The 118,301-nt window shown below is 39.9% G+C and overlaps 6 non-coding genes and 5 gene segments (V, D, J or C); 5 read left to right on the top strand and 6 right to left on the bottom strand.

Annotated features, from left to right (window-relative positions):
• Positions 1-18,842: 18,842 nt before the first annotated feature.
• Positions 18,843-18,977, bottom strand: LOC126016585 (small nucleolar RNA SNORA51). The gene has a single exon (XR_007498377.1). It is a non-coding gene; the product is annotated as a small nucleolar RNA SNORA51 (small nucleolar RNA).
• An 11,561-nt stretch (positions 18,978-30,538) lies between these two features.
• On the top strand, positions 30,539-57,914 carry LOC126015870 (Ig heavy chain V region 1B43-like). The segment is given in 5 exon segments: positions 30,539-30,584; positions 30,667-31,029; positions 39,888-39,904; positions 41,754-41,789; positions 57,852-57,914. Coding segments are annotated over 5 exon segments (525 nt in total).
• Positions 31,377-31,511, bottom strand: LOC126016592 (small nucleolar RNA SNORA51). The gene has a single exon (XR_007498383.1). It is a non-coding gene; the product is annotated as a small nucleolar RNA SNORA51 (small nucleolar RNA).
• Positions 57,915-57,950: 36 nt separating the features above from the next.
• Positions 57,951-58,491, top strand: LOC126015869 (Ig heavy chain V region 1B43-like). The segment is given in 2 exon segments: positions 57,951-57,996; positions 58,079-58,491. Coding segments are annotated over 2 exon segments (459 nt in total).
• A 298-nt stretch (positions 58,492-58,789) lies between these two features.
• LOC126016516 (small nucleolar RNA SNORA51) lies at positions 58,790-58,922 on the bottom strand. Its single transcript, XR_007498311.1, has one exon. It is a non-coding gene; the product is annotated as a small nucleolar RNA SNORA51 (small nucleolar RNA).
• Positions 58,923-71,894: 12,972 nt separating this feature from the next.
• Positions 71,895-76,116, top strand: LOC126015868 (immunoglobulin heavy variable 4-38-2-like). The segment is given in 4 exon segments: positions 71,895-71,940; positions 72,023-72,382; positions 72,829-72,852; positions 75,866-76,116. Coding segments are annotated over 4 exon segments (681 nt in total).
• On the bottom strand, positions 72,733-72,869 carry LOC126016659 (small nucleolar RNA SNORA51). Its single transcript, XR_007498444.1, has one exon. It is a non-coding gene; the product is annotated as a small nucleolar RNA SNORA51 (small nucleolar RNA).
• Positions 76,117-102,310: 26,194 nt separating the features above from the next.
• On the top strand, positions 102,311-102,848 carry LOC126015866 (Ig heavy chain V region 1B43-like). The segment is given in 2 exon segments: positions 102,311-102,356; positions 102,439-102,848. Coding segments are annotated over 2 exon segments (456 nt in total).
• A 244-nt stretch (positions 102,849-103,092) lies between these two features.
• On the bottom strand, positions 103,093-103,227 carry LOC126016591 (small nucleolar RNA SNORA51). The gene has a single exon (XR_007498382.1). It is a non-coding gene; the product is annotated as a small nucleolar RNA SNORA51 (small nucleolar RNA).
• Positions 103,228-111,475: 8,248 nt separating this feature from the next.
• Positions 111,476-112,013, top strand: LOC126015865 (Ig heavy chain V region 1B43-like). The segment is given in 2 exon segments: positions 111,476-111,521; positions 111,604-112,013. Coding segments are annotated over 2 exon segments (456 nt in total).
• Positions 112,014-112,311: 298 nt separating this feature from the next.
• LOC126016663 (small nucleolar RNA SNORA51) lies at positions 112,312-112,442 on the bottom strand. The gene has a single exon (XR_007498448.1). It is a non-coding gene; the product is annotated as a small nucleolar RNA SNORA51 (small nucleolar RNA).
• Positions 112,443-118,301: the final 5,859 nt, after the last annotated feature.

The raw sequence follows: 118,301 nt of genomic DNA, 5'->3' as shown, positions 1-118,301 counted from the left end.
TAAGCCATAGTTAATGGTTTTCAGTTTTGGTTTATTCTTTTTTTTATTCTTTTTGTACTTTTATTGTTACTCCCTTATTATTTTTTGTATTTGTATTGTTACCTTTTTCTTCTTTTTCTTTTTTTTCCCCTTACTTCTTATAAATAGATATTTATAACATCTAGATATACTCCTCTATTTGTTTTTGTTTGTCTTTCTCCCCCAATGGTACCATTTACCAGTCATATGTTTATTAGGTGGCAAGGAAAGAAGATTATCATAGAACTCAAATAAAGAATAGATAAGACTGAAGAGAACACAATCAGAAAACTCAGGCTAAGCTGGTACATATTCGAATGGAAAACTGTATCTGAGAAAGAAGTCTCTGGAATATATTAATCTCATAAGAATTTTCTCTGGGAAAAGTGGCAGAGATAATCCCCCCAAGAGATTATTTCCTATGGTTCTATCATCTGGAAATATGCCCCCTCCCCTAAATTACCTATAAAGTGCCTTTCCTCCGGCTATGGAGCTAAGTGTTTTTGGAAATGTATGATTATCTGACAGAGTGGGTCAGGTACATTTTTTGTTTGCCCCAATTCAGTACATGGTGGAAGAACAGTAGCAAACACATCAGAAAATGGGGGTAAGTGACATTCTGTAGTTGAAAGGTTCCAGTAAGAATGGATTTTATTATCAGATCCTGACACATAAGATTTGTCAATGACTCACAAAAGGACCTGAGTCCTACACCAAGGGGTGTTCCTGAGTAATTAAAGGAATTAAAGGGGTTTGGAGAATGTCAGGCAGAAATCCTTATAGGTCATCATTCACTTCTACCCAGGCATTTGATCCACAAAGTATCACTAAATGGTATGGAGCAGTGGCACAGAGTGGTAAGGCATCTGCCTTGCCAGCTCTAGCCTAGGACAGACAGTGGTTTGATCCCTCAGCATTCCATATGATCCCAAAGCCAGGAACAATTTCTGAGCATATGACCAGGAGAAACTCCTAAGTGTCACTGGTTGTGGCCCCTCAAAAATATATATGATATATATAGGATATATATATAGATGTATATATATACATCTATATATATGTCACTGAAGACTTTAAACAATGGCGAGGCACTTGAGAGATCAACAGTAAGAGACTTGCCAAGTGTTTAATCTCAAGGGTGAGGACGATATGTCATCTGAGTCCAGGAAAATCCTGTGTGATAAAAAAAACTAAAAAATTCTGAACAGAATCTTATTGATTTATAGTCTACATAGTGATATTTAACATATCTTGTTTCACAAAATAAAATAAATTGAAACTAAAGATAGAATGGCTTTTTTCAATATCTCTGGTAGTTAAAACAACTATCTAATCCCATATAAAAATTGGGAGAAGAAATGAACAGACACTTCCTCAAAAAAGAAATACAAATGGCCAAAAAGCACATGACAAAATGTTCCACATCACTTATCATCAGGGAGATGCAAATCAAAACAATTATGAGATACCATCTCACGCCCAGAGATTGGCACACATCACAAAGAATGAGAATAAGCAGTGCTGGCAGGGATGTGGTGAGAAAGGGACTCTTATTTACTGCTGGTGGGAATGCCCTCTACTCCAACCTTTATGGAAAACAATATGCAGATTCCTCCAAAAACTGGAAATTGAGTTTCCATACGATCCAGCTATACCACTCCTAGGGATATAGCCTAGCAAAACAAAAACAATTCAAAAATTCCTTCCTAACACCTATATTCATTGCACCACTATTTAAAATAGCCAGACTCTGTAAACAACCAAAATACACTTCAACAGATAAATGGGTAAAAAAAAAAAAAAACTTGTGGTACATATGCACAATGGAATATTATGCAGCTGTCAGTAGAGATGAAGTCATAAAAATTTTCTATACATGAATGGACATGGAATCTATTATGCTGACTGAAATCAGAGGGAGAAAGATAAAACAGTCTCACTCATCTATGGGTTTTAAGAAAAATAAAAGACATTTTTCAATAATTCTCAGAGACAAAAGTGAGAAGGGCTAGAAGGTCCAGCTCATGACACAAGCTCACAACAAAGAGTGGTGAGTTTATTTAGGGAAATAACTACACTGAGAACTATCATCATAATGTGAATATGAGGGAAGTAGAAATCCTGTCTAGAGTACAGGTGAGGGTGGGGTGGGAAGAAGGGATATCTGGGACATTGGTGATAAGAATATTGCACTGTTGAAAGAGGGTGTTCTTTACATGAGTGAAACCCAACTACAATCATATTTGTAATCAAGGTGTTTAAATAAAGATATTAATAAAATGAGATTACACATTAAAAAAGAAGAAAGAAAACTTGAAACAGGTATTCTAAATTTTAATTCCTAGGAATCACTGCTTATGAGGCTTGACTGTAAATGTTTCATAGGTTAAATTCTCAAACAAAACAGCTTAATCCATATCTGCACCCTCCTAGCTTTTTTCTAGGAACATTTAGGATTGTGTTTTCTTAGTGATGACTCCCAAGAAAAGGAACCTGTGATTTATGATCACCCTCTGCTGATGAATTGTCAATAGGACAAAGCAGGAAGAGAAACTCTTAGACAGGCCACTCAGACAATAAATAAGGCACTTCAGCAGAGTCATCTTCACTGTCCCCATACAAACAGTTATCAGTGAGAAGTAACATCCTAATAACAACATTGGACTAAAGCAGCTCCCAGATGAAGAGTATGAGTCTTTAAAAAAAAAAAAACTAAAGGATAATTTGACTGTCCATAATTTAGGTTCACCTTTGAGAATTCACTGTGCTGGGGAAGATGGACTGGGTAATATGATCTACAGCAGGGGCACCACACTGTTTAAAAGAACAATAAAAATATAATGGAGAAAAGCAGGGGTCCAGGCGTAAGAACCCATTATACTAAGAGCCAAAACACATCATCAAACAATATTTATTGCTTAGAATGAGTCATTATCATTGTTATCATCAAAAGAAGAAAAAGATGTGGGCAGATCCTGTGAGGTTTTGTATTTCAATAAATGACCTCGATGGTCAGACCTACCTACATCTGGGAAGGGTCTGAGGTTTGGAACAAAGAGTACAATATCCCAGCTGGAGAGAAGAAAGGGGAAGAGATGAAACATGGAGAGCAGCTGAAAAGAAGACAGAGAGCTCCTGAAAGAGAGAAGAGCTAGGCAGACATGGTGCAGTCAGTACATGGCTGATAGGGCTATAGAGAAACCAAGCTTTCTCTGAAGAAACTTTAACTGACTGCTTGTGACTATTTTTCCACTGTTACTACACTGCATCTTCAGACCAGTCCCCCTGAAGGGACAACAGGCACTGTGCATGCTGAAAAGGCCTCACGTGAAAGCTTGGACTTTAGACTCTATATTACTTTATATTAAATCAAAAGACCCCAAACTCTGCATTTACTCAGGCTAAGCTTGTACGTAGGAAGGGGAGAATTGTGGTGGATGCAGAAGTCTGGACTGTATTGATCTCATAAAATTTTCTCTGTAAGAAGTAGCAGATAAGATAAAAGAGGGCCCCCACTAAAAGGGTGTTCCCAATGGTGAAGGTATATAGAAATATTCCTTAACTGCCTTTTAGTTCCTTTCCTCAGTTTATGAATTACCTCTTTGCTTCATAAATGTATGATTAGACAGAGTGGGACACTTACACTGATTATCTGCCCAAATTATATATATATATATATATATATATATATATATATATATATATATATATATATATATATATATGCTGGGAGAAAAGGAGAAAACACAAAGAGAAGTGGGAGCAAGTGCCTTACAGTTGAGAGTCCCCACTGATGGTGGATTTGGTGATTAGAGACCTGATGTACAGGGACTGTCCTTCCCAATCTGCTGTTTCCATTTGAGGAAACTGTATTTACTGAGAGCTCCTCAGCATGTTTCCTGGGTCTGAGTAGTACCTCAAGAAAGGCCTAAGAGTCTTGTCCACCGAATAAAGCTAATATTTCCGCACAAAAAAAAAAAAAAAAAGAGGCCTAAAAGTATTTTGAGCCCCAGGCTGCAACTCCTCCCAGGAGAGACAGAAACCAGAAACCAGCCTCTGTAGGTCCACTCCTATGTCTACATAGTCACCACCAATGCAATCTTGTCCTAAGGCCCAGGGTTAAAACAGGGTCCACACTCACTCCCATTTGGGTTCTCTCTCCCTGAAACAGTGTCTAGGATTATGGATTTTAGGGATAGGAACATGTCTCAACTCTGGGTTCTCTTCTTTCTGATGGCAGCTCCTGGATGTGAGTATCCCTGGAAAGAGACTGAAAAGGTGGGAACGGTACTACTGAACCCAGGGCTCTCTGTCCCCAGGTGTCCTGTCCTAGGTACTGCTTCTGAAGTCTGCACCAAACCTGGTGATGCCCTCTCAGACACTGTCCCTCACCTGTTCAGTCTCTGGGTTCTCTCTAACCAGTACTAAGGTATACTGGGCCTGTCAGGCCCTGGAAACGGATTAGATAAAATTGGTGGTATATGGGCTCCAGCATTCTGGCTCAGCATCACCAGAGATACCTAAATAAGCCAAGTATACCCCAAACTGAACAGTTGAGTAACTGAGAACACAGCCATGTACTACGTGCAAGAGATATAGTGAAGGGAAGTGGCTCTGAACCCAGGCCAAAAACCTGGTGAGAGAGACTTGGAGTTTCAGAGGTTCTTGGAGACATGAGTGGGTCCTCTGCTCCAAGGAAGTAAGAGCTGTCCTACAGGACAAGTACGGAATAGCCTGTAAGGGACTGGTTTTATTTATTTATTTATTTAAATATACAAATACATTTCAATATACTAGTGTAGCTATATTTCACCTTGTTCTTCCCTCCTCAAATCATTAATTAATTCTCCAGGTACTCAGAGTATTATATAAACTCTTGAGAGCCCCACAATAATGAAAGCGAAAGAAGACTTTTAATTCTTCTATAAACAGGGGCAAAAGTCCAGGTAAGTTCTCAAGATCATCAGAAAATCTGATGATTTCTGGGGTTGAGCTCAGAGCAACAATTCTCACAATGATCAATGAACTGAAGCCATTTAAGGAAGACTCCACAAATGGCAATGGCTAAAGAAAATAATGAAAATGATTCTTTAAACATAAATGAAGTCATTGGAGGATGGACAGCCTGGATCAAGAGAAATGAAGGAAAATGTCCTGCCCTGGATTGTGCACATCCTCTCCATGGTACTTCCTTGGTGCTGCAGTAAACATGCTCTAACAAACATCGCTACATGTTAATGATTTTCATTTTTTTCTAGAACAGCCACAAATACTAAGGCTTACCTTAATGTAAAATGTGTTTCTGAGATTCTAAATTCTGCTTATGTTCCTGATAAGACAGTGGGGACTTTTATTCCAGTAACAATTCTATTTTTATTTTGAAAGAAGGATATACATGACAGAATGATGATTGGTTCTTATTTTTCCTTTTTTTAAACAATATCTTTATTTAAGGACATTGATCACATACAGGATTGTAGTTGTGTCTCAGTCATATAGAGAACACCCTGCCTTCACCAGTGCAACATTCCCATCACCTATACCCCCACTTCCTGTATTCAAGACAGGCTTTCTATTTCTCACTCATTAACATTGTCATGGTAATTCTTTTTTTTTCCTTTTTTGGTTTTTGGGTCACACTCGGCAGTGCTCAGGGGATACTCCTGGCTCCACACTCAGATATCGCTCCTGGCAGGCACGGGGGACCATATGGGATGCCGGAATTTGAAACAATGACCTTCTGCTTGATAGGCAAACGCCCCACCTCCATGCTATCACTCCGGCCTCCTCATGGTAATTCTTAGTGTAGTAATTTTTCTAACTACACTCACCACTTTTTGTGGTGATCATCATATCAGGAGCCAGTCCTTTCAGCCCTCATCTCTATTGTCCCTGGGCATTACTAAAATAATATCTTTTATTTTTCTTGAAACACATAGATGAGTTGGGACTATTCTGACTCTATCTCACTCCCTCTGATTTATTTCACTCAGTATAATAGGAAAATTCTATGACTTCATCTCTCCTGATGGCTACATAATATTCCATTGTGTATATGTACCACAGAGTCTGGCTATTATAAGTAGCACTGCAATGAATATAGTTTTGAGGAAGACCTTTTGTGTTCCTATTTTTGTGTTCCTAGGTATATCCCTAGGAGTGGTATAGCTGGATTATATGAGAGCTCAATTTTAATTTAGGATAGTGCATTTAGTGTATATCCAAGGAGTAATACACCTGCTATGTCAGGCCAGGTGGTTGGAGAAAAAAATACATCTTATTTAATATTGATGAAAATATAGCATAATAGCCCCTGTAAGCACGCAGACCTGGGTGCACAGACATCTGGCTGGTTTGCAACTGCCCTTCCCCCCTCTCAGGTCACCCTCCACTGGCCTGGTAAGCATGCAGACCTCGGTGCCTGGACCTCTGCTTGTTTTGTGACTGTCATTCCCACCTCAGGACCCACCTGCTGGCCTGGTAAGCATGCATCCTGGGCATCCAAAACTTAGGCTGGTTTGAAACCACCACCTCTGCAGCACCCCCTCCACTGGCCCAGTAAGTGCAAGAACATGGACGCCTGGACTTATGGCTGGTTTGAGACCTCCCATCTCCCCTAGCAGGATCCATCCACCTGAAGGTAAGAGCACATACCTGGGCGCTGGATCTTTGAGCAGGTTTGAGACCTTCTGCCCCCCTCTGTCAGACTAGGAAGTGCACACATCTTGGCCTGGAAACTTTGGGCATAGTTGAGACCGCCCACTCCCCTCCCCAGGACCACAATCTGCGTGAACACACCAGATAGTTTAACTTACAACACATAGGTCAGTTCAGCTCAGACCTAACACTCAATTTCCTCAGATAATACCATTGTCCATAAAACAAGATAGCAAACACTGAAGCAGTTCTTAATATCCCAATCATACTTAGACAAGCCACCTGGCTAAGGAAAAATAAACTCTAAATCAAATATACCTTCAAGCACCTCTAATATAAACAGTACAACAGGCCAATTTATTAAACAACCAGAAAACTCAACATTCAAATCCACCACATACAAATAAATATGGGTAAACTAAGGAAGACACTAGCATCTGGGCAAATGGAGAGAAATCCTATCAAGTTTCCGAGCCCAGCAAAACACACGAGCCCAATAGATGAGGACTTAAAAGCAGCAATGAATGCCCTAAAAAGGGAAAATCCAAGAATCACTAGCCTGTAAGATTAAGAAATCTCTGATGAACAATTCAACCAACTCAAAAAACTTTTGCAGAAGATGAAAGAATCCCTACAATAGGAATTAGGGAAAATAGAAAACATGTTACCAAGACATTATAGTAGAATTTCACAATTAGAAGAACACATAGAGAAACTTGAGGAAAACTACAAAACAACAATGATGAAGAAGTCAATAAGAAAGCAAGAAACAAAACATTGGAGGAAAAATTAGGTACCTAATGAACAAAGATAAAAGAAATAACCTATGAATTGTAGGAATACCAGAAGGTAAGGGAAGGGGGAAAGGAGAAGAAAAAGTAGTGAGGGAAATAATAGCAAAAAATTTTCCCAACCTCTGGAAAGATAAACGCATACAAATCCAGAAGGCAAAAAGAGCTCAATAAAATAGACCCTAACATACCAACACGAAGACATGAGGTAACCCAACTGGCAAAAACCAAAGACATAGATGAATTCTTTAAAGCATTAAGGGAGAGAGAAAAAAAACCTCAAATACAAAGGAAGGGACATAAGAATCAAACCAGACCTCCATTTGAAACAATTCAAGCAAGAAGAGGGTGGAGTGACATATTTAAACTACTGAATGAAATAAAATGAAATAAACATAGAGTACACTACCCAGCAAAGTGTTCAGTTTTATGGGAAGGAGAACTAAAAACATTCTTAGACAAAAAAGAATTGACACTATTTGTGCTAACCAAACCATCTCTAAATGAACTTATACACTTATACACAATCCAAACTCCTAATTGTAACAAGAACTCTACTCAATACAGTAGTATAACAACCCACTCTGGTGGTAATCTCCTTAAATATCAATGGGCTAAGTTCCCCCCATTAAAAGGCACAGAGTAGAGGGATGGATCAGAAAACAAAAAGCAGACATCTACTGCTTCCAAGAAACAGACCTAAAAAAACAGGATAGTCACAGGCTGAAAATTAAAGGATAGAGATAGATCATTCGCTTTCTTTTTTTTTTACTTATTTTTTATATATATTTTATTTAAACACCTTGATTAATACATGATTGTGTTTGGGTTTCAGTCATGTAAAGAACACCACCCATCACCAATGCAACATTCCCATCACCAATGTCCCAAATCTCCCTCCTCCCCACCCGACCCCCGCCTGTACTCTAGACAGGCTTTCCATTTCCCTCATACATTCTCATTATTAGGACAGTTCAAAATGTAGTTGTTTCTTTAACTAAACGCATCGCTCTTTGTGGTGAGCTTCCTGAGGTGAGCTGGAACTTCCAGCTCTTTTCGCTTTTGTGTCTGAAAATTATTATTGCAAGAATGTATTTCATTTTTCTTAAAACCCATAAATGAGTGAGACCATTCTGCATTTTTCTCTCTCTCTCTCTCTGACTTATTTCACTCAGCATAATAGATTCCGTGTACATCCATGTATAGGAAAATTTCATGACTTCATTTCTCCTGACAGCTGCATAATATTCCATTTTGTATATGTACCACAGTTTCTTTAGCCATTCATCTGTTAAAGGGCATCTGGGTTGTCTCCAGAGTCTTGCTATGGTAAATAGTGCTGCAATGAATATAGGTGTAAGGAAGGGGGGTTTTATTGTATTTTTGTGTTCCTGGAGTATATTCCTAGGAGTGGTATAGCTGGGTCATATTGGAGCTCGATTTCCAGTTTTTGGAGGAATCTCCATATCGCTTTCCATAAAGGTTGAACTAGATGGCATTCCCACCAGCAGTGGATAAGAGTTCCTTTCTCTCCACATCCCCGTCAACACTGCTTTTTCTCATTCTTTGTCATGTGTGCCATTCTCTGTGGTGTGAGGTGGTATCTCTTTGTTGTTTTGATTTGTATCTCCCTGATGATTAGTGATGTGGAGCATTTTTTCATGTGTCTTTTGGCCATTTGTATTTCTTCTTTGTTAAAGTGTCTGTCCATTTTTCTCCCCATATTTTGATGAGATTAGATGTTTTTTTCTTGTAAACTTCTATCAGTGCCTTGTATTTTTTGGAGATTAGCCCCTTATCTGATGGGTATTGGGTGAATAGTTTCTCCCACTCAGTGGGTTGCTCTTGTATCCTGGGCACTATTTCTTTTGAGGTGCAGAAGCTTCTCAGCTCAATATATTCCCATCTGTTAATCTCTGCTTTCACTTGCTTGGAGAGTGCAGTTTCCTCCTTGAATATGCCTGTAGTCTCAATGTCCTGGAGTATTTTTGCCTATGTGTTGTTTTATATATCTTATGGTTTTGGATCAGATAATGAGGTCTTTAATCCATTTGGATTTTACCTTCGTACATGATGTTAGCTGGGGGTCTAAGTTCAATTTTTTGCAAGTGGCTATCCAGTTGTGCCAACACCACTTGTTGAAGAGGCTTTCCCTGCTCCATTTAGGATTTCCTGATCCTTTCTCAAAAATTATGTGATTGTATGTCTGGTGAACATTTTCTGAGTTTTCAAGCCTATTTTACTGATCTGAGGGCCTGTCCTTATTCCAATACCATGATGTTTTGATAACTATTGCTTTGTAGTAAAGTTTAAAGTTGGGGAAAGTAATTTCTCCTGTATTCTTTTTCCCAATGATTGCTTTAGCTATTCTAGGGTGTTTATTGTTCCAAACGAATATCAAAAGTGCCTGATCCGCTTCTTTGAAGAATGTCATGGGTATCTTTAGAGGGATCGCATTAAATCTGTATAATGCCTTGGGAAGTATTGCCATTTTGATTATGTTAATCCTGCCAATCCATGAGAGTTTTGATCGAGAATGGATGTTGGACCTTATCAAATGCTTTCTCTGCATCTATTGATATGATCATGTGGTTTTTATTTTTCTTGTTGTTGATGTTGTGTATTATGTTGATAGATTTACAGATTATAAACCATCCTTGCATTCCTGGGATGAAACCTACTTGATCATGGTGTATGATCTTCTTAATGAGGCATTGAATCCTATTTGCCAGGATTTTGTTGAGGATCTTTGCATCTGTATTCATCAGTGATATTGGTCTGTAATTTTCTTTTTTCGTAGCATTTCTGTGTGGTTTAGGTATCAAGATGATGTTGGCTTCATAAAAGCTATTTGGGAAGAGTTTCCATTTGTTCAATTTCATGAAAGAGTCTTGCCAGGATTGGTAGTAGTTCCTCTTGGAAAGTTTGAAAGAATTAATTAGTGAATCCATCTGGGCCTGGGCTTTTGTTTTGGGCAGAATTTGATTACCATTTTAATTTCATCAATGGTGATGGGGGTGTTTAAATATGCTACATCCTCTTCCTTCAACCGTGGAAGATTGTAAGAGTCCAAGAATCTATTCATTTCTTCCAGGTTCTCATTTTTAGTGGCGTAGAGTTTCTCAAAGTAGTTTCTGATTACAATTTAAATCTCTGTCATATCAGTAGTGATCTCTCCATTTTCATTCCTAATACGAGTTATCAAGTTTCTCTCTCTCTCTCTTTCTGTCCCAGAGCTTATCCATTTTGTCATTCACTTCATTTACTGACTCTTTCCGGCCTGTTAGTTGACATGTTATTTCAGTTTGGAGTTTTGTGATTTCTGTCTTCATATTTTCTTGGTTCTTGTTAGTGTTCTGTTCAACTCAATCCATGGTTTCTTTGAGTTCTTTGAGCATCTTCCATATTGCTTGTCTAAAGTCCTTATCTGAGAGGGTGATTAGTTGGTTGGTCATTATCTGGTCATCAGAATTGTCATCTTCATTCTCTATGTCTGATGCTGTCCTGCATTTTTTCCACATTGTCACACTTATATTGTGGGTTTTTCTACGTGTTGTAGTGGTATTCATTGGCTAAATGATATACTCAGCCACAGTCCTCTGGCTCCACCCTTTCTGGGTGGGTCGACTTGCCTCCAAGGGAGGGGAGTCCTCCATGGTTGAAATCTCTCACAGGATCAAATCTTAGGCCTGAGCACACATCAGAGAAGACAGTCCAGAGAGAAATGCTGGGCTTCAGTGATCCAGCACAGTTCTTAGTGTGATTTTTTCTTCTTGTTGCGAGATTAAAAAACATGCTACTCAACAATAGCTGGATCAAAGAGAAAATTAAGAAAGAAATAAAAAGATTCCTTGAGACAAATGCTAATGAGGAGGAAAACTGTCGAAATCTATGGGACACAGCGAAAGAGGTAATTAGGGGGAAACTCATAGCAATACAGACCTATGTCAGGAGAGAGGAAAATGACAAAATCAACAGTTTACAAGGACACCTTAAGAGGCTGGAAAAGCAACAACAAACAGAGCCAGAAGAAAAGAAATAATAAAAACGAGGCCAGAAATAAACAACATAGAAACAAAGAAAACAACACAAAAAATCAATGAGACCAAGAGTTGTTTTTTTGAAACAATAAACAAAATAGACAAACTGCTGGCAAGACTCACACAAAAAAGGGAAAAGCCCAAATAAATAATAACACAAATGAAAGGGGAGAGATTACAAAAGAACCCCAAGATATCCAAGACATTATGAGAGCATTCTATTAACAACTGTACTAAAGCTAGAGAACCCTGAAGAGACCGACAGATTTCTGGAAAAATATCATCTTCTGTGACTGAATAAGGAGGATGTAGAAAGACTAAACAGTTCAATCACTGAGGTAATTGAAACAGTAATTAAGAAACTCCCCAAAATCAAAAGTCCAGGTCCAGAGGGTTTTACAGGTGCATTTTATCAAATATTTTGAGAAGAATTACAACCACTGGTCCTCAGGTTCTTCCAAAACATTGAAAAGACAAGAATCCTTCCTAACTCCTTCTATTGGGGGAAACAACACACTCATCCCCAAAGATGGCAAAGACACTACCAAGAAAGAAAACTCCAGACCAATCTCACTAATGAACATAGATGCAAAAATCCCCAACAAAATCTTAGCAAACCAAATCCAGCACTACATCAAAAAAATTATACACCATGACCAAATGGGTTTCATCCCAGGGATGCAAGGATGGTTCAACATTTGCAAATCAATCAACATCATACATCACATCTACAAGAAGAAAGAAAAAACAAACAAAAAAAAAACAAAAACAAAAAAAATCCCTTCTACACAGCTATATATTCATTGCAGTGCTATTTACAATAGCCAGACTCTGAAAACAACCCAGATTTCGGACAACACTTAAGTGGCTAAAAAAAATATAGTACTATAAAAAATGCTCCCATCACTAATCATCAGAGGAATGCAAATCAAAACAACAATGAGGTACCATCTCAAGCCTCAGAGATTGGCACACATCACAAAGAATAAGAACAATCAGTGCTGGCAGGGATATGGGAGAAAGGAACTCTCATTCATTGCTGGTGGAAATGCTGTCTAGTTCAGCCTTTATGGAAAACAATATGGAGATTCCTCAAAAAATTGGAAATTGAGCTCCCATATAATCCAGCTATACCACTCCTAGGGGTATGCCCTAGGAACACAAAAATACATTACAAAAATCCCTTCCTCACGCCTATATTCATTGCAGCACTATTTACATTAGCCAGACTATGGAAACAACCAAGACGCCCTTCAATGGATAAACGGATAAAGAAACTTTGGTACATATACACAATGGAATATTATGCAGTCATCAGAAGAGATGAAGTCATGAAATTTTCCTATACATAGATGTACATGGAATTTATTATGCTGAGTGAAAAAAGCCAAAGGGGAGGAGAAAGACACAGAATAATCTTACTAATCTATGGATTTTGAGAAAAATAAAAAGATATTATTGTTATGATCCCCAGAGATTAGGGCCAGAAGGATTGGCTCATGATATGAAGCTTACCACAAAGTGTGGTGAGTGCAGTTAGAAAAATAACTACACTAACAACTACCATGATAATGTTAATGAGTAGGAGAAGTAGAATACCTGTCTTGAACACAGGCAGGAGGTGAGGGAGGAGGGAGATAAGAGGCACTGGTGGTGGGAAAGTTGCACTAACGAAAGCAGATGTTCTTTGTATGACTAAAGCCAAACTACAATGATGTTTGTAATCACAGTGTTTAAACAAAAGTAAGAAAGAAACTGTGGTACATCTACACAACGGAATAGAGTGCAGTCAGAAAACATTAATCATGAAATTTTACTACACATGAATGGGCATGGAAACTATTATTGCTAAGTGAAATAAGTCAGAGGAAGCGAGATAGACACAAAATAGTCTTTCTCATCTATACGTCTTAAGAAAAATAAAAGACATCAATATTCTAGCCGGCATGGGGTTTGGGAAACTCCAGGCCGAAGGCCTTCTCCAAAGCTTGGGAATGCTGGTAGACTTGGCAGACCCCCAGCAATCCTACTCTTCATACCCTGGTCTCTAGGCCTTCCCTTGTTCCCAGGTGGCCAGAAATGTGGGTTCTGGGAGGACTCTCTTAAAGGGGCCCCTAGGTTTTCCCTGCCCCTCTTTCAGCACTAGGGGGGAAGGGCACAGGGTGGAGGGCTGGCAGATGTCTGGTTTCTGGTTCTCTAATGAATCCTTTCTTGATCTGGAGGCTAGCTCTAGCCAGCATGGGGTTTGAGTGGACCCCAGGCCAAAGGCCCTCTCCTAACTTGGGGGTGCTGGGAGCCTTGGCAGGCCCCCAGCCATGCCTCTCTTCTTCCCCCATTCTCCAGGCCTTCCCTGGGTGCCATCCCAGGCAGCCAGAATGGTGGGTCCCTAGCTTGGGGGGGTGCTGGGAGTTGCTGGATTGCACTAAAGCAGTCACTGGCAACTTCTCACTGGTCTCCATTTTCAATATTGCATAGGGGCATGATATACTGTACTAATGTACAGTATACATTAATAGTATTCCCTATAAGTAAGGTACATTTTGCATATGCAGAATGTCCATCTTGTATTCTGCCCTTACCCACACCCCTACAAGCTCATTTTTAGTCCTTCACTCTCTCACCCCCATCCATCATTACCCCATATTTACCCTTTTTAACTTCAGTACTGCACAGGCCAAATCACAGACCAAAGTGATACACTGGATTTAACACCCCCCAACTATTTCAAAAGACATAAAAGGGACACATATATGTCTTTTGAATATTTTATATATATTTCCTTAACAGCGATATTTCTTACCAAATATTCTCTTATACAGTCATGACTTTTCCCCACTTTTGTCTGTTCTCTTTGTGAGCTGTTCAGTAAAAAATTCTGGTAAGAGTCCATCAGTTTAATGTTTATGTTATAACCAAGTCACGGGGATTGTTGAACTTTTCCTAACGACCCCTTAGGCAACAATAACACCACTTGGCATTGTTCCTCTTTTGCATAGGCACATTAAAATAGGAAAATATTATACATACAAACAAGTTCTTATCTAATACAGATAGGAATATACAAATCTTGTAATGCAATGGGACGTTACACCATGAACATTGACATAATTACCTGGCTCAGGCCTCAGAAGAATGGGCATTCTTTATTCTTCCCTGAACCAGGGAAGCCATTTATGAAACAACCAAGTTGTCTATAACATCACCTGGGAGCAATCCTCTCTACCAGGGAAGACACTACCACTGCTCTCACATTGACCTACTTAAAAGAGACTTCCCTTAACACCCAGAAGACTTAACAACAAGGACCTGCTTTCAGAACAGGGCTCTCTGCATTGCCTTCTAATTATTAGGTGAAACTAGAGGATGCTCCACATCATCCTGAATTCAATGTAGAATATGCAGGTTCCAGGGTCTTTAACTACAGAAACCTGACACCAACAACAGAGACTGTGTGAAAAATAAAAGTGTATTGGAAGTACAGACAATGACTTGGGCTGGACAACCTAGGATGCCTGGAACCTAGACTTGGTCTTACACAGGAAAAATACAGGGGTAGGGTCTTCTAGTATTTAGGTCAAGGCTTTTCCTTTCCATGTACTCCATATTTTGCTGAGCCTATGCAAACAACAATTGCCACTGTAACACCATTTTATGCTGTGCTCCTTTGGATCTAAACCTTAAGAAAACCACTTAAACTTTTGAGGTTAACTTAAACTAATATGCATGTGCATGGAACTGTAAAAAAAATACTATGCCTTCAATGTTAAAGGTGTTACATAAATTTTGTGGCTTTAGACTGTTTGTGTACTGCTATGAAATGTTATAATGTAATACACTCTCGGGACTTGAGAGACAAAGTAATTGTACATGGGTTCTGTTTATTTTTCTTAATGTTCTTTGGCGGAAAGTTCAAAATTCCGGTGTTAGCAAGGTGATTTCTTCTGTGAATTCTGTTTAGCTTAAATCCAGAGTCTCGGCCCACCTACAAAGATGACAGTTTTCTCAGTGACCAGAATAAGAATCTGGGACCAACACCAAGGGGTATGCATTCCTACCAGCAGTGAAAAAGAGTTGCTTTCTCCCCACTCAAATCCCCACCAGCACTGATTGTTCCTGAGTTGTTTGGGGTTTTTTGGTTTGGTTGTGTGTGTGTGTGTGCTGTGTGAATTGTGCCAGTGTCCAGGGAGCACAAAATGGTACCTCATTGTGATTTTGATTTGCATCTTCCTGATAATTAGTGGTGTGGATAATTTTTTCGTGTGTCTTTTGGCCACCTGTATTTCATCTTTGAGGAAATGTCTGTTCATTTTATCTCCCCATATCTTGATGTAGTTAAATGTTTTTATCTTGTTAATTTTTGTCAGTACCTTGTATATCTCAGATATTAGTGCCTTATATGATGGGTATTAGGTGAATAGTTTCTCCTATTCTGTGGGTGGCCTTGTATTCTCATCACTATTTCCTTTGAGGTACAGAAGCTTCTAATCTTAATATAGTCCCATCTGTTTGTCTCTGATTCCACTTGTTTGGACAATGCTGTTTCCTTCTTGAAAATGTCTTTAGACTCAAAGTCATGGAGTGTTTTACCTCTATATACTTCATGGTTCTATATACTTCATGGTTGCAGGTCTGATATCAAGGTCTTTATTTAATTTGGTTTTAACCTTTGTGCATGGTATTAGATGGAGGTCTGAGTTTGCTTTTTTGCATGTGGCTGACTAGCTGTCTCAGCACCACTTGTTCCATTTTTTATTTCTTGACCGTTTATCAAAGATTAATTTATTGTATGAGGAAAATTTGTCAAAAACCTTATATTTGTCTCAATTTACTCCTCCACAAACATTATTTCCACAGAAATATCAGTGAAGACTTTTACACAATGGCAGAACCAACTGAGGGAGCAACAGTAAATGTGCCTAGTGGAGGTTGACAAGAGTATTGAGCACAACAAGGCAACTGAGTCAAATTCTGTATGATGAAAAAAATAATGAACAAACCTGAGCAGTCAACCACTAATTTCCAGTTTACATTATGAAAATTACATATGTTGTTTCATGAATAAAAATTAACTAAAACTAATGTCATAATGACTATGTCAATATATGTATTAGACATATTTAAATATAATCTTCAACATGTGTCTGCACTGAGCTAAAGCACAACAGGCTACATATTAAGTCATTAGTTCTTTGAGTCAGGGATTCTAACTCCTTCATGAACCATGTATTGGTAATTAGAAGAAATTATAGCATAAATATGTCATAGAAAAAAAGTAGGTTCTGGGAGGACATTAATTTCCTAATGTTTTTTTAATTTAATAAATACAAGATATCAGGCACTGATTAAATAAAATCATAGTTAGGATAAAAAAAAAAGGTAGATTCCAACCAGAATGTGCTCCATGATACCTTGATTTCAACATAGCTTCTGTTGAAAAACCAGGTTTTCTAAATACAGAAACCTGACTGCAACAACTGTAATTGAGAAGACCTTATACCGGGACTTGAGAAAGACATTAGGCTAGACAACTTTGTATGTCCAAAGCCTGCAGTTGGTCTTGTGGCATGATGCTTCATGGATAGGGGCTCCCTGCTTTTAGGCCAAAGTTTTCCCTTTCTATTTCTCTGATCTTTTACTGTGTCTATGCAGGAAAAAAAAAAAAACTGCAACACACCCATATTTTTTTTCTTTTTTTAAGTTTTTTTATCTTTTAAATAAGGGCTCCCATCGTTTTCAGAGAACCTTTTGCATTTTTCTATAAAAATAAGAAGAATGGAAAAAAGAAAGGCTGGGGACCAGGGGCCAAGTGGTCTTAGACGTATTGGTGGAGAAAATAAAAGGGCAGAATTAAATCACCAAGCCAAACTCAACAACAATAGAATCAAGAGGTCTAAACTTTACCAATCTAAAGATAAATGGGCCTCTTATACTTGCAGGCCAGGGGGACAAAGGGAGGTGGTACAGGATGCACTCTGGGTTCATTGGTGGAAGGAGGTCAACACTGGAGTTAAGAATGTCCCTGACTCTCTGTATATCTGAAATTCAACTATGAAGGACTTTGTAGATCACAATAGTTTCGATAAAATAAATTTTCTAAAAAGGTAGAAACTGGACTTTCTTAAAGGTCCTCACATGGGAAAATGAACTACCTATATGAAATTCTTGAAATACCATCATATTGAAAACAACACGATATCTTCATTTGCTCTGACATTATTACAATGAGAAAGTCAGGACCATCCTATAGCCTGTTTCAATGGGCCACATTAACCTACTGCTAAACACCAGTAGACAGGGTGTGTGAGTTCTGTGCCCCAGTAGGAGAAACGAAATCATGGTCAGATTTTGTTGCCCATTAATAAGAGTAGTTCACCTTATGCAAATTCCTCTTCAGGCTCTGGGCTCAAATCCACTCTGGGCTGAGGGAGATCCCAGCTGTCTCTTCACACAGGGCTGAGTCTCTGGGGAAGGCAGAGCTTTGAGCCAGAAGAAGATGAGACTGTGGGGTCTTCTCCTCTGCCTTGGGTCAGCTGCCCCAGGTGAGTGTCCCTGAGACCACCCAGGACTCTAAAAAAGGAGAGAGTGCAGGGACTGACAGTGACTTATTCTCTTTGTCTTCAGGTGTCCTGTCCCAGGTGCAGCTGCAGGAATCAGGCCCAGGACTGGTGACCCCCTCCAAGACACTCTCCCTCACCTGCTCTGTCTCTGGATTTTCCATCACAACCAGTGGTTACTGCTGGAACTGGATCCGCCAGCCTACAGGGAAGGGCCTACAGTGGTTGGGTCGTATATGTTCGGGTGGAAGCAATAACTACAGCCCATCTGTGAAGAGCCGCATCTCCATCTCCAGAGACACAAACCAGAACCAATTCTCCCTGCAGCTGAACTCTGTGACCCCTGAGGACACAGCTGTGTATTATTGTGCAAGACACACATTGAGAGGAATTCAGGGCAAGCCTAGACACAAACCTGAGGAAGATATAGGAGTATGGCCTCAAGAGATGGCTGGCACCAGGGGGCGTTCACAACCTATTAAGTAGAGGCAGCACCTGAAAGGACAGCAGCTAACTGAACTATGATTGCTTTATTATGGACAACTTGGTTTTCCTCTATTGAAACTTTCTAAGTGCTTTTATTCTTGTCCCCACTTTTTGTTAGGGTTAGATTTTTTTCCTTATTAAATTCTGTCAGAACCATGTAAATCTCTGATATTGTTTTAAACTGGTTTTTGAACAAGGAGAAATGCCATTTTGAAAAGGCCACATGACAGGCCACTTTCAGGTTCTGAACAAAGAGAGATGCCATTTTGTAAAGACCACTGGTCTTTTACTATATTTTTTGTCCCCCAATTCACAATAGAGACCAGGCATAAAGGACCTGGGTTGAGGTGTATATGGAGTGCATTTACTGTACCTCCTCTTTCTATATAGTTAGTGTAAAGAACACAGCCTGTGGTAAGAATTGGGAGGCCCTATAATTTCTTTTTTCTTTCTTTTTTTTTCTGATATCTTTTAATATATATAAAATCCTTCACCAGTAAAACATTCCCATGACCAATATCCCAAGTGTCCTTCCTCCCCACCCTGTCTAGAGTACAGGCCTGTGTGGGGTGTTTTACTATATTAATTTAAGAGTCCTAGAGTTCGAATGGGGATAGTGAGGAGGCCTTTCTGGGCTCGACTAGACTCCTGCAGCCCCTAGAACCTGGCAGGTCTGAAGGTTGCAGGATGAGGGCAGAGAGATTCACAGAGCAGTCAGATGAAGTTCCAGGAGTTAGCCAACTTTATTTCACAGTCCTAACCTAACATATACATTTTCTCTAATGGCTTCTATGCCTTTTCCTAGCACCACTTCTCTACTCCTCTGGCTCTCTTGGCTTCTGTCTTCTTTTCAGCTGCTTTTTCCAGGCATCCTAGCTCACTAATTCCCTTTGCTAAAGCTACTGCTGCTGCTTCTTTAATGATGCTCAATGGCTGATGCATAATTTGATGCTGAAACTCTCTGTTGAATCTCGCTGTTGATTCTCACTTTTGCCCTTTCTCACTTCTGCCCATCCTCTCATACACTTCTCTAACACTCCTTCTTATCCCCTCTCTCTATCCATGCAGACTCCTCTATCCTTTCACAAAAAAGAAATACAAATGGCCAAAGGACATGTAAAAAAATGATCCACATCAATAATCATCAGGGAGATGCAAATCAAAACAACTATGAGGTACCACCTCACACCCCAGAGATTGGCACACATCACAAAGAATGAGAACAAGCAGTTTTGGCGGGGATGTGGAGAGAAAGGAACTCTTATCCACTGCTGGTGTAAATGCCGCCTAATTCAACCCTTATGGAAAGCGATAAGGAGATTCCTCCAAAAACTGGAAATCAAGCTCCAATATGACCCAGCTATACCACTCCTAGGAATATAACCTAGGAACACAAAAATACAATACAAAAATCCCTTTCTTATACCTGTATTCATTTCAGCACTATTTACCATAGCAAGACTCTGGAAACAACCAAAATACCCTACAACAAATAAATGGCTAAAGAAACTGTGGTACATATACACAATGAAATACACAATGAAATATTATGCAGCTGTCAGAAGAGATGAAGTCATGAAATTTTTCTATACATGGATGTACATGAAATCTGTCATGCTGAGTGAAATATGTCAGAGAGAGAGAGAGAGAGAGAGAGATGCAGAATGGTCTCACTCATTTATGGCTTTAAAAAAAATAAAAGACATTCTTGCAATAATAACTTTCAGGCACAAAAAGAAAAGAGCTGGAAGTTACAGCTCACCTCATGAAGCTCACCAAAAACAGGGATGAGTTTAGTTAAAGAAATAACTACATTTTGAACTATCCTAATAATGAGAATGTATTAGGGAAATAGAAAGCCTGTCTAGAGTACAGGCGGGGTTGGATGGGAAGGAGGGAGATTTGGGACATTGGTGATGGGAATGTTGCACTGGTGATGGGTGGTGTTCTTTACATGACTGAAACCCAAACACAATCATGTATACAATAAAGTTGTTTAAAGAAAAAAATTAAAAAATAATAAAATAATATATATATTATCAAAAAAAGAATTTGCTGTTCTGTTTTTCTTTGTTTGGTTTTTGTTGTTGTTGCTGCTGGTTTAGAGGGTGTTTGTTTGTTTGTTGTTTTGGGGGGTTATTCTTTTGGGGGGTCACCCCTGGCAGCGCTCAGGGGTTACTCCAGGCTCTATGATCAGAAATCTCTACTGGCAGACTCAGGGGACCATATGGGAAGCTGAGATTCCAAACACTGACCTTCATGCTATTTTACCTTACCTCCATGCTATCTCTCTGGCCCCTGTTTGTTTGTTTCTTGCCATAGTTAATGGTTTTCGGTTTTGGTTTATTCTTTTCTTATTCTTTTTGTACTTTTATTGTTTCTCCCTTATTATTTTTGTTTTTGTATTTTTAGCTTTTTCTTCTTTTTCCTTTTTTCCCTTACTTCTTATAAATAGATATTTATAACATCTAGATGTACTTCTCCTATTTTTCCTTATTTGTTTGCCTTTCTCCCCCAATGGTACAATTTGTACCAGTCATATGTTTATTAGGTGTCAAGGAAGGAAGGTTATCATAGAACTCAAATAAAGAAGAGATAAAGCTGAAGAGAACACAATCAGAAAACTCAGGCTAAGCTGGTACATATTTGAATGGGAACTGGATCTGGGAAAGAAGTCTCTGGAATATATTAATCTCATAAAAATTTTCTCTGGGACAAGTGGCAGAGATAATCCCCACCAAGAAATTATTTCCTATGGTTCTAGCATCTAGAAATATGCCCCCCCCCCACTAAATTACCTATCAAGTGCCTTTCCTCCATCTATGGAACTAAGTGTTTTTGGAAGTGTATGATTATCTGACAGAGTGGGTCACTTACATTTCTTGTTTGCCCAAAATTCTGTACATGGTGGAAGAACAGTAGCAAACACATCAGAAAATGGGGGTAAGTGCCATTCTGTAATAGAAAGGTTCCAGTAAGAATGGATTTTATTATCAGATCCTGACACATAAGATTTTCCCTAATGAAACTTTTCTGGGAGATCCTTGACATATTTTCTGGGATGAGGAAGGGGCTGGGTTTGAGGAAGAACCCATTGAGAAGTCTGTGTTCTCTGAGTTCCAGGCTGTACCTCATCCAAGAGAGCCAGAGACCAACCACCTTGGGTTCCCTCCTTTGCCTACATAGGCATTACACATGCAAATCTCCACATTAGACCAAGGGTTAAAACCAGGTACACACTCACTTCTACATAGGTTCCCTCTCCCTGACACAGAGTCTGAGGTCCTGGAGCTTGGGGACAGGAACATGGCTCATCAACGGCTCCTCCTTTTTCTGGTGGCATCTCCTGGCTGTGAGTATCCCTGGACAGAGGCCAACAAGTTGGGGATGGTGCCTCTGAGCTCAGTATTCACTGTGGGTCTCTGTCCCCAGAGGTTCTGTCTGAGGTACAGCTGCAGGAGTTGGGCCCAAACCTGGAGACGCCCTCACAGACGCTGTCCCTCACCTGTTCAGTCTCTGGGCTCACGCTAACCAGCAATCATGTGCCTGGATTCGCCAAGCCCCTGGAAAAGGGCTGGATTTGGATTGGCGTTATATGGAATGATGGAAGCACAAGTTATAAACCACGTCTACAGTCCCGACTCAGCATCACCAGGGACACTTCCAAGAGTGAAGTCTACTTAAAATTGAGCAACTCAGTTACTGAGGACACAGCCGTGTATTATTGTGCAAGACACACAGTGAGGGAAGTGGCTGTGAGCTCATACACAAACCTAGTGAAAAGGCAGGGGGATCTCCAAGCATGGTTGAGGCCACCAACGGGTGTCTGCTCACAGGAATATAGGCTGTGCTGTAGAGACAGGAATGGGAGAGGCCTGATGGGAATGGATTTGTTTTCTCAATTACTAAGATAAATAAATCAAACTTGGTAACCTAAGTTACACACTTCTGAAGTATTACTTCTCTGTTATGAATTTCTGCATAACTCTTCATGTCCAAGACTTATAGACCTTTTAGTACAGTGTGTTGCTTTGCTGTCTTGTAAAGATCATTCCTTTTCACAGACAGAACACCCTCTATGCCTCATCTCCTGCTCATGATCATTGAAGAAATGTGATGATGACAATGGGAGTGTTTATTCTGGTGGTGCACATGCACAAGAATTGGTGCTGAAAAAGTTCTACCAGCAACAATGCCTCACACTGTAGTGTCCCTTGTGTCAGCATCCTTTCTCTGTGCTTTACTCAGCTGCACAAATGCTCAGTTACCTAGGAATGTAGTTTCCACACATGGCCTGTTTTGGTTGGATCTTGTGCATTCTGATGCTTTGTTCTTTATATCCCACAGAAGAACAAGTTCTTATAAATTGGTCCATTTCACTCTCATTGACTTCACTTCATCTGATAGCCTCCAGTTCCTTCCATATACTTCAATATTTTATTTTCTCATAGCTACATAGAATTTGTTTTCACCCAAGACAGAAGATGCCTTTATTAATCATTTTGTTCAGAGCATGATCATTATTTTAATTGCCAGATATGAAGATGAAAATAAATATATAAAAATGCTCTTTATCAGGACCACAGTGATAAAACAGCAAAATGGTGTTTGCCTTGCAACCCAGGGCAGACCCAAGTTTGATTCCTGGCATCCCATATGGTCTCTCTGAACCTATCGGGAGTGATTTCTGAGCACAGATCCAGGAGTAACCCCTGAGGGAAGCCAGGAGTGGCCCAAATACCCCAAAATAAATAATAAATAAATAAATAAAAATAAATAAATAATAAATAGTAAATAAAATGCTCCTTATCAATAATCACCTATATCAATTAGATTCAAATACAAATTAAAAGAACAAAAATACATGACTTCTTGCCATAGCAATTGTCATATATCATAAAGAACCAAGTACAAAAATAACCAGTGTTGGCTTGGACATAGGAAAAATTCCCAAGTACTCCTGGTGTGAACATCAGCTGGATCAATATGTCCAGGATTGAGTGTGTCTTGAAGCCCAAATTCAGAGTTTGAGCACCACCTGCTGAGATGAATAAGGTTTGTCAATGACGCAACGAAATGATCTGATTCCTATACCAAGGGGTGTGCCTAAATAATTAAAGAAAATGGGGTTTTGAGAAAGTCAGGCAGAAATACTTATAGGTCATCATTCACTTCTACCCAGACATTTGGTCCACAAAAATATCACTAAAGGGTAAGGAATGGTGCACAGAGCGGTAAAGCATCTGCCATGCCAACTCTAGCCTAGGACAAACCGTGGTTTGATCCCTCGGCATTCCATACGGTCCTCAAGCCAGGATCAATTTCTGAGCATATGGCCAGGAGAAACCCCTGAGTGTCACTGGTTGTGGCCCCTCAAAATATATATATGAGGTATATCATATATATATATACATATATATATATATCTGTCACTGAAGACTTTAAACAATGTCGAGGCACTTGAAAGAACAACAGTAAGAGACTGTGCCAAGTGTTTAATCTCAAGGGTGAGGACAATATGTGATCTCAGTCCAGAAAAATCCTGTGTGACAGAAAAAAATAAATAATTCTGAGCAGAATCTTATTGATTTATAGTCTACATAGTGATATTTGACATATATTGTTTCACAAAATAAAATATATTAAAACTAAAGACAGAATGGCTGTTTTCAATATCTCTTGTAGTTAAAACAACTATCTAATCCCATCAAAAAATGTGGAGAAGAAATGAACAGACACTTCTTCAAAGAAGAATTACAAATAGCCAAAAAGCACATGACAAAATGGTCAACATCACTAATCATCTGGGAGATGCAAATGAAAACAACTATGAGGTACCATCTCATGCCCAGTGATTGGCACACATCACAAAGAATGAGAATATTCAGTGCTGGCGGGGATGTGGTGAGAAAGAAACCTTTTTTACTGCAGTTGGGAATGCCCTCTAGTCCAACCTATATGGAAAGCGATATGAATATTCCTCCAAAAATTGGAAATTGAGCTTTCGTACGATCTAACTATACCACTCCTAGGGATATAACCTAGGAACACAAAAACACAATTCAAAAATTTCTTCCTAACAACTATATTCATTGCAGCACTATTTAAAATAGCCAGACTCTGTAAACAACCAAAATACACTTTAACAGATAAATGGCTAAAAAAAAAAAGTGAAATTGAGCTCCATATGATCCAGCTATACCACTCCTAGGGGTATGCCCTAGGAACACAAAAATACATTACAAAAATCCCTTCCTCACGCCTATACTCATTGCAGCACTATTTACATTAGCCAGACTCTGAAAACAACCAAGATGCCCTTCAATGGATAAATTCATAAAGAAACTTTGGTACATATACACAATGGAATATTATACAGTCATCAAAAGAGATAAAGCCATGAAATTTTCCTATACATAGATGTACATGGAATTTATTATGCTGAGTGAAAAAAGCCAAAGGGAAGGAGAAAGACACAGAATTATGTCACTAATCTATGGGTTTTGAGAAAAATAAAAAGATATTATTGTTATGATTCCCAGAGATTAGGGCCAGAAGGACTGGCTCATGATATGAAGCTTACCACAAAGTGTGGTGAGTGCAGTTAGAAAAATAACTACACTAACAACTAACATGATAATGTTAATGAGTAGGAGAAGAAGAATACCTATCTTGAATACAGGCAGGATGTGAGGGAGGAGGGAGATAGGAGGCACTGGTGGTGGGAATGTTGCACTAACGAAAGGAGATGTTCTTTGTATGACTAAAACCAAACTACAATGATGTTTGTAATCACAGTGTTTAAAAAAGAAAGAAACTGTGGTACATCTACACAATGGAATATAATGCAGTCATCAAAAAAAATTAAATCATGAAATTTTACTACACATGATTGGGCATGGAAACTATTATTGCTAAGTGAAATAAGTCAGAGGAAGCGAGATAGACACAAAATAGTCTCTCTCATCTATAGGTCTTAAGAAAACTAAAAGACATCAATATTCTACCCTAAATGGGGTTTGGAAAACTCCAGACCAAAGGCCTTCTCCCTAGCTTGGGAATGCTGGTAGCCTTGGCAGGCCCCCAGCAATCCTATTCTTCATACCTTGGTCTCTAGGCCTTCCCTTGTTCCCAGGTGGCCAGAAATGTGGGTTCTGGGAGGACTCTCTTAAAGGGGCCCCTAGGTTTTCCCCACCCCTCTTTCAGCACTAGAGGGGAAGGGCACAAGGAAGAGGGCTGGCAGATGTCTAAATTCTGGTTCTCTAATGAATCCTTTCCTTAATCTGGAGGCTAGCTCTAGCCAGCATGGGATTTGAGTGGATCCCAGGCCAAAGGCCCTCTCCCTAGCTTCGGGGTGCTGGGAGCCTTGGCAGACCCCCAGCCATCCCTCTATTCTTCCCCCACTCTCCAGTCCTTCCCTGGGTGCCATCCCAGGCAGCCAGAATGGTGGGTCCCTAGCTTGGGGGGTGCTGGGAGTTGCTGGGTTGCACTAAAGCAGTCACTGGCATCTTCTCACTGGTCTCCATTTTCAATATTGTGCAGGGGCATGATTATTAATGTACAGAATTAATGTACAGGGGCATGTATTAATGTACAGAATACATTAATAGTATTCCCTATAATTAAGGTATGTTTTGCATATGCAGATCATATTTAGTCCTTCTCTCCCTCACCCCCATCAATCATTACCCCATAATTACCCTTTTTAACTTCAGTACTGCACAGGCCAAATCACAGAACAAAGTGGTGCACTGGAATTAACACCCCCAACTATTTCAAAAGACATAAAAGGGACACATATATGTCTTTTGAATATTTTATATGTTTTCCTTAACAGCGATAACTCTTACTAAATGTTCTCTTATACAGTGACGACTTTTCCCCTCTTTTGTCTGGTCTCTTTGTGAGCTGTTCAATAAAGAATTCTGGTAAGAGTCCCTCACTTAAATGTTTATGTTATAACCAAGTCAAGGGGATTGTTGAACTTGTTCTAGTGACGCCCATAGGCAACAATAACACCACGTGGCATTGTTCCTCTTTTGCATAGGCACATTAAAATAGGAAAATACTATACATACAAACAAGTTCTTATCTAATAGAGATAGGAACACACAAATCTTGTAATGCAATGGGACCTTACACCCTGAACATTGACATAATGACCTGGCTCAGGCCTCAGAAGGATGGGCATTCTTTATTCACCCCTGAACCAGGGAAGCCATCTATGAAACAACCAAGTTGTCTATAACATCACCTGGGAGCAATCCTCTACCAGGGAAGACACTACCACTGCTCTCACATCGACCTACTTAAAAGAGACTTCCCTTAACACCCAGAAGACTTAACAACAAGGACCTGCTTTCAGGACAGGGCTCTCTGCATTGCCTTCTAATTATTAGGTGAAACTAGAGGATGCTCCACATCATCCTGAATTCAATGTAGAATATGCAGATTCCAGGGTCTTTAACTACAAAAAACTGACATCAAAAACAGAGACTGTGTGAAAAATAAAAGTGTATTGGAAGTACAGACAATGACTTGGGTTGGACAACCTAGTATGCCTGGAACCTAGACTTGGTCTTACACCAGAAAACTTCAGGGGTAGGGTCTCCTTGTATTTAGGTCAAGGCTTTTCCTTTCCATGTTCCCCATATTTTGCTGAGCCTATGCAAACAACAATTGCCACTGTAACACCATTTTTTGCTGTGCTCTTTTGACTCTAAACCTTAAGAAAACCACTTAAACTTCTGAGGTTAACTTAAACTAATATGCATTTGCATGGAACTGTAAAAAAAAATACTATGCCTTCAATGTTAAAGGTGTTACATAAATTTTGTGGCTTTAGACTCCTTTGTGTACTGCTATGAAATGTTATAATGTAATACAATCTGGGGACTTGAGGGACAAAGTAATTGTACATGGGTTCTGTTTTATTTTTCTTAATGTTCTTTGGCTGAAAGTTCAAAATTAAGGTGTTAGCAAGGGGATTTTTTCTGAGAATTCTGTTTATGGGTGATTGTCTTCCCACTGTAACTTTACCTTGTCCTCTTTCTTTGCATCTTTTTTCCATAATAAAAAAATAAAAATATTCTTAAAAGACATTATTATAATAATACAAGGAGACAATAAAGATCGGCGCTGGAAGGTAGAGTCTATGATATGAAGCTTACCAGAAAGAGTGGGAGTCCAGTTAGAGAAATAACTACAATGACAACCACTGACAATGGAAGTGAGAAAATAGAATGCCTGTCTTGAATAGAGGAAAGTAGGGAGGGAGAGAGATGGAGAGCATTGGTGGTGGTAATGTTGCACTGCTGAAGGGGAAGTTGTTTTTTCTTTATTTGTTTTTAATAACTATATCTCAACTACAACCATGCTTGTAATCATAGTGCCTAAATAAATACATTGAAACAATAAAACACCATCCCTGGACACCTGAGCTCAGGCTCTACACACCAGGGACCAGAGAGGAGAGGAGCAGGGTCAGAGACTGCCTGGGTGGGCTTCACTGCTCATGGATTGTATGTCTAAACCTAGATGTCCCTTCCCAGTGTTGGGATCACTGAAATATGGAGCATGAGCAGGGGCATCCCAAAATGAAGCACATGTCAAGATCCTTAGTCTGAGGGCCAGAGCAGGGTCACAAGCAATAGGGCATTTGCCTTACATGTGCTAACCTAAGAAGAACTGCAGTTTGGTCTGCGGCATCATATATGGTCCCCCAAGCCCAGAGTGAATTCTGAGGACATAGCTAAGAATAACCCCTGAACGTCACTGGGTGCAACCCAAAGAGCAAAAAAAAAAAAATCTTCAGTCTGTACAGCTTAAATCCAGAGTCTCGGCCCACCAACAAAGATGACAGTTTTCTCAGTCACCAGAAAAAGAATCTGAGATCAATACCAAGGGGTATGCATTCCTACCAGCAGTGAAAGAGAGTTTCTTTCTCCCCACTCAAATCCCCACCAGCACTGATTGTTCTTCAGTTGTTTGGGGGGTTTTGGTTTGTGTGTGTGTGTGTGTGTGTATGTGTGTGTATGTGTGGTGTATGAATTGTGCCAATGTCCAAGGAGCAGAAAATGTTCTATGTACTTTGTGGTTACAAAGTATCAAGGTCTTTATTTAATTTGGTTTTGACCTTTGTGCATGGTGTTAGATGGAGGTCTGAGTTTGCTTTTTTGCATGTTGCTGACTAGCTGTCTCAGAATCACTTGTGGAAGAAGCTTTTCTTGTTCCATTTTTTATTTCTTGACCGTTTATCAAAGATTAATGATTGTATGAGGAAAGTTTGTCAAAAACCTTATATTTGTCTCAATTTACTCCTCCACAAACATTATTTCCACAGAAATATCAGTGAAGACTTACACAATGGCAGAACCAACTGAGGGAGCAACAGTAAATGTGCCTAGTGGAGGTTGACAAGAGTATTGAGCACAACAAGGCAAGTGAGTCAAATTCTGTATGATGAAAATGAATGAACAAACTTGAGCAGTCAAGCACTAATTTCCAGTTTACATAGTGAAAATTACATATGTTGTTTCATGAATAAAAATTAACTAAAACTAATGTCAGAATGACTATGTCAATATATGTATTGGGCATATTTAAATATAATCTTCAATATATGTCTACACTGAGCAAAAGCACAACAGGCTACATATTAAGCCATCAGTTCTTTGAGTCAGGGATTCTAACTCCTTCATGAACCATGGATTCGTAAATAGAAGAACTTATAGCATAAATATGTCATAGAAAGAAGTGGGTTCTGGGAGGACATTAATTTCCTAATTTTTTTTAATTTAATAAATACAGATATCAGGAACTGATTAAATAAAATTATAGTTAGGATAAAAAAAGGTAGATTCTGACAATAATGTGCACCAGGATACTTTGACTTCAACATAGGATCTGTGCAAAAACCAGGTTCTCTAACTACAGAAACCTGCTGCAACAACTGGAATTGAGAACTTTTACTGGGACTTGAGAAAGACTTTGGGGCTAGACAACTTTGTATGTCCAAAGCCTGCAGTTGGTCTTATGGCATGATGCTTCATGGATAGGGGCTCCCTGCTTTTAGGCCAAAGGTTTTCCCTTTCTATTACTCCCATCATTTACTGTCTCTATGCAGAAAAAAAAATGCAACACACACCATATTTTTTCTTTTTTTAAATATTTTTATCTTTTACATAGGGGCTCCCATCCTTTTCAAAGAACCTTGGGACACAAATTATTTTATTTTACCACATACTTTTGCATTTTTCTATAAAAATAAGAAGAATGGAAAAAAGAAAGACTGGGGGCCAGGGGCCAAGTGGTCTCAGATGTATTGGTGGAGAAAAAATAAGTGCAGAATTAAATCACCACGCCAAACTCAACAACAATAGAATCAAGAGGTCTAAATTTTAACAATATAAAGTTAAATGGGCCTGTTATACTGGCAGGCCAAAGGGATAAAGGGAGGTGGTACAGGATGCACTCTGGGTTCATTGGTGGAAGAAGGTCAACAATGGAGGTGAGAATGGCACTGACTCTGTATATCTGAAATTCAAATATGAAGGACTTTGTAGATCACAATAGTTTCAATAAAATAAATTTTTTAAAAAGGTAGATACTGGAGTTTCTTAAAGGTCCTCACATGGGAAAATGAACTGCCTATATGAAATTATTGAAATACCATCATATTGAAAACAACATGATATCTTCATTTCCTCTGACATTATTACAATGAGAAAGTCAGGGCCATTCTATAGCCTGTTTCAATGGGCCACATTAACCTACTGATAAACACCAGTAGACAGGGTGTGTGAGTTCTGTGCCCCAGTAGGAAAAAAGGAATCATGGTCAGACTTTATTACCCATTAATAAGAGTGGTTCACCTTATGCAAATTCCTCTTCAGGCTCTGGGCTCAAATCCACCCTGGCTGGGGCAGCTCCCAGCTGTCTTCTCACACAGGGCTGAGTCTCTGGGGAAGGCAGAGCTTTGAGCCAGAAGAAGATGAGACTGTGGGGTCTTCTCCTCTGCCTTGTGACAGCTGCCCCAGGTGAGTGTCCCTGAGACCACCCAGGACTCTAGCAAAGGAGAGACTGCAGGGACTGACAGTGACTTATTCTCTTTGTCTTCAGGTGTCTTGTCCCAGGTGCAGCTGCAGGAATCAGGCCCAGGACTGGTGACCCCCTCCAAGACACTCTCCCTCACCTGCTCTGTCTCTGGATTTTCCATCACAACCAGTGGTTACTGCTGGAGCTGGATCCGCCAGCCTACAGGGAAGGGCCTACAGTGGTTGGGGCGCATATGTTATAATGGAAATACTAACTACAGCCCATCTGTGAAGAGCCGCATCTCCATCTCCAGAGACACAAACCAGAACCAATTCTCCCTGCAGCTGAACTCTGTGACCCCTGAGGACACAGCTCTGTATTACTGTGCAAGAGACACAGTGAGAGGAAGTCAGTGCAAGCCCAGACACAAACCTGAGGAAGATAGGAGTATAGCCTCAAGAGATGGCTGGCACCAGGGGGCGTTCAAAACCTATTAAGTAGAGGCAGCACCTGAAAGGACAACAGCTGAAAGATCTATGATTGCTTTACTATGGACAACTTGGTTTTCATCTATTGAAGCTTTCTAAGTGCTTTTATTCTTGTCCCCACATTTTGATGGGGTTAGATTTTTTCCTTATTAAATTCTGTCAGTACCCTGTAAATCTCAGATATTGTTAAAAGCAGGTTTTTGAACAAGGAGGAAAGCCATTTTGAAAAGGCCACAAGGCAGCCTCTTTCAGGTTCTGAACAAAGAGAGATGCCATTTTGTAAGGACCACTGGTCTTTTACTATATTTTTGTCCCCCAATTCATAATACAGACCAGGCATAAAGGGACTGGGTTGAGGTGTATATGAAGTACATTTACTGTACCTCCTCTTTCTATACAGTTAGTGTAAAGAACACAGCCTGTGATAAGAATTGGGAGGCCTTATCTTTTCTTTTTTCTTTTTCTTTTCTTTTTATTTTTTTAATATACATAAAAACATTCACCAGTGCAACATTCCCATGACCAATATCCCAAGTGTTCTTCCTCCCTAACCTGTCTAGCATACAGGTCTGTGTGGGGTGTTTTAGTATATTAATTTAAGAGTCCTAGAGTTGGTGTGGGGATAGTGAGGAGGCCTTTCTGTACTCGACTAGATTCCTGCATCCCCTAGGAACTGGCAGGTCTGAAGGTTGCAGGAAGAGTGCAGAGAGATTCATAGAGCAGTTAGATAAAGCTTCAGGAGTTACCCAGCTTTATTTCACGGTCCTAACCTAACATATACATTTCCTCAAATGGCTTCTATGCCTTTTCCTAGCGCTGCTTCTCTACTCCTCTGGCTCTCTTAGCTTCTTTCTTCTTTTCAGCTTCTTTTTCCAGGCATCCTAGCTCACTAACTCCCTTTGCTAAAGCTACTGCTGCTTCTTCTTTAATGATGCTCAATTGCTGATGCATAATCTGATGCTGAATCTCTCTGTTGAATCTCGCTGTTGATTCTCACTTCTGCCCTTTCTCACTTCTGCCCATCCTCTCATACACTTCTCTAACACTCCATCATATCCCCTTTCTCTCCCCATGCAAACTCCTCTATCCTTTGAAAAAGAAAAAATACAAATGGCCAAAGGACACATAAAAAAATGCTCCACATCACTAATCATCAAGGAGATGCATATCAAAACAACTATGAGGTACCTACCACCCCACACCCCAGAGATGGGCACACATCACAAAGAATGAAACAAGCAGTATTGGCAGGAATATGGAGAGAAAGGAACTCTTATCCACTGCTGGTGGGAATGACGCCTAGTTCAACCCTTATGGAAAGCAATATGGAGATTCCTCCAAAAACTGGAAATCGAGCTCCCATATGACCCAGCTATACCACTCCTAGGAATATAACCTAGGAACAGAAAAATACAATACAAAAATTCCTGTTTTACACCTATATTCATTTCAGCACTATTTATCATAGCAAGACTCTGGAAACAGCCAAGATACCCTACAACAGATGAATGGCTAAAGAAACTGTGGTACATATACACAATGAAATATTATGCAGCTGTCAGGAGACATGAAGTCATGAAATTTTTCTGTATATGGATGTACATGAAATTTACCATGCTGAGTGAAATAAGTCAGAGAGAGAGATGCAGAATGGTCTCACTCATCTATGGGTTTTAAGAAAAATGAAAGACATTCTTGCAATAATAACTTTCAGACACAAAAGAGAAAAGAGCTGGCAGTTACAGCTCACCTCATGAAGCTCACCACAAACAGGGATGAGTTTAGTTAAAGAAATAACTACGTTTTGAACTATCCTAATAATGAAAATGTACGAGGGAAATAGAAAGCCTGTCTAGAGTACAGACGGGGGTTGGATGAGAAGGAAGGAGATTTGGGACATTGGTGATGGGAATGTTGCACTGGTGATGGGTGGTGTTCTTTACATGACTGAAACCCAAACGCAATCATGTATATAATAAAGTTGTTTAAAGAAAAATATTAAAAAATAATAAAATTATATATATATTATCATCAAAAAAATTTGATGGTCTATATTTCTTTGTTTAGTTTTTGTTGTTGTTGTTGGATTGGAGGGTGTTTGTTTGTTGTTTTGGGGGGGTTGTTCTTTTGGGGGGTCACGCCTGGCAGCGCTCAGAGGTTACTCCAGGCTCTATGATCAGAAATCTCTCCTGGCAGGCTCAGGGGACCATATGGGAAGCTGAGATTCCAAACACTGACCTTCCATGCTATCTTACCTTACCTCCATGCTATCTTTCCGGCCCCTGTTTGTTTGTTTTATGCCATAGTTAATGGTTTTCGGTTTTGGTTAATTCTTTTTTTATTCTTTTTGTACTTTTATTGTTACTCCCTTATTATTTTTTGTATTTGTATTGTTACCTTTTTCTTCTTTTTCTTTTTTTCCCTTACTTCTTATAAATAGATATTTATAACATCTAGATATACTCCTCCTATTTGTTTTTGTTTGCCTTTCTCCCCCAATGGTACCATTTATACCAGTCATATGTTTATTAGGTGGCAAGGAAGGAAGATTATCATAGAACTCAAATATAGAATAGATAAAGCTAAGAGAACACAATCAGAAAACTCAGCTAAGCTGGTACATATTTAAATGGAGAACTGTATCTGGGAAAGAAGTCTCTGGAATATATTAATCTCATAGAAATTTTCTCTGAGACAAGTGGCAGAGATAATCCCCACCAAGAGATTATTTCCTATGGTTCTAGCATCTGGAAATATGCCCCCTCCCCTAAATTACCTATAAAGTGCCTTTCCTCCACCTATGGAGCTAAGTGTTTTTGGAAATGTATGATTATCTGACAGAGTGGGTCAGTTACATTTATTTTTGCCCCAATTCTGTACATGGTGGAAGAACAGTAGCAAACACATCAGAAAATGGGGGTAAGTGCAATTCTGTAGTTGAAAGGTTCCAGTAAGAATGGATTTTATTATCAGATCCTGACACATAAGATTTGTCAATGACTCAAATAAGGACCTGAGTCCTAAACCAAGGGGTGTTCCTGAGTAAGTAAAGGAAATGGGGTTTGGTGAATGTCAGGCAGAAATATTTATAGGTCATCATTCACTCCAACCCAGACATTTGATCCACAAAAATATCACTAAATGGTATGGAGCAGTGGCACAGAGTGGTAAGGCATCTGCCTTGCCAGCTCTAGCCTAGGACAGACAGTGGTTTGATCCCTCAGCATACCATATGATCCCAAAGCCAGGAACAATTTCTGAGCATATGGCCAGGAGAAACTCCTGAGTGTCACTGGTTGTAGCCCCTCAAAAATATATATAATATATATAGGATATATATGTATATATATATATATATATATGTCACTGAAGACTTTAAACAATGGCGAGGCACTTGAGAGAACAACAATAAGAGACTGTGCCAGGTGTTTAATCTCAAGGGTGAGGACAATATGTCATCTGAGTCAAGGAAAATCCTGTGTGATAGAAAAAACTAAACAATTCTGAACAGAATCTTATTGATTTATAGTCTACATAGTGATATTTGACATATCTTGTTTCACAAAATAAAATAAATTGAAACTAAAGATAGAATGGCTGTTTTCAATATCTCTTGTAGTTAAAACAACTATCTAATCCCATCAAAAAATGGGGAGAAGAAATGAACAGACACTTCCTCAAAAAAGAAATACAAATGACCAAAAAGCACATGACAAAATGTTCCACATCACTAATCATCAGGGAGATGCAAATCAAAACAATTATGAGATACCATCTCACGCCCAGAGATTGGCACACATCACAAAGAATGAGAATAAGCAGTGCTGGCGGAGATGTGGTGAGAAAGGGACTCTTATTTACTGCTGGTGGGAATGCCTTCTAGTCCAACCTTTATGGTAAGCGATATGGAGATTCCTCCAAAAACTGGAAATTGAGCTTCCTACGATCCAGCTATACCACTCCTAGTGATATAGCCTAGGAACACAAAAACACAATTCAAAATTCTTTCCTAACACCCTATATTCATTGCAGCACTATTTAAAATAGCCAGACTCTGTAAACAACAAAAATACACTTCAACAGATAAATGGCTAAAAAAAAAAAAAAAAAAAAACCTGCGGTACATATGCACAATGGAATATTATGCAGCTGTCAGGAGAGATGAAATCATAAAATTTTTCTATACACGGATGGGCATGGAATCTATTATGCTGACTGAAATCAGAGGGAGAGAGATAAAACAGTCTCACTCATCTATGGGTTTTAAGAAAAATAAAAGACATTTTTCAATAATTCTCAGAGACAAAAGTGAGAAGGGCTAGAAGGTCCAGCTCATGACACAAGCGCACATCAAAGAGTGGTGAGTTCATTTAGAGAAATAACTACACTGAGAATTATCATAATAATGTGAATAATGAGGGAAGTAGAAATCATGTCTAGAGTACAGGAGAGAGTGGGGTGGGAAGGAGGGAGATCTGGGACATTGGTGATGAGAATATTGCACTGTTGAAGGGGGGTGTTCTTTACATGACTGAAACCCAACTACAATCATATTTGTAATCAAGGTGTTTAAATAAAGATATTAATAAAATGAGATTACACATTAAAAAAGAAGAAAGAAAACTTGAAACAGGTACTCTAAATTTTAATTTCTAGGAATCACTGCTTATGAGGCTTGACTGTAAAGGTTTCATAGGTTAAATTCTCAAACAAAACAGTTTTTTCCATATCTACACCCTCCTAGCTTTTTTTCTAGGAATATCTTAGGATTGTGTTTTCTTAGTGATGACACTCAAGAAAAGGAGCCTGTGATTTATGATCACCCTCTGGCTGATGGATTGTCAATACGACAAAGCAGGAAGAGAAACTCTTAGACAGGCCACTCAGACAATAAATAAGGCACTTCAGCAGAGTCATCTTCACTTTCCCCATACAAACAATTATCATTGAGAAGTAACATCCTATTAACAACATTGGATATTGAGGATTAAAGCAGCTCCCAGATGAAGAGTATAAGTATTAAAAAAAAAAAACTAAAGGATAATGTGACTGTCCATAATTTAGGTTCACCTTTGAGAATTCACTGTGCTGGGGAAGATGGACTGGGTAAGATGATCTAAAGCAGGGGAACCACACTGTTTAAAAGAACAATAAAAACATAATGGAGAAAAGCAGGGGTCCCTGGCATAAGAACCCATTACACTAAGAGCCAAAACACATCATCAAACAATATTTATTGCTTAGAATGAGTCATTATCATTGTTATCATCAAAGGAAGAAAAATATGTGGGCAGATCCTGTGAGGTTTTGTATTTCAGTAGATGATCTGGATGGTCAGACCTACCTACATCTGGGAAGGGTCTGAGGTTTGGAACAAAGAGTAAACTATATCCCAGCTGGAGAGAAGAAAGGGGAAGAGATGAAACATGGAGAGCAGCTGAAAAGAAGACAAGAGAGCTCCTGAAGAGAGAAGAGCTAGGCAGACATGGTGCAGTCAGTACATGGCTGATAGGGCTATAGAGAAACCCTAAGCTTTCTCTGAAGAAACTTTAAACTGACTGCTTGTGACTATTTTTCCACTGTTACTACACTTGCATCTTCAGACCTGTCCCCCTGAAGGGACAACAGGCACTGTGCATGCTGAAAAGGCCTCACGTGACAGCATGGACTTTAGACTCTATATTACTTTATATTAAATCAACAGACCCCAAACTCTGCATTTACTCAGGCTAAGCTTGTACGAAGGAAGGGGAGAATTGTGGTGGATGCAGAAGTCTGGACTGTATTGATCTCATAAAATTTCTCTGTAAGAAGTAGCAGATAAGATAAAAGAGGGCCCCCACTGAAAGGGTTTTCCCAATGGTGAAGGCATATAAAAATATTTCTTAACTGCATTTTAGTTCCTTTCTTCAATTTATGTAATTACCCCTTTGTTTCATATATGTATGAATATTAGACAGAGTGGGACACTTACACTGATTATTGCCCAAATTTTATAATATATGCTGGGAGAAAAGGAGAAAACACAAAGAGAAGTGGGAGCAAGTACATTACAGTTGAGAGTCCCCACTGATGGTGGATTTGGTGATTAGAGACCTGATGTACAGGGGACTGTCCTCCCCAATCTGCTGTTTCCCTTTGAGGAAACTGTATTTACTGAGAGCTCCTCCAGCATGTTTCTGGGTACTGAGAACTACCTCAAGAAGAGGCAATAAGAGTCTTGTCACCGAATAAAGCTAATATTTTCCACATACCACACACACACACACACACACACACACACACACACACAGACACAAAGAAGAGGCCTAAAAGTACTTTGACCCCAGGCTGCAACTCCCTCCAGGAGAGACAGAAACAGAAACCAGCCTCTGTAGGTCTTCTCCTATGTCTACATTGTCACACCAATGCAATCTTTTCCTAAGGCCCAGGGTTAAAAACAGGGTCCACACTCACTCCCATTTGGGTTCTCTCTCCCTGACACGTGTCTAGGATTATGGATTTTAGGGATAGGAACATGTCTCAACTCTGGCTTCTCTTCTTTCTTATGGCAGCTCCTGGATGTGAGTATCCTTGGAAAGAGACATGAAAAGGTGGGGACGGTGCTACTAAACCACAGGGCTCTCTGTCCCCAGGTGTCCTGTCCTAGGTACTGCTTCTGAAGTCTGCACCAAACCTGGTGATGCCCTCTCAGACACTGTCCCTCACCCTGTTCAGTCTCTGGGATCTCTCTAACCAGTACTAAGGTAATACTGGGCCTGTCAGGCCCCCTGGAAAGGATTAGATTGGATTGGTGGTATATGGGCTCCAGCATTCTGGCTCAACATCACAGAGATCACCTACAAAAAGCCAAGTATACCCCAAAATGAACAGTTGAGTAAACTGAGAACACAGCATATATTACGTGCAAGAGACATAGTGAAGGGAAGTGGCTCTGAACCCAGGCCAAAAAAACTGGTGAGAGAGACTTGGAGTTTCAGAGGTTCTTGGGGACATGATTGCGGTCTCTGCTCCAAGGAAGTAAGAGCTGTCCTACAGGACAAGGTATGGAAATAGCCTGTAAGGAACTGGTTTTATTTATTTATTTATTTAAATATACAAATACATTTCAATATATAGTGTAACTATATTTTCACCTTGTTCTTCCCTCCTCAAATTCACTAATCAAATCATCCAGGTACTCAGTGTTTTATATAAAACTCTTGAGAGCCCCACAATAATAAAGAGAAAGAAGACTTTTAATTTCCTTTCTATATACAGGGGCAAAAGTCTAGGCAAAGTTCTCAGACTCATCAGAAAAATTTGACGATTTCTGGGGTTGATCTCAGTAGCAACAATTGTCACCAATGATAAATGAACTGAAGCCATTTAAGGAAGACTCAACAAATGGCAATGGCTAAAGAAAATAATAAAATTATTATTTATAAACATAAATGAAGTAACTCAGAGAATGAACAGCCTGGATCAACAGAAATGAAGGAAAGAGTCCTGCACTAGGTTTGTACCTCTCCATGGTACTTCCTTGATGCTGCAGTAAACATGCTCTAACAAACATCGCTACATGTTAATGATTTTGAATTTTTTCTAGAACAGCCCACAAATACTAAGGCTTACTTAATGTAAATGCTGTTTCTGAGATTCTAAATTTTGCTTATTTTCCTGAGAAGACCAGTGGGGACTTTTATTCCAGTAACAATTCTCTTTTTACTTTTGAAAGAAGGATCTACATGATAGAATGATGGTTGGTTCTTATTTTTCGTTTTTTAAAAAAACATATTTATTTAAGCACCTTGATCACATACATGATTGTAGTTGTGTCCCAGTCATATAGAGAACACCTGCCTTCACCAGTGCAACATTCCATCACTTATACCCCCCACTTCTTTATTCAGACAGGCATTCTATTTCTCACTCATTAACATTGTCATGTCAATTCTTTTTTTTTTTTTCCTTTTTATTGTTTTTGGGTCACATCAGGCAGTGCTCAGGGAATACTCTGGCTCCACACTCATAAATCGCTCCTGGCATGCACGGGGGGACACATATGGGATGCCGGGGAATTTGAACCAATGACCTTCTGCATGAAAGGCCAAACGCCCCACTTACATGCTATCTCTCCGGCCCCGTCATGGTAATTTCTAGAGTAGCAATTTTTCTAACTACACTCACCACTTTGTGTGGTGATCATCATATAGGAGCCAGTCCTTTCAGCACTCATCTCTATTGTCCCTGGGCACTTATTAAAATAATGTCTTTTATTTTCTTAAAACACAGAGATGAGGTTGGGACTATTCTGACTCTATCTCACTCCCTCTGATTTATTTCACTCAGTATAATGGGGAAAAGTTTATGACTTCATCTCTCCTGATGGCTACATAATATTCCCCCAATTTTTCCTTGTGTATATGTACTAGAGTCTGGCTAATGTAAGTAGCACTGCAATAAATATAATTTTGAGGAAGACCTTTTGTTTTCTATTTTTGTGTTCTAGGTATATTCCTAGGAGTGGTATAGCTGGATTATATGAGAGCTCAATTTTAATTTAGGATAGTGCATTTAGTGTATATCCAAGGAGTAATACTCCTTCTATGTCAGGCCAGATGGTTGGAAGGAAGAAATACATCTTATTTAATATTGATTGAAAATATAGATTAATAGCCCCCGGTAAGCAGGCAGACCTGGGTTGCAGAGACATCTGGCTGGTTTGGAACTGCCCTTCCACCCCTCCTCAGGTCCTTCCTCCACCAGCCTGGTAAGCATGCGGACCTGGGCGCCTGGACCTCTGCTTCGGTTTGGGACTGTCATTTCCCCCCTCAGGACCCATCACTGGCCTGGTAAGTATGCAACCTGTAGCCCAAAACTTAGGCTGTTTGAAAACCACCACCTCTGCAACACCCCCTCCACTGGCCCCAGTAAGAGCACGGACCTGGGCTCCTGGACATAGGCTGGTTTGAGACCTTTCTTTCCCCCAGCAGGACCCATCCACCGGCAGCTAAGAGCACGTATCTGGGCACTGAAACTTTGAGCAGGTTTGAGACCTTCTGTCCCCCTCTGTCAGACTAGGAAGTACCCAAATCTTGGCCTGGGACCTTTGGGCATAGTTGAGACTGCCCACTCCCCTCTCCAGGACCACAATTTGCATGAACGCACGAGATAGTTTAACTTACAACACATAGGTCAGTTCAGCTCAGACCGTTAAGTCAATTTCCTCAGATAATATGATTGTCCATAAAACAAGATAGCAAACACTGAAGCAGTTGTTAATATCCCAATCATACTTAGACAAGCCACCTGGCTAAGGAAAAATAAACTCTAAATCGAATATACCTTCAAGCACCTCTAATATAAACAGTACAACAGACCACTTCATTAAACAACCAGAAAACTCAACATTCAAAACCACCAGATGCAAATAACTATGGGTAAACTAAGGAAGACACTACCATCTGGGCAAAAGGAGAGAAATCCTATCAAGTTTCCGAGCCCACCAAAACACACGAGCCCAATAGATGAGAACTTAAAAGCAGCAATGAATGCCCTAAAAAGGGAAAATCAAAGAATCACTAGCCTGTAAGGTTAAGAAACCTGTAGATGAACAATTCAACCAACTCAAAAAACTTTTGCAGAAGATGAAAGAATCCCTATAATAGGTATTAGGGGAAATAGAAAACATGTTAGCAAGCCATTATAGTAGAATTTCACAGTTAGAAGAACGCATAGAGAAACTTGAGGGAAACTACAAAACAATGAGAAAGAAGTCAATAAGAAAGCAAGAAACAAATCATTGGAGGAAAAAGTTAGGTACCTAATGAACAAAGATAAAAGAAATAACCTATGAATTGTAGGAATACCAGAAGGGAAGAAAAAGGGGAAAGGAGAGGACAAGTAGTGAAGAAAATAATAGCAAAGAATTTTCCTACCCCCTGGAAAGATAAAAGCATACAAATCCAGGAGGCAAAAAGAGCTCAATAAAATAGATCCTAACATACCAACACGAAGACATGTGATAATCCAACTGGCAAAAAACAAAGAGATAGATGAATTCTTTAAAGCAATAAGGGAGAGAAAAACCTCAAATACAAAGGAAGCGACATAAGAATCAAACCAGACCTCCATTTGAAACTATTCAAGCAAGAAATGGTGGAGTGCCATATCTAAACTACTGAACGAAATAAACTTCCAACTTAGGGTACACTACCCAGCAAAGCTTTCATTTTTATTGGAAGAACTAAAAACATTCTTAGACAAAAAAAAATCTCACACTATTTGAGCTAACCAAACCATCTCTCAATGAACTTCTCAAAGATGTTATACACAATCCAAACTCCTAATTGTAACAACAAGAACTCTACTCAATATAATAGCACAACAACCCTCTCTGGTGATAATCTCCTTAAATATCAATGGGCTAAGTTCCCCCCATTAAAAGGCACAGAGTAGAGGGATGGATCAGAAAACAAAACCAGGCATGTGCTGCTTCCAAGAAACACACCTAAAAAAAAGGATAGGCACAGGCTAAAAATTAAAGGATAGAAATAGATCATTCACTTTCTTGACCTGGAGGCTAGCTCTACCCAGCATGGGGTGTGAGGTGACCCCATGTAGAAGGCCTTCTCCCTAACTTGGGTTGCTGGGAGCCTTGATAGGGCCCCAGCCATTCCCTCTTCTGCCTCTGGCCTCCAGGCCTTCCCTGTGTGCCATTCCAGGCGGCCAGACAAGGTGAGTGTTGGGTGATGGTCCCTCCTGGATGGGGTGGCAAGGTTTCCCCGCCCTTTCCCCAGCACTAGGATGGGAGGGGCACAAGGTGGAGGGTGGGAAGATCCTGGCTTCTGGCTCTCTACCGAATCCTTTCTTGACCTGGAGGCTAACTCTAGCCTGCATTGGTGTGGGGAGACCCCATGTTGAAGGCCTTCTCCATAACTTGGGTATGCTGGGAGCTTCATATCTCCCAGCCCTCCCCTCTTCTGCCCCTGGCCTCCAGGCCCTCCCTGGGTGCCATCCCAGGCGGCCAGACAAGGTGGGTCCTAACTTGGGTTGTATTGAGATTTGCTCGGTTGCACTAACATTTTCACTGGCAATTTCTGATCAGCCAACATGTTCAAAACGGCACGGGGGGACAATATATATTAAGAGTATTCCCTATCCTTAGGTTATGCTTTGCGTATGCAGAATGTCCATTCTGTATTCTGCCCTTGCTCACACCCTACAAAGCTTATTTTTACTCCTTACCTCTCTCTACCCCCCAACAATTAGTAAACCACATTACTCTTTTTTTATTTAAACAACATTCTGACATACATGATTCTGTTTGAGTTTCATTCATGTAAAGAACACCACCCCTTACCACTGCAACATTCCTATCACCAATGTCCCAAATCTCCCTGCTCCCCACCCAGCCCCCGCCTGTACTCTAGACAGGCTTTCTATTTCCCTCGTACATTCTCATTATTAGGATAGTCGAAACTTAGTTATTTCTCTAAATAAACTCATCCCTGTTTGTGGTGAGCTTCATGAGGTGAGTTGTAACTTCCAGCTCTTTCCTCTTTTGTGTCTGAAAGTTATTATTGCAAGAATGTCTTTCAGTTTTCTTAAAACCCATAGATGAGTGAGATCATTCTGCATCTTTCTCTTTCTCTCTGACTTATTTCGCTCAACATAATAGATTCCATGTACATCCATGTATAGGAAAATTTCATGACTTCATCTCTCCTGACAGCTGCATTATATTCCATTGTGTATATGTGCCACAGTTTCTTTAGCCATTCATTTGTTGAAGGGTATCTTGGCTGTTTCCAAAGTCTTCTTATGGTAAATACTGCTGCAATGAATATAGGTATAAGAAAGGGATTTTTTGTATTGTATTTTTATGTTCCTGGATTATATTCCTAGGAGTTATATAGCTGGGTCATATGGGAGCTCAATTTCCAGTTTTTGGAGGAATCTCCATATTGCTTTCCATAAAGGTTGAACTAGATGGCATTCCCACCAGCACTGGATAAGAGTTCCTTTCTCTCCACATCCCCGTCAAGACTGCTTGTTCTCATTCTTTGTGATGTGTGCCAATCTCTGGGGTGTGAGGTGGTACCACACAGTTCTTTTGATTTGCATCACCATGATAATTAGTGATGTGCAGCATATTTTATGTGTCTTTTGGCCATTTGTATTTCTTCTTTGACAAAGTGTCTGTCCATTTCTTCTCCCCATTTTTGATGGGATTAGATGTTTTTTCTTGTAAATTTATGTCAGTGCCTTGTATATTTTGGAGATTACCCCCTTTTCTTATGGGTATTGGGTGAATAGTTTCTCCCATTCAGTGGGGGGCTCTTGATCCTGGAAGCTATTTCTTTTGAGGTGCAGAAGCTTCTCAGTTTAATGTATTCCCATCTGTTAATCTCTGCTTTCACTTGCTTGGGGAGTGCAGTTTCCTTTTTGAAGATGCTTTTAGTCTCAATGTCCTGAAGTCTTTTACCTACGTGTTGTTCTAAATATCTTATGGTTTCAGGTCTGATATCAAGGTCTTTCATCCATTTGGATTTAACCTTCGTACATGATATTAGCTGGGGTTCTAAGTTCAATTTTTTGCAAGTGGCTACCCAGTTGTGCCAACACCACTTGCTGAAGAGGTTTTCTTTGCTCCATTTAGGATTTCTTGCTCCTTTATCAAAAATTAGGTGACTGTATGTCTGGGGAATATTCTCTGAGTATTCAAGCCTATTCCACTGATCTGAGGGCCTGTCTTTATTCCAATACTATGCTGTTTTGATAACTATTGCTTTGTAGTACAGTTTATAGTTGAGGGAAGTAATTCCTCCCATATTCTTTTTCCCAACGATTGCATTAGCTATTCTAGGGTGTTTATTGTTCTAAATGAATTTCAAAAGTGCCTGATCCACTTCTTTGAAGAACGTCATGGCTATCTTTAGAGGGATCGCATTAAATCTGTACAATGCTTTGGGGAGTATTGCCATTTTGATGATGTTAATCCTGCGAATCCATGAGCAGGGTATGCGTTTCCATTTTATCGTGTCCTCTCTTAATTCTTGGAGCAGAGTATTATAGTTTTCTTTGTATAGGTACTTCACAGTTTTAGTGAAGTTGATTCCAAGATATTTGAGTTTGTGTGGCACTCTTGTGAATGGGGTTGTTTTCTTAATGTCCATTTCTTCCTTATTACTATTGGTGTATAGAAAGGCCATTAATTTTTGTGTGTTAGTTTTGTAGCCTGCCACCTTGCTATATGAATCTATTTTTTCTAGAAGCTTTTTGGTAGAGACTTTAGGGTTTTCTAGATAGAGTATTATGACATCTGCAAACAGCGAGAGCTTGAATTCTTCCTTTCCTATCTGGATTCCCTTGATATTTATATCTTCCTAATTACCATAGCAAGTACTTCCAGAGCTATTTTGAATAGGAGTAGTGAGAGAGAACAGCCTTGTCTTGTGCCAGAATTTAGAGGAAAGGCTTCCAGTTTTTCTCCATTGAGGACAATATTTGCCTCTGGCTTGTGGTAGAATGCCTTAACTATTGAGAAAGGTCCTTCCATTCCCATACTGCTGAGGATTTTGATCAAGAATGGGTGTTGGACCTTATCAAAAGGTTTCTCTGTGTCTATTGATATGATCATGTGATTTTTATTTTTCTTGTTGTTGATGTTGTGTATTATGTTGATAGATTTACGGATGTTAAACAATCATTGCATTCCTGGGATGAAACCTACTTGAACATAGCGGATAATCCTCTTAATGAGGCACTGAATCCTATTTGCCAGGATTTTGTTGAGAATCTTTGCATCGGAATTCATCAGCAATATTGGGATGTAATTTTTTTTCTTGTAGCAACTCTGTCTGTTTTAAGTATCAAGGTGATGTTGGCTTCATAAAAGCTATTTGGAAGTGTTCCTGTTTTTTCGATTTCATAAAAGAGTCTTGCCAGGATTAGTAGAAGTTCCTCTTGAAAGGTTTGAAAGAATTCATTAGTAAGTCCATCTGGGCCTGGACATTTGTTTTTCGGCAGACATTGGATTACCGTTTTAATTTCATCAATAGTGATGGGGGTGTTTAGATATACTACATCCCCTTCCTTCAACCATGGAAGATTATAATAGTCCAAGAATTTATCCATTTCTTCCAGGTTCTCATTTTTAGTCGCATAGAGTTTCTCAAAGTACTTTCTGATTACCCTTTGAATCTCTGCCATATCAGTAGTGATCTATTTCATTCCTAATACGAGTTATCAAGTTTCTCTCTCTTTCTTTGTTAGTTTTGCCAGTGGTCTATCAATATTGTTTATTTTTTCAAAGAACAAACTTCTGCTTTCGTTTATCTTTTGGATCGTACTTTGGGTTTCTACATCATTGATTTCTGCTCTCAGCTTTCTTATTTCCTTCTGTCTCTCTACTTTTGGATATTTTGTTGAGCACTTTCTAGTTCTATGAACTGTGTCATTAAGCTACTCAGGTAAGCCCCTTCTTCCTTCCTGATGTGTGCTTGCAAAGCTATAAATTTTCCTTTCAGTACTGCTTTTGCAGTGTTCCATAAATTCTGATAGTTTGTGTCTTTATTATCATTTGTTTCCAGGAACCTTTTGATTTCCTCCTTGATTTCATCTCGGAGCCACTGGTTATTCAGTATGAGGCTGTTTAACTTCCTGGTGTTAAAGTTTTTCTTCTGTATCGCTTTGGAATTCACAAATAATTTCAGAGCCTTGAGGTCTGCAAAAGTAGCCTGCAAAATATCTATCCTCTTGATACTATGGAAGTATGTTTTATGTGCCAGCATATAGTCTATTCTGGAGAATGTCCCATGTACATTGGAGAAGAATGTACATCCAGGTTTCAGGGGATGGAGTGTCCTATATATATCCACTAGGCGTCTTTCTTCCAATTCTCTCATCAGGTCTAGTATATTCTTCTGGGGTTTTAGTCTGGTTGACATATCCAGTGTTGACAAAGCCTTGTTGAGGTCCCCAAAATTATTGTGTTGTTATTGATATTATCTTTCAGATTTGTCAACAATTGTATTAAATATTTTTCTGGCACCTCATTCGCTGCATATATATTTAGGTGATTGATTTCTTCCTGCTCTACATACCCCTTGATTAATATAAAATGTCCATCTTTGTCCCTTACAACATTCCTAAGTATAAAGTTTACATTATCTGATATTAGTATGGCCACTCCAGCTTTCTTATGGGTGTTGTTTGCTTGGATAATTTTTTCCACCCTTTTATTTTGAGTCTATGTTTGTTCTGACTATTCAGGTGCGTTTCTTGTAGGAAGCAGAAGGTTGGATTGAGGTTTTTGATCCATTTAGCCACTCTGTGTCTCTTGACTGGTGCATTTAGTCCATTGATATTGAGAGAAAGAATTGTCCTGGGATTTAATGCCATCTTTATATCGAAATTTGGTGTGTGTTTTGTTAGTGTTGTCTTAAATTAGGTCTTTCAGTTTTTCTCTTAAGACTGGTTTTGAGTCTGTAAAGTTTCTGAGCTGTGTTTTGTCTGTGAAACCATGTATTCTTCTGTCAAACAGGAAAGTGAGTTTGCTGGGTACAGTATTCTAGGAGAAGCATTCATTTCATTCAGTCTTGTCACAATATCCCACCACTGCTTTCTGGCCTAGAGTATTTATGGTGACAAATCTGCTATAAATCTCAAGGATACTCCCTTGATTGTAATTTCCCTTTTTGACCTTGCTGTTTTCAGAATTCTGTCTCTATCTGTGGGATTTGTCATTGTGACTAGGATATGTTTTGGGGTATTTTTTCTGGGGTCTCTTTTGGTTGGTACTCTCCGAGGTACAGGATTTGATCACATATATTCTTTAGCTCTGGAAGTTTCTCTTTAATGATGTTCTTGACTGTTGATTCTTCCTGAAAATTTTCTTCCTGGGTCTCTGGGACTCCAATGATTCTTAAGTTGTTTCTATTGAGTTTATCATAGACTACTCTTTTCATCTATTCCCATTCTTTGACTAATTTTTCCATTTTCTGTTCATTTGCTTTAAGTTTTTTTTTCCAATCTCTCCCACTGTATGGAATTGTTATTTATCTCATTTCCACAGCACCAATTCTATTCTCAGCTTCTGTTACCCTCTCCCAGATCTTATCCATTTTGTCATACATTTCGTTTACTGACTGTTTCAGGCCTGTTAGTTGACATGTTATTTCTGTTTGGAGTTTTGTGATTTCTGTCTTCATATTTTCTTGGTTCTTGTTAGTGTTCTGTTCAACTCGATCCATGGTTTCTTTGACTTCTTTGAGCATCTTCCATATTGCTTGTCTAAAGTCCTTATCTGAGAGGTTGATTAGTTGGTTGGTCATTATCTTGTCATCAGAATTGTCATCTTCATTCTCTATGTCTGATGCTGGCCTGCATTGTTTCCACATTGTCACATTTATATTGTTGGTTTTTCTATGTGTTGTGGTGGTGTTTATTGGCTAAATGGTGTACGCAGCCACACTCCTCTGGCTCCACCCTTTCTGATGGGTCAACTTGCCTCCAAGGGAGTGGAGTCCTCCATGGATGAAGCTTCTCACAGGATCAAATCTTAGGCCTGAGCACGCATCAGAGAAGACAGTCCAGAGAAAAATTCTGCGCTTCAGTGATCCAGCACAGTTCTTAGTCTGATTTTTTCTTCTTGATGCGATGTTCTTTCATTAGAAAGAGTGCACGGCGCATAGCCAAGCAGAGCTACCATGGTCTTCTGGAGCCTCTTTTCGGCCCACTCCCAAGAGTTTCACGTGACAGGACAGGAAACAGACACACACAGGCAGCACTCACAATTTTTCAAGGTCGGGCCCCACTGGGCAGGTGTAGTTTCGTAGATTTTTCCAACCTGACGTCACAAGCAGGGGGCCTGGCTTCTGCAAAGTACTGCTTATAGCGGTTTTCACGTTATGAAGCAGTTCCTTGCTTTTCCCGCCCTAGAATGAGCTTCTGGGAGAGCGAGTTTTCTGGAGCCTCTTTTCGGCCCACTCCCAACAGTTTCATGTGACAGGCAGGAGACAGACACCCACAGGCAACACTCAAATTTTTCAAGGTAGGGCCCCACTGGGCAGGTATAGTTTGCACATTACTCTTTTTAACTTCAGTACTGCACAATCCTAATCGCAATTCAAAGCTGTGCATTAGATCTAACAAACCCCAACTATTTCAAAAGACATAAAATGGACATGTATGTCATTTGAATATTTTGTGTTTTTTCTCTGATAGCTATATGTCTTACTAAATATTCTCTTATACAGTGACGATTCTAACCACTTTTTATCTTTTCTTCTCTTTGTGAGCTGTTCAATAAGGAATTTTGGTGAAAGAGTCCTCCAGTTTAATGGTTATTATTGTACCATGTCACGGGGACTGTTGGACTTGTTTTTATGGCCCCCGTATGCGCTGATAATGCCACAAAGAATTGTTCCTTGTTTGCATAGGAATATTAAATGAGAAAAATACTATACATACAAATAAGATCTTATCTAATAGAGATTGGAACACACAAATCTTGTAGTGCAATGGCACCTTACACCCTGAACATTGGCATAATGACCTGGCACAGGCCTCAGAAGAATGAGTATTCTCCATTCACTCCTGAACCAGAGAAGCCATCCACAAAACATTCAAGTGTGTCTATAACATCACCTGGAAGCAATCCTCTACCAGGGAAGACCCTACTGCTGCTCTGACATCTACCTGATCAAAAGAGACTTCCCTTAACACTGAGAAGACTTAACAACAACAATGACCTGCTTACAGGACAGGGATCCCTGCATTGCCCTTTAATTGTGAGGTGAAACTAGAGGACGCTCCACATCCTGACTTCAATGTAGGATATGCAGATTCCAGGATCTTTAATACAGAAACATGATACCAACAACAGAGACTGTGTGAAAAATAAAAGTGTGTTGGCACTTCAGACAATGTCTTGGATTGGACAAACTAGCTTGCCTGGAGCCTAGATTTGGTCTTATGCCAGGAAACTTCAGGGGTAGGGTCTCCTTATATTTAGGCCAAGGTTTTTCCTTTCAATGTCCCTCATATTTTGGTGGGCCTATGCAAAAAATTGCCACTCTAACACCGTTTTTACTGTGCTCCTTTGACTCTATTTCTTAAAAAAAAATACCTAAACTTTTGAGGTTAACTTAAACTAATATGCATGTGCATGAAAATGTTTAAAAAAATACTATGCCTTTAATGTTTAAAGAGTTACATACGTTTTATGGCTTTAGATTGCTTTGTGTGCTGATAAGAAATATAATGTTTTACAATTTGGGGACTTAAGGGATAAAGTAATTGTACATGGGTTCTGTTTTATTTATCTTAATGTTCTTTGGCTGAAAGTTCAAAGTTAAGATATCAGAAAGGGGACTTCTTCTGAGAATTTTGTTTATGGGTGATTGTCCTTCCACTGTAACTTTACCTTGTCCTCCTTCTTTGCATCTTTGTTCTCATAATTAAATATAAAAATTTAAAATATCGATTATTCAAGCCAATGGAAAACATAAGGAAAGCCATTCTTATATCAGGCAAAATTGCATTCAACCTCAAGAAAGTGCTTAGATGTCTGGGACATTGGGAGTGGGGATATTGCACTGGTAAAGTGGGGGTATTCTTTACATGACAGAAACCCAACCACAATCATGTTTGTAATCAAGGTGTTTAAATAAAGATATTAATTAAATAAAAAAGAAAGTGCTTAGAGAACAACAGGGTCTATAACTACTGATCAGGGAAACATTAGACCAAGAAGTACTAACCCTGATCAATACTTTTATGCCAATTGAGAGCCAGCAAAATATGTAAGGTATTTGCTCACAAATCTAGAGAAACATATGAAGGAAATGTGATAGTAGTAGGGAATAGCCATACTCCACTATCACTGCTAGGCAGATCCATCAGGCAGAAATCTAGCAAAGACATAAGAGCCCTAAATGAGGAATTAGAGGAAATAGGCCTAACAGACCTATACAGGGCTCACCACCCAAGAAAGCAGAATATACATTTTTCTCAAGTGCACATGAAACCTTATCTAACTTGCACAAAGTCATAAACATAAGGATTATTAAAAACACCCCAACAGACCATATTGCAACAGAGATCAAGATGTATTATAAAAAAAAAACTGTAGTGAAAATCCAACATCTGAAGATTAAACAACATGCTACTCAACAATAGCTGGATCAAAGAGAAAATTAAGGAAGAAATAAAAAGATTCCTTGAGACAAATGCTAATGAGGAGAAAAACTGTCATAATCTAGGGGACACAGCGAAAGAGGTAATTAGGGGGAAACTCATAGCAATACAGACCTATGTCAGGAGAGAGGAATATGACAAAATCAACAGTTTACAAGGACACCTTAAGGAGTTGGAAAAGCAACAACAAACAGAGCCAGAAGAAAAGAAATAATAAAAACCAGGCCAGAAATAAACAAAATAGAAACAAAGAAAAAAATACAAAAAATCAATGAGACCAAGAGTTGTTTTCTGAAAGAATAAACAAAATAGACATACTGCTGGCAAGTCTCACACAAAAAATGGAAAACGCCCAAATAAATAGAAACACAAATGAAAGGGGAGAGAACCCCAAGAAATCCAAGACATCATGAGGGCATTCTATGAACAACTGTACTAAAGCTAGAGAACCCTGAAGAGACCGACAGATTTCTGGAAATAGATCATCTTCTGAGACTGAATAAGGAGGATATAGAAAGACTAAACAGTCCAATCACATCTGAGGAAATTGAAACAGTAATTAAGAAACTCCCAAAAACAAAAGTCCAGGTCCAGAGGGTTTTACAGGTGAATTTTATCAAACATTTTGAGAAGAATTACAACCACTGGTCCTCAGGTTCTTCCAAAACATTGAAAACACAGGAATCCTTCCTAACTCCTTTTATTGGGGCAAATATCACACTCATCCCCAAAGATGGCAAAGACATTGCCAAGAAAGAAAACTCCAGACCAATCTCACTAATGAGCATAGATGCAAAAATCCCCAACAAAATCTTAGCAAACCGAATCCAGCACTACATCAAAAAAAATTATACACCAAGACCAAATGGATTTCATCCCAGGATGCAAGGATGATTCAACATCAATCAACATCACACATCACATATACAAGAAGAAAGAAAAAAAACTTTAAATTGTATTACGAAGTATAGTCACTAAAACAGCATGATAATGAAATAATACACATGAAAATATGCTCTTCGTCACTGATAATCAGGGAGATGAAAATCAAAACAATTTGGTACCATGTCACACCACAGAGACTGGCACATATCACAAAACTAGAACAATCAGTGCTGGTGGGGATATGGGGAGAAAGGAACTCTCATTCACTACTAATGAGAATGCTGTCTAGTTCAGTCTTGATGAAAACCAATATGAAAAGTCCTCAGAAAATTGGAAATTGAGCTCCCATATGATCCAGCTATACAGCTCCTAGGGATATACCCTAGGAACAAAACACACACACACACACACACACACACACACACAACAAAAAATGCCTTCTACACAGCTATATATTCATTGCAGTGCTATTTACAATAGCCAGACTCTGAAAACAACCCAGATTCCCAAGAACAGTTAAGTGACTAAAAAAACTATGGTACTAAAAAAATTCTCCCGTCACTAAGCATCAGGGGGATGCAAATCAAAACAACAGTGAGGTACCATCTCACACCTCAGAGATTGGCACACATCACAAAGAACAAGAACAATCAGTGCTGGGAGGGACATAGGAGAAAGGAACTCTCATTCATTGCTGGTGGGAAAGCTGTCTAGTTCAGCCTTTATGGAAAACAATATGGAGATTCCTCAAAAAATTGGAAATTGAGCTCCCATATAATCCAGCTATACCACTCCTAGGGGTATGCCCTACGAACACAAAAATACATTACAAAAATCCCTTCCTCACACCTATATTCATTGCAGCACTATTTACATTAGCCAGACTCTGAAAACAACCAAGATGCCCTTCAATAGATAAATGGATAAAGAAACTTAGGTAATTTACACAATGGAATATTATACAGTCATCAGAAGAGATGAAGTCATGAAATTTTCCTATACATAGATGTACATGGAATTTATTATGCTGAGTGAAAGAAGCCAAAGGGAAGGAGAAAGATATAGAATAATCTCACTAATCTATGAGTTTTGAGAAAAATAAAAAGATATTATTCTTATGATCCCCAGAGATTAGGGCCAGAAGGACTGGCTCATGATATGAAGCTTACCACAAAGCGTGGTGAGTGCAGTTTGAAAAAAACAACACTAACAACTACCATGAAAATGTTAATGAGTAGGAGAAATAGAATACCTGTCTTGAATACAGGCAGGAGATGAGGGAGGAGGGAGATAGGATGCATTGGTGGTTGGAATGTTGCACTAATGAAAGGAGGTGTTCTTTGTATGACTAAAACCAAACTACAATGATATTTGTAGTCACGGTGTTTAAAAAAAAGAAAGAAAGAAACTGTGGTACATCTACACAATGGAATACAGTGCAGTCAGAATACATTAAATCATGAAATTTTACTACACATGAATCGGCATGGAAACTATTATTGCTAAGTGAAATAAGTCAGAGGGAGCTAGATAGACACAAAATAGTCTCTCTCATCTATATGTCTTAAGAAAAATAAAAGACATCAATATTCTAGCCGGAATGGGATTTGGGAAACTCCAGGCCGAATACCTTCTCCCTAGCTTGGGAATGCTGGTAGCCTTGGCAGACCCCCAGCAATTCCAATCTTCATACTCTGGTCTCTATTCCTTCCCTTGTTCCCAGGTGACCAGAAATGTGGGTTCTGGGAGGACTCTCTTAAAGGGGCCCCTAGGCTTGCCCCGCCCCTCTTTCAGCACTAGGGGGGAAGGGCACAAGGAGGAGGGCGGGCAGATGTCTGGCTTCTGGTTCTCTAATGAATCCTTTCTTAATCTGGAAGCTACCTCTAGCCAGCATGGGGTTTGAGTGGACCCCAGGCCAAAGGCCCTCTCCCTAGCTTGGGGTTGCTGGGAGTCTTGGCAGGCCCCCAGCCATGCCTCTCTTCTTCCCCCATTCTCCAGGTCTTCCCTGGGTGCCATCCCAGGCAGCCAGGATGGTGGGTCCCTAGCTTGGGGGGGTGCTGGGAGTTGCTAGGTTGCACTAAAGCAGTCACTGGCAATGTCTCACTGGTCTCCATTTTCAATATTGCACAGGGGCATGATATACTCTTTTAATGTACAGTATACATTAATAGTATTCCCTATAATTAAGGTATGTTTTCCATATGCAGAATGTCCATCTTGTATTCTGCCCTTACCCACACGCCTACTAGCTCATTTTTAGTCCTTCACTTCCTCACCCCCATCCATCATTACCCAATATTTATCCATTTTTAACTTCAGTACTGCACAGGCCAAATCACAGACCAAAATGGTCACTGTATTTAACACTCCCCAACTATTTCAAAAGACATAAAAGGGACACATATATGTCTTTTGAATATTTTATATGTATTTCCTTAACAGTGATAACTCTTACTAAATATTCTCAATACTGAGACGACTTTTCCCCTCTTTTGTCTGTTCTCTTTGTGAGCTCTTCAATAAGGAATTCTGGTAAGAGTCCCTCAGTTTAATGTTTATGTTATAACCAAGTCACGGGGATTGTTGAACTTGTTCTAGCGGCCCCCATAGGCAAAATAACAACATGAGACATTGTTCCTCTTTTGCATAGGCACATTAAAATAGTAAAATACTATACATACAAACAACTTCTTATCTAATAGAGATAGGAACACACAAATCTTGTAATGCAATGGGACCTAACACGCTGAACATTGACATAATGACCTGGCTCAGGCCTCAGAAGAATGGGCATTCTTTATTCACCCCTGAACCAGGGAAGCCTTCTATGAAACAACCAAGTTGTCTATAACATCTCCTGGGAGCAATCCTCTACCAGAGAAAACACTACCACTGCTCTCACATCAACCTACTTAAAAGAGACTTCCCTTAACACCCAGAAGACTTAACAACAATGACCTGCTTTCAGGACAGGGCTCTCTGCATTGCCTTCTAATTATTAGGTGAAACTAGAGGACACTCCACATCATCCTGAATTCAATGTAGAATATGCAAATTCCAGGGTCTTTAACTACAGAAACCTGACACCAACAACAGAGAGTGTGTGAAAAATAAAAGTGTATTGGAAGTACAGACAAAGACTTGGGCTGGACAACCTAGTATGCCTGGAACCTAGACTTGGTCTTACACCAGAAAACTTCAGGGGTAGGGTCTCCTTGTATTTAGGTCAAGGCTTTTCCTTTCCATGTTCCCCATATTTTGCTGAGCCTATAGAAACAACAATTGCCACTGTAACACCATTTTATGCGGTGATCCTTAGATTCTAAACCTTAAGAAAACCACTTAAACTTTTGAGGTTAACAAACTAATATGCATGTGCATGGAACTGTAAAAAAAATACTATGCCTTCAATGTTAAAGGAGTTACATAAATTTTGTGGCTTTAGACTGCTTTGTGTACTGCTAAGAAATGTTATAATGTAATACAATCTGGGGACTTGAGAGACAAAATAATTGTACATGAGTTCTGTTTTATTTTTCTTAATGTTCTTTGGCGGAAAGTTCAAAATTAAGGTGTTAGCAAGCGGATTTCTTCTGAGAATTCTGTTTATGGGTGATTGTCTGCCCACTGTAACTTTACCTTGTCCTCTTTCTTTGCATCTTTGTTCTCATAATAAAAAAATAAAAAAAAATTTAAAAGACATCATTATTATAATACAGGGAGACAATAGAGATGGGCGCTGGAAGGTCCAGTCTATGATATGAAGCTTACCAGAAAGAGTGTGAGTCCAGTTAGAGAAATGACTACAATGACAACCACTGACAATGGAAGTGAGAAAATAGAATGCCTGTGTTGAATACAGGAAACGGGAGGGAGGGAGATGGAGAGCATTGGTGCTGGTAATGTTGCACTGCTGAAGGGGAAGTTTTTTTTTTATTTGTTTTTAATAACTAAATCCCAACTACAAACATCCTTGTAATCATAGTTCCTAAATAAATATATTGAAACAATAAAACACCATCCCTGGACTCCTGAGCTCAGGCTCTGCACACCAGGGACCAGAGAGGAGAGGAGCAGGGTCAGAGACTACCTGGGTGGGCTTCACTGCTCTTGGGTTGTATGTCTAAACCTAGATGTCCCTACCCAGTGTTGGGATCACACAAATATGTAGCATGAGCAGGGGCATCCCAAAATGAAGCACATGTCAAAATCCTTAGTCTGAGGGCCAGAGCAGGGTCACAAGCAATAGGGCATTTGACTTACATGTGATAACCTAAGATGAACTGCAGTTTGATCTCCAGCATCCCATATGGTCCCCCAAGCCCAGAGTGATTTCTGAGGACATAGCCAGGAATAACCCCTGAACATCACTGCATGCGACCCAAAGAGCAAAAAAAAAAAAAATCTTCAGTCTGTACAGCTTAAATCCAGAGTCTCGGCACAGCTATAAAGATGACAGTTTTCTCAGTCACCAGAAAAAGAATCTGGGACCAACACCAAGGGGTATGCATTCCTACCAGCAGTGAAAGAAAGTTCCTTTCTCCCCACTCAAATACCACCAGCACTGATTGTTCTTGAGTTGTTTGGGGGAGTTTTGGTTTGGTTGTGTGTGTGTGTCCGTTTGTATGTGTCTGTGTGTGTGTTTGTGTGTGTGATGTATGAATTATGCCAATGTCCAAGGAGCACAAAATGTTCATATACTTCATGGTTGAAGGTCTGATATCAAGGTCTTTATTTTATTAGGCTGTTACCTTTGTGCATGGTATTAGATGGAGGTCTGAGTTTGCTTTTTTCGCATGTGGCTGACTAGCTGTTTCAGCACCACTTCTTTTTTTTTTATTTTTTTATTTTTGGGCCACACACAGTAATGATCACGGGTTACTCCTGACTATGTGCTCAGAAGTTGCTCCTGATTGGGGGACCATATGGGACACCGGGGAATCGAACCGCGGTCGTCCAAGGCTCGCGCAGGCAAGGCAGGCACCTTACCTTTAGCGCCACCGCCAGGCCCCTTCAGCACCACTTCTTGAAGAAGCTTATCTTGTTCCATTTTTCATTTCTTGACCGTTTATCAAAGATTAATTGATTGCATGAGGAAAGTTTGTCAAAAACCTTATATTTGTCTCAATTTACTCCTCTGCAAACATTATTTCCACAGAAATATCAGTGAAGACTTTTACACAATGGCAGAACCAACTGAGGGAGCAACAGTAAATGTGCCTAGTGGAGGATGACAAGAGTATTGAGCACAACAAGGCAACTGAGTCAAATTCTGTATGATAAAAAAGAATGAACAAACATGAGCAGTCAAGCACTAATTTCCAGTTTACATAGTGAAAATTACATATTTTGTTTCATGAATAAAAATTAACTAAAACTAATGTCAGAATGACTGTCAATATATGTATTAGGCATATTTAAATATAATCTTCAACATGTGTCTGCACTAAGCAAAAGCACAACAGGCTACATATTAAGTCATCAGTTCTTTGAGTCAGGGATTCTAACTCCTTCATGAATCATGTATTGGTAATTAGAAGAACTTATAGCATAAATATGTCATAGGAAAAATTGGGTTCTGGGAGGACATTAATTTCCTAATGTTTTTTTAATTTAATAAATATAGATATCAGGCACTGATTAAATAAAATCATAGTTAGGATAAAAAAAGGTAGATTCTGACCAGAATGTGCTCCATGATACCTTGACTTCAACATAGGATCTGTGCAAAAGCCAGGTTCTCTAACTACAGAAACCTGACTACAACAACTGGAATTGAGAACTTTTACTGGGACTTGAAAAGATTTTGGGGCTAGACAACTTTGTATGTCCAAAGCCTGCAGTTGGTTTTATGGCATGATGGTTCATGGATAGGGGCTCCATGCTTTTAGGCCAAAGGTTTTCCCTTTCTATTTCTCCCATCTTTTACTGTGTCTATGAAAAAAAAAAACTGCAACACACACCATATTTTTATCTTCTATAAATATATTTTATCTTTTAAATAGGGGCTCTCATCCCTTTCAAAGAACCTTGGGACACAAATTATTTTATTTTACCACATACTTTGCATTTTTCAAAAAAAATAACAATGGAAAAAAGAAAGGCTGGGGTCCAGGGGCCAGGTGGTCTCAGATGTATTGGTGGAGAAAAAATAAGGGCAGAATTAAATCACCACGCCAAACTCAACAACAATAGAATCAAGAGGTCTAAACTTTAACAATCTAAAGTTAAATGGGCCTGTTATACTGGCAGGCCAGGGGGACAAAAGGAGGTGGTACAGGATGCATTCTGGGTTCATTGGTGGAAGGAGGTCAACACTGGAGGTGAGAATGGCCCTGACTCTCTGTATATCTGAAATTCAACTATGAAGGACTTTGTAGATCACAATAGTTTCAATAAAATAAATTTTTTTAAAAAGGTAGATACTGAAGTTACTTAAAGGTCCTCACATGGGAAAATGAACTACCTATATGAAATTATTGAAATACCATCATATTGAAAACGACACGATAACTTCATTTCCTCTGACATTATTACTATGAGAAAGTCAGGACCATCCTATAGCCTGTTTCAATGGGCCACATTAACCTACTGTTAAAAACCAGTAGACAGGGTGTGTGAGTTCTGTGCCCCAGTAGGAGAAAGGGAATCATGGGCAGACTTTGTTGCCCATTAATAAGGGGAGTTCACCTTATGCAAATTCTTCGTCAGGCTCTGGGCTCAAATCCACTCTGGGCTGAGGGAGCTCCCAGCTGTCTCCTCACACAGGGCTGAGTCTCTGGGGAAGGCAGAGCTTTGAGCCAGAAGAAGATGAGACTGTGGGGTCTTCTCCTCTGCCTTGGGACAGCTGCCCCAGGTGAGTGTCCCTGAGACCACCCAGGACTCAAGAAAAGGAGAGACTGCAGGGACTGACAGTGACTTATTCTCTTTGTCTTCAGGTGTCCTGTCCCAGGTGCAGCTGCAGGAATCAGGCCCAGGACTGGTGACCCCCTCCAAGACACTCTCCCTCACCTGCTCTGTCTCTGGATTTTCCATCACAACCAGTGGTTACTGCTGGCACTGGATCCGCCAGCCTACAGGGAAGGGTCTACAGTGGTTGGGGATTATATGTTATGATGGAAGCACTAACTACAGCCCATCTGTGAAGAGCCGCATCTCCATCTCCAGAGACACAAACCAGAACCAATTCTCCCTGCAGCTGAACTCTGTGACCCCTGAGGACACAGCTGTGTATTATTGTGCAAGAGACACAGTGAGAGGAAGTCAGGGCAAGCCCAGACACAAACCTGAGGAAGATAGGAGTATGGACCTAAGAGATGGAGGGCACCAGGGGGCGTTCACAACCTATTAAGTAGAGGCAGCACCTGAAAGGACAGCAGCTGAAAGACCTATGATTGCTTTACTCTGGACAACTTGGTTTTCCTCTATTGAAGCTTTCTAAGTGTTTTTATTCTTGTCCCCACATTTTGATGGGGTTAGATTTTTTTCCTTATTAAATTCTGTCAGAACCCTGTAAATCTCACATATTTTTTAAACCTGGTTTTTGAACAAGAAGGATGCCATTTTGAAAAGGCCACATGGCAGCCTCTTTCAGGTTCTGAACAAAGAGAGATGCTTTTTTGTAAGGACCACTGGTCTTTTACTATATTTTTTGTCCCCCCATTCACTATACAAACCAGGCATAAAGGGCCTGGGTTGAGGTGTATATGGAGTGCATTTACTGTACCTCCCCTTTCTATAGTTAGTGTAAAGAACACAGCCTGTGGTAAGAATTGGGAGGCCTTATCTTTTCTTTTGTCTTTTTTTTTTAATATATATAAAACCCTTCACCAGTGTGTGGGGTGTTTTACTATATTAATTTAAGAGTCCTAGAGTTGGCATGGGGATAGTGAGGAGGCCTTTCTGGGCTCGACTAGATTCCTGCAGCTCCGAGGACCTGGCAGGTCTGAAGGTTGCAGAATGAGGGCAGAGAGATTCACAGAGCAGTCAGATGAAGTTTCAGGAGTTAGCCAGCTTTATTTCACGGTTCTAACCTAACATTTCCTCAAATGCCTTCTATGCCTTTTCCTAGCGCTACTTCTCTACTCCTCTGGCTCCGTCATGGTAATTCTTAGAGTAGCAATTTTTCTAACTACACTCACCACTTTGTGTGGTGATCATCATATCAGGAGCCAGTCCTTTCAGCACTCATCTCTATTGTCCCTGGGCATTATTAAAATAATGTCTTTTATTTTTCTTAAAACACAGAGATGAGGGCCCGGGTGGTGGCGCTAAAGTTAAGGTGCCTGCCTTGCCTGCGCTAGCCCTGGACGGACCGAGGTTCGATCCCCCGGCATCCCATATGGTCCCCCAAGCCAGGAGCAACTTCTGAGCACATAGCCAGGAGTAACCCCTGAGCGTTACCAGGTGTGGCCCAAAAACCAAAAAAAAAAAAAAAAAAAAAAAAAAAAAACACAGAGATGAGGTGGGACTATTCTGACTCTATCTCACTCCCTCTGATTTATTTCACTCAGTATAATGGGAAAAGTTTATGACTTCATCTCTCCTGATGGCTACATAATATTCCATTGTGTATATGTACTAGAGTCTGGCTAATGTAAGTAGCACTGCAATGAATATAATTTTGAGGAAGACCTTTTGTTTTCCTATTTTTGTGTTCCTAGGTATATCCCTAGGAGTGGTATAGCTGGATTATATGAGAGCTCAATTTTAATTTAGGATAGTGCATTTAGTGTATATCCAAGGAGTAATACTCCTTCTATGTCAGGCCAGATGGTTGGAGGAAGAAATACATCTTATTTAATATTGATGAAAATATAGCATAATAGCCCCAGGAAGCAAGCAGACCTGGGTGCAGAGACATCTGGCTGGTTTGGAACTGCCCTTCCCCCCTCTCAGGTCCTCCTCCACCAGCCTGGTAAGCATGCGGACCTGGGCGCCTGGACCTCTGCTTGGTTTGGGACTGTCATTCCCCCCTCAGGACCCATCCACTGGCCTGGGAATTATACACCCTGGGCGCCCAAAACTTAGGCTGTTTGAAACCACCGCCTCTGCAGCACCATTTCCACTGGCCCAGTAAGTGCAAGTGCCTGGAACTTTAGGTTGGTTTGAGACCTCACTTCCCCCCCACCCCAGCAGGACCCATTCACTGGCAGCTAAGAGCACATACCTGGGCGCTGGATCTTTGAGCAGGTTTGAGACCTTCTGCCCCCCTCTGTCAAACAAGGAAGTGCACACATCTTGGCCTAGGACCTTTGGGAATAGTTGAGACTGCCCACTCCCCTCCCCAGGACCACAATCTTCGTGAACACTCGAGATAGTTTAAATTACAACATATAGGTCAGTTCAGCTCAGACCAAACATTCCATTTCCTCAGATAATACCATTGTCCATAAAACAAGATAGCAAACACTGAAGCAGTTGTTAATATCCCAATCATACTTAGACAAGACACCTGGCTAAGGAAAAATAAACTCTAAATCGAATATACCTTCAAGCACCTCTAATATAAACAGTACAACAGACCACTTCATTAAACAACCAGAAAACTCAACATTCAAAACCACCAGATGCAAATAACTATGGGTAAACTAAGGAAGACACTACCATCTGGGCAAAAGGAGAGAAATCCTATCAAGTTTCCGAGCCCACCAAAACACACGAGCCCAATAGATGAGGACTTAAAAGCAACAATGAATGCCCTAAAAAGGGAAAATCAAAGAATCACTAGCCTGTAAAATTAAAAAATCTGTAGATGAAAAATTCAACCAACTCAAAAAACGTTTGCAGAAGATGAAAGAATCCCTACAATAGGAATTAGGGGACATAGAAAACATGTTAGCAAACCATAATAGTAGAATTTCAAGTTAGAAGAACGCATAGAGAAACTTGAAGAAAACTACAAAACAACAATAGAAAGAAGTCAATAAGAAAGAAAGAAACAAATCATTAGAGGAAAAAGTTACGTACCTAATGAACAAAGATAAAAGAAATAACCTATGAATTGTAGGAATACCAGAAGGGAAGGGAAGGGGGAAAGGAGAAAAACAAGTACTGTGGGAAATAATAGAAAAGAATTTTCCCACCCGCTGGAAAGAAAAATGCATACAAAAACAGGAGGCAAAAATAGCGCAATAAAATAGACCCTAACATACCAACACGAAGACATGTGGTAATCCAACTAGCAAAAAACAAAGAGATAGATGAATTCTTTAAAGCAATAGGGGAGAGGAAAAAAACCTCAAATACAAAGGAAGGGACATAAGAATAAAACCAGACCACCATTTGAAACAATTCAAGCAAGAAGACGGTAGAGTGACATATTTAAACTACTGAATGAAATAAGCTTCCAACTTGGGTACACTACTCAGCAAACCTTTCATTTTTATGCGATGGAGAACTAAAAACATTTTTAGACAAAAAAGAATTCACACTATTTGCGCTAACCAAACCATCTCTCAATGAACTTCTCAAAGATGTTATACACAATCCAAACTCCTAATTGTAACAAGAACTCTACTCAATACAATAGCACAACAACCCTCTCTGGTGATAATCTCCTTAAATATCAATGGGCTAAGTTCCCCCCATTAAAAGGCACATAGTAGAGGGATTGATCAGAAAACAAAAACCAGACATCTACTGCTTCCAAGAAACATACCTAAAAGAACAGGATAGGTACAGACTGAAAATTAAAGGATAGAAATAGATCATTCGCTTTCTTGACCTGGAGGCTAGCTCTACCCAGCATGAGGTGTGAGGAGACCGCATGACAAAAGCCTTCTCCCTAACTTGGATGTGCTGGGAGCCTTGATAGGCCCCCAGCCATGCCCTCTTCTGCCTCTGGCCTCCAGGCCTCCCCTGGGTGCCAGCCCAGGCGGCCAGACAAGTTGGGTGTCAGTGGTCCCTCCTGGATGGGGTTTCAAGCTTTCCCCACCTTTCCCCCAGCAGTAGAGTGGGAAGGGCACAGGGTAGAGGGCAGGCAGACCTGGCTCCCGGCTTTCTACCGAAATAAGCTGCGAAATTAAGCTACTCAGGTAAGCCCCTTCTTCCTTCCTGATGTGAGCTTGCAAAGCTATAAATTTTCCTCTCAGTACTGCTTTTGCTGTGTCCCATAAGTTCTGATAGTTTGTGTCTTTATTAGCATTTGTTTTCAGGAACCTTTTGATTTCCTCCTTGATTTTATCTCAGACCCACTAGTTATTCAGTAGTAGGCTGTTTAACTTCCAGCAGTTAAAGTTTTTCTTCTGTGTCCCTTTGGAATTCACAAATAATTTCAGAGACTTGTGGTCAGCGAAAATAGCCCGCAAAATTTCTATCCTCTTGATACTATGGAGGTATGTTTTATGTGCCAGCATGTAGTCTATTCTGGAGAATGTCCCATGTACATTGGAGAAGAATGTACATCCAGGTTTCTGGGGATGGAGTGTCCTATATATATCCAATAGGTCTCTTTCTTCCATTTCTCTCCTCAGGTCTAGTATATTCTTGTTGGGTTTCAGGCTGGTGGACCTATCCAGTGTTGACAAAGCCATGTTGAGGTCCCCCACAATTATTGTGTTGTTATTGATATTATTTTTCAGATTTGTCAACAGTTGTATTAAATATTTTGCTGGCCCCTCATTCAGTGCATATATGTTTAGGAGAGTGATTTCTTCCTGCTTACATACCCCTTGATTAATATAAAATGTCCATCTTTGTCCCTTACAACCTTCCTAAATATAAAGTTTACATTATCTGATATTAGTATGGCCACTCCAGCTTTTTTATGGGTGTTGTTTGCTTGGATAATTTTTCTCCAGCCTTTTATTTTGAGTTTATGTTTGTTCTGACTAATCAGGTGCGTTTCTTGTAGGAAGCAGAATGTTGGATTGAGTTTTTTGATCCATTTAGCCATTCTGTGTCTCTTAACTGGTGCACTTAGTCCATTGGCATTGAGAGAAAGAATTGTCCTGGGATTTAATGCCATCTTTATATCGAAATTTGGTGTATCTTTTAGTTAGTCTTGTCTTAAATTAGGTTTTTCAGTTTTTCTCTTGAGACTGGTTTTGAGTCTGTAAAGTTTCTGAGCTGTTTTTTGTCTGTGAAACCATGTATTCTTTAGTCAAACCGGAAAGTAAGTTTTGCTGGGTACAGTATTCTAGGTGAAGCACTTATTTCATTCAGTCTTGTCACAATATACCACCACTGCTTTAAGCCTAGAGTGTTTCTGGTGACAGGTCTGCTTTAAATCTCAACGATGCTCCCTTGAATGTAATTTCCATTTTTGACCTTGCTGTTTTCAGAATTCTGTCTCTATCTGTGGGATTCGTTATTGTGACTAGGATATGTCTTGGGGTATTTTTTCTGGGGTCTCTTTTGGTTGGTACTCTTCAAGCATGCAGAATTTGATCACATATATTCTTTAGCTCTGGAAGTTTCTCTTTAATGATGTTCTTGACTGTTGATTCTTCCTGGAAATTTTCTTCCTGGGTCTCTGGGACTCCAATGATTCTTAAGTTGTTTCTGTTGAGCTTATCATAGAATTCTCTTTTCATCTGCTCCCATTCTTTGACTAATTTTTCCATTTTCTGTTCATTTCCTTTAAGTTTTTTTCCAATCTCTCCTGCTGTATGGAATTGTTATGTATCTCATCTTCCACAGCACCAATTCTATTCTCAGCTTCTGTTACCCTGTCCCAGAGCTTATCCATTTTGTCATACACTTCGTTTACTGACTTTTTCAGGCCTGTTTGTTGACATGTTATTTCAGTTTGGATTTTTGTGATTTCTGCCTTCATATTTTCTTGGTTCTTGTTAGTGTTCTGTTCAACTCAATCCATGGTTTCTTTGAGTTTGTTGAGCATCTTCCATATTGCTTGTCTAAAGTCCTTATCTGAGAGGTTGATTAGTTGGTTGGTCATCATCTTGTCATCAGAATTGTCATCTTCATTCTCTATGTCTGATGCTGGCCTGCATTGTTTCCACATTGTCACACTTATATTGTGGGTTTTTCTACGTGTTGTAGTGGTATTCATTGGCTAAATGATATACTCAGCCACACTCCTCTGCCTACACCCTTTCTGGGTGGGTCGACTTGCCTCCAAGGGAGGGGAGTCCTCCATGAATGAAGCCTCTCACAGGATCAAATCTTAGGCCTGAGCACGCATCCGAGAAGACAGTCCAGAAAGAAATGCTGGGCTTCAGTGATCCAGCACAGTTCTTAGTCTGATTTTTTCTTCTTGTTGCGAGATTAAACAACATGCTACTCAACAATAGCTGGATAAAAGAGAAAATTAAGAAAGAAATAAAAAGATTCCTTAAGACAAAGGCTAATGAGGAGGAAAACGGTCAAAAATCTATGGGACACAGCGAAAGAGGTAATTAAGGGGAAACTCATAGCAATACAGACCTATGTCAGGAGAGAGGAAAATGACAAAATCAACAGTTTACAAGGACACCTTAAGGAGCTGGAAAAGCAACAACAAACAGAGCCAGAAGAAAAGAAATAATAAAAACCAGGCCAGAAATAAACAACATTACAAAGAAAACAACAAAAAATCAATGAGACCAAGAGTTGTTTTGTTTTTTTTGAAAGAATAAACAAAATAGACAAACTGCTGGCAAGACTCACAAAAAAGGGGAAATGCCCAAATAAATAGGAACACGAATGAAAGGAGAGAGATTACAAAAGAACCCCAATAAATCCAAGACATCATGAGAGCATTCTATGAACAACTGTACTAAAGCTAGAGAATCCTGAAGAAACGGACAGATTTCTGGAAATATATCATCATCTGAGACTGAATAAGGAGGATGTAGAAAGACTAAACAGTTCAATCATTAAGGAAATTGAAACAGTAATTAAGAAACTCCCCAAAAACAAAAGTCCAGGTCCAGAGGGTTTTACAGGTGAATTTTATCAAATATTTTTAGAAGAATTACAACCACTGGTCCTCAGGTTCTTTCAAAACATTGAAAACACAGGAATCCTTCCTAACTCCTTTTATTGGGGCAAACATCACACTCATCCCCAAACATGGCAAAGACACTGCCAAGAAAGAAAACTCCAGACCAATCTCACTAATGAACATAGACGCAAAAATCCCCAACAAAATCTTAGCAAACCGAATCCAGCACTACATCAAAAAAATTATACACCATGACCAAATGGGTTTCTTGCCAGGGATGCAAGGATGGTTCAACATTTGCAAATCAATCGACATCATACATAACATCTACAAGAAGAAAGAAAAAAAAAACTTTAAATTGCATAACAAATATAGTCACTAAAACAGCATGATATTGAAATAATGCACATGAAAATATGTCCTTCGTCACGGATAATCAGGGAGATGAAAATCAAAACAACAATTTGGTACCATCTCACAACACAGAGACTGGCACACATCACAAAACAAGAACAATCAGTGCTGGGGGATCTGGGGAAAAGGAACTCTCACTCACTACTACTGGGAATGCTGTCTAGTTCAGTCTTGATAAAAAAAACAATATAAAAAGTCCTCAGAAAATTGGAAATTGTGCTCCCATATTATCCAACTATACAACTCCTAGGGATATACCCTAGGAACAAAAACAAAACAAAACAAAAAAAATCCCTTCTACACAGCTATATATTCATTGCAGTGCTATTTACAATAGCCAGACTCTGAAAACAACCCAGATTCCCAACAACAGTTAAGTGGCTAAAAAAAAACTATAGTACTATAAAAAATGCTCCCATCACTAATCATCAGAGAGATGCAAATCAAAACAAAAATGAGGTACCATCCCACGCCTCAGAGATTGACACACATCACAAAGAACAAGAACCATCAGTGCTGGCAGGGACATGGGAGAAAGGAACTCTCATTCATTGCTGGTGGGAATGCTGTCTAGTTCAGCCTTTATGGAAAACAATATGGAGAGTTCTCAAAAAATTGGAAATTGAGCTCCCATATAATCCAGCTATACCACTCCTAGGGGTATGCCCTAGGAACACAAAAATACATTACAAAAATCCTTTCCTCACACCTATACTCATTGCAGCACTATTTACATTAGCCAGACTCTGGAAACAACCAAGATACCCTTCAATGGATAAATGGATAAGAAACTTTGGTACATATACACAATGGAATATTATGCAGTCATCAGAAGGGATGAAGTCATGAAATTTTCCTATACATAGATGTACATGGAATTTATTATGCTGAATGAAAAAAAGCCAAAGGGAAGGAGAAAGACACAGAATAATCTCACTAATCTATGGGTTTTGAGAAAAATAAACAGATATTATTGTTATGATCCCCAGAGATTAGGGCCAGAAGGACTGGCTCATGATATGAAGCTTACCACAAAGTGTGGTGAGTGCAGTTAGAAAAATAAACTACATTAACAACTACCATGATAATGTTAATGAGTAAGAGAAGTAGAATACCTGTCTTGAATATAGACAGGAGGTGAGGGAAGAGGAAGATAGGAGGCATTGGTGGTGAGAATGTTGCATTAATGAAAGGAGGTCTTCTTTGTATGACTAAAACTAAACTACAATGATGTTTGTAATCACGGTGTTTAAAAAAATAAAAGAAAGAAACTGTGATACATCTACACAATGGAATACAGTGCAGTCAGAAAACATTAAATCATGAAATTTTACTACACATGAATGGGCATGGAAAGTATTATTGCTAAGTGAAATAAGTCAGAGGAAGGAAGATAGACACAAAATAGTCTCTCTCATATACATCTTAAGAAAAATAAAAGACATCAATATTCTAGCCGGCATGGGGTTTGGGAAACTCCAGGCCGAAGGCCTTCTTCGTAGCTTGGGAATGCTGGTAGCCTTGGCAGGCCCCCAGCAATCCTACTCTTCATACCCTGGACTCTAGGCCTTCCCTTGTTCCCAGGTGGCCAGAAATGTGGGTTCTGGGAGGACTCTCTTAAAGGGGCCTCTAGGTTTTCCCCGCCCCTCTTTCAGCACTAGGGGGGAAGGGCACAGGGAGGAGGGTGAGCAGATGTCTGGCTTCTGGTTCTCTAATGAATCCTTTCTTGATCTGGAGGCTAGCTCTAGCCAGCATGGGGTTTGAGTGGACCCCAGGCCAAAGGCCCTCGCCTAGCTTGAGGGTTCTGGGAGCCTTGGCAGGCCACCAGCCATGCCTTTCTTCTTCCCCCATTCTCCAGGCATTCCCTGGGTGCCATGCCAGGCAGCCAGAATGGTGGGTCCCTAGCTTGGGGGGTGCTGGGAGTTGCTGGGTTGCACTAAAGCAGTCACTGGCACCTTCTCACTGGTCTCCATTTTCAATATTGCATAGGGGCATGATATACTGTATTAATGTACAGTATACATTAATAGTATTCCCTATAAGTAAGGTATGTTTTGCATATGCAGAATGTCCATCTTGTATTCTGCCCTTACCCACACCCCTACAAGTTCATTTTTAGTCCTTCACTCCCTCACACCCATCCATCATTACCCCATATTTACCCTTTTTAACTTCAGTACTGCACAGGCCAAATCACAGAACAAAGTGGTGCACTGGATTTAACACCCCCCACTATTTCAAAAGACATAAAAGGGACACATATATGTCTTTTGAATATTTTATATGTATTTCCTTAACAGCTATAATTCTTACTAAATATTCTCTTATACAGTGATGACTTTTCCCCACTTTTGTCTGTTCTCTTTGTGAGCTGTTCAATAAGGAATTCTGGTAAGAGTCCCTCAGTTTAATGTTTATGTTATAACCAAGTCACTAGGATTGTTGAAATTGTTCTAGCGGCCACCATAGGCAACAATAACACCACGTGGCATTGTTCCGCTTTTGCATAGGCACATTAAAATAGGAAAATACTATACATACAAACAAGTTCTTATCTAATAGAGATAGGAACACACAAATCTTGTAATGCAATGGGAACTTACACCCTGAACATTGACACAATGACCTGGCTCAGGCCTCAGAAGAATGGGCATTCTTTATTCACCCCTGAACCAGGGAAGCCATCTATGAAACAACCAAGTTGTCTATAACATCACCTGGGAGCAATCCTCTACCAGGAAGACACTACCACTGCTCTCACATCGAACTACTTAAAAGAGACTTCCCTTAACACCAGAAGACTTAACACAACGACCTGCTTTCAGGACAGGGCTCTCTGCATTGCCTTCTAATTATTAGTGAAACTAGAGGATGCTCCACATCATCCTGAATTCAATGTAGAATATGCAGATTCCAGGGTCTTTAACTACAGAAACCTGGCACCAACAACAGAGTTTGTGTGAAAAATAAAAGTGTATTGGAAGTACAGACAATGACTTGGGCTGGAAAACCTAGTATGCCTGGAACCTAGACATGGTCTTACACAGGAAAAATTAGGGGTAGGGTCTCCTTGTATTTAGGTCAAGGCTATTCCTTTCCATGTTCTCCAATTTTGCTGAGACTATGCAAACAACAATTGCCACTGTAACACCATTTTATGCTGTGCTACTTTGATTCTGAACCTTAAGAAAACCACTTAAACTTTTGAGGTTAACTTAAACTAATATGCATGTGCATGGAAATGTAAAAAAAAAATACTATGCCTTCAATGGTAAAGGTGTTACATAAATTTTGTGGCTTTAGACTGTTTGTATACTGCTATGAAATGTTATAATGTAATACAATCTCGGGACTTGAGAGACAAAGTAATTGTACATGGGTTCTGTTTATTTTTCTTAATGTTCTTTGGCGGAAAGTTCAAAATTAAGGTGTTAGCAAGGGGATTTCTTCTGAGAATTCTGTTTATGGGTGATTTTCTGCCCACTGTAACTTTACCTTGTCCTCTTTCTTTGCATCTTTGTTCTCATAATAAAAAAATTAAAAAAATTTTAAAAGACATCATTATAATAATACAAGGAGACAATAGAGATGGGGGCTGGAAAGTCCAGTCTATGATATGAAGCTTACGAGAAAGAGTATGAGTCCAGTTAGAGAAATAACTACAATGACAACCACTGACAATGGAAGTTAGAAATAGAATGCCTGTGTTGAATACAAGAAAGTGGGGAAGGAGGGAGATGGAGAGCATTGGTGGTGGTAATGTTGCACTGCTGAAGGGGAAGTTGTTTTTTGTTCATTTGTTTTTAATAACTAAATCCAAACTAGAAACATGCTTATAATCATAGTGCCTAAATAAATATATTGAAACAATAAAACACCATCCCAGGACACCTGAGCTCAGGCTCTGCACACCAGGGACCAGAGAGGAGAGGAGCAGGGTCAGAGACTGCCTGGGTGGGCTTCACTGCTCATGGGTTGTATGTCTAAACCTAGATGTCCCTACCCAGTGTTGGGATCACACAAATATGGAGCATGAGCAGCGGCATCCCAAAATGAAGCATATGTCAAGATCCTTAGCCTGAGGGCCAGAGCAGGGTCACAAGCAATAGGGCATTTGACTTACATGTGCTAACCTAGGATGAACTGTAGTTTGATCTCCAGCATCCTATATGGTCCCCCAAGCCCAGAGTGATTTCTGAGGACATAGCCAGGAATAACCCCTGAACGTCACTGGGTGCAACCTAAAGAAAAAAAATAAAAAAATCCTCAGTTGTACAGCTTAAATCCAGAGTCTCGGCCCACCAACAAAGATGACAGTATTCTCAGAGACCAGAAAAAGAATCTGGGACCAACACCAAGGGGTATGCATTCCTACCAGCAGTGAAAGAGAGTTCCTTTCTCCCCACTCAAATCCCCACCGGCACTGATTGTTCTTGAGTTGTTTGGGGGTGTTGTGTGTGTGTGTGTGTGTGTGTGTGTGTGTGTGTGTGTGTGTGTTATATGAATTGTGCCATTATCTAAGGAGCACAAAATGTTCTATATACTTCATGGTTGCAGGTCTGATATCAAGGTCTTTATTTAATTTGGTTTTGACCTTTGTGCATGGTGTTAGATGGAGGTCTGAGTTTGCGTTTTTGCATGTGGCTGACTAGCTATCTCAGCACCACTTGTGGAAGAAGTTCTTCTTGTTCCATTTTTCATTTCTTGACCGTTTATCAAAGATTAATTGATTGTATTAGTAAAGTTTGTCAAAAACCTTATATTTGTCTCAATTTACTCCTCCACAAACATTATTTACACAAAAATATCAGTGAAGACTTTTACACAATGGCAGAACCAACTGAAGGAGCAACAGTAAATGTGCCTAGTGGAGGTTTACAAGAGTATTGAGCACAACAAGGCAACTGAGTCAAATTCTGTATGATGAAAAAGAATCAACAAACCTGAGCAGTCAAGCACTAATTTCCAGTTTACATAGTGAAAATTACATATGTTGTTTCATGAATAAAAATTAACTAAAACTAATGTGAATGACTATGTCAATATATGTATTGGGCATATTTAAATATAATCTTCAACATGTGTCTGCACTGAGCAAAAGCACAACAGGCTACATATTAAGTCATCAGTTCTTTGAGTCAGGGATTTTCTCTCCTTCATGAACCATGTATTAGTAACTAGAAGAACTTATAGCATAAATATGTCATAGAAAAAAGTGGGTTCTGGGAGGACATTAATTTCCTAATTTTTTTAATTTAAAAATACAGATCTCAGGCACTGATTAAATTAAATCATACTTAGGATAAAAAAAGATAGATTCTGACCAGAATGTGCTCCATGATACCTTGACTTCAACATAGGATCTATGCAAAAACCAGGTTTTCTAACTACAGAAAACTGACTGCAACAACTGGATTTGAGAACTTTTACTGGGACTTGAGAAAGACTTTGGGGCTGGACAACTTTGTATGTCCAAAGCCTGCAGTTGGTCTTGTGGCATGATGCTTCATGGATAGGGGCTCCCTGCTTTTAGGCCAAAGGTTTTCCCTTTCTATTTCTCCCATCTTTTACTGTGTCTATGCAGAAAAAAAAACAGCAACACACACCATATTTCTTTCTTTTTTTAATGTTGTTTATCTTTTCATTAGTGGCTCCCATCCTATTCAAAGAACCTTTGGACACAAACTATTTTATTTTACCACATAATTTTGCATTTTTCTATAAAAATAAAAAGAATGGAAAAAAGTAATTGGGGAACAGGGGCCAAGTGGTCTCAGATGTATTGGTGGAGAAAAAATAAGGGCAGAATTAAATCACCAAGCCAAACTCAACAATAGAATCAAGAGGTCTAAACTTTAACAATCTAAAGTTATATGGGCCTGATATACTGGCAGGTAAGGGGGACAAAGGGAGGTGGTACAGGATGCACTCTGGGTTCATTGGTGGAAGGAGGTCAACACTGGAGGTGAGAATAGCCCTGACTCTCTGTATATCTGAAATTCAACGATGAAGGACTTTGTAGATCACAATAGTTTCAATAAAATACATTTTTTTAAAAAGGTAGATACTGGAGTTTCTTAAAGGTCCTCACATAGGAAAATGAACTACCTATATGAAATTATTGAAATACCACCATATTGAAAACAACACGATATATTCATTTCCTCTGACATTATTACAATGAGAAAGTCAGGGCCATCAAATAGACTGTTTCAATGGCCCACATTAACCTACTGCTAAAGACCAGTAGACTGGGTGTGTGAGTTCTGTGCCCCAGTAGGAGAAAGGGAATCATGGGCAGACTTTGTTGCCCATTAATAAGAGCGGTTCACCTTATGCAAATTCCTCTTCAGGCTCTGGGCTCAAATCCACTCTGGGCTGGGGGAGCTCCCAGCTGTCTCCTCACACAGAGCTGAGTCTCTGGGGAAGGCAGAGCTTTGAGCTAGAAGAAGATGAAACTGTGGGGTCTTCTCCTCTGCCTTGGGACAGCTGCCCCAGGTGAGTATCCCTGAGACCACCCAGGACTCTAGCAAAGGAGAGAGTGCAGGGACTGACAGTGACTTATTCTCTTTGTCTTCAGGTGTCCTGTCCCAGGTGCAGCTGCAGGAATCAGGCCCAGGACTGGTGACCCCCTCCAAGACACTCTCCCTCACCTGCTCTGTCTCTGGATATTCCATCACCAGTGGTTACTGCTGGAGCTGGATCCGCCAGCCTACAGGGAAGGGCCTACAGTGGTTGGGGTGCATAAATTATAATGGAAACACTTACTACAGCCCATCTGTGAAGAGCCGCATCTCCATCTCCAGAGACACAAACCAGAACCAATTCTCCCTGCAGCTGAACTCTGTGACCCCTGAGGACACAGCTGTGTATTACTGTGCAAGAGACACAGTGAGAGGAAGTCAGTGCAAGCCCAGACACAAACCTGAGGAAGATAGGAGTATAGCCTCAAGAGATGGCGGGCACCAGGGGGCGTTCAAAACCTATTAAGTAGAGGCAGCACTTGAAAAAACAACAGCTGAAAGACCTATGATTGCTTTACTATAGACAACTTGGTTTTCATCTATTGAAGCTTTCTAAGTGCTTTTATTCTTGTCCCCACATTTTGATGGGGTTAGATTTTTTTCCTTATTAAATTCTGTCAGTACCCTGTAAATCTCAGATATTTTAAAAACAGGTTTATGAACAAGGAGGGATGCATTTTGAAAAGGCCACATGGCAGCCTCTTTCAGGTTTCTGAACAAAGAGAGATGCTTTTTTGTTAAGGGACCACTGGTCTTTTACTATATTTTTTGTCCCCCAATTCACAATACATACCAGGCATAAAGGGCCAGGGTTGGAGGTGTATTATGGAATGCATTTACTGTATCTCCTCTTTTTATACAGTTAGTGTAAAGAACACAGCCTGTGGTAAGAATTGGGAGGCCTTATCTTTTCTTTTGACATTTTTTTTATAATATATAAAAACCTTCACCAGTGCAACATTCACCATGACCCAATATCCCAAGTGTCCTTCCTCCCCACCCTGTCTAGAGTACAGGCCTGTGTGGGGTGTTTTACGATATTAATTTAAGAGTCCTAGAATTGGTGTGGGGATAGTGAGGAGGGCCTTTCTGGGCTCTACTAGGACTCCTGCAGCCCCTAGGACCTGGCAAGTCTGAAGGTTGCAGGAAGAGGGCAGAGAGATTCACAGAGCAGTCAGATGAAATTCCAGGAGTTAGCCAGCTTTATATTCACGGTCCTAACCTAACATATACATTTCCTCAAATGCCTTCTATGCCATTTTCCTAGCGCTACTTCTCACTCCTCTGACTCTCTTGGCTTCTGTCTTCTTTTCAGCTGCTTTTCCAGGCATCCAGGCTCACTAACACCCTTTGCTAAAGCTACTGCTGCTGCTTCTTTAATGATGTTCAATTGCTGATGCATAATCTGATGCTGAATCTCTCTGTTGAATATCGCTGTTGATTCTCATTTCTGCCTTTTCTCACTTCTGCCCATCCTCTCATACACTTCTCTAACACTCCTTCTTATTCTCTCTCTCTCCCCATGCACACTCCTCTATCCTTTGACAAAGAAGAAATAGAAATGGTCAAAGGACACATAAAAAAAATGCTCCACATCACTAGTCATCAGGGAGATGCAAATCAAAACAACTATGAGGTACCACCTCACACCCCAGAGATTGGCACACATCACAAAAGAATGAGAACAAGCAGTCTTGGCGGGGATGTGAGAGAGAAAGAAACTCTTATCCACTGCTGGTGGGAATGCGCCTAGTTCAACCCTTATGGAAAGCGATAAGGAGAATTCTTCCAAAACCTGGAAACCGAGCTCCCATACGACCCAGCTATACACTACCTAGGAATATAATCTAGGAACATAAAAATACAATACAAAAATCCCTTTCTTATACCTATATTCATTTCAGCACTATTTACCATAGCAAGACTCTGGAAACAGCCAAAATACCCTACAACAGATGTATAGCTAAAGAAACTGTTGGTACATATACACAATGAAATATTATGCCAGCTATCAGGAGAGATGAAGTCATGATATTTTCCTATACATGGATGTACATGAAATCTATCATGCTGAGTGAAATAAGTCAGAGAGAGAGAGAGAGAGAGAGAGAGAGATGCAGAAAGGTCTCACTCATCTATGGCTTTAAGAAAATAAAAGACATTCTTGCAATAATAACTTTCAGGCACAAAAGAGAAAAGAGCTGAAGTTACAGCTCACCTCATGAAGCTCACCACAAACAGGGATGAGTTTAGTTAAGGAAATAACTACATTTTGAACTATCCTAATAATGAAAATGTATGAGGGAAATAGAAAGCCTGTCTAGAGTACAGGCGTGGGCTGGATGGGGAGGAGGGAGATTTGGGACATTGGTGATGGGAACGTTGCACTGGTGATGGGTGGTGTTCTTTACATGACTGAAACCCAAACACAATCATGTATATAATAAAGTTGTTTAAAGAAAAAAATTAAAAAACAATAAAATAATATATATATGTAATATCATCAAAAAAGAATTTGCTGGACTGTTTTTCTTTGTTTGGTTTTTGTTGTTGTTGTTGTTGCTGCTTTGGAGGGTGTTTGTTTGTTTTTTGTTTTGGGGGGTTGTTCTTTTTGGGGGGGTCACCCCTGGCAGCGTCACGGGTTACTCCAGGGTCTATGATAAGAATCTCTCCTGGCAGGCCTAGGGGACCAAATGGGAAACTGAGATTCCCAAACACTGACCTTCATGCTATTTTACCTTACATCCATGCTATCTCTCTGGCCCCTGTTTGTTTGTTTTTTGCCATAGTTAATTGTTTTCGGTTTTGGTTTATTCTTTTTTTTATTCCTTTTGTACTTTTATTGTTTCTCCCTTATTATTTTATGTTTTTTGTAGTGTTACCTTTTTCTACTTTTTCTTTTTTTTCCCTTACTTCTTATAAATAGATATTATAACATCTAGATGTACTCCTCCTATTTTTTCTTTTTTGTTTGCCTTTCTCCCCAATGGTACCATTTGTACCAGTCATATGTTTATTAGGTGGCAAGGGAGAAAGATTATCATAGAACTCAAATAAAGAATAGATAAAGCTGAAGAGAACACAATCAGAAAACTCAGGCTAAGCTGGTACATATTTGAATGGGAACGGTATCTGGGAAATAAGTCTCTGGAATATATTACTGTCATAGGAATATTCTCTGGGACAAGTGGCAGAGATAATCTCCACCAAGAAATTATTTCCTATGGTTCTCAGAATCTGGAAATATGCCCCCCCAAATTACTTATCAAGTGCCTTTCCTCTGTCTATGGAACTAAGTGTTTTTGGAAATGTATGATTATCTGACTGAGTGGGTCAGTTATATTTATTTTTTGCCCCAAATTCTGTACATGGTGGGAAGAACAGTAGCAAACACATCAGAAAATGGGGGTAAGTGCCATTCTGTAGTTGAAAGGTTTTCAGTAAGAATGGATTTTATTATCAGATCCTGACACATAAGATTTCCCTAAGGAAACTTTTCAGAGAGCTCCCTGACATATTTTTTGGGATGAGGAAGGGGCTGGGTTTGAGGAAGAACCCATTGAGAAGTCTGCGTGCTCTGAGTTCTAGGCTGTACCTCACTCCAAGAGAGCCAGAGACCAACCACCTTGGGTTCCCTCGTTTGCCTACATAGGCATTACACATGCAAATCTCCACTTTAGACCCAATGTTAAAAACCAGGTACACACTCACTTCTACATAGGTTCCTTCTCCCTGACACAGAGTCTGAGGTCCTGGAGCTTGGGGACAGGAACATGGCTCATCAACGGCTCCTCATTTTTCTGGTGGCAGCTCCTGGCTGTGAGTATCCCTGGACAGAGGCCAACAAGTTGGGGATGGTGCCTCTGAGCTCAGTATTCACTGTGGGTCTCTGTCCCCAGGGGTTCTGTCTGAGGTACAGCTGCAGGAGTTGGGCCCAAACCTGGTGACACCCTCACAGACGCTGTCCCTCACCTGTTCAGTCTCTGGGCTCTCGCTAACCAGCAATCATGTCCCTGGATTCGCCAAGCCCCTAGAAAAGGGCTGGATTGGATTGGCGTTATATGGAATGATGGTAGCACAAGTTATAAACCAAGTCTACAGTCCCGACTCAGCATCACCAGGGACACCTCCAAGAGTAAAGTCTACTTAAAATTGAGCAACTCAGTTACTGAGGACACAGCCGTGTATTATTGTGCAAGACACACAGTGAGGGAAGTGGCTGTGAGCTCAGACACAAACCTATTGAAAAGGCAGGGGGAACTCCAAGCATGGTTGAGGCCACCAGGGGGTATCTGCTCACAGGACTATAAACTGTGCTGTAGAGACAGGAATGGGAGAGGCCTGATGGGAATGGATTTGTTTTCTCAATTACTGAGATAAATAAATCAAATTTGGTAACCTAAGTTACACACATCTGAAGTATTACTTCTCTGTTATAAATTTCTGCATGACTCTTCATGTCCAAGTCTTATAGACCATTTAGTACAGTGTGTTGACTTTGCTGTCTTGCAAAGATCATTCCTTTTCACAGACAGAACACCCTCTATGCCTCATCTCCTGTTCATGATCATTGAAGAAATGTGATGATGACAATGGGTATGTTTATTCTGGTGGTGGATATGCTCCAGAATTGGTGCTGAAAAAGTTCTACCAGCAACAATGCCTCACACTGTAGTGTCCCTTGGGTCAGCATCTTTTCTCAGTGATTTTCTCAGCTGCACAAACGCTCAGTTATCTAGGAATGTAGTTTCAACACATGGCCTGTTATTGTTGGATCTTGTGCATTCTGATGCTTTGTCCTTTATATCCCACAGAAAAAAAGTTCATCTAAATTGGTCCATTTCACTTTCATAGACTTCACTTCATCTGATAGTCTCCAGTTCCTTCCATATACTTCAATATTTTATTTTCTCATAGCTACATAGAATTTGTTTTCACCCAACACAGAAGATGCCTTTATTAATCATTTTGTTCAGAGCATGACCATTATTTTAATTGCCAGATATGAAGATGAAAATAAATATATAAAAATGCTCTTTATCAGCACCACAGTGATAATACAGCAATAAGGTGTTTGCCTTGCATGCGTCCAACCCAGCACAGACACGTGTTTGATTCCTGGTATCCCATAATGGTCCTCTCTGAACCTACAGGGAGTGATTTCTGAGCACAGATCCAGGAGTAACCCCTGAGGGAAGCTGAGAGTGGCCCAAACCCCCCAAAATAAATAAGAAATAAAATGCTCCTTATCAACAATCACCTATATCAATTATAATCAAATACAAATTAAAAGAACAAAGACTTCTTACCATAGCAATTGTCATATATCAAAAAGAACCAAGTACAAAAATAACCAGTGTCGGCTTGGACATATGAAAAATTCCCAACCACTCCTGGTGTGAACATCAGCTGGATCAATATGTCCAGGATTGAGTGTGTCTTGAAGCCCAAATTCAGAGTTTGAGCACCACCAGCTGAGATGAAAAAGGTTTGTCAATGACTCAACAAAAGGACCTGAGTCCTATACCAAGGGGTGTGCCTGAATAATTAAAGGAAATGGGGTTTGGAGAAAGTCAGGCAGAAATACTTATCGGTTATCATTCACTTCTACCCAGACATTTGATCCACAAAAATATCACTAAATGGTATGGAGAGGTGCACAGAGTGGTAAGGCATCTGCCTTGCCAGCTCTAGCCTAGGGCAGACCATGGTTTGATCCCGCAGCATTCCATATGGTCCTCAAGCCAGGAACAATTTCTGAGCATATGGCCAGGAGAAACCCCTGAGTGTCACTGGTTGTGGCCTCTCAAAATATATATATGAGATCTATCATATATATATTTCACTGAAGACTTTAAACAATGTCGAAGCACTTGAGAGAAAAACAGTAAGAGACTGTGCCAAGTGTTTAATCTCAAGGGTGAGGACAATATGTCATATGAGTCCAGGAAAATTCTGTGTGAAAAAAAAATAAACAATTCTGAGCAAATCCTATTGATTTATAGTCTACATAGTGATATTTGACATATCTTGTTTCACAAAATAAAATAAATTGAAACTGAAGACAGAATGGCTGTTTTCAATATCTCTTGTAGTTAAAAAAAAACTATCTAATCCCATCAAAAAATGGGGAGAAGAAATGAACAGACACTTCCTCAAAGAAGAAATACAAATGTCCAAAAAGCACATGACAAAATGTTCCGCATCACTAATCATCAGGGAGATGCAAATCAAAATAACTATGAGGTACCATCTCATGCCCAGAGATTGGCACACATCACAAAGAATGAGAATAAGCAGTGCTGGCAGGGATGTGGTGAGAAAGGGACTCTTATTTACTGCTGGTGGGAATGCCATCTAGTCCAACCTTTATGGAAAACGATATGGAGATTCATCCAAAAATTGGAAATTGAGCTTCCATACGATCCAGCTATACCAGTCCTTGGGATATAGCCTAGGAACACAAAAACACAATTCAAAAATTCCTTCCTAACACCTATATTCATTGCAGCACTATTTAAAATAGGCAGACTCTGTAAACAACCAAAATACACTTCAACAGATAAATGGCTAAAAAAAAAAAAACTGTGGTACATATGCACAATGAAATATTATGCAGCTGTCAGGAGAGATGAAGTCATAAAATTTTTCTATACATGGATGGACATGGAATCTATTATGCTGACTGAAATCAGAGGGAGAGAGATAAAACAGTCTCACTCATCTATGGGTTTTAAGAAAAATAAAAGACATTTTTCAATAATTCTCAGAGACAGAAGTGAGAAGGGCTGGAAGGTCCAGCTCATGACACAAGCTCACAACAAAGAGTGGTGAGTTCATTTAGAGAAATAACTACACTGAGAACTATCATAATAATGTGAATAATGAGGGAAGTAGAAATCATGTCTAGAGTACAGGAGAGAGTGGGGTGGGAAGGAGGGAGATCTGGGACATTGGTGATGAGAATGTTGCACTGTTGAAAGGGGGTGTTCTTTACATGACTGAAACCCAACTACAATCATATTTGTAATCAAGGTGTTTAAATAAAGATATTAATATAATGAGATTACACATTAAAAAAGGAGAAAGAAAACTTGAAACCAGGTACTGTAATTTTTAATTCCTAGGAATCAGTGCTCATGAGGCTTGACTGTAAAGGTTTCATAGGTTAAATTCTCAAACAAAACAGATTTATCCATATCTACACCCTTCTAGCTTTTTTCTAGGAACATTTAGGATTGTGTTTTCTTAGTGAAGACACCCAAGAAAAGGACCCTGTGATTTATGATCACCCTCTGCTGATGAATTGTCAATAGGACAAAGCAGGAAGAGAAACTCTTAGACAGGCCACTCAGACAATAAATAAGGCACTTCAGCAGAGTCATCTTCACTGTCCCATACAAACAATTATCAGTGAGAAGTAACATCCTAATAACAACATTAGATATTGAAGACTAAAGCAGCTCCCAGATGAAGAGTATGAGTATTTGAAAAAAAAATAAAAACTAAAAGATAATTTGACTGTCCATAATTTAGGTTCACCTTTGACAATTCACTGTGCTGGGGAAGATGGGACTGGGTAATATGATCTAAAGCAGGGGCACCACACTGTTTAAAAGAACAATAAAAACATAATGGAGAAAAGCAGGGGTCCTAGCGTAAGAGCCAAGACACATCACCAAACAATATTTATTGCTTAGAATGAGTCATTATCATTGTTATCATCAAAAGAAAAAAAAGATGTAGGCAGATCCTATGAGGTTTTTTATTTCAGTAGATGACCTGGATGGTCAGACCTACCTACATCTGGAAGGGTCTGAGGTTTGGAACAGAGAGTAAAATAACCAGCTGGGGAGAAATAAGGGGAAGAGATGAAACATGGAGAGCAGCTGAAAAGAAGACAGAGAGCTCCTGAAAGAGAGAAGAGCTAGGCAGACATGGTGCAGTCAGTACATGGTTGATAGGGCTATAGAGAAACCAAGCTTTCTCTGAAGAAACGTTAACTGACTGCTTGTGACTATTTCCCCACTGTTACTACACTGCATCTTCAATCAGTCCCCTAAAAGGGACAACAGGCACTATGAGTGCTAAAAAGCCTCACATGACAGCTTGGACTTTAGACTCTATATTACTTTCATATTAAATCAACAGACCTCAAATCTCTGCATTTACTCAGACATAGAAAGGGGAGAATTGTGTGGTGGATGCAGAAGGTCTGGACTGTATTGATCTCATAAAATTTTCTCTGTAAGAAGTAGCAGAAAAGATAATAGAGGGGCCCCGCACCAAAGGGTGTTCCCAAGGGTGAAGATATATAAAATATTCCTTAACTGCTTTTACTTCCTTTCCTCAGTTTATGGAATTACATCTTTGCTTCATAAATATATGAATATTAGACAGAGTGGGACACTTACACTGATTATCTGCCCAAATTATATATATATATATATATATATATATATATATGCTGGGAGAAAAGAAGAAAACACAAAGATAAGTGGGAGCCAGTGCCATACAGTTGAGAGTCCCCACTGATGGTGGATTTGGTGATTAGAGACATGATGTACAGGGACTGTCCTCCCCAATCTGCTGTTTCCCTTTGAGAAAACTGTATTTACTGAGAGCGCCTCAGCATGTTTCCTGGTTCTGATTAGTACCTCAAGAAGAGGCCTAAGAGTCTTGTCCACCGAATAAAGCTAATATTTCCACACAAAAAAATAAATAAATAAAAGAAGAGGCCTAAAAGTATTTTGAGCCCCAGGCTGCAACTCCTCCCAGGAGAGATAGAAACCAGAAACCAGCCTCTGTAGGTCCCCTTCTATGTCTACATACTCACCACCAATGCAATCTTGTCCTAAGGCCCAGGGTTAAAACAGGGTCCACACTCACTCCCATTTGGTTTCTCTCTCCCTGACACAGTGTCTAGGATTATAGATTTTAGGGATAGGAACATGTCGGGTTCTCTTCTTTATGATGGCAACTCCTGGATGTGAGTATCCTTGGAAAGAGACTGAAAAGGTGGGGACGGTGCTACTGAACCCAGGGCTCTCTGTCCCCAGGTGTCCTGTCCTAGCTACTACTTCTGAAGTCTGCACCAAACCTGGTGATGCCCTCTCAGACACTGTCCCTCACCTGTTCAGTCTATGGGTTCTCTCTAACCAGTACTAAGTTATACTGGGCCTGCCAGGCCCTGGAAAGGGATTAGATTGGATTGGTGGTATATGGGCTCCAGCATTCTGGCTCAACATCTCCAGAGATACCTACAAAAGCCAAGTATACCACCAAACTGAACCGTTGAGTAACTGAGAGCACAGCAATATACTACGTGCAAGAGACATAGTGAAGGGAAGTGGCTCTGAACCCAGGCCAAAAACCTGGTGAGAGAGGCTTGAGCTTCAGAGGTTCTTGGGGACATTAGTGGTCCTTTGCTCCAAGGATGTAAGAGCTGTCTCACAGGACAAGTATGGAATAGCCTGTAAGGGACTGGTTTTATTTATTTTTTTATTTATTTAAATATACAAATACATTTCAATATACTAGTGTAGCTATATTTCACCTTGTTCTTCCCTCCTCAGATTACTAATCAATTCTCCAGGTACTCAGAGTTTTATATAAACTCTTGAGAGCCCCACAATAATAAAAGAGAAAGAAGACTTTTAATTCTTCTATAAACAGGGCAAAATCCAGGTAAGTTCTCAAGATCATCAGAAACTTTGATGATTTCTGGGGTTGATCTCAGAGTAACAATTCTCACAATGATCAATGAAACTGAAGCCATTTAAGGAAGACAACAAATGGCAATGGCTAAAGAAAATAATGAAAATGATTCTTTAAAACATAAATGAAGTACTTGGAGGATGGACAACCTGGATCAGAGAAATGAAGGAAAGAGTCCTGCCCTGGGTTGTGCACATCCTCTCCATGGTACTTCCTTGGTGCTGCAGTAAACATGCTCTAAAAAACATCGGCTACATGTTGATGATTTTGATTTTTTTTCTAGAACAGCCACAAATACTAAGGCTGACCTTAATGTAAAATGTGTTTCTGAGATTCTAAATTCTGCTTCTTTTCCTGAGAAGGACAGTGGGGACTTTTATTCCAGTACAATTCTCTTTTTACTTTTGAAAGGAGGATCTACATGACAGAATGATGGTTGGTTCTTATTTTTCCTTTTTTTAAAGATATCTTTATTTAAGCATCTTGATCACATACATGATTGTAGTTGTGTCTCAGTCATATAGAAAACAGAAATAGATCATTCGCTTTCTTGACCTGGAGGCTAGCTCTACCCAGCATGGGGTGTGAGGAGATCCCATGTCGAAGGCCTTCTCCCTAACTTGGGTGAGCTGGGAGAATTGATAGGCCCCCAGCCATGCCTCTTCTGCCTCTGGCCTCCAGGACTTCCCTGGGTGCAAGCCCAGGCGGCCAGACAAGGTGGGTGTCGGGTGGTCCCTCCTGGATGGGGTCCCAAGCTTTCCCCGCCCTTCCCCCCAGCACTAGGATGGGAAGGGCACAGGGTGGAGGGTGGGCAGATCCTGGCTTCTGGCTCTCCACCGAATCCTTTCTTGACATGGAGGCTAACTCTAGCCGGTATGGGGTGTGAGGAGACCCCATGTCGAAGGCCTTCTCCCTAAATTGGGTGTGCTGGGAGCCTTCATAGCCCCCAGCCATCCCCTCTTCTGCTCCGGTTCTCCAGGCCCTCCCTGGGTGCCAGCCCAGGCGGCCAGACAAGGTGGGTCCTAACTTGGGTTGTATTGAAATTTGCTAGGTTGCTCTAACATTTTCACTGGCAATTTCTGACCAGCCAACATGTTCAAAACGGCAAGGGGGGGACAATATATATTAAGAGTATTCCCTATCCTTAGGTTATGCTTTGCGTATGCAGAATGTCCATTCTGTATTTTGCCCTTTCTCACACCCAGCAAAGCTTATTTTTACTCCTTACCTCTCTCTATCCCCCAACAATTAGTAACCCACGTTACTTTTTTTTTATTTAAGCAACATTATTACATAGATGATTCTGTTTGAGTTTGTCATGTAAAGAACACCACCCTTCACCAGTGCAACATTTCCATCAACAATGTCCCAAATCTCCCTCCTCCCCCCCCCAACCCCCCCTGTACTTTAGACAGGCTTTCTATTTTCCTCCTATATTCTCATTATTAGAATAGTTTGAAACTTAGTTATTTCTCTAACTAAAACTCATCCCTGTTTGTGGTGAGCTTCATGAGGTGAGCTGTAATGTCCAGCTCTTTTCTCTTTTGTGTCTGAAAGTTATTATTGCAAAGAATGTCTTTCATTTTTCTTAAAACCCAAAGATGAGTGAGACAATTCTGCATCTTTCACTTTCTCTCTGACTTATTTCACTCAGCATAATTGATTCCATGTACATCCATGTATAGGAAAATTTCATGACTTCATCTCTCCTGACAGCTGCAATAATATTTCATTGTGTATATGTACCACAGTTTCTTTAGCCATTCATCTGTTGAAGGGTATCTTGTCTGTTTCCAAATTCTTGCTATGGTAAATAGTGCTGCAATGAATATAGGTGTAAGGAAGGGATTTGTGTATTGTATTTTTGTGTTCCTAGGGTATATTGCTAGGTGTGGTAAAGCTGGGTCATAGGGAGCTCAATTTCCAGTTTTTGGAGGAATCTCCATATTGCTTTCCATAAAGGTTGAACTAGGCGGCATTCCCACCAGCAGTAGATAAGAGTACCTTCTCTCCCACATCCCTGCCAACACTGCTGTTCTCATTCTTTGTGATGTGTGCCAATCTCTGGGGTGTGAGGTGGTACCTCATAGTTGTTTTGATTTGCATCTCCATGATGATTAGTGATGTGCAGCATTTTTTCATGTGTCTTTTGGCCATTTGTATTTCTTCTTTGTCAAAGGGTCTGTCCATTTCTTCTCCCCATTTTTTTGATGGGATTAGATGTTTTTTTCTTGTAAAGGTCTTTCAGTGCCTTGTATATTTTTTGAGATTAGCCCCTTATCTGATGGGTATTGGTTGAATAGTTTCTCCCACTCAATGGGGGGGCTCTTGTATCCTGGGCGCTATTTCTTTTGAGGTGCAGAAGCTTCTAAGTTTAATATATTCCCATCTGTTAATCTCTGCTTTCTCTTCCTTGGGAAGTGCAGTTTCCTCTTTGAAGATGCCTTTAGTCTCAATGTCCTAGAGTGTTTTTACCTATGTGTTGTTTCTATATATCTTATGGTTTCGGGTCTGATATCGAGTTCTTTCATCCATTTGGATTTAACCTTCTTACATGATGTTAGCTGGGGGTTTTAAGTTCAAATTTTTGCAAGTGGCTAGCCAGTTGTGCCAACACCACTTGTTGAAGAGGATTTCCCCTGCTTCATTTAGGATTTCCTGCTCCTTTATGAAAAATTAGGTGTTTGTATGTATGGGGAAATATTTTCTGATTATTCAAGCCTATTCCACTGATCTGAGGGCCTGTCCTTATTCCAATACCATGCTGTTTTGATAACTATTGCTTTATAGTAAAGTTTAAAGTTGGGGAAAGTAATTCCCCATATTCTTTTTCCCAATGATTGCTTTAGCTATTCTAGGGTGTTTATTGTTCCAAACGAATTTTAAAAAGTGCCTGATTTACTTCTTTGAAGAATGTCATGGGTCTCTTTAGAGGGATCGCAATAAATGTGTATAATGCCTTGAGGAGTATTGCCATTTTGATGATGTTAATGATGCCAATCCATGAGCAGGGTATGTGTTTCCATTTCCGCGTGTCCTCTCTTATTTCTTGGAGCAGAGATTTATAGTTTTCTTTGTATAGTTTCTTCACATTTTTAGTCAAGTTGATTCCAAGATATTTGAGTTTGTGTGGCACTATTGTGAATGGGGTTGTTTTCTTAATGTCCATTTCTTCCTTATTACTATTGGAGTATAGAAGAGCCATTGATTATTGTGTGTTAATTTTGTAGCCTGCCACCTTGCTATATGAGTCTATGGTTTCAAGAAGCTTTTTGGTTGTCTTTAGGGTATTCTAAGTAGAGTATCATGTCATCTGCAAACAGTGAGAGCTTGACTTCTTCCTTTCCTATCTAGATTCCCTTGATATCTTTTTCTTGTCTAATCACTATAGCAAGTACTTCCAGTGCTATGTTGAATAAGAGTAGTGAGAGAGGACAGCCTTGTCTTGTGCCAGAATTTAGAGGAAAGGCTTCCAGTTTTTCTCCATTGAGGACAATATTTGCCTCTAAATTGTGGTATGTAGATGGCCTTAACTATATTGAGAAAAGTTCCTTCCATTCCCACAGTGCTGAGGATTTTGATCAAGAATGGGTGTTGGACCTTATCAAATGCTTTCTCTGCATCTATTGATATGATCGTGTGATTTTTATTTTTCTTCTGTTGATGTTGTGTCTTATGTTGAAAAATTTACAGATGTTAAACCATCCTTGCATTCCTGTAATAAAACCTACTTGACCATAGTGGATAATCCTCTTAATGAGGCACTGAATCCTATTTGCCAGGATTTTGTTGAGGATCTTTGCATCTGCATTCATGAGCGATATTGGTCGTAATTTTCTTTTTTCTTAGCATCTCTGTCTGATTTAGGTATCAAGGTGATGTTGGCTTCATAAAATCTATTTGGAAGTGTTTCTGTTTGTTCAATTTCATGAAAGAGTCTTGCCAGGATTGGTAGTAGTTCCTCTTGGAAAGTTTGAAAGAATTCATTAGTGAATCCATCTGGGCCTTGGCTTTTGTTTTTGAGCAGATATTTGATTACCGTTTTAAATTCATCAATATTGATAGGGTGTTTAGATATGCTACATCCACTTCCTTCAACTGTGGAAGATTATGAGTCCAAGAATTTATCCATTTCTTCCATTTTCATTTTTAGTTGTGTAGAGTTTCTCAAAGTACTTTCTGATTACCATTTGAATCTCTGTCATATCAGTAGTGATCTCTCCTTTTTCATTCCTAATACGAGTTATCAAGTTTCTCTCTCTTTCTTTGTTAGTTTTGCCAGTGGTCTATCAATCTTGTTTATTTTTTCAAAGAACCGACTTCTGCTTTCGTTAATCTTGTGGATTGTATTTTGAGTTTCTACTTCATTGATTTCTGCTCTCAGCTTTGTTATTTCCTTCTGTCTCCCTATTTTTGGGTCCTTTTGTTGAGCACTTTCTAGTTCTATGAGCTGCGTCATTAAACTCATGTAAGCCCCTTCTTCCTTCCTTGTGTGTGCTTGCAAAGCTATAAATTTTCCTTTCACTACTGCTTTTGCTGTATCCCATAAGTTCTGATAGTTTGTGTATTTATTATCATTTGTTTCCAGGAAACTTTTGATTTCCTTCTTGATTTCATCTCGGACCCACTGGTTATTCAGTATTAGGCAGTTTAACATCCAGGTGTTAAAGTTTTTCTTCTGTGTCCCTTTGGAATTCACAAATAATTTCAGAGCCTTGCAGTCAGCGAAAGTAGCCTGCAGAATTTCTATCTTCTTGATAATATGAAGGTATGTTTTATATGCCAGCATGTAGTCTATCCTGGAGAATTGCCATATACATTGGAGAAGAATGTACATCCAGGTTTCTGGGGATGGAGTGTCCTGTATATATCCAGTAGGCCTCTTTCTTCCATTTCTCTCCTCAGGTCTAATATATTCTTGTTGGGTTTCAGTCTGGTTGACCTATCTAGTGTTGACAAAGCCATGTTGAGATCCCCCACAACTATTGTGTTGTTATTGATGTTATCTTTCAGATTTGTCAACAATTGTATTAAATATTTTGCTGGACCCTCATGCGCTGCATATATGTTTAGGAGATTGATTTCTTCCTGCTCTACATACAACTTGATTAATATAAAATATCTATCATTGTCCCTTACAACCTTCCTAAGTATAAAGTTTGCATTATCTGATATTAGTATGGCCACTCCAGCTTTTTTATGGGTGTTGTTTGCTTGGATAATTTTTCTCCAGCCTTTTATTTTGAGTCTGTTTGTTCTCAGTATTCAGGTGCATTTTTTGTACACAGCAGAAGGTTAGATTGAGTTTTTTGATCCATTTAGCCACTCTGTGTCTCTTAACTGGTGCACTTAGTCCATTGACATTGAGAAAAAGAATTGTCCTGGGATTTAATGCCATCTTTATATCGAAATTTGGTGTGTCTTTTGGTTAGTCTTGTCTTAAATTAGGTCTTTCAGTTTTTCTCTTAAGACTGGTTTTGAGTCTGTAAAGTTTCTGAGCTGTTTTTTGTCTGTGAAATCATGTATTCTTCTGTCAAACCAGAAAATAATTTTTGCTGGGTACAGTATTCTAGGTGTAGCATTTATTTCATTCAGTTTTGTCACAATATCCCACCACTGCTTTCTGGCCTAGAATGTTTCTGGTGACAGGTCTGCTGTAAATCTCAAGGATGCTCCCTTGAATGTAATTTCCATTTTTGACCTTGCTGTTTTCAGAATTCTGTCTCTATCGGTGGGATTCGTCATTGTGACTTGGATATGTCTCGGGGTATTTTTCTGGGGTCTCTATTGGTTGGTACTCCTTGAGCATGCAGGATTTGATCACATATATTCTTTAGCTCTGGAAGTTTTTTTTTTTTTTATTGATGTTCTTGACTGTTGATTCTTCCTGGAAATTTTCTTCCTGGGTCTCTGGGACTCCAATTATTCTTAAGTTGTTTCTGTTGAGCTTATCATAAACTTGTCTTTTCATCTGTTATCATTATTTGACTAATTTTTCCATTTTCTGTTCATGCTTTAAGTTTTTTTTTCCAATCTCTCCCACTGTATGGAATTGTTATTTATCTGATCTTCCACAGAACAAATTCTATTCTCAGCTTCTGTTACCCTCTCCCAGAGCTTATCCATTTTGTCATTCACTTCATTTACTGAGTTTTTCAGGCCTGTTAGTTGACATGTTATTTCAGTTTGCAGTTTTGTGATTTCTGTCTTCATATTTTCTTGGTTCTTGTTAGTGTTCTGTTCAACTCAACCCATGGTTTCTTTGAGTTCTTTGAGCATCTTCCATATTGCTTGTCTAAAGTCCTTATCTGAGAGGTTGATTAGTTAGTTGGTCATTATCTTGTCATCAGAATTGTCATCTTTATTCTCTATGTCTGATGCTGGCCTGCATTGTTTCCCCTTTGTCACACTTATATTGTGGGTTTCTCTACGTGTTGTGGTGGTATTCATTGGCTAAGTGATGTACGCAGCCACATTCCTCTGGCTCCACCCTTTCTGGATGGGTCAACTTGCCTTCAAGGGAGGGGAGTACTCCAAGGATGAAGCTTTTCACAGGATCAAATCTTAGGCCTGAGCATGCATCAGAAAAGATATTCCAGAGAAAAACGCTGGGCTTCAGTGATCCACTACAGTTCTTAGTGTGATTTTTTTCTTCTTGATGCGATGTTCTTTCCTTAGAAAGAGCGAACGGCGCATAGCCAAGCAGAGCTACCATGGTCTTCTGGAGTCTCTTTTCTGCCCACTTCCAAGAGTTTCACATGACAGGACAGGAGACAGACACACACAGGCAGCACTCACAATTTTTCACAGTCGGGCCCCACTGGGCAGGTGTAGTTTCGTAGATTTTCCCAGAGTGACGTCACAAGCAGGGGACCTGGCTTCTGCAAAGTACTGCTTATAGCCGACTTTCATGTTATGAAGCAGTTCCTTGGGTTACTGCCCTAGAATGAGCTTCTGGGAGAGCAAGTTTTCTGGAGCCTATTTGGCCCACTCCCAAGAGTTTCACCTGACAGAACAGGAGACAGACACCCACAGGCAGCACCCACAATTTTTCCCACTCAGGCCAACACTGGGCAGGGGTAGTTTCCACATTACTCTTTTTAACTTCAGTACTGCACAATCCTAATCGCAGATCAAAGCTGTGCATTGGATTTAACAAACCCCAACTATTTCAAAAGACATAAAATGGACACTTATGTCATTTGAATATTTTGTGTTTTTTCTCTGACAGCTATATGTCTTACTAAATATTTTCTTATACAGTGATGATTCTAACCACTTTTTAACTTTTCTTCTCTTTATGAGCTGATCAATAAGGAATTTTGGTGAAAGAGTCCTCCAGTTTAATGCTTACGATTGTACCATGTCATGGGGATTGTTGGACTTGTTTTTATGGCCCCCGTATGCGCTGATAATGCCACATGGAATTGTTCCTTGTTTGCATAGGCACATTAATTGGGAAAATACTATACATACAAATAAGAGCTTATCTAATAGAGATTGGAACACACAAATCTTGTAGTGCAAAGGGACCTTACACCCTGAACATTGGCGTAATGACCTAGCACAGGCCTTAGAAGAATGAGTATTCTCCATTCACTCCTGAACCAGAGAAGCCATCCACAAAACATCCAACTGTGTCTATAACATCACCTGGAAGCAATACTCTACCACGGAAGACCCTACTGCTGCTCTGACATCTACCTGCTCAAAAAGACTTCACTTAACACTAAGAAGGCTTAACAACAACAATGACCTGCCTACAGGACAGGGCTCCCTGCATTGCCCTTTAATTGTGAAGTGAAATTAGAGGACGCTCCACATCCTGACTTCAATGTAGGATATGCAGATTCCAGGATCTTTAATACAGAAACATGATACCAACAACAGAGACTGTGTGAAAAATAAAAGTGTGTTGGCACTACAGACAATGTCTTGGATTGGACAAACTAGCTTGCCTGGAGCCTAGTTTTGGTCTTATGCCAGGAAACTTCAGGGGTAGGGTCTCCTTATATTTAGGCTAAGGCTTTTCCTTTCCATGTCCCTCATATTTTGGTGGGCCTATGCAAACAGTAATTGCTACTATAACACCGTTTTTACTGTGCTCCTTTGACTCTAATTCTTAAAAAAAAACACTTAAACTTTTGAGGTTAACTTAAACTAATATGCATGTGCATAGAAAGTTAAAAAAATACTATGCCTTTAATGTTTAAGGAGTGAGTTACATAAGTTTTATGGCTTTAGATTGCTTTGTGTGCTGATAAGAAATATAATGTATTACAATCTGGGGACTTGAGGGACAAAGTAATTGTATATGGGTTCTGTTTTATTTATCTTAATGTTGTTTGGCTGAAAGTTCAAAGTTAACATATCAGAAAGGGGACTTTCACTGTGATTGTCCTTCCACTGTAACTTTACCTTGTCCTCTTTCTTTGCATCTTTGTTCTCATAATTAAATATAAAAATTTTAAAAATTGATTATTCAAGCCATGGAAAACAAAAGAAAAGCCAAGAAAGCCATTCTTATATCATGCAAAATTGCATTCAACCTCAAGAAAGTGCTTAGATGGCTGGGACATTGAGGGTGGGAATGTTGCACTGGTGAAGGGGGGTGTTCTTTACATGACAGAAACCCAACCACAATCATGTTTGTAATCAAGGTGTTTAAATAAAGATATTAATTAAATAAAAATGAAAGTGCTTAGAGACCAATAGGGTCACTACCTACTGATCAGGGGAACATTAGACCAAGAAGTACTAACCCTGGTCAATATTTATGTGCCAATTGAGAGCCAACAAAATATGTAAGGCATTTGCTCACAAATCTAGAGAAACATATGAAGAAAATGTGATAGTAGTAAGGGATAGCCATACTCCATTATCACCGCTAGGCAGATCCACCAGGCAGAAAACTAGCAAAGACATAAGAGCCCTAGATGAGGAATTAGAGGAAATGGGCCTAACAGACCTATACAGGGCTCACCACCCAAGAAAGCAGAATATACATTCTTCTCAAGTGCACATGAAACCTTATCTAACTTGCACAAAGTCATAAACATAAGAATTATTAGAAACACCCCAACAGACCATATTGCAACAGAGATCAAGATGTATTATAAAAAAAACTGTAGTGAAAATCCAACATCTGGAGACTAAACAACATGCTACTCAACAATAGCTGTATCAAAGAGAAAATTTTTTAACATAATTTTTATTTTGATCATAGTGGCTTACATATTGTTGACAATAATATCTTAGTTACATATTTACATAAGATCAAAGGGGATTCCCATCACCGGTTTGTCTTCCCTACTCCTCCCTTTTTGTCCTACCACCCATATCCTCTTCCCTCAGCCCTAGGGCTGCTAGAATATGTGGTCCCCTCTGTACCTACCCTATTACTTCGTAGTCTTACACCTGTTTGGTCCTGATGCCTCCTTTATTTCCCCCTCTAGTTAGGAGGCAGGATAAGGTAGTTCAAGTTATGTGGTTTTGTTTGAAGAGGAGAAAAGTGATAAACTGGGGTAAAAGTCTAATACGCCGGAAATAAGCAAAATTCTTCTAGAGGCTCTCGTCATCGATTTGAGAGGTGAAGGAGAAAAAGAAGGTAAAACACTCGACCCCTACGAAATGCAGTGTCAAATATCTATTAAGAGTTCCAACGCGAACACTAAGCACCACCAGAACAGAACAAAACCAACAAATACACAACCAAAACAAAAAAAAACAAAAAAAAAAAAACGCCGCGATCTTGAGATAGGCACCATGGCATAGCACATGAAGAGGGAAAAGAAGGGGCCAGAGAGATAATATAGAGGCAAAGCGCCTGTCTTTCATGCAGGAGGTCATCGGCCCGAATCTTGGTGCCCCACATGGTCCCTCATGCCCGCCCGAAGCAATCTCTGAGCCCGGAGCCAGGAAAAATCCCCGAGCGCTGCCTGGTGCCTCCCAAAAATCTGAAAGAAAGAAAAAAAAAAGATAAATGGGGCAATAACTTCAATAACCACACTAAAACAAAGAAATCGACCAAAAATAAATAGGTAAATAAAATGATAATAGTAGTACATGAAGATAAAAAGTAATATATGAAAAATAAACAAGATAACACTCCCTTGCTATTCTCTCCTCTCTTCTCACTACTTTTTTTATCATTTCTTCTCTACTCCTCTCTCTACTTTCTTTCCTCTTTTCCCTTCCTTTCTAATGTATTTTCTCTTCTCTCCCTTCCTACTCCTACCATATACCTTCCCCTTTCCCCCCTCTGGAAATCCAACTACCCCCTCATCCCTCATTCCCATCCATATTTCCCACTGTATTAACACTCTTCACCCTCAGTCCTAAATCTATTAGGCATCAAGATTGACCTCCTACCTCAATGAACCAGTACCCAGTACCCAAACGAAGAGACACCCAGTCAAACCCACACTTCGTTTCCTGCAAGAAAAAGAAGCTAACTCTACTGTGGACCCATGCTGCACGGTGCCCCCTACCATCTTCCCCTAAGGTGGACTGCTACTTGAAACCGGACTTAGGCCCAAAAGTAGCCCCAATGCAGGAACTCTTACCAAGACCTCCCTGCCACAAATCTTTCTCCAATCTGAAGAAGGTCAGGGGGTGGGATGGAAAGGTGCCTGGGAACCCACAGACTACAAGAAAAACCCAAAAGACAACGGGAAAACCTGTACTCCCAACATAAACATAAGACTTGTATTACACCTCCTCTTTACCTGCCTTTCCCCAAATGTAAGGTAGTCTTTTGCACCTCTTTGGTCCTTTAAATACTCCGTTAATTTTCTGGTCCACATATACATATGTGAACACATAAATTTTTAATCCTATCTTTTTTTTTTTTGGTTTTGTTTTGTTTTGTTTTAATCTTTTTTGGGTATGTGACCTGTTTTTGTTTTCCTCTCTGTCCACCCCCAAATGCACCAACAATATAACGTAGCACCATTTCTCCCTGCAAAGGCACACTAAAAAAAAGGGGAAATCTCTCACATAAAAAAGAGCTTTTATCTACTAGAGATAGAAACTCATAGTTGTTTACAATACAGGGATAACTCCTACCTTGAAAATATGTCATGTGGAATCAACTTAGACTTCAGGAGAGTAGATCCCATCCATTGAAACTTGAACCCTGGATCCCAGTCACAGAAATGGCACAGTCCTTCACAACAGCTGCAAGTAACAAACCCCATCCAGGACAACCTTATTACTGCTGGAACACCAACGAGTGCCAGCTCTAATATGATATCCTAACAATGAGGAAAAGGGGAACAACTTGACTTAAGAGCAGGTTATCCTGGCCCTCTAGCCACTGATAAGACAAAATCAGAAGACTTGACACCCGCTGGTAGGTCCAAAAACCAAGAACGCGATTTGCAGAGGACTGGCTGCTAGAACCATGACCAGACTGTATATATCTTGGGACCAATAAAAAAGCCCTAACCTAGGGTTTGAGCTACGACCTGCACAACAACCATGATCCCAGTTCCAAAGGTCTGGCAGAGACCATTGTAACGGAATGGGGCTTCTGGAAACACAAGGAAAGGCATTATCCTAGGTGCCATCCCAGATTTAGTGCCAAGACCAAGACCAACAACCACAGAAGATGGACTAAAATGATATTGATGGAACAGAACTTCTACAACCACTAAGACTTACTTCATCATAAGTCCCACCCCTGTAACTGTGCCGATACTGAGATTGCTAGATACAGAGGACTCACTATATCACCCAGGAAGGACCAGAAGCCTCCCAAACATCACAAATGGACCACCGGGAGAATAAAGGATCATGAACAGAGTCTATAGTGGATCCCATGACAATATACTCCAAGGGCGGAGAAACCCCATACATCTTAGGCCATGTGAATCCCTTTTTGAATGACCCCAATATTTACTGTGCCTGGGCAGGGGGAAAAAATCAAAGAGAAATTTAAGGAAGAAATATAAAGTGCAGGTGTCCTTTAAGCCCCCTGAAGGGGCCCGGCCAGCGGAGAGTGGACGAGAGGCTCATGAACAGCCGCACCTTTATTTTGCGAGGCTCAGATCACACCACACCTGTAAGAAATCTGGGAGAGGTTAATAACAAATGACCCAAGACAGAAAAATCCGTTCAAAGGCACTTTAATGTGATCCTACACCCTCTCATATAGGGAAGGTAAAAAGGGGCAGGTAAAGGTAATGTCAATCAGACTTTTGGCGCGCAGGCCACTCCATCATTCCAAATAAGGCATAAACACAGTACAGGTTGGGTGGAATCAAAGAAAATACATCATTCCCCAAATATGGAAAGTGGGCAGTGGGGCAGGGGGTAAAACAATTTGCAAGTCATGCTAGATTAGCAGTTACCATGGAGACACCCTGTGACACCGAGTAGGGTCTGCTTGACCACATTCCCAGGCTCTTAACAGATTTATGGTGGAGCAATGTTCTTAAGAAATGACTTTGTAATAACAAAACTATAATGAATACCTTGTTAACTCAAGAATGCGGGCCAGGGGAGTATAGCTTCATTCCTGGGAGTGGTACCAGGCTGTGTTCCTCTCCCCTAAGCTAAGAAGTTATTTATTACTTTTGTGGCTGCTTTTTTCCTGCTGGCCCAGGGGCATTGTAGCAAACAGCACGTAGGCAGTTTGCAGGTGCAAAACTGGAAAATAGCAGAGAGGATTTTGCAAAAATGGCCACTGTCAGGTCACGGTAACCAACAATAAAGATTCCTTAAAACAAATGCTAATGAGGAGAAAAACTGTCAAAATCTATGGGACACAGCGAAAGAGGTAATTAGGGGGAAACTCATAGCAATACAGACCTATGTCAGGAGAGAGGAAAATGACAAAATCAACAGTTTACAAGGACACCTTAAGGAGCTGGAAAAGCAACAACAAACAGAGCCAGAAGAAAAGAAATAATAAGAACCAGGCCAAAAATAAATAACATAGAAACAAAGAAAACAATACAAAAAAATCAATGAGACCAAGAGTTGTTTTTTGAAAGAATAAACAAAATAGACAAACTGCTGGCAAGACTCACACAAAAAAGGGAAAACGCCCAAATAAATAGGAACACAAATGAAAGGGGAGAGATTACATAAGAACCCCAAGAAATCAAAGACTTCATGAGGGTATTCTATGAACAACTGTACTAAAGCTAGAGAACCCTGAAGAGACCAATAGATTTCTGGAAAAATATCATCTTCTGAGACTGAATAAGGAGGATGTAGAAAGACTAAACAGTCCAATCACATCTGAGGAAATTGAAACAGTAATTAAGAAACTCCCCAAAAACAAAAGTCCAGGTCCAGAGGGTTTTACCGGTGAATTTTATCAAACATTTTGAGAAGAATTACAACCACTGGTCCTCAGGATCTTCCAAAACATTGAAAACACAGGAATCCTTCCTAACTCCTTTTATTGGGGCAAACATCACACTCATCCCCAAACATGGCAAAGACATTGCCAAGAAAGAAAACTCCAGACCAATCTCACTAATGAACATAGATGCAAAAATCCCCAACAAAATCTTAGCAAACCGAATCCAGCACTACATCAAAAAAATTATACCCCATGACCAAATGGGTTCATTCCAGGGATGCAAGGATGGTTCAACATTTGCAAATCAATCAACATCATACATCACATCTACAAGAAGAAAGAAAAAAACTTTAAATTGTATAATAAAGTATAGTCACTAAAACAGCATGATATTGAAATAATACACATGAAAATATGCTCTTCATCACTGATAATCAGGGAGATGAAAATCAAAACTACAGTTTGGTACCATGTCACACCACAGAGACTGGCACACATCACAAAACAAGAACAATCAGTGCTGGTGGGGATCTGGGGAGAAAGGAACTCTCACTCACTAATAATGGGAAAGCTGTCTAGTTCAGTCTTGATGAAAAACAATATAAAAAGTCCTCAGAAAATTGGAAATTGAGCTCCCATATGATCCAGCTATACAACTCCTAGGGATATACCCTAGGAATAAAAACAAAAACAAAATAAAAACACACAACAAAAAATCCCTTCTACACAGCTATATATTCATTGCAGTGCTATTTACAATAGCCAGACTTTGAAAACAACCCAGATTCCCAACAACAGTTAAGTGGCTAAAAAAAAAAACTATGGTACTATAAAAAATGCTCCCATCACTGACCATCAGAGAGATGCAAATAAAAACAACAATGAGGTACCATCGCACACCTCAGAAAATGGAACACATCACAAAGAACAAGAACAATCAGTACTGGGGTGGACATGGGAGAAACAAACTCCCATTCATTGTTGGTGGCAATGCTGTCTAGTTCAGCCTTTATGGAAAACAATATGGAGATTCCTCAAAAACTTGGAAATTGAGCTCCCATATGATCCAGCTATACCACTCCAAGGGGTATGCCCTAGGAACACAAAAATACATTACAAAAATCCCTTCCTCACGCCTATATTCATTGCAGCACTATTTACATTAGCCAGACTCTGGAAACAATCAAGATGCCTTTCAATGGATAAATGGATGAAGAAACTTTGGTACATATACACAATGGAATATTATATAGTCATCAGAAGATATGAAGTCATTAAATTTTCCTATACATAGATGTACATGGAATTTATTATGCTCAGTGAAAAAAGCCAAAGGGAAGGAGAAAGACACAGAATTATCTCACTAATCTATGGGTTTTGAGAAAAATAAAAAGATATTATTTTTATGATACCCAGAGATTAGGGCCAGAAGGACTGGCTCATGATATGAAGCTTACCACAAAGTGTGGTGAGTGCAGTTAGAAAAATAACTACACTAACAACTACAATGATAATGTTAATGAGTAGGAGAAGTAGAATACCTGTTTTGAACACAGGCAGGAAGTGAGGAAGGAGGGAGATAAGAGGCATTGGTGGTGGGAATGTTGCACAAACGAAAGAAGGTGTTCTGTGTATGACTAAAACCAAAGTACAATGATGTTTGTAATCACGGTGTTTTAAAAAAAGGAAACTGTGGTACATCTACACAATGGAATACAGTACAGTCAGAAAACATTAATTCATGAAATTTTACTACACATGAATAGGCATGGAAACTATTATTGCTAAGTGAAATAAGTCAGAGGAAGCAAGATAGACACAAAATAGTCTCTCTCATCTATAGGTCTTAAGAAAAATAAAACACATCAATATTCTAGCCGGCATGGGGTTTGGGAAACTCCAGGCCGAAGGCCTTCTTCGTAGCTTGGGAATGCTGGTAGCCTTGGCAGGACCCCAGCAATCCCATTCTTCATACCCTGGTCTCTAGGCCATCCCTTCTTCCCAGGTGGCCAGAAATGTGGGTTCTGCGAGGACTCTCTTAAAGGGGCCCCTAGGCTTGCCCCGCCCCTCTTTCAGCACTAGGGGGGAAGGGCACAGGTAGGAGGACAGGCAGGTGTCTGGCTTCTGGTTCTCTAATGAATCCTTTCTTGATCTGGAGGCTAGCTCTAGCCAGCATGGGGTTTGAGTGGACCCCAGGCCAAAGGCCCTCTCCTAACTTGGGGGTGCTGGGAGCCTTGGCAGGCCCCCAGCCATGCCTCTCTTCTTCCCCCATTCTCCAGGCCTTCCCTGGGTGCCATCCCAGGCAGCCAGAATGGTGGGTCCCTAGCTTGGGGGGTGCTGGGTTGCGCTAAAGCAGTCACTGGCAACTTCTCACTGGTCTCCATTTTCAATATTGCACAGGGGCATGATATACTGTATTAATGTACAGTATACATTAATAGTATTCCCTATAAGTAAGGTATGTTTTGCATATGCAGAATGTCCATCTTGTATTCTGCCCTTACCCACACCCCTACAAGCTCATTTTTAGTCCTTCACTCTTTCACCCCCATCCATCATTACCCCATATTTACCCCTTTTAACTTCAGTACTGCACAGGCCAAATCACAGACCAAAGTGGTACACTGGATTTAACACCCCCCAACTATTTCAAAAGACATAAAAGGGACACGTATATGTATTTTGAATAGTTTATATGTATTTCCTTAAAAGCGATAACTCTTACTAAATATTCTGTTATACAGTGATGACTTTTCCCCACTTTTGTCTGTTCTCTTTGTGAGCTGTTCAATAACGAATTCTGGTAAGAGTCCCTCAGTTTAATGTTTATGTTATAACCAAGTCACAGGGATTGTTGAACATGTTCTAGCAACCCCCATAGGCAACACTAACACCACGTGGCATTGTTCCTATTTTGCATAGTCACATTAAAATAGGAAAATACTCTACATACAAACAAGTTCTTATCTAATATAGATAGGAACACACAAATCTTGTAGTGCAATGGGACCTTACACCCTGAACATTGACATAATGACCTGGCTCAGGCCTCAGAAGAATGGGCAGTCTTTATTCACCCCTGAACCAGGGAAGCCATCTATGAAACAACCAAGTTGTCTATAACATCACCTGGGAGCAATCCTCTACCAGAGAAAACACTACCACTGCTCTCACATCAAACTACTTAAAAGAGACTTCCCTTAACACCCAGAAGACTTAACAACAAAGACCTGCTTTCAGGATAGGGCTCTCTGCATTGCCTTCTAATTATTAGGTGAAACTAGAGGACTCTCCACATCATCCTGAATTCAATGTAGAATATGCAAATTCCAGGGTCTTTAACTACAGAAACCTGACACCAACAACAGAGACTGTGTGAAAAATAAAAGTTTATTGGAAGTACAGACAATGACTTAGGCTGGACAACCTAGGATGTCTGGAACCTAGACTTGGTCTTACACAGGAAAAATACAGGGGTAGAATCTCCTTGTATTTAGGTCAAGGATTTTCCTTTCCATGTTCCCCATATTTTGCTGAGCCTATGCAAACAACAATTGCCACTGTAACACCATTTTATGCTGTGCTCCTTTGACTCTAAACCTTTAGAAAACCACTTAAACTTCTGAGGTTAACTTAAACTAATATGCATGTGCATGGAACTGTAAAAAAAATACTATGCCTTCAATGTTAAAGGAGTTCCATAAATTTTGTGGCTTTAGACTGCTTTGTGTACTGCTATGAAATGTTATAATGTAATACAATCTGGGGACTTGAGAGACAAAGTAATTGTACATGGGTTCTGTTTATTTTTCTTAATGTTCTTTGGCAGAAAGTTCAAATTTAAGGTGTTAGCAAGGGGATTTCTTCTGAGAATTCTGTTTATGGGTGATTGTCTTCCCACTGTAACTTTACCTTGTCCTCTTTCTTTGCATCTTTGTTCTCATAATAAAAAAATAAAAAAAAATTTTAAAAGACATTATTATAATATTACAAGGAGACAATAGAGATGGGGGCTAGAAGGTCCAGTCTATGATATGAAGCTTACCAGAAAGAGTGTGAGTCCAGATAGAGAAATAACTACAATGACAACCACTGACAATGGAAGTGATAAAATAGAATGCCTGTCTTGAATACATGAAAGTGGGGAGAGAGGGAGATGGAGAGCATTGCTGGTGGTAATGTTGCACTGCTTGAAGGGGAAGTTGTTTTTTGTTTATTTTTTTTTAATAACTAAATCTCAACTACAAACATGCTTGTAATCATAGTGCCTAAATAAATATATTGAAACAATAAACACCATCCCTGGACTCCTGAACTCAGGCTCTGCACACCAGGGACCAGAGAGGAGAGGAGCAGGGTCAGAGACTTCCTGGGTGGGCTTCACTACTCATGGGTTGTATGTCTAAACCTAGATGTCCCTACCCAGTGTTGGGATCACAGAATTATGGAGCATGAGCAGGGGCATCCCAAAATGAAGCACATGTCAAAATCCTTAGTCTGAGGACCAGAGCAGGGTCACAAGCAATAGGGAATTTGCCTTACATGTGCTAACCTAGGATGAACTGCAGTTTGATCTCCAGCATCCCATATGGTCCCCCAAGCCCAGAGTGATTTCTGAGGACATAGCCAGGAATAACCCCTGAACGTCACTGGGTGCAACTCAGAGAGCAAAAAAAAAAAAAAAAAAATCCTCAGTCTGTTGCTTAAATCCAGAGTCTCTGCCCACCTACAAAGATGACAGTTTTCTCAGTGACCAAAAAAAGAATCTGGGACCAACACCAAGGGGTATGCATTCCTACCAGCAGTGAAAGAGAGTTCCTTTCTCCCCACTCAAATCCCCACCAGCACTTATTGTTCTTGAGTTGTTTGGGGGGGTGTTCGTTTGTGTGTGTGTGTGTGTGTGTGTGTGTGTGTGTGTGTGTGTGTGTGTATGTGTGTGTGTGTGTGTGGTATCAATTGTGTCAGTGTCCAAGGAGCACAAAATAGTACATTATTGTTATTTTGATTTGCATCTTCCTGATATTTAGTAGTGTGGAGAATTTTTTCATATGTCTTCTGGCCACCTGTATTCCTTCTTTGAGGAAATTTATGTTCATTTTATCTCCCCATATTTTGATGTGGTTAAATATTTTTTGTCTTGTTAATTTCTGTCAGTACCTTGTATATCTCAGATATTAGTGCCTTATATGATGGGTATTAGGTGAATAGTTTCTCCTATTCTGTGGGTGGCCTTTGTATTCTCATCACTATTTCCTTTGAGGTACAGAAGTTTCTAATCTTAATATAGTCCCATTTGTTTGTCTCTGATTCCACTTGTTTGGACAATGCTGTTTCCTTCTTGAAAATGTATTTAGACTCAATGTCATGGAGTGTTTTACCTATATGTTCTATATACTTCATGGTTGCAAGTCTGATATCAAAGTCTTTATTTAATTTGGTTTTGACCTTTGTGCATGGTGTTAAATGGAGGTCTGAGTTTACTTTTTTGCATGTGGCTGACTAGCTGTCTCAGCACCACTTGTGGAAGAAGCTTTTCTTGTTCCATTTTTCATTTCTTGACCGTTTATCAAAGATTAATTGACTGTATTAGGAAAGTTTGTCAAAAACCTTATATTTGTCTCAATTTACTCCTCCACAAACATTATTTACACAGAAATATCAGTGAAGACTTTTACACAATGGCAGAACCAACTGAGGGAGCAACAGTAAATGTGCCTAGTGGAGGTTGACAAGAGTATTGAGCACAACAAGGCAACTGAGTCAAATTCTGTATGATGAAAAAGATGAACAAACCTGAGCAGTCAACCACTAATTTCCAGTTTACATAGTGAAAATTACATATGTTCTTTCATGAATAAAAATTAACTAAAACAAATATCAGAATGACTATGTCAATATATGTATTAGGCATATTTAAATATAATCTTCAACATGTGTCTGCACTGAGCAAAAGCCCAACAGGATACATATTAAGTCATCAGTTCTTTGAGTCAGGGATTTTCTCTCCTTCATGAACCATGTATTGCTAACTAGAAGAACTTATAGCATAAATATGTCATAGAAAGAAGTGGGTTCAGGGAGGACATTAATTTCCTAATTTTTTTTAATTTAATAAATACAGATATCAGGCACTGATTAAATAAAATCATAGTTAGGATAAAAAAAGGTAGATTCTGACCAGAATGTGCTCCATGATACATTGACTTCAATATAGGATCTATGCAAAAACCAGGTTCTCTAACTACAGAAACCTGACTGCAACAACTGGAATTGAGAACTTTTACTGAGACTTGAGAAAGACTCTAGGGCTAGACATTTTTGTATGTCCAAAGCCTGCAGTTGGTCTTGTGGCATGATGCTTCATGGATAGGGGCTCCCTGCTTTTAGGCCAAAGGTTTTCCCTTTCTATTTCTCCCATCTTTTACTGTGTCTATGCAGAAAGAAAAAATAACTGCAACACACACCATATTTTTTCTTTTTTAAAATTTTTTTAATCTTTTAAATAGGGGCTCCCATCCTTTTCAAAGAACCTTGGGACACAAATTATTTTATTTTACCACATACTTTTGCATTTTTCTATAAAAATATGAAGAATGGAAAAAAGAAAGGCTGGGGGCCACGGGCCAAGTGGTCTCAGATATATTGGTGGAGAAAAAATAAGGGCAGAATTAAATCATCAAGCCAAACTCAACAACAATAGAATCAAGAGGTCTAAACTTTAACAATCTAAAGTTAAATGGGCCTCTTATACTTGCAGGCCAGGAGGACAAAGGGAGGTGGTACAAGATGCACTCTGGGTTCATTGGTGCAGGGAGGTCAACACTGGAGTTGAGAATGGCCCTGAATCTCTGTATATCTGAAATTCACCTATGAAGGACTTTGTAGATCACAAGTTTCAATAAAATAAATTTTTTAAAAAGGTAGATACTGGAGTTTCTTAAAGGTCCTCACATGGGAAAATGAACTATCTATATGAAATTATTGTAATACCATCATATTGAAAACAACACGATACCTTCATTTCCTCTGACATTATTACAATGAGAAAGTCAGGACCATCCTATAGCCTGTTTCAATGGGCCACATTAACCTACTGTTAAACACCAGTAGACTGGGTGTGTGATTTCTGTGCCCCAGTAGGAGAAAGGGAATCATGGTCAGACTTTGTTGCCCATTAATAAGAGCAGTTCACCTTATGCAAATTCCTCTTCAGGCTCTGGGCTCAAATCCACTCTGGGCTGGGGGAGCTCCCAGCTGTCTCCTCAAAGAGGGCTGAGTCTCTGGGGAAGGCAGAGCTTTGAACTAGAAGAAGATGAGACTGTGGGGTCTTCTCCTCTGCCTTGGGACAGCTGCCCCAGGTGAGTGTCCCTGAGACCACCCAGGACTCTAGAAAAGGAGAGACTGCAGGGACTGGCAGTGACTTATTCTCTTTGCCTTCAGGTGTCCTGTCCCAGGTGCAGCTGCAGGAATCAGGCCCAGGACTGGTGACCCCCTCCAAGACACTCTCCCTCACCTGCTCTGTCTCTGGATTTTCCATCACCAGTGGTTACTGCTGGCACTGGATCCGCCAGCCTACAGGGAAGGGTCTACAGTGGTTGGGGCAAATATGTTATAATGGAAACACTTACTACAGCCCATCTGTGAAGAGCCGCATCTCCATCTCCAGAGACACAAACCAGAACCAATTCTCCCTGCAGCTGAACTCTGTGACCCCTGAGGACACAGCTGTGTATTATTGTGCAAGAGACACAGTGAGAGGAAGTCAGGGCCAGCCCAGACACAAACCTGAGGAAGATAGCAGTATGGCCTCAAGAGATGGTGGGCACCAGGGGGCGTTCACCACCTATTAAGTAGAGGCAGCACCTGAAAGGACAGCAGCTGAAAGACCTATGATTGCTTTTCTCTCGACCTCTATTGAAGCTTTCTAAGTGCTTTTATTCTTGTTCCCAGAACCCTGTAAATTTCACATATTGTTTAAAACTGGTTTTTGAACAAGGAGAAATGCCATTTTAAAAAGGCCACATGGCAGCCTCTTTCAGGTTCTGAACAAAGAGAGATGCCATTTTGTAAGGACCACTGGTCTTTTACTATATTTTTTGTCCCCCAATTCACAATACAGACCAGGCATAAAGGGCATGGGTTGAGGTGTATATGGAGTGCATTTAGTGTACCTCCTCTTTCTATACAGTTAATGTAAAGAACACAGCCTGTGGTAAGAATTGGGAGGCCCTATCTTTTTTTTCTTTCTTTTTTTTTTTTTTTTGATTTTTTTAATATATATAAAATCCTTCACCAGTGCAACATTCCTATGACCAATATCCCAAGTGTCCTTCCTCCTCACCCTGTCTAGAGTACAGGTCTGTGTGGGGTGTTTTACTATATTAATTTAAGAGTCCTAGAGTTGGCATGGGGATAGTGAGGAGGCCTTTCTGGGCTCGACTAGACTCCTGCAGCCCCTAGGACATGGCAGGACTGAAGCTTGCAGGATGAGGGCAGAGAGATTCACAGAGCAGTCAGATGAAGTTCCAGGAGTTAGCCAGCTTTATTTCACGGTCCTAACCAAACATATACATTTCCTCAAATGGCTTCTATGCCTTTTCCTAGCGCTACTTCTCTACTCCTCTGGCTCTCTTGGCTTCTGTCTTCTTTTCAGCTGCTTTTTCCTGGCATCCTAGCTCACTAACTCCCTTTGCTGAAGCTACTGCTGCTGTTTCTTTAATGATGCTCAATTGATGATGCATAATCTGATGCTGAATCTCTCTGTTGAAACTCGCTGTTGATTCTCACTTCTGCCCTTTCTCACTTTTGCCCATCCTCTCATACACTTCTCTAAAACTCCTTCATAACCCCTGTCTCTCCCCATGCAGACTCCTCTATCCTTTGACAAAGAAGAAATATAAATGGCCAAAAAACACATAAAAAAATGCTCCACATCACTAATTATCAGGGAGATGCAAATCAATACAACTATGAGGTACCACCTCACACCCCAGAGATTGGCACACATCACAAAGAATGAGAACAAGCAGTCTTGGAGGGAATGTGGATAGAAAGGAACTCTTATCCACTGCTGGTGGGATGCCACCTAGTTCAACCCTTATGGAAAGCGATATGGAGATTCCTCCAAAAACTGGAAATCGAGCTCCCATACGACCCTGCTATACCACTCCTAGGTATATAATCTAGGAACATAAAAATACAATACAAAAATCCCTTTCTTATATCTATATTCATTACAGCACTATTTACCATAGCAAGACTCTGAAAACAGCCAAGATACCCTACAACAGATGAATGGCTAAAGAAACTGTGGTACATATACACAATGAAATATTATGCAGCTGTCAAGAGAGATGAAGTCATGAAATATTCCTATACATGAATGTACATGAAATCTATCATGCTGAGTGAAATAAGTCAGAGAGAGAGAGAGAGAGAGATGCAGAATGGTCTCACTCATCTATGGGTTTTAAGAAAAATAAAAGACATTCTTGCAATAATAACTTTCAGACACAAAGGAGAAAAGAGCTGGAAGTTACAGCTCACCTCATGAAGCTCACCACAAACAGGGATCAGTTTAGTTAAAGAAATAACTATGTTTTGAACTATTCTAATAATGAGAATGGGAAATAGAAAAATAGGGAAGTAGAAAGCCTGTCTAGAGTACAGGCGGGGTTTGATGGGGAGGAGGGAGATTTGGGACATTGGTGATGGGAATGTTGAGCTGGTGTTGGGTGGTGTTCTTTACACGACTGAAACCCAAACACAATGATGTATATAATAAAGTTGTTTAAAGAAACAAATTAAAAAATAATAAAATAATATATATTATCATCAAAAAAGAATTTTCTGGTCTGTTTTTCTTTGTTTGGTTTTTGTTGTTGTTGTTGCTGATTTAGAGGGTGTTAGTTTGTTATTTTGGGGGGTTGTTCTTTGGGGGGGTCACCCCTGGAAGCCCTCAGGGGTTACTCCAGGCTCTATGATCAGAAATCTCTCCTGGCAGGCTCAGAGAAACATATGGGAAGCTGAGATTCCAAACACTGACCTTCATGCTATTTTATCTTACCTCCATGCTATCTCCCTGGCCCCTATTTGTTTGGTTTTTTTTTTTGCCATAGTTAATGGTTTTCAATTTTGGTTTATTCTTTTTTTATTCTTTTTGTTCTTTTATTGTTTCTCCCTTATTATTCTTTGTTTTTGTATTGTTAACTTTTTCTTCTTTTTCTTTTTTTCCCTTAGTTCTTCTAAATAGATATTTATAATATCTAGATGTACTCCTCCTATTTTTTCTTTTATGTTTGCCTTTCTCCCCCAATGGTACCATTTGTACCAGTCATATGTTTATTAGGTGGCAAGGAAGGAACTCAAATAAAAAATAGATAGAACTCAAATAAAGAATAGATAAAGCTGAAGAGAACACAATCAGAAAACTCAGGCTAAGCTGGTACATATTTCAATGGGAAAGAAGTCTCTGGAATATATTAATCTCATAGGAATTTTCTCTGGAACAAGTGGCAGAGATAACCCCCACCAAGAGATTATTTCCTATGGTTCTAGAATCTGGAAATATGCCCCCCTCTAAATTACCTATCAAGTGCCTTTCCTCCATCTATGGAACTAAGTGTTTTTGAAAATGTATGATTATCTGACAGCGTGGGTCTATTACATTTATTGTTTGCCCCAAATTCTGTACATGGTAGAAGAACAGTAGCAAACACATCATAAAATGGGGGTAAGTGCCATTCTGTAGTTGAAAGGTTCCAGTAAGAATGGATTTTATTATCAGATCATGACACATAAGATTTTCCCTAAGGAAAAATTTCTGGGATGAGGAAGGGGCTGGGTTTGAGGAAGAACCCATTGAGAAGTCTGTGTGCTCTGAGTTCCAGGCTGTACTTCACTCCAAGAGAGCCAGAGACCAACCTCCTTGGGTTACCTCCTTTGCCTACAGAGGCATTACACATGAAAATCTCCACTTTAGACCCAGGGTTAAAACCAGGTACACACTCACTTCTACATAGGTTCCCTCTCCCTGACACAGAGTCTGAGGTCCTGGAGCTTGGGGACAGGAACATGGCTCATCAACGGCTCCTCCTTTTTCTGGTGGCAGCTCCTGGCTGTGAGTATCCCTGGACAGAGGCCAACAAGTTGGGGATGGTGCCTCTGAGCTCAGTATTCACTGTGGGTCTCTGTCCCCAGGGGTTCTGTCTGAGGTACAGCTGCAGGAGTTGGGCCCAAACCTGGTGACACCCTCACAGACGCTGTCCCTCACCTGTTCAGTCTCTGGGTTCACGTTAACCAGCTATCATGTTCACTGGATTCGCCAGGCCCCTGGAAAAGGGCTGGATTGGATTGGCGTTATATGGACTGATGGTAGCACAAGTTATAAACCAAGTCTACAGTCCCGACTCAGCATCACCAGGGACACCTCCAGGAGTGAAGTCTACTTAAAATTGAGCAACTCAGTTACTGAGGACACAGCCGTGTATTATTGTGCAAGACATACAGTGAGGGAAGTGGCTGTGAGCTCAGACACAAACCTATTGAAAAGACAGGGGGATCTCCAAGCATGCTTGAGGCCACCAGGGGGTGTCTGCTCACAGGACTATAGGCTGTGCTGTAGAGACAGGAATGGGATAGGCCTGATGGGAATGGATTTGTTTTCTCAATTACTAAGTTAAAAAAATGAAATTTGGTAACCTAATTTACACACATCTGAAGTATTACCTCTCCTCTGTTATGAATTTCTGCATGACTCTTCATGTCCAAGTCTTATAGACAATTTAGTACAGTGTGTTGACTTTGCTGTCTTGCAAAGATCATTCCTTTTCACAGACAGAACACCCCCCAACTATTTCAAAAGACATAAAAGGGACACGTATATGTCTTTTGAATATTTTATATGTATTTCCTTAACAGCGATAACTCTTACTAAATATTCTCTTATACAGTGACGACATTTCCCCTCTTTTGTCTGTTCTCTTTGTGAGCTGTTCAATAAGGAATTCTGGTAAGAGTCCCTCAGTTTAATGTTTATGTTATAACCAAGTCACGGGGATTGTTGAACTTGTTCTAGCAGCCCCCATAGGCAACAATAACACCACGTGGCATTGTTCCACTTTTGCATAGACACATTAAAATAGAAAAATATTATACATACAAACAAGTTCTTATCTAATAGAGAAAGGAACATACTAATCTTGTAATGCAATGGGACCTTACACCCTGAATATTGACATTATGACCTGGCTCAGGCCTCAGAAGAATGGGCAGTCTTTATTCACCCCTGAACCAGGGAAGCCATCTAAGAAACAACCAAGTTGTCTATAACATCACCTGGGAGCAATCCTCTACCAGGGAAGACACTACCACTGCTCTCACATCGACCTACTTAAAAGAGACTTCCCTTAACACCCAGAAGACTTAACAACAAAGACCTGCTTTCAGGACAGGGCTCTCTGCATTGCCTTCTAATTATTAGGTGAAACTAGAGGACTCTCCACACCATCCTGAATTCAATGTAGAATATGCAGATTCCAGGGTCTTTAACTACAGAAACCTGACACCAACAACAGAGACTGTGTGAAAAAATAAAAGTTTATTGGAAGTACAGACAAAGACTTGGCTTGGACAACCTAGTATGCCTGGAACCTAGACTTGGTCTTACACCAGAAAACTTCAGGGGTAGAGTCTCCTTGTATTTAGGTCAAGGATTTTCCTTTCCATGTTCCCCATATTTTGCTGTGCCTATGCAAACAACAATTGCCACTGTAACACCATTTTATGTAGTGCTCCTTTGACTCTAAACCTTAAGAAAACCACTTAAACTTTTGCGGTTAACTTAAACTAATATGCATGTACATGGAACTGTAAAAAAATACTATGCCTTCAATGTTAAAGGAGTTCCATAAATTTTGTGGCTTTAGACTGCTTTGTGTACTGCTATGAAATGTTATAATGTAATACAATCTGGGGACTTGAGGGACAAAGTAATTATACATGAGTTCTGTTTTATTTTTCTTAATGTTCTTTGGCTTAAAGTTCAAAATTTAGGTGTTAGCAAGGGGATTTCTTCTGAGAATTCTGTTTATGGGTGATTCTCTTCCCACTGTAACTTTACCTTGTCCTCTTTCTTTGCATCTTTGTTCTCATAATAAAAAAATAAAAAAAATTTAAAAGACATTATTATAATAATACAAGGAGACAATAGAGATGGGGGCTGGAAGGTCCAGTCCATGATATGAAGCTTACCAGAAAGAGTGTGAGTCCAGTTAGAGAAATAACTACAATGACAAGCACTGACAATGGAAGTGAGAAAATAGAATGCCTGTCTTGAATACAGGAAAGTGGGGAAGGAGGGAGATAGAGAGCATTGGTGGTGGTAATGTTGCACTGCTGAAGGGGAAGTTGTTTTTTGTTCATTTGTTTTTAATAACTAAATCCCAACTACAAACATGCTTGTAATCATAGTGCCTAAATAGATATATTGAAACAATAAAACACCATCCCTGGACTCCTGAGCTCAGGCTCTGCACACCAGGGACCAGAGAGGAGAGGAGCAGGGTCAGAGACTGCCTGGGTGGGCTTCACTGCTCATGGGTAGTATGTCTAAACCTAGATGTCCCTACCCAGTGTTGGGATCACAGAAATATGGTGCATGAGCAGGGGCATCCCAAAATGAAGCACATGTCAAGATCCTTACTCTGAGGGCCAGAGCAGGGTCACAAGCAGTAGGGCATTTACCTTACATGTGCTAACCTAGGATGAACTGTAGTTTGATCTCCAGCATCCCATATGGTCCCCCAAGACCAGAGTGATTTCTGAGGACATAACCAGGAATAACCCCTGAACGTCACTGGGTGCAACCCAAAGAAAAAAAAAAAATCCTCAGTCTGTGCAGCTTAAATCCAGAGTCTCTGCCCACCTACAAAGATGACAGTTTTCTCAGTGACCAAAAAAAGAATCTGGGACCAACAACAAGGGGTATGCATTCCTACCAGCAGTAAAAGAGAGTTCCTTTCTCCCCACTCAAATCCCCACCAGCACTGATTGTTCTTGAGTTTTTTTGGGGGGGGGTGTTGGTTTGTGTGTGTGTGTGTGTGTCTGTATGTGTGTGTGTGTGTGTGCGGTATGAATTGTGCCAGTGTCCAGGGAGCACAAAATGGTACCTTATTGTTATTTTGATTTGCATCTTCCTGATATTTAGTGGTATGGAGAATTTTTTCATATGTCTTTTGGCCACCTGTATTTCTTCTTTCAGGAAATATATGTTCATTTTATCTCCCCATATTTTGATGTGGTTAAATGTTTTTGTCTTGTTAATTTCTGTCAGTACCTGGTATATCTCAGATATTAGTGCCTTATATGATGTGTATTAGGTGAATAGTTTCTCCTATTCTGTGGGTGGCCTTTGTATTCTCATCACTATTTCCTTTGAGGTACAGAAGTTTCTCATCTTAATATAGTCCCATTTGTTTGTCTCTGATTCCACTTGTTTGGACAGTGCTGTTTCCTTCTTGAAAATGTCTTTAGTCTCAATGTCATGGAGTGTTTTACCTATATGTTCTATATACTTCATGGTTGCAGGTCTGATATCAAAGTCTTTATTTAATTTGGTATGACCTTTGTGCATGGTGTTAAATGGAGTTTGCTTTATTGCATGTGGCTGACTAGCTGTCTCAGCACCACTTGTGGAAGAAGCTTTTCTTGTTCCATTTTTCATTTCTTGACCGTTTATCAAAGATTAATTGATTGTATGAGGAAAGTTTGTCAAAAACCTTATATTTGTCTCAATTTACTCCTCCACAAACATTATTTACACAGAAATATCAGTGAAGACTTACACAACGGCAGAACCAACTGAGGGAGCAACAGTAAATGTGCCTAGTGGAGGTTGACAAGAGTACTGAGCACAACAAGGCAACTGAGTCAAATTCTGTATGATGAAAAAGAATGAACAAACCTGAGCAGTCAAGCACTAATTTCCAGTTTACATAGTGAAAATTACATATGTTGTTTCATGAATAAAAATTAACTAAAACTAATGTCAGAATGACTATGTCAATATATGTATTAGGCATATTTAAATATAATCTTCAACATGTGTCTGCACTGAGCAAAAGCACAACAGGCTACATATTAAGTCATCATTTCTTTGAGTCAGGGATTCTAACTCCTTCATGAACCATGTATTGCTAACTAGAAGAACTTATAGCATAAATATGTCATAGAAAGAAGAGGGTTCTGGGAGGACATTAATTTCCTAATTTTTTTAATTTAATAAATACAGATATCAGGCACTGATTAAATAAAATCATAGTTAGGATAAAAAAAGGTAGATTCTGACCAGAATGTGCTCCATGATACCTTGACTTCAACATAGGATCTGTGCAAAAACCAGGTTCTCTAACTACAGAAACCTGACTGCAACAACTGGAATTGAGAACTTTTACTGGGACGTGAGAAAGACTTTGGGGCTAGACATCATTTTATGTCCAAAGCCTGCAGTTGGTCTTGTGGCATGATGCTTCATGAATAGGGGCTCCCTCCTTTTAGGCCAGAGGTTTTTCCCTTTCTATTTCTCCCATCTTTTACTGTGTCTATGCAGAAAAAGAAAAAAACTGCAACACACACCATATTTTTTTCTTTTTTAAATTTTTTTTTATCTTTTAAATAGGGGCTCCCATCCTTTTCAAAAACCTTGGGACACACACAACCTTTTATTTTACCATATACTTTGGCATTTTTCTATAAAAATAAGAAGAATGGAAAAAAGAAAGGCTGGGGGCCAGGGGCCAAATGGTCTCAGATGTATTGGTGGAGAAAAAATAAGGGCAGAATTAAATCACCAAGCCAAACTCAACAACAATAGAATCAAGAGGTCTAAACTTTAACAATCTAAAGTTAAATGGGCCTCTTATACTTGCAGGCCAGGAGGACAAAGGGAGGTGGTACAAGATGCACTCTGGGTTCATTGGTGGAGGGAGGTCAACACTGGAGATGAGAAAGACCCTGACTCTGTATATCTGAAATTCAACTATGAAGGACTTTGTAGATCACAAGTTTCAATAAAATAAATTTTTTAAAAAGGTAGATACTGAAGTTTCTTAAAGGTCCTCACATGGGAAAATGAACTACCTATATGAAATTATTGAAATACCATCATATTGAAAACAACACGATATCTTCATTTCCTCTCACATTATTACAATGAGAAAGTCAGGACCATCCTATAGCCTGTTTCAATGGGCCACATTAACCTACTTTTAAACACCAGTAGACGGGGTTGTGAGTTCTGTGCCCCAGTAGGAGAAAGGGAATCATGGGCAGACTTTGTTGCCCATTAATAAGAGCGGTTCATCTTATGCAAATTCCTCTTCAGTCTCTGGGCTCAAATCCACTCTGGGCTGGGGGAGCTCCCAGCTGTCTCCTCACACAGGGCTGAGTCTCTGGGGAAGGCAGAGCTTTGAGCCAGAAGATGAGACTGTGGGGTCTTCTCCTCTGCCTTGGGACAGCTGCCCCAGGTGAGTGTCCCTGAGACCACCCAGGACTCTAGCAAAGGAGAGACTGCAGGGACTGACAGTGACTTATTCTCTTTGTCTTCAGGTGTCCTGTCCCAGGTGCACCTGCAGGAATCAGGCCCAGGACTGGTGACCCCCTCCAAGACACTCTCCCTCACCTGCTCTGTCTCTGGATATTCCATCACCAGTGGTTACTGCTGGAGCTGGATCCGCCAGCCTACAGGGAAGGGCCTACAGTGGTTGGGGCATATATGTTCTGGTGGAAGCACTAACTACAGCCCATCTGTGAAGAGCCGCATCTCCATCTCCAGAGACACAAACCAGAACCAATTCTCCCTGCAGCTGAACTCTGTGACAACTGAGGACACAGCTGTGTATTATTGTGCAAGAGACACAGTGAGAGGAAGTCAGGGCCAGCCCAGACACAAACCTGAGGAAGATAGGAGTATGGCCTCAAGAGATGGCGGGCACCAGGGGGCGTTCACAACCTATTAAGTAGAGGCAGCACCTGAAAGGACAGCAGCTGACTGACCTATGATTGCTTTACTCTGGACAACTTGGTTTTCCTCTATTGAAGCTTTCTAAGTGCTTTTATTCTTGTCCCCACATTTTGATGGGGTTAGATTTTTTTCTTATTAAATTCTGTCAGTACCCTGTAAATCTCAGATATTGTTTAAAACTGGGTTTTGAACAAGGAGGGATGCCATTTTGAAAAGGCCACATGGCAGCCTCTTTCAGGTTCTGAACAAAAAGAAATGCCATTTTGTAAGGACCACTGATCTTTTACTATATTTTTTGTCCCCCAATTCACAATATAGATCAGCAAAGGTCCTGGGTTGGGGTGTATATGGAGTGCATTTACTGTACCTCCTCTTTCTATACAGTTAGTGTAAAGAACCAGCCTGTGGTAAGAATTGGGAGGCCTTATCTTTTCTTTTTTCTTTTAATTTTTTAATATATATAAAATCCTTCACCAGTGCAACTTTCCCATGACCAATATCCCAAGTGTCCTTCTTCCCCACCCTGTCTAGTGTACAGTCCTGTGTGGGATGTTTTACTATATTAATTTAAGAGTCCTAGAGTTGGCATGGGGATAGTGAGGAGGCCTTTCTGGGCTCGACTAGACTCCTGCTGCCTCTAGGACCTGGCAGGTCTGAAGGTTGCAGGATGAGGGCAGAGAGATTCACAGAGCAGTCAGATGAAGTTCCAGGAGTTAGCCAGCTTTATTTCACGGTCCTAACCAAACATATACATTTCCTCAAATGGCTTCTATGCCTTTTCATAGCGCTACTTTTCTACTCCTCTGGCTCTCTTAGTTTCCTGTCTTCTTTTCAGCTGCTTTTTCCAGGCATCCTACTCACTAACTCCCTTTGCTGAAGCTACTGCTGCTGCTTCTTTAATGATGCTCAATTGATGATGCATAATCTGATGCTGAATCTCTCTGTTGAATCTCGCTGTTGATTCTCACTTCTGCCCTTTCTCACTTCTGCCCATCCTCTCATACACTCTCTAACACTCCTTCTTATCCCCTCTCTCTCCTCATGCAGACTCCTCTATCTGCATTCCATGCACATTCTAGATGTGGGCAGTTCTGATCATTCAAGTGTGATAAATAAGAAGTTGTGGAGTAGATACCCACAATTCTCTACCTTTTTTGTATTATTGCAGAAGCATTATTGTTAAGTCTAGAACATCTAAGTTTATTTTTATAAGCTTCTATAAACAAAATCACATGAACATTTCTGCAGATAATACTGTTTGAAAAAAAGCTGCTATGTAAGATACACAATATAACATAGCAATTGAAAAACATTCACTAGGATAACTGACAACTTTCAAAATATTAACATGCATTTCCCCAGAATTGTACAAACAAATATTTAAGTTAGATACAAAATTTTCTATTTGCATGGGGCTTAGAACAAAACAATAAGATCCATACAGATAAAACACAATTTAACCACTAGGTTCAAGAGATTAGCCTAGGCTTAAGTTAATTTTTTGGAGGTAACCTAGGTACAGAAAATTCTGAAAGCAGCTTCTCAGCCAATCTTCACCTGGTCTTGGATCTTACATCATTTTCATCATCACCTTCTGTGTTAAGCTGCTGGTATCTCCTCAATATGCTGCTGCAGGTTAGGGATCCAAGATTCTCACTAAAGTTGCCTCTGGTAGAGGAAAGATGGTAGATGGTGGTGTCTGGGATGCTGCCCAGAATCTCCAACTCTTTCCCCTTCACTGCCTGCTTCTGTCTCATCTGAGAGGGCCTCTGCCACCATAGGTGGTGGGCTAGCTGAGTGAGGCTGGGAAGATGAATTGACAGAACCAATGTCTATTGGGAGCATATCTGCTACCTTTCACTGGCATTCCACCAGATCCGGTGGGACCCTTTTGGTCTCCTCTCTACTTTCATAACATCAAACTCCACAGTCTCCCCATCTCCAATGCTACACAGACATTTCCTGGGATTTATTTAATAGCTGTACAGTGAACAAAGACATCTTCTTTGGTGTCATTTTTGTTGATAAATTTATAATCATTCCAGACATTGAACCACTTAACAGTGCCCAGGACTTGAATTGCCAGCACTGACTTGTCTACCTGACTCAGTGCTTGGGGCACAGGGGTATCTTTGGTTGAGCCATTTTCAGACTCTGAGTCTCCAGAGATGGTAGCTGGCTTATCATTCTTGAGAGATGAGGGTCTCTCTGATTTAGTGCCAGTAGTAAAAAATAAATTATCAGTTCTGTGAAGACCTTTAGATTGAGAACTCATCTCCACTGGGAAGGCAATCTTCCCCTCTCTTGGCATGTGTGCAAGAGAATTTCTATGGAGCCTGGCACTTACAGTTTAGAGTAAATAATGTGGGTAGATGGACCAGAGCAAAATAAAGCCTTTCAGAACAGAAGCCGTGTTCACCAATGTCCCAGTGAAAGGCACAGCACATTCAGTCCAGGTTGAGGAGGCTGTCATAGTGATAATCCACCAAAGGGTTAAATCACAATTAGCACTCACCATAGCTAAGGTCTTCTTGAGTCAAGGGTTCAAGTCAGTCCAGGGTTCAGGTGCCATTTGTTGTTTTAATATATTAATTAAAGAGTCCTAGAGTTGGTGTGGGGATGGTGAGACCTTTCACTGGTAGGCCAGGCTTCTGCAGCCCCTAGGACCTGGCAAGTTGCAGGATGAGGGCAGAGAGATTCACAAAGCAGTCAGATGAAGTTCCAGGAGTCATGGTCCTTACCACCATGTACACCTCCTCACATGGCCTCTATACTAAGCCTTTTCTTATGAGCTACTTTTCTACTCTTTCTGGCTCTCTTGGCCTCTGTCTCCCTATCAGCTGCTTTTCCAGGCTTCCTTGCTGACTAACTCCCCTTACTGATGTTACTGCTGATGCTTCTTTGCTTATGCTCAATTGCTGATGCTGAATCTAATGCTGAATCTCTCTGTTGAATCTCGCTATTGATTCTCACTTCTGCCCTTTCTCACTTCTGCCCATACTCTCATACACTTCTCTCTCTTAACTCTCCTTCTTATCCCCTCACTCCCCCTATGCAGACTCCTCTACTCGCCCATTCCAGGTGTGGGCTGCTCTGATCATTCAAGTGGGATAAATAATAACTTGAGAAAGGAGATATGCACAGACCACATGCTAAATTTCCCAAGCCTATTTCTATTTACACTGCTCCAAGCTATCTGGCCATATCAGATAACCTATCTGGAAGGGATACAAGGCAGCAGTGGGAAGGTATCCCTAGACAACAGCCAATCATTTTAAAGATGAACAAAAAGCTAGAACCTCCCTCTAAACAACAACAAAGAAACCCAAACACAACCAAAAGAAAAGAAATAACAAAAATCAGAGAAGAAATAAACAACATAGAAACAAAAAAATTAATACAAAAAATCAATGAGACCAAGAGCTGGTTTTTTGAAAGAATAAACAAGATAGACAAACTGCTGGCAAGACTCACCAAAAAAACCAGGGGGAGACACCCAAATAAATAAAATCACAAATGAAAGAGGAGAGATTACATCAGAACCCCAAGAAATCAAAGGTATCTTCCGAGACTGAATAAAGAGGATGTAAAAAGCCTAAACAGTCCAATCACATCTGAGGTAATCGAAACAGTAATTAAGAAACTTCCCAAGAACAAAAGTCCAGGTCCAGATGGTTTCACTGGTGAATTCTATCAAACATTTCGAGAATTACAACCACTGATTCTCAGGCTCTTCCAAAACATTGAAAAGACAGGAATCCTTCCTAACTCCTTATACTAGGCAAATATCACATTCATTCCCAAAGACAGCAAAAACACTGCCAAGAAAAAAAACTCCAGACCAATCTCACTAATGAACATAAATGCAAAAATCCTCAACAAAATCTTAGCAAACCGAATCCAGCAATACATCAAAAAGAATATACACCATGACCAAGTAGGTTTTATCCCAGGGATTCAAGGATGGTTCAACATATGCAAATCAATCAATATCATACACCACATTAACAAGATGAAAGACAAAAACCACATGGTCATATCAATCAATGCAGAGAAAGCATTTGACAAAATTCAACACCCATTCATGCTAAAAAACACTCAGCAAAATAGGGTTAGAATAGGTTATATCTAAAATAGGTTAGATAGTTACAACTATCTATAAAAAGCCCACAGCCAACATCATCCTCAATGGCAAAAAACTGAAAACATTTCCACTAAGGTCAGGAACTAGGCAAAGCTGCCCACTTTCCATTCTTATTTAACATAGTTTTAGAAGTACTAGCAATCACTATTAGACAAGAGAAGGGAATTCAACGAATCCAGATAGGGAAAGAGGAAGTCAAACTATCTTTTTTTTGCAGACGATATGATGATATACATAGAAAACCCTAAAGAGTCCACAGTAAAACTCTTAGAAACAATAAACCAATACAGCAAAGTGGTTGGCTACAAAATCAATACGCATCAGACAAAGGATTGATATCTAGAATATACAAAGCACTCAGAAAGGTGAGCCATCGAAAAAGAAGAAATGAATAGAAAAATTTTCAAGGAAGAACATCAAATGTCCAAGAGACACATAAAAACATGTTCACCATCACTCATCATTAGAGAAATCCAAATCAATACAACAATGAGGTACCTACCAACTAACAAAAGTGAGAATGGCACACATTAAAAATAATGAGACTAATCTCTGTTAGTGATAATGTGGTAAGAAAGGTACTCTCATCCACTGCTGGTGGGAATGCTTCCTGGTCCAACCCCTATGGAAATCAGTATGAAGGATGATTAGTAAACTCAGAATTGAGATTCCATATGATCCTGCAATTGCACTCCTCAGTATCTACCCCCAAGTTGGAACAACATTTATCCCAAAGTATGTATGCACCCCACTAGTCATAGCAGCACTCAGCAAAATAGCTAAGAATTGGAACCAATCTCGATGCCCAACTACAGATGAATGTATCGTGAAGATATGGTATTTATAGACGATTGAATACTACACAGCAGTTAGAAATGATACAATCGGGGCCGGGCGGTGGCGCTAGAGGTAAGGTGCCTGCCTTGCCTGCGCTAGCCTAGGACGGACCTCGGTTCGATCTCCTGGCGTCCCATATGGTCCCCCAAGCCAGGAGCGACTTCTGAGCACATAGCCAGGAGTAACCCCTGAGCGTCACCGGGTGTGGCCCAAAAACCAAAAAAAAAAAAAAGATACAATCATAGATTTTGCAGCAACATGGATGGACCTTCAAAATATTATGTTAAATGAAGTAAGCCAGAAGAAGGATAAATACAGAATGATAGCACTTCTTTGAGGTATTTAATCAACAACAACAGAAGCAGAAGTTTTGAGTGAACAGGTATGTAATCAACCTCTAACCACAAAGGTCTATTTTAATGTGCTATTGTATTTATCCACAGATTCAGGTGCAGAATATAATGAGAAGCCTGGACTCCTGTTGCAGTGATTACTAACAATATGCTTTAATGCCTTAATTTTACCAAGTATAAAATAACCCTTCAGCATCTTTGTCCACAGGGGGCCTTGGAAACAAAGAGTGGACACCCTAATTTTAAACCAAGGTGTTCAATCACCGATTACCATATATTGTGCCCATTATGTCAGTATCTTGATAAAATACTCTAACTTATCCAGTTACTTTTGTTTATGTCTTCTATTATAACCCAAAGCAGGTGAACATTCAGACCACTGGAACATTCAATGGTGCACCAAGGACCTATGTTACAGGTCCCACTCACCGAACACGTCCTGGAAAATCATTACTTCCTTTTTTTCTTTCTCCTTTCTTTATTTTTAAGTTTCTTTCTCTTTCTTTTTTCTTCCCTCACTTCTTTATCCTTCCTCATCAATCCAATCTGTTAAAAAAAAAAGAGCTCTAGCTGTCAGTTGGTCTATAGGAAAGACACCTTTATACTTAAAATGCAGCAAACAAAACTACATAGGGTAACCGCATCCTATAGTCCTCTCCACCACATTGCTTAGTACTCTAGATGTGAAAACTGTGCTCATTCTAAAAGGCTCCAGCCACTATATAATCCTTAAATCTTTATTTATCAAAGACCACACCCATCAGGAACAAAGAGCGTCGAAAGAGGAAAACCCACCAATACCAACGCACTAGCCCAATTCTTTTTAACTTGTTTTTACCGTATTTACTTTCTCTTCCTTTCTCTTCTCTATAGTCTTTAGTTCCCCCTCTGTCCTAAGGCAAATCTTTTTTTTTTTTGCGTGGGGGCCACACCCGGCGGTGCTCAGGGG

Source organism: Suncus etruscus, chromosome 8, assembly GCF_024139225.1.
Source record: "Suncus etruscus isolate mSunEtr1 chromosome 8, mSunEtr1.pri.cur, whole genome shotgun sequence".
NCBI lineage: Eukaryota > Metazoa > Chordata > Mammalia > Eulipotyphla > Soricidae > Suncus > Suncus etruscus.
This window is presented reverse-complemented; position numbering and strand designations above follow the sequence as displayed.